Source organism: Syzygium oleosum, unplaced genomic scaffold (assembly GCF_021117445.2).
Source record: "Syzygium oleosum isolate NSW1041296 unplaced genomic scaffold, Sole_v2.1 Sole_v2.07, whole genome shotgun sequence".
NCBI lineage: Eukaryota > Viridiplantae > Streptophyta > Magnoliopsida > Myrtales > Myrtaceae > Syzygium > Syzygium oleosum.
In genome coordinates, this window is record NW_026607491.1 from 1,936,891 (window position 1) to 2,055,976 (window position 119,086).

The window sequence follows — 119,086 nt, forward strand, 5'->3', positions numbered from 1 at the left end:
CAGCCATAGCAAGGCTCGCCTTCGCCGTCGCTGGCAAGAGCGAGCCTCGCCAGTAGCCGGCGAGGGTGAGCCTCGCCAGTGGCCGGCGAGGGTGAGCCTCGTCGGCGCCTGCCTCTGGCCAATCGCCGGTCCGGCGACCGGCTAGAGGAAGGAGGGAGGGGAGGGGAAAAAAAAGAAAAGAAAAAAATAAATAAAATTTTAAAAAATATTATTAAAGTTGTCAACGTCAGTGCTGGTGACTGGCTGGCCAACGTCCACATAAGCAAAATCCGGCCAAAATTGGTCGGAAGAACTGAATTGGCACAAAGACAAAAAGTTTAGGACTAAATTGGCATCAATGCAAAAGGTTTATGACTGAATTGACACAAAAAAAAAGTTTAGGACTAAATTGGCATCAATGCAAAAGGTTTAGGACTGAATTGGCACTAAAAAAAGGTTTAGGACTGAATTGACATCAATGCAAAAGGTTTATGACTATTTTGGCACTTTTCCCCAAAATTGGATGTGCTACAAGCCACATTTGAATTTCCCAAAAGAGAAAAAAAAAATTTTACTTTGTAAAAAAGTTGTAAAAACACGGTGTGCTTTGGAATGCTAATTATATTTCAAATAATCATACGTTTAACATTGCATAACGGTTTTGACAAATTATTATTTTTTAAACGTAAAGAGAAGAAAAGGAAAGATTTACAACAAGATTCAAAGTAAATGCCACACAATCAAATGCGTTCACCGTAAAACAAGACGTCGCCAATAGGCATAAGGTCCTATTGGTAAAGGGTTTGGAGGATTAGTATCACAGATACGGGGTTCAACACCCGTGCGGACTCCTGCGCTCTGCAAGAGGCAAAGTGAAAGTCTAAGGATAAGGAGAGTTTGAAATAGGACATACCGAAAAAAGAAAAACAACACGTGATGCTCCAGAATTATCGAATAACTATATCTGTATGTATATGTGTTGTCGTGGAGTCTCCATCATGGACATGCAAATAATTAAAAGTCACATTATAATTATGTAAGAAAAGCACTAGAAATTATTTTGCAAAAATAAGGGGAAACAGCTCACGAACGAAGGGAAAGTAAGAAATAAAGTTTCGCAAAAATAATAACAAGTGTCACACACAAACATAAACCAAGTCAATTTTTTTGTACGTGGCGATGTGCCACGTAGGACGACTGATAACTAGACTGCCACGTCAGCAATTTTCGGCGAAAATCGATCGAAAGGATTACATTGGAATTTCGCGTAAAGATTTAAAACTAAATTGACAATATTAGAAAATTTATGATTGAATTGATATCTGTACAATAGGTTTATAATTGATTAGGTATTTTTACCGCCTTAGCACCCAATAGATAAGGACGACCAATTGTTGCTGACTACTATCCGGACGTCATATTTCTTTTGATATCGAGAGAACAAATCATTAGCATGATGATTAGAAATATGACTGAACAAGTGCCAAGTAAACCTATAAAATTGGTTGTAGACCCATTTCTTAACCCATATATAATAAGGTGGGTTGTTATATAGGTTAGTTATATTTAGTAAATGGATTAAACATAACATGAGTGTTAAATGGGTCATAAGTGGGTTATAAATGGATTTACAACTTATGACTCTCTCTTCATTCTCTCTCGCTCTCATTTGATCTCGCACTCACTTACTCCGTACTCTCATTTCGATTTGGATATGATTTTTCCTAGAATGGGTTAAATATAGAAGTGTTTTATCAATAGAAGTCGAGTTGGGTATGAGTCGAATCAAGTATGGCTTGAGAAATTTGCATTATGAATAAATAGATCATAGATGGGTTAATGGGTCATTTCGAGTCGAACCATTTATGACCCGACCCGACCCGACCGTTTAATAGATTTAGTGCCAAGACTAACCTTTAGAGATTGCGAAGCACATTGCTTTTGAAGTTCCCCTAATTCACTATAGGACGTTGCACAATGTTACCACAGAAGATGCAGCCTACACAAAATCGTATTGCATTTGCTCCTGATCTTAAGATATTGACGGGGCAAGATTCAAACAACAACTAATCAAATAAGCTTTCGTGTTGGCAATTAAAAAGTTTGCTCCAATGGGGCCGATTGTCTTATATGTCGATCGCACTTCCGACGTGGTACGACCAACCAATCAAGATGCCCGCATCATATACATCTCGTCCTATGCCGTGGTTAGATTTCGAAATCACTCACTTTAAATTGATCGTCACCATCACGCATGCAACTATGCATGAAATATCTTCTCCGGCTGGAACACCATCCCTGCCAATTTTTTTTTTTTTGCAAAATGAAAATAATTAGCGCTGACATTGGCTTATTAGATGGAAAAGCACGTCATGGTCTAGAGGCGCCTAACTCCAATGCTTGTCCCATTGCTAGGGTTTTGGAATATACAAATCCAAGGTCAGATTCAATTCCCCCTTTGGGAAGTGGTTGTGATGGTGGGGCATCATGCAATATTCTATTCTATTCCAAGAGGTTGTAGTCCAATCCAATCTTCTAGGAAAATCAAATGTGATGGCTCTTTGTAGGAGTCATATGCAAATTTGCTACTTCATTCCCAAAGGAAGAATAAAAAGTTGGTTGAACCTTAAAGCAGAAGAATACAGTAAAATTAGGTTTTCCCATTCCACCAACTCTTTTCTGTTTCTCAATACTTTAAAAAAAAGAGAAATTTGTGATGATATCGTCACACGTTGGGTCGGTTGATTTTGTTATGGATGACAACCACATTATGTGGTGATGTTTATGTCCGGAGAGATTTTAGGTGCTTTTACAGTTTGATATATGCATTCACCAACCTAATTATTCATGAAAGCTTTGATTTTCTTTCTTGAAAGAAAAGTTAGTAATATTTTATATAGATTTCATTAATGCAAAAAGTACCAAAAAAGTCCCGAACCTATTGCATTTGTACCAATTCAATTCTAAACTTTTCAATTGGATCAATTTAATCCTAAACTTTTTCACATTGGTATCGATTTAGTCCATCTAGCCAATTTAGGTTAGAATTTGCTGATGTGAATGCCGGCCGTCCTACGTGGCACGACCGGCGCTGACGTGGACATTTTAAAATATTTTTTTAATAAATTTTTGAATTTTTAATGTTTTTTTTCCTTCCTTCTCCTTTCTTGGGCCTGTGGTCGGTAACCATGGCCGGTGACCGGCCACTGGGGAGAGTCACCCTCGCCAAAGAGGGCAAGGACCGGACCCTCATGGCCTGGGCATGGGCGGCCCTCGTCGGATCTAGCGAGAGCTAGACCTTCACAGCATGGGCCTCGCCGGATCTAGTGAGAGTTGAACCCTCGCGATAGCCGCGAGGGCACCCTTGCGGCCCTCGCCTGTGGCCGATGGCCATGGCCCTGTGGTCGGTGGCCAGCCATGACCACTAGCCACAGGCCCAAGGAAGGAGAAGAAAGGAAAAAAAACATTAAAAATTCAAAAAAATTATTAAAAAATTTCACATCAGTGCCGACCATGTCACGTAGCACGGCCGGCTTCCATCAACAAGAGATGGAAGAAAATATGACTTTGAAAAGGGTTGTAACGGGAGGACGTCCCAAATTGTTATTTGTGATAGTACTAATCGTGCCCAAGCATGCTTAGTTTCGAACTTTTTTCACAAGCTAAACAGGCATTAATGCCGGTATGATCGCGCACCCTTGAAAGGACCGAAAATTCTTCATTCACCACGATGTACCTTGACCACGAGCTCTCTGTCTTCCAAATTATATATATATATATATATATATATATATATATATATATATATAAATAAATTTTTTCCTTACATGGTTATTGATTCCTCTTGTAGTTAGGCAGGGAAACCAGAAGGAAAGTGAGGATACAACCTCCATCAGATCAGAAGATTTCCAGACCAACCCGAGCAGGTGATATCCGAGGAGAGGGCACTAATTGCTGACTTTTTCTATATATCATTTTCTTAATGATTAGTTTGATAACAATGCCCACTTATATTTGCTGCCGAGCAATAATCGAGGAAAGGGCATGCGCAATAAGGAGCTGATACGTTATTCAACGAGTACTAAATATCTCGATCTCGGTTGGCATCTGGCATTTCTGTGTGCTGTGACCTCTCAAATATCCAAGGCTCTCTTTTAAGTTTTCTTTATATATTGTACTCTTCTCAGTCTTCTGTAATCTTTCAAATTTTTTTTTTAAAGAAGCCCTTACGTGGAATGAAAAGCAACAAAAGAAATATCAAAACTCACCTAACCATCAAATGTGCGAATCATGGATACTTGCAAGAGAGGAGGAAATTATCGAATCGGTCCTAAATCTATCGTACGAAAACCAATTCAGTCCTAAACTTTCCAATTTTATCAATTTAGTCATAAATTTTTACGTGAAATTCTAATGTAGTCATTTCGGTCAATTTTCATCGGATATCGCTGACGTGGCTGTGTGCACGTAGGACGGCTGGTGATGACTGAACCGCCACGTCTGCAATATCCGAGCGGAAGTTGATCGGAAGGATTATATTGAAATTTCGCTTAAGGTTTATGACTAAATTAGCAACATTGAAAAGTTTATAACTGAATTTGGATTCGCACAATATAGGTTTGGGATTGATTGAGTAATTTTTACCTTATGAGAGTTGGTACTTGGGTTATTCTTCCTCTCCGGGAGTCGATACTATGTCACCCTACCCTTGTTCGTGTACTCTAAATCAAGCCGAATGTCCGTGCTTACTATGATCTTGAGACAATTTATCATCCAACGCTCCCATCAGAACATGTCGAATCCAATGCTAACGCTTACTTTATGATTTCTTTTAAACCTTATGAAGTGGATTTGGTGGTTAAGGTACATATTTGTATGTAGATTAGGTTCATCACACAATGTAATTTGTTGTTGACACCTCAAATTTTCCTAAGATTTCGAAAAAATTAATTAGTTTGACCTAGGTGACCAAAAATTGTGAGATTTGACCAACGAGATGCAAGGCACAAAACCTATTTTCAGTCTCAAAAAAGGGTTATACGCATCAATACAAATCTTTTGATGCCCATATTGTCACCCAAATTCGACAATCAATTTTGGGCTCGCCGGGACCAATTGGCCTTTTCGCAGTGTCGGGAAGTTTGTTATTTTCTAATTTTGAACGCATGTCATTTTCGATTTTTACATTATATCGCTTGTCATTTGCACATGTCTTATCTAAATTGCCATGTCATTTTGTATGTCATCCGCTCATGCTTTATTCGATTTCTATGTCATTCACTCATGCAGTATCTGGTTTCTCACGTCATATTGCTCATTACATATTTGATTTTTACGTCGTATCTCATGTCATTCGCACATGTCATATCTAAATTACCATGTCATTTTGCACTTTATTTGCTCGTGCCGTGTTTGATTTTTTCGTCATTCCGCACGTCATCCGCTCACGTCGTATTCGATTTCTACTTCATACTGCATATCATTCGCACATCCATTATTTGAAACACCGTGTCATTTTGCATGCCAACTTGCTCATGCCGTATTCGATTTCTACGTCATTACACATGCCAGTCTCTCGCGTGATTGTGCATACCGCTCGACATTCGAACATATTTAAATCGATCGTCTTACATGTCATTCGTGCGCGTCATATCCGATTACCACGTCACTCGCGCACGTCATCTCAGAAATCCACATCGCACTGAATACGTTACGCTCGACCATCACCCAGTCGATTACCATGTCGCATCGCATCCGACTTCTAAGTCACGTTCGTATTGCTCATTGGGGGCTTCGATTTCTACCCTATCGTACCGGAATCTTTTTTTATTATTTGGCCAACCGCATAGACATTCGTGTGGATGCCATGATATTTTCTTGGATATGACACACGGTAAATTTGACCATATGCTTACCCTAATCAGAAACCACAACTCTCGTGCATCTAGAAGATCCAATCTGAAACAAGGATAACCCAATAAAAGCACAAATGCTTATCATTTCAATGATTCCCCCATCCCAATAGAATCCAATTTCCTTTTTTTCATTTTTTTTTCCCCAAATTGCCCCCCCTTGCTCATTACTTATTTCATTATCTGGTCCAAGAAGGACAGCGCAATTCAACGCCTAATCCGAGGAGGGAAGAGCCAGCAAAAAGGGGAAAACGAGGGGGGAATTGGTTGGGTCGTCCGATCGACTGTCCTTTTGCGCATCACGCCACACTCCCAAAAAGCCGAGGAAGACCACCAGCCACCCCCCCGGCAATGCGCTTTTTCCCACACACACGCCCACTGCTCCTCATCGAGAGAGTTGAATTCGCGAACTCTTCCTCCCCCCACCCCCCCCCCCCACCCTACTGTTGAATCTCTCTCGCTAGTGCGCCTCCGCGAGCGAGCGAGCGAGGGAGGTGATTGGTCGGGCCTCCTCCGATGGGTACACGATCTTAGGGGGGCATGAAAAGCAACCATCATGGCCCCTCCCCACAGCTCCCGGCATTCCCAATTTCCCCCAATTTGACGACGACCCTCTTTCTCTCTCTCTCTCGCCCTCCCTCCCTCTGTTTTCCACATCTTTTTCCCCCTTCTGCCCCACCCTTGCGGTCGTCCTTGGCGTGCGGCGTTCTTGCTCCGATTGACGGCGGTTCGGAAATGCGGATCGGCTGTTGATGTGGGTTCTCGGCTTCTCTTTCCAGGTACCCCTCGAATATCCGGTTTCGATTCGCTGATTTCGCTGTGCTTTTGGGGTGTGCAGTCCGTTTTGGGTGATGGGTCTGTGGGGGATTTTTTGTGGGTTCGACGAATCTGGTGCTTTAGGAGAAGTTGAGGGGGAGGGGGCATTCTAGGGTTTTGTGGAATCGGGAAAAAATTGGTTGGAATCGGTAAGAATAAGAAGGGACGTATGATTTCAACGCGCGTATTATTGTTTTCGTTAGCTTTGAGAATTTGGGATATGTGGATCTGAGCGAGATTAGCGCGAAAAAATCTGGCCTTGGATATTGATTCTTTCCTGGGTATCTGGACGATTTTCTTGGTGCACGTGAGACTAGAAATTTTCTTCTGCGATTCAAAAGTCAATAGTACAGTGGGAAGAAGGTTCTTGGGTAGCTAAAAGTATCCCTCGTTCATGTACCTCAAACCTCAATCTTCATTAGTCTATAACGAGAATGGGATCAGGAGTCGGATGCAAAATGAAATTCTTTCTCTTGAACTTTCATTTTGTCCTGAATCAAGCTGAAGTTCATGCGCGTAAACTTTTTTATTTTTCTAGTTGTGAGAAAGGAAGTTGCGATGCATCTGTAAGACTTGGTTTCTGTTTCCAGGGCTGTGGGTGATCTCAGGATGGTTACGTCTGCCGCGGGATATTCGCTGTATCTGATGGATAACCTCTTTCGATATCTCGTGGTTGGATTCTTGTGGGTTCCATTCAGGACGGTACTTGTGAGGGGCCTCTGTGGTTTTGTGGACTGACGGATAGCTTGAATAATTCTGTATTTGCTTTGATTTGTTTCGTGAAGATGTTAGGAAGATCTTTTCTCTAACTGTTGATTTAGAAGCACAAGCTGGAATTAAGACGACAAAAAGCGAAATTTGTGGGGGAAGCTCTTTTGAAAGCACTGTCAATGGAGAGCCATCATCCATCGACATTGTTGTCAATGGACTCTGGCTTTTTGTCTCACGATGAATTGGAGAGAGAGATAGATGGCTCGATCGTCCATGATGGACCACCTGATATCAATCTCCCCTTGTCATCAAGGCCTAGTCCACCTCCTCTGGCTTGGAACGACCCCTGTGATATTTTAGATGTTGGTTTGGGACCCCAACTTTACGAAACAGAGATGATCGTTCATATCCCAAAAGTGGGGCGTAAGAGCAACAAGCGCCTTGATAGTGTGTGGGGCGCCTGGTTTTTCTTTAGTTTCTACTTCGGGCCTGTTTTGTATGAAAAGTCAAAGTCCAAAGTAGTTAAGGACCGTAATGGTGTGTCCGGCTTTGAGAAATCAGACTTGCAGCTCGATTTTTTCATGGTTCAGCACGACATGGAAAACATTTACATGTGGGTTTTCAAGGAGAGGCCTGAAAATGCTCTTGGCAAGATGCAGCTGAGAAGTTACATGAATGGGCATAGTCGGCAAGGGGAGCGTCCATTTCCCTTTAGCGCGGATAGGGGTTTTGTACGTTCTCACAAGATGCAGAGGAAGCACTATCGTGGCCTCTCCAATCCCCAGTGCATTCATGGGATTGAAATTGTACGGACACCCAATCTTGCGGGTCTTGACGAGCAAGAGCTGAAGAGGTGGATGGAATTGACTGGCAAAGATATAAACTTTTCCATTCCTATGGAAGCTAGTGACTTCAGTTCCTGGAGAAATCTTTCGAACACTGAGTTTGAGCTGGAGCGGCCACTGCCTCTATCAAAGAGCAACACAAATTACCAATCTAGGAAGTTGCTCAATGGCTGTGGTTTAAATCTGTCTACCCAGCCATCTGACCATAGTAATGGTGATGTAGTGGATCTGTCACCCGTTCGCAGCAAAAGGAAGAAGGACTATTCTCCAAATGGAAATAGTGACGAGTTAAATTTATCAAATGGTTCTCATTCTGACAGAGGCTTGGATCTGAAAATTTACTCAGTTGAGCCATCATGGTTTAATGAATTTACTGGGGTCATGAAGAATGTCTGCGGCCCCGCTACAGCAGCGAAAACGATGTATGAAGACGATGAAGGGTTTCTGATCATTGTCAGCTTGCCTTTTGTAGATCTTCATAGGGTAAAAGTTACATGGAAGAACAACAATTCACATGGGATCGTGAAGATATCCTGTGTTAGTACAGCTTGCATACCTTTTATTTCAAGACACAACAGGACCTTTAAGCTAACAGATCCAACACCGGAGCACTGCCCTCCAGGGGAGTTCATTAGAGAGATTCCCCTACCATCCCGCATTCCAGAAGATGCTAAGTTGGAAGCATATTGCGATGAGACGGGGACATTGCTTGAGATCATTGTACCCAAGCATCATTCAGGACCTGAAGAACATGAGGTTCGTGTATGCTTCCAGCCCCTCCACTTGGAGTGATTGAGCAGTGGTCAGCCAACAGGAGGGATTAGCACATGTGAGGTTTGGCATTATTGTGGTTGCTGCTTCGTTGTTAACTTAGTTAATTTCATATAAGACATATAGATTGAAGTCTGTACTCTCTCTGGATAATATGCATGTCTTTTTACTTCTTTAATTATTGATTGTCAACTCCCATTGCCTTTTCATTCTTTTATGTGAATATATTGTTGAGACGTCGATGGGGTAAATTCGTTTACCACCTTGTGAGAAGGTGGTTCCGGGCGCTTCTTAACACTCTTGTTTATCCTCATCGTTACTTCAACTTTGATATATTTACTTCAATGATGTTTCTTTCAGTGCTTTTGGTTTGGTGGGATTTGAAAATCTTACCTTGATGAAATAAAAGCCATATGTTGTGGTTTGGTGAGGTTCTTCTTTGATGTTGTCCATCCTTGTTCTTGTGGTAGAGCAGAGGTCTTTCTCTCTTCATTCAAAACTCTTGCATAACAATGATCTTAGGTTTAGATGTTTCCCCTGTCTGAGAACGGACTTTTGTGTTACAAGAAACTACATAGAGTCCCACTTGGTGATGTGACAAGGTGCACGTCTGGTTGCGTTCCTTAGGTGCAGGCGAAATCGCATTTGCACAGCTCACTTCTTGTCCAGATATTGTGAAAGACACAACGGTTCTCAACTAAGTCTGAGAAAACAAGGGGAAGTCGTTGCTCGCTTTCCTGCAAGACAAGGAGAGGAAGTGAGACGAAATCGTGAGAGTGCTTGGTTATTCCTACTTATTTCCATAAGGCTAAATCCACCCAATTTCACCAAAATGATAAAATTACTCTCAATCATTGAATTGTAATTTGAAGTGGTGGCCCAAACTTATGTACTTTCCTTCTTTTTAATTTTTTTTTTTATTTCTACGTGCGATCTGGTTATCATAATTAAGATTTTGAGCGTTTGCTTTTGTTTATTGCGAGTTTCCTGGCACTATGTTATCAATTTATTGTTTAGATTTTACTTATGTAGAAATTAGTTTTGTCGAGAAGAGAAATTTTTAATAAACCCGATTCTTTTGTCTAACAAATTTGTGGATTTATTCAAAAGTAGAATCTAGAAAAAATTTAACACATCAACTTTTTTAACGCAATCGGTTATTTATAAACTTTCGCCTTTGTCGTGCATATCACCATCAAATCATTTTTTATCAGTTGTCTTTTATTTACATGTACATATAATGAGATGATGGATGAAAAAGAAAAAGAAAAAAACCTCTATAAAGAATTTCCAATAAAAATTCATAGTTACTTTCTTCGACATGAAACTTTAAAAGATGAAATGTAATTAAATCACAACATTCGTAAAATGAGAAATGTCTTTTCAAAAATGCCAGTGAAGTCTCATCATTTGGATTGACAAAAACTAATATCATCCGTGAAGTGTTTTCAAATAGATATCAAGTTAAGAAAAAGGTTTGGTGGTGATATGCACAACAAAAGTAAAAGTTTATAAAGATGATATTGTTTTGAAAAATTGTCTATGTTAATCTCTAGATTCTACTTGACAATTAATCCATAAATTTACTCGACAACGTTAAAAAGAATTAGGTTTCTTGGAAATTTTTCTTTTCGACAAAACTTATCATGCGGAAGTAAAATCTATAAATAAAAAGGAAACATAATACCTTTAATATACACGAGCCACATTAAATGAAGACAAAAATGTTAAATGTTAAATTATGGCAATTAAATTCTAAATAAAAATAGAAAAAGAATAAAAAAGAAGGAAAGTGAATAAATTTGGGACTACCACTTTAAATTGCAATTGAATAATTGAGAACGATTTTGCCTTTTTAGTGACAAATGGGATGGATTTAGTTATATAATGGGTGGAAATAGCGCGGCCCATGTAAAATTCAGAATCATACCTTTCTCTTCTTTTTGAGAAACCTATGTAGAAATTGGAAAATTGAACATAAGAACACTTAAAAAAAAAAAAGCATAAAGTTTGTCCAAATTCAAACGTCGCCCTAAAATTCTCCCAGGACTTAGCATGAGATGGTCGTGCAATGATAATCTAAGTAGCACCGACACGCGACACAACACGACACGACACGCCGACACGTCTCAGAAAATAAAGAAATCCGATATGTTGGGACACGTTGTATATTTGATGTATATTTTTATATATACACTATAAATGATCATTTCTATGATTATTTCAATCAAATTAATTTAATTCAAATTCATAAATAAATAATTAAATAATAAAAAAAGAATGTCGAATCAGTATCGATGTCCGACACGTTCGACACGTGTTCAACACGATATGGAAGCCCTCGGAGGGTGTCCGTGCTTCCAAGGTGATAATCCCCGGATGACAAACAATGATGTGAATATGCAAAAGCACCTTTTGAGTCATGATTCCTAAGTCAATATGAGGTGTTAGGCACCAGAAAATATTCAATATCGGCGGCTGACTTGGTGCGCATCTGCCTAGTTAGATCTACTCATGAACTGACACGTGGCAAACATTTTACATTTAAATAAAATCATCCGAAAAGTTGACTGCGAGTTGACTGCTAGCCCAGAAATGCAAATAGCAACTTTTTTTCAAAAACAATTGGAATGCCCGCCCATTTTTTCTCCTCTTCAACCCTCTTTTGCTTTTCCTGTATGAGAGAGTTTGTCCTTCAAGATTAATAACTCCGTTAGAGAAACATAAGCTCGACCGCTCTGTTTTCGCTTAGAATCGAAGACCTCCATTTTTGCTCGATCGACCGCCTAGAAGACTTCCATTTTCGCAAGGACTGCCGCTTCGACAACCTCCACTTTCGCTAAGACCGCCGCTCGACCGTCGCTTCGAAGACTGTTGCTTTCTATTAGAAGACCATTGATTGCCGCTTCGAAGAATTCGATTTTCACGAGGACCGCCGCTCAACCGTTGCTTTCGCGAAGACAGCCACTCAACCACCGCTTTCGCTTAGAAGACCATTGCTTCGAAGACCCTCATTTTCGTGAGGACCGCCCGTGACATTCGGAAATTTCCGTATCCGATAATAATACTTAGGTTATAAGGTATTATTTAGCTTGGAGTTCGGGTTGGCACGTAGAAAATCTTAATTGCATTGTTAATTTTGCAGAGGATGATTTTTTTGCAAACGTAACTGTCCCGAGTCCGACGTGTTAGAATTAAATTAATGGATGTTGACGTATACATTAATGGTGTAAAAGTAACGTTAATTAATTTACCGCCATCTCAGTTGTCGATGGAGATGGATATTCTTCGAATTATATGTTTAATAATTATCGAGTTTTAAATTTACTAAATCGAAAATTTCAAAGCTTGAGCGACCATGGCTCGGAGCTCGGAGATTTGGCAGCCATGGTCGCGAGCGAGAAGCTAGAATGCCCATGGCCAACAACTCGGAGCTCTAGCCGCCGCGATCGAGCTCAGAGCTCAAGGGTGCGCATGGAATGCATTCCGGAATAAAAATTCTGTTCCGGAATGCATTCCGGAACAGAATGGCGTTTGTTAAAAAATTTCCGGAATGCATTCTGGAGCGATTTTTACATGCTGGAATAAAAATGCGTTTGTTAAAAATACTTGATTCCAGAATGCATTCTTGATTCTAGAATGCATTTTTGGCAACAAAAAGAGAAGCTACTTTTTGTAGCTTCTTGATTCCGGAATGCATTCTCTCTATTTTCTCACAAATTTTTTTTTCAGAAAATGCATAAAAATTGAAAAATTCTAGAAAAATTCATAAAAATTTCCAGAAAATAAAAAAAAGTCAGATTTCGAGAAAATATGAAATTTGGTGAATTTTTTTTATAAAAAATAAAAAAAAATCAAAAATTTCAAAACTTCACAGAATAGCTTAAAACACATGTGGCCACCCACTTTGAGTGAAATTTAAATTTTTTGAGGTGCCCAAAAAAATTAAAAATTTCAAAACTTCACAAAATGGCTTAAAATACCTGTGGCCACCTACTTTGAGTGAAATTTAAATTTTTTGAGGTGCCCAAAAAAAAGAAAAATAATAAAAAATAAAAATTTTCAAAACTTCACAAAATGGCTTAAAATACTTGTGGCCACCCACTTTGAATGAAATTTAAATTTTTTGAGGTGCCCAAAAAAAATAAAAAAAATAAAAAATTTCAAAACTTCACAGAATGGCTTAGAATACCTGTAGCCACCCACTTTGAGTAAAATTTAAATTTTTTGAGGTGCCCAAAAAGATAAAAAAAATTCAAAACTTCACAAAATGGTTTAGAATACCTGTGGCCACCCACTTTGAGTGAAATTTAAATTTTTTTAGGTGCACAAAAAAAATTAAAAAAATCAAAAAATTCAAAACTTTACTGAATGGCTTATAATACCTGTGGCCACCCACTTTGAGTAAAATTTAAATTTTTTGAGATGCAAAAAAAATCAACAAACCAAAACAGATTTCTGTTCCAGAAATCAATTTCTGGAGCAGAATTAATCATGTTTTACCAAACAGATTTCTCCTCCAGAAATCAATTTCTGGCAAGAATTTGATTTCTGGAGCAAATGGTTACCATTCGCACCCTTAAGTGGCCAGCGAGGTGGTGAGGGCAAGCCTTGCTGGCCCTGGCCTCTAGCCGCGTCACATTAGACAGCCGGCGTTGAGAAAAGAAAAGAATATAAAATTCAAAAAAAAAAAAGAAAGAAAAGAAAAAAAAGCAAAAAGAAAAAAAAAGTAAAAATTCGAAAAATTATTAAAATATCATTTAAGAATATCCACGTCAGCACCGGCCACGCCTCGCCTCATAGGACGGCCGGCGTCCATGTCAACGATTTCCAGCTAAAATTGATCAGATGGACTGAATTGGTACAAGTGCAAAAGATTTAGGACTTAATTGATAAAAATAAAAATTTAGGATTGAATTGGCACAACGTGTATCTTCTGCATTTGGTCAATGTGAATCTTAACACACCGCAAATGCGAATGCTCCGCAGATCTTACATTTTCGCGTCATTTGCACTTGACGGACAAATTCGAAAACTTTATGGGTTCGTTTACCAGTGATTTTGAAACCCTAACCTTATGGCTTGCCTTGTGCACCACATTTCAAATATTCACATGTTTTTCTAGGAGTAGAAGAATTAGATCTGGCTCCAAGGATTGTTGCGTTAGTGGAATTCATTTGATGCGTCTTATCCTTTCTTTTAGCTCCATGTTTTTCTGTCTGAATTCAATGATGCAATACTACTTTCGTATTTATGAGATAACTCAGCATGCGAACAAGCTGTGTTGGTTAATATCCAGATATTTTTAGTCCGAGCCAAACAGTCCTAACAACATATGAACTGCTTGGTAATACAATTAGAGGGATCGAAACCTTCCACTGATCCGATGAAACTTGCGTAAGCCAACTCGTGGAGAGACGAAGTGCTGAACCTGTTCACCAGCTGTGTGCGTCTACTAATCCACTCGATTCGGTACAAGCGATCATCACCTTTGAGCGCCGAAATAAGATGAACATATCATCCTATATGATAGTCCCGGCTCCTATAAGATTAAGGGACAAAAAAAAAACAAGACCGATTGGATCAATAAGAAACATTCCACCCGGTACCGTGGGGCATTCCTCCAATCAGCGGCTACATGTAGAAGAAACAGCCCGGTTAAGATAGCTTTTTTTTTTTTGGTTATCGAAGCTCGAAAGTTAATAGAGTTCAGCTGCCAAGACGGACGACACCCCAATCGAGGAATAGACAAGCTAATTCGAGTAGCCGAGTCGATATGCATGGTGCAAGCACGTAAATCAAGCACAAGCTCAAATTAAGGACTATCTGCAACTGGGTCGGTAGAATGAAGATCAGATCATATATATATATATATATTTATTTTATTTAAGGATCCGAGATGGAGCTCAAGTTTAATATCAAGGTTTAGCATTTCGCAATTGAGCCAAGTCGAGTTAAATCCCGAGCGCACATATATATATATATAAAGCCATCGAATCTTAGGTCAAACTTGGCAGCGTAGTAGTACATCAACATCAACTTTATAGCTCCATTTTTCGGGGAAATGACCGTGGCCCGTGCGCTTGGGACGCCACTTTGCTTCGAAGGCGTTCCGACCTCTTTTCCAATTTTCAGCGCAAAATTACGTGCCCCGCTCACCTCGTATTCCCCAGCGCAAGAATTCGCCACGTGGGTGCCGACATGCCCCACCTGGCTGGGCCCCACAACCGCCCCCCCCCTCCCCTCCCCACACGCAACTTTGCAGAACCTCGCGGGCCATATTTTCCTCGCTCCTTCCGCTGTTCTTCTCTCTTTTCTATTTTTCTTTTCGAAAAGTCTCCGCGGCCAAATCGGCCGTCCATCCACCGCTCCCGATCCAACGGCCGCGGATCGCCCCGTCGAACATTCTGGAACCTGCAAACCCTAACGCCACCCCCTCCCGGCCCGCGCCCCTCCTCCATAAATAGGCACCGTTGCTCCACCGTCTTCATTCTTCACTTCCCTCGCTCTCGCGCCTCCGAAATCCTATTTTTCTCTCGCTCCCCCTCTCTCTTCTTTTCGATCCGTGGATCTATCTACCCGGGAGCAGAAGATCCGCCGCCATCCATGGCCGGAAAGGGAGAGGGGCCGGCGATCGGCATCGATCTCGGGACGACGTACTCGTGCGTCGGCGTGTGGCAGCACGACCGCGTCGAGATCATCGCCAACGACCAGGGCAACCGGACGACCCCGTCCTACGTCGCCTTCACCGACACCGAGCGCCTCATCGGCGATGCCGCCAAGAACCAGGTCGCCATGAACCCCATCAACACCGTCTTCGGTAAGCAATCTGCTCCTAGGCGCGTTTCCTGTTGCTCCTGGTTTGGATATCCGGCCAGATCTGGTTGGTGTTAGGTTGATTCGAGTGGCTTCTGGCCTTTAAAGTTTCCCGATCTGGAATGTTCGCGAGCGGTGAGCCGGTGTCCGCGACATGAGCTAGGTTTAGATCCGGAGGAATAGATCTTTAGGTTCGGACGTAGGTTGTTGTGTGACCGACGGGTGTTTAGCTATGATGAAAGACTCCGATCTGCCGTTAGTATATAGGCTGTGTTTTTTTGAGAATGACCTTGCCTACTGGATTGAGGTAGTTAGAGATCTGATTTGTCTGGTTAGTTGGAAAATGGTTGGTTATTCTGAACTTTTCCATTGCATGATGGTTTGAGCTGCTTAATATATTTAGCGTGACGGACTTTTGCAAAATCGTCGTGGTAGATTCCGTTGTGGAATGCCCCTGAAGGAGATCTTGCAAATAGGAGTTGTACGTGACCGCCATGTGGCCTTGTCTGTGGATTTCTTGTGGGCTTTCGCTTTCGTATAGATTTACGTTTGTAGCGTACATGTCACTCGGTCTTTTGGCCAATGAAGCAGCTTGGCATCCTGCAAGTCTAGTTTTTTAGTTGTATTTTGACTGAATTTCAGTAGCCGGTGCTTAATGTATCTGTTCGGTTTGTTGATTTAACTGCTTCAATATCATAAATACCCAACTGTGCTTGCATTTTTTGTTTGCAACCTCGACCATTTCCATATCCGTGGTGCCTAACTTGTATTTGATTGCATGACAGATGCTAAGCGGTTGATTGGAAGGAGATTCAGTGACGCCTCAGTTCAGAGCGATATTAAGCACTGGCCCTTCAAGGTCATTCCCGGCCCTGGTGATAAGCCCATGATTGTTGTCAACTATAAAGGTGAAGAGAAGCAGTTTGCTGCTGAGGAAATTTCGTCCATGGTGCTCACAAAGATGCGCGAGATTGCTGAGGCCTACCTGGGCTCGACTGTTAAGAATGCAGTTGTCACCGTCCCTGCTTACTTCAATGACTCTCAGAGGCAGGCCACCAAGGATGCTGGTGTCATTGCGGGGCTCAATGTCATGCGTATCATTAATGAGCCAACTGCTGCGGCCATTGCCTATGGTCTCGATAAGAAGGCCACCAGTGTCGGTGAGAAGAATGTGTTGATCTTCGATCTTGGTGGCGGTACTTTTGATGTGTCCCTCCTAACCATCGAGGAGGGTATCTTTGAGGTGAAGGCAACAGCTGGAGACACTCATCTTGGTGGTGAGGATTTTGATAACAGAATGGTGAACCACTTTGTGCAAGAGTTCAAGAGGAAGCACAAGAAGGACATCAGTGGAAATCCGAGGGCTCTGAGGAGATTGAGGACAGCTTGTGAAAGGGCGAAGAGGACTCTCTCCTCCACTGCCCAGACGACAATCGAAATTGACTCTTTGTACGAGGGTGTGGATTTCTACTCTACAATCACTCGTGCCAGATTTGAGGAGCTCAACATGGACCTCTTTAGAAAGTGTATGGAGCCAGTTGAGAAGTGTCTCAGGGATGCTAAGATGGACAAGAGCACTATCCATGATGTTGTTCTTGTGGGTGGTTCCACTAGGATCCCCAAGGTGCAGCAGCTATTGCAGGATTTCTTCAATGGGAAGGAGCTCTGCAAGAGCATCAACCCTGATGAAGCTGTGGCTTATGGTGCGGCTGTTCAAGCTGCAATTTTGAGTGGCGAGGGCAATGAGAAGGTCCAAGACTTATTGCTGCTGGATGTCACCCCTCTCTCTCTTGGTCTGGAAACCGCTGGAGGTGTCATGACTGTGTTGATCCCAAGAAACACCACCATCCCCACCAAGAAGGAGCAGGTGTTCTCCACCTACTCGGATAACCAACCGGGAGTCCTTATCCAGGTTTATGAGGGTGAGAGAGCCAGAACAAGGGACAACAATTTGTTGGGCAAGTTCGAGCTCTCCGGTATTCCTCCGGCACCTAGAGGCGTTCCCCAAATCACCGTCTGCTTTGATATCGATGCCAACGGTATCTTGAACGTCTCTGCGGAAGACAAGACCACCGGTCAGAAGAACAAGATCACCATCACCAATGACAAGGGAAGGCTGTCCAAGGAAGAGATCGAGAAGATGGTCCAGGAAGCCGAGAAATACAAGTCCGAGGATGAGGAGCACAAAAAGAAGGTGGATGCCAAGAATGCTCTGGAGAATTATGCCTACAACATGAGGAACACGATCAAGGATGAGAAGATCAGTGCCAAGCTCTCCGATGGGGACAAGAAGAAGATTGAGGATGCCATCGACCAAGCCATCCAGTGGTTGGACTCAAACCAGCTGGCCGAGGCCGACGAGTTTGAAGACAAGATGAAGGAGCTCGAGAGCATCTGCAACCCCATTATTGCCAAGATGTACCAGGGTGCTGGTGCGGACATGGGTGCTGGTGGTATGGATGAAGATGGTCCTGCTGCTGCTGGTGGCGGTGCTGGGCCCAAGATTGAGGAGGTCGACTAAGCGGGTGGAGGAGTCAGGAGACCTTACGCCAGGTCTTTCAGCATTTCGATTTTTTATCGAACTGTTGTAACCTGCTTCATGTTGTGGGAGCAAGGGCATATGTAGCTCCTGTTATTTTGCATTGTCGTTGAGGCCTTCTCTGCTATTTCAAGAAGACAGGGATTTTGAGCCTCCATCATCATCTTATCTTCTGCCTGGTATACCGTTTCGTTCTTGTTCTTTAGTGACATTGATGAGTACTGCTTTGGTCCTTTAACTAAGTATTTTGGTACCTACTGTCCTATTCCTTCCTTTTGTTGGCCTTCAGGGGATTGAGTTTAGTTCGTTGCATGAAAATAGGTGAAGGCCAAGGTGCTTTCATATCTGAGGTGGCAAAAGTTGACAGTTAGATCCCCTAAGCTTTACAAAAGCCAAACTTCAACTACAACTAGCCATACGACCAAAAAAAGACTACAACTAGCCTGAAAAGTAAAAGAAAAAAGTATTATCTCCCCGAGCTGCCTTAGGTATAAGCTGCCTTAGGTCAGTAGGATTTTCTGTCAACTAGGTTGCCATATTGACAAGTTGGAAATCGCAAGTATAAACTGCCTTTGGTCAGTAGGATTATTTGTGTCAAAATGGATCCAAAATTCGTTTTTTAAGGTAATAGGTTAGCTAAAATTAGACCCGACAAATGGATGGGTGGAGTCGGATAAAAAATGGTCCGACTCAAAGAGACCTATTTAACACTCATTTTTGCATGTAATGTGAATATAATGATCAATACTCGACTCGATCCATACTTAATCCATAACCGATCCGAATCATATTTACTAAAACACTACCATATTCAACTCAATTTAAGAAAATTTATGAGTGCGGAGTTAGTAAACGCGAGATTGAGTAAGGATAAGAGAGATTAGTTGAATTTAAAATAGGTGTAAATCTATTTATGACTTATTTATTATCCATTTAATACCCACATTATGTTTTATCCATTCATGATCCATTTGACCCATTCATGATCCATTTAATAATAAATAGGTTTATGACTCATTTGACAGGTCTAGCTAAAATGTTAGAAATAAGTTTAAATGGATCCAATGGATCTAAATGGGTCGGGAACAAATCCATTTCAAACCCATTTTCATTACAACATAATTACCTATTAAAATTGGCCTCCTCATCGCGGATGGCTATCGCAGCACTATTGAAAGACTATTCAATTTTCACAAGGTCGTCCTTTTCTCAAGAGAAATTGCAATCTCCACACTCTAGGTGATTGGATTTGGTAAGACGATTGATCGATCGGCCAGAGGTGGAGGCCAGCGAGGTCGGCCTTGCCGTCCGCTGGCGAGGCTGGACCTTGCCTTTGTTGGGCGAGGCCGACCTCGCCCAGTGATGGCGAGGTCCAGCCTCGCCAGGGGCGGGCGTGCCTACCTCGCCACTTGTCGACGAGGATGAGCCCTCGCCTAATCTGGCGAGGTTTGAACTTGCCGGCAACTTGAATAAGCATTTGTGTAAGCAAATTCAAGTTTGAACTCGCCGGTAACTCAATGTAGACTTCTTGCAAAGGCATTTGGGTTGAACAAGCATAATCAAGTTCGAACTCGCCAGCGACGACGAGGTCGAGCCTCGCTAGGGGCAGGCGAGGCCCACTTTGCCAATTGTCCTTGTCGGCAGCTGGCGAGGATGGCCTCGTCCAACGACGGCAAGGTCGAGCCTTGCCAGCGGCCAACGAGGTTGACCTCGCAAGCGTCCGCCTCTAGCTGGTTGTCGATCTGGCGACCGGCTAGAGGTTGAAGATGAAGATGAAGGAAACAAAAAAGAAAGGGAAAAAGAAAAGGAAAGGAAAAAAAAATAAAAAATAAAAAAAAATCAGAAAAATAAAAATAATATTAAAAAATGGCCGGCGTCTACGTCTGCATTGGCTGACCAAAATTGGCCAGATGAATTGAATTGACACAAATGCAAAAGGTTTATGATTGAATTAGCGTAAAAAAAAAAGGTTTATGACTAAATTGGTATAATTGTAATAGGTTTAGAACTATTTTGACAATTTTTCCGATTTTGAAAGACGGTGGTGGAAGTTGAGAGACAGAGAAGGGGAAGAGCCGATGGGGATGATGATAAACCAAACGATTCCGCATTGACAGCTAGGGGGATATATCAGGAAGCCAATGAAGAATAAGAGAGAGAGGTGTTACGTGGAAGGAGCTGGACATCGTTGAATTGGAGAAAGACAAAACCCCACTTAGGCCAGAGATAAGGTCAAATGAGCTATCAATTGGTTTTGAATTTGGGAATAGAGGAGAGGTAGGAAACGCAGACACGGTGCTCACATTATATTCGGTTCAAGGGGTTGTTTTTGGATTTATTCAATCATTTTTAAAATTAAATTTCTTTATCATCAAAGCGTTCTCCACAATTAACTTGTAAAAACTCCGATTTGATCCGCAAGTAGATTACAGATTATCTTACCTTTTTTTAAATATGCATGTCTGAATCATTAAGTTGACCAATCTAATACTTCGTTTATTTCGTAGAAAATTTAACATTTTTGGAAAATATTTTTCAAGAAGTAATTGTTAAAGAAAATTATAATATTTTTCGGTATTTGGTTGAAATCTAAAGATGAATTGTAAATTATTTTCTGTCGTTTGAAAAAGAAAACATGCTTTCACTTTCCTAATTTTTTTTTTTGGCACATCACTTTGCTAAATTGACATGCACTAGTAAAGTGCTAATGACTTTGGTATAGGCAGCCAGGGAATTGAGCCGGGTCTACAAAAGCCAAGCTCGAGAACCCTTGATGGACCCGAGCTTGAGCGTTAGGGATTTGAACACAGGCATCAATGTACTAGGCCTAGCCTTGATCGACCTAGGGCCAGATGCTGTGGTCCCAAGCCCTGCCTTGATTGACCTGGGTCTGAGCGCTAGAGACCTAAGCCCGAGCGTCAGGAAACCGAGCACGGGCACTAGGGTCCCAAGCCTAGCCTCCATCGACCTAGGCTTGGCCTCGATGAACCTAACCCGAGCATTGGGGAGCTGAGGCACGAGCACCGGAGTCTCGGGCCTGGCCTCTGTAGACCGAGGCCGGCCTCGATGGACCCATTTTTCAAAGCCAACAATTTGAGAAGAAAATTTGCTAAAAATTGAATCTTGAGTTGGGTCGGGTATGAGTCGCCAAAATCCTTTTGTATAAATATGGGTCAAAACAGGTTAAATAGGTCAATTTGAGTTGAACCATTTACAACCCAACTTACCTGTTTGACAAGCCTACTATCAACAGTGAAAATTAGAATGAAGCTCAAAATAATCAACTCGTGAAGCAAGCGCAATGCCCGTGTGCCTCTAAAATGGCTTATATATGCTAGTTTTGCCGGTTGAATTATAGTGTATTTCAGCTTGAAAGCTGAAATCCTACCTTTGATTTCAACCCAACTTAATAAGAGAATATGCATGAAACCTCTTTTTAAAGGTTGTGACACCGCCAATCCCTCCGCAATAGAGATCGACAATCCTAAACGACAATCTGACATCTAGACCCTGTTCTTGTTATTGTCACTAAACCAGTACAAAAAACCTCGAGCATGTATGGCCTAGTACATCCCTTCTGGTTCTGGAGCAACCAAGTAATGGTAACTTAACGGGGCCTGGGATTCAATAAAGTACATAGATTCACTTTGTACTTGCCGACTTGGGGCTGGTTTCGATTGAGTAGCCATAGATCAAATCGATCACTAACTAATCGACTTATAACAGTTCAATCTATTTTAGCTTCTTCATTTTTTTTTTTGGGGGTATAGTTGTGGCCCATAGAATCTAATGAACTTCATGGTCTGGATTCACCTCACTCTCTCTGCCTCACTTTCCAAAGATTCTCATGACTTCACGGAAAGAGCCAATGGCTTATCTAGTCATCACTCAATCTTGGCCTGGGACTCCCACTAAAAGAATCAGCGTTGAAGATTAATTAGCAATTAAGCACTTAAACTAAACTAAACCAACCTTTCGTAGAAAAATTGAGCCACAAAAATGTTTGTTTATTTCACGGAAAATAAATAATTTGAAAAATATTTTTCTAGAAATGATAGTTTGAAATAATTAGCTAATGCCGACAATAATGTCTAAATATTTTCCGTTCAATTATTTTTGGGAGTGATACAAGCGGTTATTTTTAGGAAAAGATTTTCCAAATTATTCATTTTTTGCGAAACAAACATAAGCCAAAAACTATAGGCCAAAAATTGTAGGAAAGCTACATTTAAGCCGTTGAAAAATGTAACTACTCATGAATTTTGAAATATATTATTTATTGATCGCTTGAAATAGTCAATCAATGAAAAATATTTTCATTATTGACAATAATTTATATCTAAATATTGTCGTGGACGACGAAAATATTTTATGTTCATTCATTTTTGTAAGTGACACAAGCGATTATTATTAGGAAAATATTTTTCAAATCATTTATTTTCCGTAAAATAAACAAAGCCAAAGACTATAGGCCAAAAATTATAGGAAGGGTACATTTAAGCTGTTGAAAAATTTAACTACTCATTAATTGTAAAATATATTATTTATTTTTACAAAAGAGAAATATTCTATGGATTCCAAGGTATATTACTAGTAAATAAATAAACTTCGAAATTTCATCTCCTTCTCCAGCAATATAATGCCAAGGTGGATTTGAGTAAAGGTGTGTCCGGAAAAAAATTATGATGTGACTAAGAATCATTGATCACCAAGATACTAGCTTTTTGGAGAAACTGAGTACTTAAATCTTAATGAATTATGGGAATCATTTCTAGTACTTTTATAAGCCTTTAGTGATAATTAAGAGTGTAATTGACCATAGGAGAAGTAATTGCCACATAAAAATGACCTCAATAATTAAGAAGGTATAGAGGAATATAAAACACCCGTATCAACAAAGAGTATAACTTGTTAGCTAATTCGAAAACTAGATTAATCGCGATATTAAAGTGTGATATATCGTATCTTATACCGATGCGTCGCCCATTTAAAGTTTTTACACTCCTACGGACCATTGTGTTCGAATAACTTCATTTGACTTTGAATTTTCTCTGAAAGATTTACTCCTCATAAAAATAAAAATGGAACTTATAAAAAAGTAAATTGTGCTTCAATAATGCACCCCGTGAACCTTTTTCCCCTTTTCAGTAAATATTGCTCTTCGATGGAGTAATTCTCTATGGAAAAGCTCACTTGCCTAGTTCGAGTGTCCTTATAATAGGTTTGAGAAATCTGAATCTTGTGTTTATGCATGCATAACCCCGGAATCTAGAGCCGCTTGGCATTCCAAACCAGGGTAAACTGCCCCACTCCTAATCAATGTCCCTTGCTCAAAGGAAGTCTAGGGGTGATCGGTTCTCGAACCTGTCCGATCTCACCCAAGGATTGGGAACCGGACTGATCGATCCGGTCCGATTCCCGAGCGATTTAATGGAACCGATCGCATTTTTGGAACCCCTGAGGTGTTTGTGAAAAGTTTTCAAAGCCAATGCATGTGAACCTTTTCATCTAAATAGCTAGATCCGTTCGCAAAACCATCAACAGATCAACCGACTACGATTCAACCAAGGATTTGAGAAAACAAGACAGAAAAGATGGACGATAGATACAATTACAGTTAGCGCATCTCAAGTTCACGAGCTCCTCATCAGCAAAAACAACAAAGAATACCACAAATGGTGAAGACCACGACGAGATCCAACTCACAAAATGATCCAATCTCACATCAAATGACCAGATCGATGAATCAAGACTCATGAAAAACAAACATATATCGCTCGTGACAAGCAAGACCAAAAAGGAGCTTAGAGAAACAAAAGCTTCACCTAAACTGTGAACGACGAAGCTTAAGAAGGAGAAGGACAGAGAGACAGAGTGACTGGGAGCAATTGAAGAGGGACTGCTCTTATGAGATGAGTGCGAGTGATTAGGGTGAGAGTCGAGAGGGAAAGAGTGAGCGTGAGAGGGGAAAGAGCGATTAGGGTTTAAATTAAGAAATAAAAAAAATAATTGATCCAGTCCAGGCAGTCCTAATGGGTGGTTCCACCCCTGGAGCTAGACCAAAAATCACTGATTTTTAATTTTATGAAATTGAGAACCGGACTGATGTACCCAGAAATCACCCAGAACTCAGTTGGTTTCGTCCGGCCCGGATTATTCTGATTGCTCATCCCTAAAAGGGACCTCCCAAAAAGGTTTTCCTAAAACGAGCAAGGGGCCAGGAGATTGATAATTGAACTTGGCCGAAATCAGCGTTGTGTTATCTTCGGGTCGGGTCGGGCGAGAGTTCATGACAATGACTCACCGCAGCACTAATTACTTGGGTGTAGTAAAATCACCCTTACTAAGCATCTCTCTAATTGAAGCTCCTGACTAAAATATTGTACACCTCCACTTGATTCCGACGCCCAATATCTGATCACTTTTCATATAATAAATTATTAAGAAAGATTGTTGATTAAACAACAATAAAGAAGGGCTAAGATACAACCTGCATCAGAAGGTTCCAAACCCAAAACAAGTAAACCACACACAGGTCATATCTAGTCCTTTTTCAGATATTATAATCCATCATTGCCACAATTCGACCATCGAAACTCGCAGTACGGTCCATCCACTATGATTATTGAATTGTCTTAGCTATGCCAATGATACGGAAACACCCGAAATGTCCACCTTTTTTTGCTTCTTAAACAAATGAGTTTGCCAGCTTCTGCTTCCTCTTCATTACATGATAATCTTCCTGACTTATATATATATAGTTTCCTGTTAAGTAGCCCATTTTTTGGGTGTTCAAGTTGCCAATTGAAAAGATGTATATGATTTCAAATGTATAGACTTTTCTCATATTATATAATGACTAGTACTTCAGACATCAAACAACCTCGTGTCAAGTTCTTTACAAGTGAATTTGAGAAATAACTCAGTAATGAATAATCACACCAATAATCGAAGAGAGGGCGCATCATATGGAGGGAACACTACTTCCTTGGTTTGTCCCGTTGCTAGGGTTTTGGAATAAAGAAATCCAGACCCGGGTTAGATCCAATTCCCCCGTTTGAACGTGGTTGCGGTAGTGGGCCATCACGGAAATTTTTTATTATAAGCCATCTACTGGGAACATTGAATGTGATGGCTTTGTAAGGAGTCAGGATGCAATTTTGCTACTTCATTCTCAAAGGAAGGAAAACAAGTGGTTGAATCCAAAGACATAACCCAGGAAAATAATTATTCATTCAGATATGCAAGACTTAGTAATAATTTGATTTCCTATTTAAGATTTTATTTTGTTAGTTTATCTCGATCCTAATTCAGACTCAGATTTTCATAGGGTTTTCTGATATAGATATGTGTTTTTGTTCTCTTGTAAGAAAGCTTACCTTTGAATGTAGTGACAAAATATTCAGATTATTCTTTATTGCACTTCGAGTGTGACCATGGCTATGTGCGTGTTGTAAGCATTGTATCGTGTTGTGAATTGCAATTAGCGCATTATCTTTGCTTCAACCGCGTCAACATCGAACTAAAAGTCATTCATGAGAATTATGTACAATGATCAATAAGGCAAAATTAGCTACAAAACTATCTCTTTCCATGTAACTGGGGAAAATAATGCCCAGTTCCGTCCATCACAGGTTGGCGCATTACATAGTTAGCGTGTTGGATGTAGATGGTATCCGTAATTTGTAATCCACAAAATTACAAGTATGGTTGCAGGAAGTTTCCTTCTATCAGAGATGGAGAAAAATATAATCCTAAAAAAAGGGTCGCAAGAAGAGGACTTCCCAAATTGTTACCTATGGAAATATTAATCACGTCCTAACATGCTTAGTTTTGAATTTGTTTTACAAGATCACATGTATAAGTGCCGATATGATTGCTTACTTAAAGCTCTTATACTCACTATGATGTAGCCTTGATATGTGCTCACTCACTTCCAAATAATATACATTTTCTTGACATGGTTATCTGATCAGATATCAATAACTTCTTGATATGTGATTCCCACTATAGTTATTATACACATAAAGGGGGAAATCAAATCATAGTCACTATATAAAAGAAAAGGTGTCGAAAGAATCTACTTTAACTTTGGAAAAAAAATACGAAACTATTATTGACAAATTAAGATGACAAAGTATCATACACAATTCAAAATCAAAAGATAACAAGTAGGGAACCATCTAAGGAGGGCATATATACGCAATCAAATTAACCGAGCCATATGTGTACACAGCCTAATTTGTGGTTAAAAGGACTGTGAAGTTCTTGCACGAAGCATGCATTATAAAATCGAACTGTTAATGCACACATTTATATTTTGGTGTAGTTACTGAGTGGGATGTATGATGTCCATGGTTTGTAATCCACGGTCAAAGGCATGGTTGCGGGAAGTTTCCTTCAATCAGAGATTGAGAAAAATATAGCCCTGTGAGGACTTTTCAAGTTTTAACCCATGATATTATAATTGAGTCCATTCATACTTAATTTTCAATTTTTGTGAGAAGATTGCATGCATTAGTGCCGGTACGATCGCACACAGAAAGCTCCCAAAATTCTTCACTCGCTGTGATGTAACTTCGAGGTGTGCTTCCTCACTTCCAAATAATATACATATCCTCAACATGGTTATCTGATCAGATATCAATCATTTCTTGATCTGTGATTCCCACCATAGTTATGCAGGGAAACTAGAGAGAAAGTGCAGATGCAACCTCCATCAGATCAGCAGATTCCTACACCTCAATAGGAGCAGGTGATATCTGAGGCACACATAAATCCATGATGATTGCTAATTTTTTAACTCGAAAAGCACATTATTTATGGCAATAATAATCCTAGTGGTGATGCCAATTAGCCTTTAAGCTAACACCCATTTTAATACGGTCTCTTTGACCCATCAACCCACTTCTGCTTCTCCCTGATTAATATAAACAAAATGTCCTTGCCCCAATTTTGGGTGTGATTATCCCAATAAGATTGCATTAATTGCTGGCCTTTCTTATAATATTTTCTCAATGTAAATTGATAACGATACCCACTTATATGTTGCTGAACCCTAATCGAGGAAAAGGGCATGTGCAATAAGGAGCTGATACGTAATTCAATGAGTGTAATCTCCAACTCGGTTTGCATTTGGCATCTTGTTAGTTGTGAACTCTCTAAGTCCCAAGAAGACCCCATGAGTTTTTTGGAATATATATATATATACACACATAAAAACAAAGTTCCAAGAAGAGCCCTGGAATTTTAGAATACTACTCTAACACTCGCTTAGAATATGTATAATTCATTAAAATACGCATGTGTGATTTTAATGTTTGCTTAATGACTTCTTTTTTACCCTATGAAGTTGACTTAGTGATTAACAAACTCAGCTTTGTGTTGATTAGGTGTGCAATGCTAAGAGTTGTAATATTCTAGTGTTATGAGATACAAATGCATCCCTCACATAAGCAAATTCGCGGACCTCAGCCTTTGGTTAACGTGCATATACCATCTTATTGATGTCACCTAGATACTTTATTTCCCTATAACTGCTTAGATATTCTAGGTTTCCAATCGAAGAGTTGTGATATTCTAGAGATACAAATGCATCCCTCACATAATTAAAATTGCAGACCTCAGCCACTGGTTAACGTGCATAGACTATCTTGTAGATGTCACCTAGATACTATATTTCCTTATAACTACTTAGATATATTCTAGGTTTCCACTCGACCCCAGTTAAAATTTTTTAGCCTTAATATGGTAGTTAAAACTTTCATACAATCTAGTGGACTAGTTGTTGATCTGTATGCCTGTAAATTTTTTGACCATCATATACGTGTGTATGATATTTTTTCCATGTGACTAATAATAGGATTGACGGTGCTTACAACAATTTGGAAAACTACATATGACAAATAATAGGATTGATCGTGCTTATAATAATTTGGAAAACTACGATTATTCTGCATTTACAAATCCAATTTGAAACAAGATAACGCAATTTGAACAGAAGTGCATTCATACATGGTTCATTTAGGATAATGACAAAAATGGTTCCTGAACTTTTGCCCAGTATGCAATGTAGTTTCTGAACTTTTAATTTGTTCAATGTGGTCCTTGAACTTATGTTACACGTTCAAATTAGTCCCTGGACCATATGAAAATATCCAATGTTGTCCATCCATTAATTTAAGTTTAGGGATAGCACTGAATATTTTCGTATAGTCCATGGACTAATTTGAACATGTAACGAAAGTTGAGGGATCACATTACACGTTGAGTCGAAGTTCTCAGGAATCATTTGCGACATTATCTCGTTGATTTGGTTCCAAACAGCAATTCAACTCCAAGCTGAGAGAGAAGCCAAATAACTGAAGAGAAATGAGGGAAATTGGGTTGGGTTGTCTGATTGGATGTCCTTTTGTGCATCACCCCTCACTCCCAAAAGGCAAAGGCAAATGCGCTTTTTCACCGCTCGCCTTCGAGGGTTGAATTGAATTTGTTGGCCTCTTTTTCTCTCTCTGAATCTTCGATGTGGGTCTCCGATCGAGGTGATTGGTCGGTCCTCCTCAGATTCTACCAATTCTAGGGCATAAAAATCGATCATGGTCCCTTCCACTGCTCCAACTTCTCCCCTGTTTATCCCCAATTCAGACTGCCCCTTCCCACCTCCCTCTCTGTTCTCCACATTCCCTTTTCCCCCCTTCTTCTTCCTAGCGCGCGCCCTCAGCGTCCGGCGTCCTCCCTCCGATTGGCGGCGATTGGAAATGCGGGTCGACTGTTGATGTGGATTCTCGGCTTCTCTTTCCGGGTACCCTTCGAAGTACCCGCTTTCGATTCGTTGATTTCGGCTCTGCTTTCGTGTCGTGCAATTCGTTTTGGGTGATGGGTCTGTGGGGGATTTGTTTGGTTCCCGCGAATCTGTGCTTTTGTCGGAGGAGATGGGGAGGTGGGCATTCTAGGGTTTTGCGGGATCGGGTGTTTTTCGCTTGGCTGCCGAGGAAATAGAAGTAAACGGATAGAAGAAGGAAGTGCATGAACGATGATTTCGATACACGTATTATAGCTATTGCTAGTTTTGAGAATCTGAGATGGGATAGATCTTAGCGAGATTAGCACAAAAATCTGATCTTGGATATTGATTTTCTTCCTAGGTATTTGGAGGATTTTTCTGGGTGTATGTGAGATTAGAAGCTTTTCGTTTGCGATTTTAAACTCAATAGTACAGTTCAAAAGTTTCTTGGATAGTTAAAAAAGTATCCCTTGAGCGAATCGTGTTCCTTAAACCGCAATCTTCTTTAGTTTACCTGTCATGGGATCGGATGCAGAATGAAATTCTTTTTTCTTGAACTTTTGTTTTTGTCCTGAATCGAACTGAAGGTCGTGCAAATGAACTTTTTTCGTTTGTTAATCGATGTGAGAAAAGAAGTTGCGATGTATCTGTAAGACTTGATTTCTGTTTCCAGGGTTGTGGTGATCTCAGGATGGTTACGTCTGCTGCTGGATATTCACTGAATCTGATGGACAACATCTTTCGATATCTTGTGGTTGGATTCTTGTGGGTTCCATTCACAACAGTACTTGTAAGGGGTCTCTGTGGTTTTGTGGACTGAAGGATCGCTGCTTGAATAATTCCGTAGTTGCTTTGATTTGTTTCGTGAGCATGTTAGGGAGATCTTTGCTCTAACTATTGATTTAGAATCACAAGCTGGAAGGAAAACAGAAAGCGAAAATTGTCGGAGAAGCTCTTTTAACAGTATTGTCGATGGAGAGTCATCATCCATCGACATTGTTGTCAATGGACTCGGGCTTTTTGTCTCACGATGAATTGGAGAGAGAGATAGATGGCTCGATCATCCATGGAGGACCTCCTGATATCAATCTCCCTTTGTCATCAAGGCCTAGTCCACTTCCTCTGGCTTGGAACGACCCCTGTGATATTTTAGAGGTTGGTTTGGGACCCCAACTTTACGAAACAACAGAGATGACTGTTAATATCCCAAAAGTGGGGCGTAAGACCAATAAGCGCCTTGATAGTGTGTGGGGCGCCTGGTTTTTCTTTAGTTTCTACTTCAAGCCTGTTTTGAATGAAAAATCAAAGTCCAAAATAATTCAGGACCGTAATGGTGTGTCTGGCTTTGAGAAATCAGACTTGCAGCTCGATGCTTTCTTGGTTCAGCATGACATGGAAAACATTTACATGTGGGTTTTCAAGGAAAGGCCTCAAAATGCTCTCGGCAAGATGCAGCTTAGAAGTTACATGAATGGGCATAGTCGGCAAGGGGAGCGTCCGTTTCCCTTTAGTGCGGATAGGGGTTTTGTGCGTTCTCACAGGATGCAGAGGAAGCACTACCGTGGCCTCTCCAATCCCCAGTGCGTTCATGGGATTGAAATTGTACGAACACCCAATCTTGCAGTTCTTGATGAGCAAGAGCGGAAGAGGTGGACGGAATTGACTGGCCGAGATATAAACTTTTGCATCCCTATGGAAGCCAGTGACTTCAGTTCCTGGAGAAATTCTAGCGCTGAGTTTGAGCTGGAGCGGCCGCTGCCTCTATCAAAGAGCAACACAAATAACCAACCTAGGAAGTTGCTCAATGGCTGTGGTTTAAATTTGTCTACCCCGCCATCGGACCATAGCATTGGTGATGTAGTAGATCTGTCCCCCGTTCGCAACAAAAGGAAGAAAGACTTTTTTCCAAATGGAACTAGTGAGGAGTTAAATTTATCAAATGGTTCTCATTCTGACAGAGGTTTGGATCTGAAAATTCACTCAGTTGAGCCATCATGGTTTAATGAGTTTACTGGGGTCATGACGAATGTTTGTGGCCCTGCTACAGCGGCAAAAACAATATATGAAGACGATGAAGGATTTCTGATCATTGTCAGCTTGCCTTTTGTAGATCTTCAGAGGGTAAAAGTTACGTGGAAGAACAATAACTCACATGGGATCGTGAAGATATCCTGTGTCAGCACAGCTTGTGTACCGTTTATTTCAAGAAACAACAGGACCTTTAAGCTAACGGATCAAACACCAGAACACTGCCCTCCAGGGGATTTCATTAGGGAGATTTCCCTACCAGCCCTCATTCCAGAAGATGCTAAGTTGGAAGCATATTGTGATGAGACGGGAACGGTGCTTGAGATCATTGTGCCCAAGCATCATGGAGGACCTGAAGAGCATGAGGTTCGGGTATGCTTCAACCCCTCTTCTTGGAGTGATTGAGCATTGGTCCCGCCGAGAGGAGGGATTACTATGTGTGGGGTTTGGTATTGTTGTGGTTAGTGCTTCGTTGTTAACCTAGTTAACTCCATAGAAGACGTATGGATTGGAATGTGTACTCTCTGGATAATATATGCATGTCTTTGAACTTCTTTAATTATCATAGATTCTCAATTCCCTTCGCACTTTTGCATTCTTTTATGTGAATAAGGTGATGGGGGCAAATATATTTCCCACCTTGTGAGAAGGAGAGGTTCCGGGCTCTCCTTAACGCTCCCGTTTCTCTTCCATCGTTAAGTTGAACTTTGGTCTTTGACCTGTCTGTCAACGATCTTTTTGTTCTACGGGAGACTACGTAGAGACCGACTTTGGTGAAGTGACAAGCCGCAGGCGTCTTTTCTTCCGACGTCGATGCCTTCGCATTCCTTAGGTGGAGGCGAGATCGCATTTTGTCATCTTTTCCAGATTTTGTGAAAGGCGCAAACGCTTATCAACGGGTCTGAGAAAACAAGGGGAAATTGTTCCTTGCATAATCCTGTCGATTGAATGCAAAAGTAAAATGAAATATAAAATTCAACGTTTTGGATAAATTGAAAAACTGAATATAGGACCCCGTAAAAATCGTGGACTTTGACTAAATTCAAATGTTGCCCTAAAACTCTCCCAGGAATATAATATGACCGACCAACTTGGGCTGACCTTAGGCGGGCGCTTTGTGTGCAGATTATTGTATAATGTAGTGATACGAGCATAGAGAGTGTCACAACTTTCATACGATGCTCACTTGAGTTTTGTAACTTTTTTTTTCGTTCACTTAAATACCACAAATTTGAAAAAGCGATAACTTAAGTGACACTGGCAATTTGCCTTGTCGAAAAATCTGACGTGGATGCCGGTTGTCCTATGTGGCACCGCCGACGCCGACGTGGACAATTTCTATAATCTTTTTCGCTCACTTAAGTGCCTCGAATTTGAAAAATCGATTACTTAAGTGCCACAAATTTGAAAAATGAATAACTTAAGTGCCATCGATTCTAACCCAAAAAAAAAAGAAATGTCATCGATAATTTGCCTTGCCAAAAATCCACCGCCTGCCTTGCCCAGATCCGGCCAGGGCATGAGGACCCCAGGCGAGGCCATCAGGGCCTCGCTTGCCACAGGCAAGGGGGCGAAGGCCCTCGTCAAATCTAGGGGAGGACCTTCACGGCCCCCCAAGGCCACAGTGGCCTCGCCGGTCGCGGGCAAGGTGGCCTTGCTGCGAAGGCCCTCACCCGCAGCCGGAGATGGCCTGCCTATGGACTTCACGACCCCACTAGCCGAGGGCGAGGCCTTTACAGCCGGCGGACAAAAAAAAACATAGAAAGAAAGGAAAATATAAAATAATTAAAAAATCTATATTTTTAAAATCCACATAGGATGATTTGCCAAAAGTGGCACTCAAATGATCAATTTTACTTCGATGTGGTACTCAAGTGAGCGAAAAAAAAAAAATTATGGCACTCAAGTGAGCGTTGTACGAAAGTTGTGACACTCCTACTGTTCTTATCCCTTATAATATATAATGGGACAAGTGCATTAGAAGTCCTAAAATTTGTCACAAAGTGTAATCGAATCCTAAAATTTTCAAAAAATACAATTGAGTTTTAAAACTTATTAAATTGGTCCAAACAAATCATTTTGTTGATTGCACTTTAATAACAAGTTTTAGGATTTGATTGCACTTTTTGATAGTTTTAGAATTCAATTGCACTTTTGTGATAAGTTTTAGGACTTATAGTGCATTTATCCCATTATGCACATCCAAATGTAAAGAAATTTTTTTCACATTAACGTATTTATGCAATAAAATAACATGATATTTTGACCTATTTCATTTCGTTCGTTATTTACTATATTTTAGTAATTGTACTTAGATACTAAAATAAGGGATAAGTGCATTGAAAGTCTTAAAAATCATCACGAAAATACAATTGAGTCATAAAACTTAAAAAAAATGTAATCAAGTCCTAAAACTTATTAAGTTGGTGAAATTGAGTCCTTTCGTTGTCTCCGTCCAACTTGGCTAAAAGAAAATGCTGATGTGATTTTTTTTAATATTCTCTCTCTTACGTGGCGATGACATGGCTAAATCATGAAACATAAGGCTAAAACGATATCGTTTTCGTCCAAATCTGATTTTTAATATAGATTTAAAACTTATCACAAAAGTGCAATTGAGTCCTAAATTTTTCAAAAATTTCAATCAAGTCATAAAACTTATCATCAAAGTGCAATTGAGTCCTAAAACATTCACAAATTACAATCAAGTCCTAAAACTTGTTAGTATTTTCCGTTTGTCAAGTTGGAAAAATTTAATTGAATGACAAGATTGCACCAACTTAACAAGTTTTAAAATTTAATTGCACTTTTTGAAAGTTTTATGACTTAATTGTACTTTCGTGACAAGTTTTAGGATTTCCAATACACTTATCTCTTTTATTTAAATTAAATTTAAAAAATAAGCTAAATTAGAAAGAAAGAAAAAAGGGTTTAGGGGGAAGGAGAGAGAAACCGTGCGAGGAGGGCTGGAATCCTTGTCGCTGCTGCCCCACCATCGCCGGGAAGGGCCGACGAGGGTGGGGGGAATGACCGGCGAGGATCACCGGGCCAGAGACCCTCGCTGATCGCAGGCGAGGATTACCAGCCCTTGCCTAGACCTGGCTGCCACTTGACCTGGGTAAGGGCCATGGTCATCGCCTACGGTCAGCAACCCCTGTCGGCCATCGCCCACCCTCATCGGCCCTTCCTAGTGATGGTGGGGAACGGTGAGGGCTTCCTCTTTCTCCCTTTATTATTTTTAATTTAGCTTATTTCTAAAATTTAATTTAAATAAAATTTGTATTAAAAATCATATTTAGATCAAAATGACATCGTTTTAGTTATGTCATAGCCATGTAGGTTAGATAAAATAATTTTAAAAAAGCCACATCAGCATTTTTTGCTAGCTAAATTGGACTAAGTTAATGGAAGAACTCAATTGAACCGATTTGATAAGTTTAAAACTTAATTAAACTTTTTGTAAGTTTTAAGATTTTAAGTGCACTTATCCCCTAAAATAATATATTATGTTAAATTTAAGGTAGGAAATTTCTTTAATGGAAAGAGTTACAACTAGAATAAAGAAATAATGTAGAGCGAGGGGAAGGAGGGGGACAAGGGCAATAAATAGGCAGAAAGTGAGCGGAAAGTGCAAGAAAAGTACTCCACGCAAGAAGATTGACCAAATATGCATGTAATTTAGAGTTTTATGTGTTAACCTTAGCGGCAACTCTTAAAGAAGACATTTTTTTATAAATATAAAGATATGCTCAAGCATTCTTCTACTTTTGAGTCCTGATTTTTGAATCCCAATATTTGGAATTTGGCACAGCAAAGATAAGCCTTTGTGATTTTTCTTGCACCTTATGTAACTCCTCTCTATTGTATGAATATTTAGTGCTCGTGAACATGTATCTTCTAGATGGATTGAGATCCTAAAAAAGTAGGGGTTACTTTACCTGGTAAAGAACCTCTAATAAAAAAGCCCTTGTTTTGAGAAGGAGTTTCCTCAAAACCACATTTAACTTAGGCTGTGCAACTAGTCCGGTTCTACTAAAAAATCGGACCGAACCGCCCATAAAAACAGGTCTAGTTCCCAATTCCAATAGAAACAAGTCCGGTTCCCGATTCCAAATTTTTGGAACTTAGAATCGGTATTGTGTGGATAGATTCTAGATAGACCGGTCAAATGGGTGGGTCGGATCGAAAATGATCAAACCCAAATTGACCCATTTAACCAGTTTTGACCCATATCCATTTAATACAAATTTAGTAACCTATACTCAACCCAACTATTCCCAACCCGATATATATTATTAAAGTACTTCCATTTCTAACCTAATCTAAAAAAACCCATACCCAAACTAAGGTGAGAGCACAAGATCGAGTAACGGTGAGAGAGACTGAAGAGAGAATATAGAAGTGGGTTGGATCTAAATAAGTTGTTGACCTATTTAACACTCATATTATTTTGGGTTTTATCATTCTAAACCAATTTACTAAATATAACTAACGCATATAATAATTCAGCTCATCAAATATGCTTTAAGAATAGACCTATTTTGACTAATCTAGTTTTAGATTATGGGTGATAAACCTACCCACTCACTCGAGAATCGGTTAGAACCTATTTTATGAAGTTGGAAGAAAACGATTGATTTTTCTTAAATTAGCTTAACTTCCGTATTGCTTTATATTTTTGTTTGTTTTGTAACAATATTTTACTTTTAGCCGTTTTGTTGCGCATACTACTTTCACTTACAAACGGAGTCACTTTACTATACACGACAAAATCGCTTGTTAATCATTAGTGAAGTCGAATCAGCGTTTTGACGACATTTCAAACTTTTCAAATCAAAAACACATTATCGCTAGGAAATTAATTGAGGACCGTTCGAGGTCTTAACCAACATAAGATCTGCAGTACTGAAGAGGCATCGTGGAATGCAGATCTATAATCCCCGAATCTAAAAATCCCATAATTTCTTTTGACCAGTTACTGCACACGTGGACCTAGTTAGAATTCACCTGGGTTCTTTATGTATTAGATCGACCTAAATTTAGAGTTTACCTAAATTGATCGATAGCTGCAAACTCTAATTAGGTGTTTAAGTTTATGATCGGCTGAAGCTAGGATCTGAAAAGACCCTAGGAGCCGAAGACACCACTGGCCGCACCCGTCCCATTGCCCAAAATTCACCTTCACCGGTCTGAGTAGGGGTATGATGGTCGTCGCAGTTCGAAGGAAAGGCAGTGGAGTAGCAGATACTGCCTAGAGTTGTTTTGGGTGCTTCTACATTCACGTACTTATCCACCATTCAATTTCTTTAACAGAGAATCAGGGCCCAACTTCTAAGTAACCAAACTCACGACGTCCCATTGTCCAGATCGAAAACGAAACAGAAAAGTTGTAAGCTCCAACATTGAAATAGGAAACACAACATGACCTTCAACCATAAAGTTCCTTCCACAACCGCAAGAACCCAAAATTATCATCTACAAGGAAACGGAAAGGGTAAAAATCTCAAAAACACAACCACCTAGCATCTTCAAACATCGGCCATCTACCATCTTAATCAACCTCCTCGATCTTGGGGCCAGCGCCGCTACCGCCTGCCGGAGGAACATCGTCATCCATGCCACCGCCCATGTGAGGACCAGCACCTTGGTACGTCTTCGCAATTATGGGGTTGTGGATGCCTTCAAGCTCCTTCATCTTGTCCTTGAACTTGTCTGCGTCGGCGAGCTGGTTGCCATCCAACCAGTGAATGGCTTCCTCGATGACATCCTCAATCTTCTTCTTGTCCACCGCAGGGAGCTTGGCGCTGATTTTCTTGTCCTTGATGGTGTTCCTCATGTTGTAGGCGCAATTCTCCAGTGCGTTCTTTGCGTCCACCTTCTTCTTGTGCTCCTCATCCTCGGCCTTGTATTTCTCCGCTTCCTGTACCATCTTCTCAATCTCTTCCTTGGACAGCCTTCCCTTGTCGTTTGTGAACGGGATCTTGTTCTTCTGGTCGGTGGTCTTGTCTTCAGCTGAGACATTCAATATACCGTTAGAATCAATTTCCAAGCGGATGTTAATCTGAGGAACACCCCTAGGAGCTGGAGGAATGCCCCAGATCTTAAACTTGCCCAACAAGTTATTATGCCTGTTTCTCGCTCTCTCACCCTCATAAACCTGGATGAGTACATCGGGTTGGTTGTCCGAGTAGGTCGAGAAGACTTGCTCCTTCTTGGTGGGAACTGTGGTGTTTCTTGGGATCAAGACAGTCGTAACACCTCCAGCAGTTTCCAAACCAAGAGAGAGCGGAGTAACATCCAAGAGCAACAGATCTTGCAACTTCTCATTGCCCTCACCACTCAAAATTGCCGCTTGCACTGCTGCACCATAAGCCACAGCCTCGTCAGGGTTGATGCTCTTGCACAGCTCCTTCCCATTGAAAAAGTCCTGTAATAATTGCTGCACCTTGGGGATCCTAGTAGAACCACCCACAAGAACAACATCATGCACACTGCTCTTGTCCATCTTAGCGTCTCTCAAGCACTTCTCGACAGGCTCCATACACTTCCTGAAGAGGTCCATGTTCAGCTCCTCGAATCTGGCACGAGTAATGGCGGTATAAAAATCAACACCCTCATAAAGAGAGTCAATTTCGACAGTTGTTTGAGGAGTCGAGGAGAGAGTCTTCTTCGCCCTTTCACAGGCAGTCCACAATCTCCTAAGAGCTCTGGGATTTCCACTGATGTCCTTCTTGTGCTTCCTCTTAAACTCCTGTACAAAGTGGTTGACCATTCGGTTATCAAAGTCCTCACCGCCAAGATGAGTGTCTCCAGCTGTAGCCTTCACTGCAAAGATACCCTCTTCAATAGTAAGCAGAGAAACATCAAAAGTACCACCCCCAAGGTCAAAAATCAACACATTCTTTTCTCCAGTGCTGGTCGCCTTCTTGTCAAGACCATAAGCAATGGCTGCCGCGGATGGTTCATTGATAATACGCATGACATTGAGGCCAGCAATGACACCGGCATCCTTTGTGGCCTGCCTCTGAGAGTCATTGAAGTGAGCAGGGACCGTGACAACAGCATTCTTGATAGACGTCCCAAGGTATGCCTCAGCGATCTCGCGCATCTTCGTGAGGACCATGGATGAGATTTCCTCCGCAGTGAACCGCTTCTGTTTTCCCTTGTAGCGGACGACAATCATGGGCTTGTCGCCAGGACCAGCAATGACCCTGAACGGCCAGAGTTTCATATCTTTCTGAACTGAAGGGTCGCTGAATCTCCTTCCGATCAACCGCTTCCCATCTGTCAATACATCAAAATTGTCATATCAGCTTCAGTCGTCAGCTATAACACCTTGATGAACTAGGAGTTCAAGCAAATAAGGTAAAGAAACGGTAAAATCTCATGAGACCAGCCAGTTAAAAAACTAGCCAACAAGTAGAGGTCCCTCTCTAACTTTGAAGATAAATTCACAATCTTAATGGCCATCCCCACAACTAAGCCATCCTTCATACCTTGTCTACTTAGATGTGCCATTAACATAGCTTAAACATACAGAACAACTATAAAATACGGTCGCCCATGCCCAACACTTTTGGTGATAATTAACGTGAGCAGCAAAGCTTGCCCCAAACTAAAAATAACATGGCATCAACGATCTGACTAGCATCAACATGCAGTAAACATCAACTATGTGTACCCACTATTTCACCAAAAAAAAAAAACAAGTAAATTCATCCAAAGAAAGCTAAAAAAAATTAAAAGTGCGTTTGTTTCGCGGAAAACTCAATAATAAAGGAAAATGATTTTCCGAAAGGCATTTTTCAGGAATACGATTAGTTTTCTTTTGTTTGGTGATATGATTGAAATCATCTTCTGATGTTTGGATTTCATTGGAAAATGATTTCAATCTCATGATTTTATCTCAAGCAAAAAAAAATTTCGAATTTTTTTAATTATTTTTATTTTTTAAAATATTCGAATTTTTAATTATTTTTATTTCTCTTTTTAAAAAAATCGAATTTTTAATTTTCTTTTGTCTTTTCTTGTTCTTTTTTCTTTTCTTTCATTTTCATTTTCCTCCTTCCTCCGCCGCAACCGGCTGGCGATAGCCACAGGCGAGCTCGAGGCTTGCTTAGCGACGACCACAGGGGAGCCCAAGCTCGCCGACCTGCGTCTTGGCTAGTCGTCGGGCTACCAGCCATCGCCAAGGCACAAGGCCGACGAGGAAGAAGGAGGAAGGAAAAGAAAGAAAAGTGAAAAGAAAAAATAAAAAAATAAAAAAATCGATTTAAAGAAAAAACATATTTATAAGAATAACTCCATTAACCAAGGATTCGAGCCCGAGCGCCAAGGACCCGCGCATGGTCTTTATGGACTTGGGCCTAAGGATTAGGACTAGAGCTCGAGCGTCGGGGATCGAGACAGCCTTATGGACCCGAGTCTAGGTGCCGGAGCATTGGGTACGGCCATCAGGGGTTTAGGCCTGACCTTGATGGTCCTGGGCATGGGCGTTGGGGGCCTAGGCCTGAGCATCGTGGTCCTGGGCTTGGCCTCAGTGGACCCGGGTCCAGCCGCCGAAGACCTGGTCCTGAACGTCAAGACACGAGAACTACCGTTGGGGTTTCGTGCCCAAGCGTAAAGTTCTGGGTCCAAGCACTAATATTTAGTTATATTTTGGAAAACGTTTAGCTTTAATAGGAAATTTTTTTTCGTTGACTCATTTTCCTGAGCAAACCAAATGCTGAAAAATGAGGAAAATGTTTTTCCGGAAAATGTGTTTCACAAAACAAACGAATCCTAAGAACATTGAAGAACAACGTGACAGCCATCGAACAGAGACCAAGCTGAGCCACCAAAGAAACAGAGTAAGAAACGAGGTTACTTACCGAAGACGGAGTTGGCGGGGTTCATGAAGACCTTATTCTTGGCAGCGTCGCCCATAAGCCTCTCGGTGCGGGTAAAGGCGACGCAGGAGGGCGTCGTCCTGTTGCCCTGGTCATTGGCAATGATCACGACCCGGTCTTGTTGCCAGACGCCGACGCACGAGTACGCCGTTCCCAAGTCGATGCCGATCGCGAGCCCCTCTCCTTTTCCGGCCATGATTCCTCTTTGTTTTTTATTCTCTCTGAAAAAATTAGTTAGTGGTAGGGTGTTAGAACCGAGCCGAAAAATCGAACCAAGATACGAACCGAGCCGAACTGGAAATTTTGTGCATTTCGGTTCTGTTCGGTTTTCTGTTCGGATACTCAAAACAAACCAATCTTTTTTTTTTAGTTCGGTTTATTTCGGTTTGATTCGGATCAAACCAAAACTAAACTGAAAATAACCTACTGTTTTTATCCTAAAGCTAAAAGGGCTAAAACCACAAAGGGCTAAATCCTCTCTCTCGCTCTCTCGGCGCTGCTCAGTTCAGCCCCTCTCTCCGCCGTGCCAGCACCCAGACGGCTGTGGCCGTGTGGCATTCTGCAATGGCGGTCTCGCGGCGAAGAGCCGGCGAAGATTTAGCAGAAGTGGCGCTCGAACAAGCGAGATTGTGCGGAGTTCCCGTGATCAACAAGGAGAACTCAGACGAAATGGCTCGGATTTGAGGCGGATGCGATGTGGGTTCAAGAGTGCAGGTGGGAAAAGTTGCTGTTCTAGTCGATCCGTGCTCGTATCTTACCTCATTCGCATCAGAGTATGCGTGCATCGGTTTCAGTTTCGAGCGACGACCCCCACAGCGAATCTTGGACACACATATGAAGAAACAGAGCACCCCAAAAAATAGAAATATCCAATAAGATTGATCCCAGAACCAGCACGAGAAAGAAAGGGAAGGCAAAGGGCGGTGGAGGGATCAAGTGACGGAGAGACCCATCTTGAGAAGGATCAAGATTTGCCAAGCGCGAGAGCGTGCGAGCATGGGGAGACAGATAATGAAGAGGAGGAAACAGAGGGAAGTGGCGGTGGTGCCTCTTCGGCTTCCTTTTTCTTGCTTTGCTTTATCCCTTGCGTCACTGGGTACCAAAGAAAGAAGAATAAAGAAAAAAGGGGAGGGGGCTGTGGGAGAGAGAAGTGGGCAAGAGAGAAAGAGAGAGATCGTGTGTGCACTATGACTTCATCGTGCTTGTTGGGTCTGAATGCCCTCCACCGCCTCTCCACACTTTCAGAAAAAATAGGAAAAAATCGAAAATCGAGCCGAACCAAACCGAACCAAACTGGTTTTTTTGTTTGGTACATATTCGGTTCGAGCGAAATTCGGTTCGGTTCAAGATTCTACCCTTAACGGTTCGGTTCGATTTTTCAAAAAAAAACCGTTAACACCCATAGTTAGACGAGACTCTGTGAAGAACCTTTGTTCTGAGAGAGAGGGGGAGGGGTTCATAAGGGTTTTTTTTTTTTTGGGTCAAAATTTATAAGGGTTTTGGCTGACGTGGGAAGCGGTATTTTTGGGATTCGAGAATGTGCGGGTGGTGGAGCGGCGGTGGCCGTTGGATCTAAGAACCCGGACAGGAGGGAGCGGCTTTGACAGTTTCGACGGTTGGTGGGAGCGTCCCCTGCCTTAGGGAGGTTGACGTGTACCTTGCACTTGTAGTCAGCTAGACTTTGACGCGGAAACCTCACGTTCGTGCAGTGTTTACGTTGAGAAATCTCTTTGGTGAAAGTCTAATCGTGATCTTTATCTTCAATGATTTATGGTCACATGCTTTAGCTAACAGTCTACTGTGACAAGAAGTATGGAGTCGGCGAAACTTCATTACAAAGTATTTGTGAGCTCACCGATCAAAAGTAGACTTCTCCCTTAAGTAATTTGCAGCTAATTGCGCTAAAGAAGTTTCGTAGTTTCTTTATGATGTGGAGATCGATTAAAATAGGTCTATTTTGGACTTGCTTGTAAAACTTCTCTTTTAACACCAAAAAATTGACCCAAGGGTTGAGCCATGATCGGGCCAGTAGTGAGTTTGATTGACGAGAACTAGAGTTGGCCTCATTAGACGTGAACGAGAAGGTCGACAAAATATAAATTTGTTGCGAGTTGAGATCGACAACTCAATTGTCGCGACCTTCCTCGAGGTGAACCACGAAGAAAAGGCTAGTGCATTCCTAAGCGAGCACAATCGTTTCTCTTATGAGGTAATGCTCGCGCTTAGCACGAGCCCACGAGCCTTACTGATCATAACTTAGGTTCTCAATCAAACAAATCAAATCCGCTAACTAATTGTGGGTCAGCTAGAAATTCAAGTAAAACATCGAAATCTGCCTTACTTTTGCGAATGAAAAAATCTAAATACAATGACTTGATTACATTATATTAATCTTAACGTTCTTTCGTGGCATTTTCTCTTTTTATGAAACCATTTGCGTGCAATCTCTTTGTCAATTTTATCCTAAGCCACATACACTGCGCAAGCAATAAAGATAACACCCAATAGTCAAGCCTTGGGACGGGTCCTATGCACTTTATTAAGATTTCCACCAAAGGGCACGGCAAAGAGAGGACGCTGGAGGGATGGAGACCGAGAAATTCACCAGTGAAAGGGAAGCCGGGGGGGCGGTACTAGAGCCGAGAGAAAGAACGCCGGACAAGGGGGGGACCTTCACGGATTGGTTCAAGGGCCGCCGGCGTCGACGGAATCACCAGATGAAGATCCACGGATGGAGGAGGGCATGCTGCTCCCGACTTGATGGAGTAAACGCCGGTAAGACACACGCCAAGGTCACAAGCGGAGAGAGGGACCGTCAGGCTTGGAGACCACCTTGGAGGAGCACCGGCCGTGGGAGCTTGAACCGATAAAATAACAGGAATATCTACTACTCCATAGAATTCGAATGAGATTCTATTTTGACTATTATGGAGATCATTAGCGGGAAAAGTGCAAAAAAAGTCCTAAACCTTTTGCATTAGTGCCAATTTAGTCCTAAACCTTTTTTTGGTGCCAATTCAGTCCTAAACCTTTTGCATTGGTGCCAATTTAGTCCTAAACCTTTTTTTGGTGCCAATTAAGTCCTAAACTTTTTAAATTGGTGCCAATTCAGTCCTAAACCTTTTATTTTTGTGCCAATTTAGTCCTTCCGATCAATTTTGATCGGAATTTTGACGTGGACGGTTGCCGGCGACCGTCATCGTCACCGCGCCGACGTGGCGCCGACGTGGAAAGATTAAATAATATTTTAATATTTTTTTGAATTTTTATTTTTTTTGTTTTTTTTCTTTTTTTTTCCACTTTTTTTTTGGCTTTCTCCTTCCTCTGGCCGGTCGCCAGTCCGGCGACCGGCCAGAGGCTAGTGGCCGGTCGCCAGTCCGGCGACCGGCCAGAGGCTAGTGGCCGGCGAGCTCGACCTCGCCGGCCCCGGAGGGCGCCCTCGCCGGCGAGGCCGAGCCTCGCCTTGGTCGGGCGAGGCTCGACCTCGCCGGATCCGGCGAGGTCGGGCCTCCCCGACCATGGCGAGGCTCGAGCACTCGCCGGAGGCCGCGGCGAGGCGAGCCTCGCCATGGTCGGGCGAGGCCCGACCTCGCCGGATCGCGGCCGGGCCTCGCCGCGGCGGCCGGGCGAGGTCGGGCGAAGTGGCGAGGCTCGAGCCCTCGCCGGCCACCGGGAGGGCGGCTCTCCGGCGAGGGCGAGCCTCGCCATGGTTGGGCGAGGCCCGACCTCGCCGAATCCGCGAGGTCGGGCCTCGCCCGCCCGCCGGCGAGGCCCGACCTCGCCCAGATCCGGCGAGGTCGGGCCTCGCCCGACCATGGCGAGGCTCGCCCTCGCCGGGCGAGGCCGCCCTCCACAGTGGCCGGCGAGGTCGAACTCGCCGGCCTCTGGCCTCTAGCCGGTCGCCGGACCGGCGACCGGCCAGAGGAAGGAGAAAGCCAAAAAAAAAAAGTGGAAAAAAAAAGAAAAAAAAGGAAAAAAATAAAAATTCAAAAAAATATTAAAATATTATTAAAGTTGTCCTCGTCGGCGCCGGTGACCGGCCACCGCCCGGCAGCCGTCCACGTCAGCAAATTCCGGTCAAAATTGACCGGAAGGACTAAATTGGCACAAAAACAAAAGGTTTAGGACTGAATTGGCATCAATTTAAAAGGTTTAAGACTTAATTGGCACCAAAAAAAGGTTTAGGACTAAATTGGCACCAATGCAAAAGGTTTAGGACTGAATTGGCACCAAAAAAAGGTTTAGGACTAAATTGGCACTAATGCAAAAGGTTTAGGACTTTTTTGGCACTTTTCCCGATCATTAGCTAAAGTATTCCTAAACGGCACATTGGTAAAAAGGTAAGGGATAGAAATTAAAAGTTAAAATCAAAATGGAAAGACTTCTATCTAATCGAAAACTTGTCACTATTGCGAAAGACTCGTTGCGAATATTTTATTTGCAGAGGAGCCTAATTAGACTATTAAGAGGGACTTGATTTGCCATATAGGCTCCGTTTGGTTGCGATTGCTTCTCAAAAGCCCTTTAAAGTCTCTGTATTGGGCTTTCAGCATTTGCGGAAGCTAACTAATTTTTTTTCTTTTCTTTTTTCCCTCATTAAATTAACTAAATCCGAATTCTACCCTTCCCTCGCACACCAATCTCTCTCCTCCCCCTCTCTTCTCTGCCGCGCCACTGCAACCTCGCCATCTCGGCGAGCCAAATCTAATCCCCGGCAAGCCTCGCTTGAGGTTGTGCGACACCAGGTGACGGTTGCTTGTGTGGCCCGACGGTTACTTGGGTCGCGTGACCTTAGGCTACCCTAGCTTGAGGTCGCCTCAAGTCGTGCGACCAGGTGACGGTCGCCGATGCCAGATCTGGCTCGCCGACGACTTAAGCCATTTGTCGGTGTCGGATTGGAGTTCAGTTTTCTTATTGAAAAAAAAATAGCAAAAGTCCTTTACAAATGTGATTTTTTCTAAGCAGTATTTAAAACAAAGTTGCTTCCTAATCACTTTTAAATTACACTTTACCAAACACTATTACACTTCAAAAAAACCCCTTAACCTACTATCATTTGCCTTTTCCCAAAGGTTTTCCCCAAAAACCCAACCAAACGCACCCATAATGCTGCATGTGATTATCATCAAGAGATATCGTTTCATTATTACGTCTTGCGTCCGATTTGCCACGTCATGGTGCATGCTATCATCTCATTGTCATGTTTTGCATTCGATTTGCTACGTCATGCTACATATGATTATTATTATCATGTCATGTCAGCACGTCGTCATGTCATCACGTCATGTCTTGCCTCTCATTTGACATGTCATATTTCATGTCTCACGTCGTCATGTCATCACGTCATGTCTTGCCTCTCATTTGACATGTCATATTTCATGTGATTATTGTCATGTCATGTAATTTCTTCATGTTTTGCATTCATTTGTCATGTCCTGTTACGTATAGTTATTACTATATTATATCACTCACGCATGTCATAATTGAAATTTGCATTTGGATTGACATTCGAATACACTTCCCCACACAGACGGAGTCACTTTATGCTCGCTAATCATTAGTGAAGTCGAATCAGTTTTTTGAGGACATTAATTGAGGAATGTTCTGGGGCTTAGCCAACTTTAGGGCTGCAGTACCGTAAAGACATTAGAGCTGCGGAACGGTAAAGGCATCATGGAAAGCAGACCTATAATCCCCGACCCTAAAAATCTCATTTTTTTTCTTTTGACCAGTTACTGTACACGAGGACACAGTTAGAATTCATCCAGGTTCTCTGTGCATTAAATCGACCTAAATTTAGAATTTACCTAGGTAACTCTAATTTGGTGTTTGAGTTTTTGATCGGCCGAAGAAAGGATTTGAAAAGACCCTAAGAGACGAAGACACGTCTAGCCGCACCCGTCCCATTGCCAAAAGATCACCTTCACAGGTCTGAGCCAGGGGCATGAAGGTCGTCGCAATTCGAAGGAACGGCAGTGGAGTAGCAGATATTGCCTAGAATAATTTGTTTTGGGTGCTTCTACATTCACATACTTGATCCACCATTCAATTTCTTTAACAGAGATTCTAGGCCCAACTTCCACAAGTAACCCATCCCACAACATCCCGTTGTCCAGAGCGAAAACGAAACAGAAAAGTTGCGCACTCATATAAGTTCCAGCATTGAAAGAGGAAAACACAACATGACCTTCAACCAGAAGGTTCCTTCCACAACCGAAAGAAACCCAAAATTACCATCCACAAGGAATGGGAAAAGTAAAAAACTCATAGACACAACCACCTAGCATCCTCAAGCATAGGTCCCCTACCATCTTTAATCAACCTCCTCGATCTTGGGGCCAGCGCCGCTACCACCTGCCGGAGGAGTATCTTCATCCATGCCACCACCCATGTCAGGACCAGCACCCTGGTACATCTTTGCAATTATGGGGTTACAGATGCCTTCGAGCTCCTTCATCTTGTCCTCAAACTCGTCCGCCTCGGCGAGCTGGTTGCCATCCAACCAGTGGATAGCTTCCTCAATGGCATCCTCAATCTTTTTCTTGTCTGCCGCAGGGAGCTTGGCGCTGATCTTCTCGTCCTTGATGGTGTTCCTCATGTTGTAGGCGTAATTCTCCAGTGCGTTCTTTGCGTCCACCTTCTTCTTGTGCTCCTCATCCTCGGACTTGTATTTCTCCGCTTCCTGCACCATCTTCTCAATCTCTTCCTTCGACAGCCTTCCCTTGTCGTTTGTGATCGTGATCTTGTTCTTCTGGCCAGTGGTCTTGTCTTCAGCCGAGACATTCAATATACCGTTAGCGTCAATGTCGAAGCAGACGTTAATCTGAGGAACGCCCCTAGGAGCTGGAGGAATGCCCGAGAGCTCAAACTTGCCCAACAAGTTATTATCCCTGGTTCTCGCTCTCTCCCCCTCATAAACCTGGATGAGTACACCAGGTTGGTTGTCCGAGTAGGTGGAGAAGACTTGCTCCTTCTTGGTGGGAACTGTGGTGTTTCTTGGGATCAAGACAGTCATGACACCTCCAGCAGTTTCCAAACCAAGAGAGAGCGGAGTAACATCCAAGAGCAATAGATCTTGCACCTTCTCATTGCCCTCACCACTCAAAATTGCCGCTTGGACTGCTGCACCATAAGCCACAGCCTCGTCAGGGTTGATGCTCTTGCACAGCTCCTTCCCATTGAAGAAGTCCTGCAATAGCTGCTGCACCTTGGGGATCCTAGTAGAACCACCCACAAGAACAACATCATGCACAGTGCTCTTGTCCATCTTAGCATCTCTCAAGCACTTCTCGACAGGCTCCATACACTTCCTGAAGAGGTCCATGTTCAGCTCCTCGAATCTGGCACGGGTGATGGTGGTATAAAAATCAACACCCTCATAAAGAGAGTCGATTTCAATAGTTGTTTGAGCAGTTGAGGAGAGAGTCCTCTTCGCCCTTTCACAAGCAGTCCTCAACCTCCTCAGAGCTCTGGGATTTCCACTGATGTCCTTCTTATGCTTCCTCTTAAACTCCTGTACAAAGTGGTTGACCATTCGGTTATCAAAGTCCTCACCGCCAAGATGAGTGTCTCCAGCTGTAGCCTTCACTTCGAAGATACCCTCTTCAATAGTAAGCAGAGAAACATCAAAAGTACCACCCCCAAGGTCAAAAATCAACACATTCTTTTCTCCAAGGCTGGTCGCCTTCTTGTCAAGACCATAAGCAATGGCTGCTGCAGTCGGTTCATTGATAATTCGCATGACATTGAGGCCAGCAATGACACCAGCATCCTTCGTGGCCTGCCTCTGAGAGTCATTGAAGTAGGCAGGGACCGTGACAACGGCATTCTTGATAGACGTCCCGAGGTATGCCTCAGCGATCTCGCGCATCTTCGTGAGGACCATGGATGAGATTTCCTCCGCAGAAAACTGCTTCTCTTCGCCCTTGTATTGGACGACAATCATGGGCTTGTCGCCGGGACCAGCAATGACCTTGAACGGCCAGTGCCTCATATCACTCTGGACCGAAGGGTCGCTGAATCTCCTCCCGATCAACCGCTTCGCATCTGTCAATACATCAAAATTACCATATCAGCATCAGTCGTCGGAATAACACCATGATGAACTAGGACTTCCAAATCAGAAGAAACGGTAGAACTAAAATCTGACGAGACCGGACAATTAACAAAACAGCGATCAAGTAGAAGTCCCTCTCTTAACTTGGAAGACAAATTTCCATAATCCTAGGTGCATTTATTTTGTGGAAAATGGATAATTTTTAGAAAATACTTTCCAAAAAATCATTTTTCAGGAAAATGAGTTTATTTTTCGATATTTGATTAAAACCTAAAAAAGACTTGAAAAGTATTTTTAGTAGTTTTACGAAGAAAATGTAAAATTCGACCAAAAAAAAGAAGAAAATGTAAAAATGATCAAAAAAAATTTGTATTTTTTAAATTATTTCAAATTATTTGTTATTTTTAAATTATTTTTATTATATATTAACATAATCAAGATAAACAATTCATTTTCTCGTATTAGGAAATTTACTTTTTTAAAATTAAAAATGATATTTGTGTTGATCGAAAAGGAAATCATTTTCAAAAAATCATATAGATGAAAGTCCGAAAAATACTTCACGGTAACAATCACACCTTGATGCTAATAGAACTCACACGACTAAGCCATCATCCATACATCATCTACTCACATGTCATCAGCGCGCATTAGCATAGCTTAAACATACAGATAAAACAGGGCATCAGCGATTTCCCTAGCATCCTCTGACATGCAGCAAACATCAACTACGTATACGCACTATTTCACAAAAGGTAACTCGCTTCGTCCACACGACCAAAGAACAAGCAACTTCATCCGAAGGAAACCAGAAAACATCACGAACATCGAAGAGCCACGTCCACCGAAACGATCGACGAGACATCGACGAACACCTGATCGGAGTAGAGAAAAAACCGAGCCGCCAAAGAAACAGAGCAGGAAACGAGGTTACTCACCGAAGACGGTGTTGATGGGGTTCATGGCGACCTGGTTCTTGGCGGCGTCGCCGATCAGCCTCTCGGTATCGGTGAAGGCGACGTAGGAGGGCGTCGTCCTGTTGCCCTGGTCGTTGGCGATGATCTCGACCCGGTCGTGCTGCCAGACGCCGACGCACGAGTACGTCGTCCCGAGATCGATGCCGATCGCCGGCCCCTCCCCTTTTCCGGCCATCGATTCCCTTCTCTCTCTCTCTCTCTGGAAAATCGGGTTTGCGAAAACGGACGGTGATCGATCGCTGGCGATGATGGCGTCGGCGAAGAACAGGCTCTGTTTTCCACAGTGACGAACGTTTGTGATGATATAGAGGAAGAAGGAGAGGGGAGAGGTATTATAAAACTCTTTAGCGAGGGAAGCGTTGTTTCGGGGGCATTCGAGAACGTTCCGAAGGTGCGGCGGTGGCCGTTGGATCTGGGATACGCGGACGGTGGAGGATGGCGGCCGTGTGGGACGGTGCCAGCTGGACTTTCTTTTCGTTTTTTCTCTTTTTTTTGTTGGGTGATTTCTGGTTGATTCGAGATTTTTCCTGTTGACGTTGGACTCTTGTGAGACGTGCGCGCTCCTTTCTCTCATTTTTTAATCCATTAATTAATGGTAATTAATATGATCTTATGTATGTCTATGATCTCGCGCATTGTTCTTCCGTCAGCATTATAAATTATTGATTATTTGGTAAAGCCCTCGAGCACGTATAACTTTTCTAACCGAATTCTTCCGGCTAGAGATCTAATTGATGGTATCGATGCCCGAATTAGAGCCTGTCGAGGCTCTGTGAAATCTCATTAATAAAAGTTTAGTCGGGGGTCCTCGTCTTTTCACGAGCCGAGATCATGTGCTTTTTAGCTGATAGTTCGCCGAGCCATCTTATGTGCGCACCTGTCTACGAAGCATTTTAGGCCCGTGCAATGTGCGAATGTCATCTAAGTAAGGAAGAACGAGGGAAGAGGAATTTCTGGTGGCACATGCCACCGGCTTTCTTTGAAAATTTCTTGGTTTATGAAGGCTCGAGTATCCTACTTGTGTTTAGCTCAAGAAAAAGCACTTCGAAGAACTCTCGTCTTTGCCTATTGCAAGACTTTTTTTAGTACCTTCTCTTTTCTCGTATTTAGGGTGCGTTTGTTTAAAGAAAAGTGTTTTATGGGAATTTATTTTCCGGACTTTCACCCATTTGGTTCGCCGAAAATAGTAAGTCAATTGGAAACATTTTCCGGTCAAGGAAAATATTCATGTATAAAATTAGAAAAGTGAATTCCCAAATCTAAAAAGGTGAAAACACTTCCACGAATTACCCATCTTGAATTTGTTAATATTTTTCTTTTCTCTTCTTTCTTTTTCTATTTTTCTTTTCTTTTCTTTCTAAGAAGGAAAACATTCATGTATTTTCTTTTCTTAATAAAAATAATTTAAAAAATACAAAATTTTTTGATAATTTTCACCATCAGATTTTCTTCACCAAACAACTAAAAATGCTTTCCAAGTCTTTTTAAGTTTTAGCCAAATACCGAAAAATGAACTCATTTTCCTGGAAAATGACTTCCTGAAAAGTATTTTTCAGAAATGGTACATTTTTCGCGAAACAAACGCACCATTTTTCTTTGTTTTGCTTGTAAGCTCATTCGTGCGGAGTGTTTCAACAACTTAGGTATTGCTCATCGATTTTTCTATTTTTCTTTGCCTGCACGTGATTGTCAGCAATCCTACTCATTGTCAAATCGAGTATTTCACCATGTTCTTCTACATTAAACATTTTTACGGTTCTTTGGTATGAGCAGGTTCTTTAAAAGCTTTTATCTCGATGCTCATTCAGACCTCAAGACCATCGAGATATAAAATTTTCAGAAGGTATTATCTCTCCCTACTTCTCGAAGAAGATAAAGATATAGGAAAAATTAGGGGTGCGAGGCGTGCAAGTATCAATAAGATATCCACATCTGTAGAGTCCACCCCACAAGATGGGGATAAGTCACAGAGACTCTTGTAGGAGCGAAAGCTTATTCATTCGGTGAGATTACCTCTTAGCTAAATATCAAGAATCCAAAGGAAACATTCTTTTGTATGGTCACTCAAACCATAATAATATCTTAGGAAATGGAAAGTTACCTTTGGGAGTTTGAAAAGGACGTGCATAAGAGGATAGCCCTAAGACGTGGCTAAAGCTAGAAAGTTGCAAAGATAAAGTTGAAGCATTTTACTGCTGATTTTGAACAGATAATTCTTATACCGGCCGAAAGTAGTGAACACAATACAGCAGCACAAACAGAATTTGATATTGACTTGCGATTAGAATTATAAAGTCGGCCAAAGTGATTAAAGTAATATTAAAAGGTGCAGTAGAACGATTAGATCAAAGGCAATTAAAAGATTGCCAACATAATTAAACATTCGTTAAGGGATAATGGTAAGGAGATCGGGCTACTTAGGCTGAGAATGACAATCATTCTGTTTCAGAAATCAATTTCTGGCTAGAAATTGATTTTTCTACTTCTGTTCCTAGAGGAGTTTCTGAGCAAAAAAACACGTTTGATAACGACACAAAATTTCTATTCCAGAAACAGAAATTTGTTTGATAACGGCATAAAATTTCTCCCTCTTAGGTGTCCGGAGAGTGGATGGCGGGCAGCGGTCCACGGCGACCGGCGGTGGGAGGTGGGCAGCGGTCAAAGGTGGGCGGCGACGAGAGGAGGGAGGTCGGTGGCGGGAGACGGTGGCCGACGGTGGGAGACGGTGCCCGGCGGCGGGAAGCGGACGGCGGCGAGAGGAGGGCAGCGGGAACGGTGGCTGGTGAATGGTAGGCGGCGACCGGTGGTGGGAAATAGGCGGCGGCAGAAGACGATGGCGAGCGGCGGCAGGAGACGGTGACCGGTGAACGGTGGCTGGCGGTGGGAGGCGGGCGGCGGTGGCTGGTAGCCGCTGGTGGCCACGGCCGGCAGGTAGGCGGAGATGGGCGGCGGGTGGGCGACCGATTAGTAGCGAAGACGAGCGATGAGAAGAATTTGAACTTATCATTTCTGTTCCAGAAATAGAAAAGCAAAAAATTTCAATTTCTGATTTCTGTTTCAAACCTATTTCAGGAACAAAAATTTGTTCAAAAAATATAAATTGGAATTGCGTTATCAAACGGATTTATGTTCCAAACCTATTTCTAAAATAGAAATAGAGAAACAGAATGGTTATCATTCGCAACCTTAAGGTGCGTTTGGAACAAATTCCCAAAGCCCTCTAGGCCTATGAAGATCCTTGGGCAAACGCTAAATTGTTTGGTAAATAATTTTGGGAGCCCATAAGGAAATGGGATTGCATTTCCGTAGTACTCCAAAGGCTTTTAGCTCAAGGCCAATATTCACAGCATCGAGCATTCGGCATCTTTGGAATGTTGGAGCCCACAATTAATGATACTTTCAATTCCAATTTTGCCCTCACTAGTTTTTCGTTTTCCTATTGTTTCCCTGAAATTCGCACTGTTCATCTCTTTTCTTTGCTCATCGTCTCTCTTTGAATAAGGGCACTCTGCGAAGCGAGGGACAATTGATGGTCACGGTCGGTGAGCTAGATTTGGAGGATCAACGTGAGATTTGGAAAATCGAGGCTCGCCGATGGCGCCGAGGCTTGTGCAACACTTGTGCTCAATTTCGAGCCCTAATCACCGGAGTTGAGGGTCTCCTAGTCGAGCCCAGCCGAGTTCAAGACTCAAGGCTTGTCGTCTTTGTTAGATGTGGCTTGCCTGAGATCATGCGACCACGGTGTTGCCTTGCTTGGGGTTGCTTGATCTCAGTAACCCGCATTGGGTTTGCACGATGTTCGCAAGCTCAGATTTGAACCACCTAAGGCCATGTGTCGACGTTAGTGTTGCTTGATCTAGAGTGGCATGATCTCGATGGCTAGTCTTTTGGGGTCGCGTGACCTCGGGGATCACCGTGGCGGGACCTGCCAAACGACACGAAGTTGGGTATGTTGGAATTTTTATTTTTTCTTTTGTCATTTACCAAAGTCCTTTATGCAAATAGTGGTTACCAAATACTATTCGCATTCCGTGAACACCTTTTAGCCTAAAAACCCTTTTAATCCAAGATCCTTTGCATAGGCATTTCTCAAAAACTCTCCCAAACACACCCTCAGCAATTTTGAAAAAAACGAAGAATAAGAACTATTCTATTTAGATCGATATAACTATGAGTATCCATAGATAAATTAATATCATTTCTGGCAATCATTATGAAAATACTAAGGCTTGGAATAACAGGAATATCTACTCAGTAGTCGGTATAATTCAAAGGAGGTTCTATTTTAACTATTATAGAGATCATTAGCTAAAATATGATTTAATACAAAGTAAGCCTACATGATTAAAGGTAAGGAACTAAAATGAAAAGTGAAAGTAAACGAAAATTAAAAGATTTCTATAAATTCGAAAACTTGCAATTCCTCCTTTTTATGTTTGTTATTTCCTACTTTTTGAGCCGAAAAAATAATATTTTGCTCATCGAGTCAAAAGAGATTGAGCAAATGGGACTCCTCCTAGTGTAGTGCAGGAGAAGGTATTTTATATGACGGATCCACCGTGAGATAAACGATGATATTGTGTAACCGACCAATTTCTATTGCATGGGAAAAATATCCAACTAGTCTTAAACCTATTGCACGGATGCCAATTCGATTATAAACTTTTTAATTTGTCAATTTAGTCCTAACCTTTGTGTGAAATTCCACTGTAGTCCTTCCGGTCAATTTTCAACGGGAATTGCTGACATGATAGTCCAGTCATCGCGGGCCGTCCTACGCGGTACACTGTTTGGTCAATGATTTCCAACTAAAATCGGCAGGAATGACTACATTAGAATTTCACGTAAAGGTTCGGGGTCTAAATTGAGAAAATTGAAAAGGTTTGAATTTGTATCCGTCACAATAAAATTGTGACTGATCAGATAATTGCCCTCCGTCGCGCGTGCTATGGATCTCATCCCGCGCTCCCCTTTTTCTTTATCGGTTGATTACACTAAATGTGACCGCCGTGGGATATGCGCGTGCCACTGAATATTTTCTCCGCCGCCGCGCAGTTGCCTTGCAACGAGATACAAAGAATATATATGCGCTGATGCATCTAATCTAGCTCAACAGACCGTGCACAAAAGGAATAAAGCTGACCGTAGATGTCGCTTTTGACTTACGAAAAAGAAGAAGTCCATCTTTCCCACTTAAAAAAAGAATCTTTCATCTCCAATCACAAACAAACAATGCCATAATCCCCAAATTCGTTGATATTTTATCGCGAAAAATAAATAATTTTGAAATTTTTTTTAAAAAGCAATCGCTTGTATCGCTTATAATATTTTCATAATCTATAAAGATAATTAGATATAAATTATTGTCTATAATAAAAACCTCTTTTCATTTACGAAAATATTTATACATAAATTATTGTCAATAATACAAATATTTAATATTTAATTAATATTTTAAATGAGGTAAATGATTATTTTTAAGGAAATACGTTTTAAATTATTTGTTGTTTGCGAAAAATACGGGGGTTTAATTGGTTTGATTAAAAGCATGTTACGTGTTTTCAGTGGCATTGTGAGGGATCCGGTGTTGCCAACACGTGGAGAGGAATGTGGGCCCCCCAGGGGGCAAAAAAGATACTTATGGAAGACTAATAATTCATTGTGTAAAAGGTCTTTCGAGGCTACATCTCTATTATGAATAGAGGAAATCTAGGGTCACAACTTCAACATTAAATTATTGCAAAAGATTATTATAATCCATGCCTTCATCTAATAATAACCCGTCCCGATAAAAAAAAAAATCTAATAATAACCCGTTACCGTCCATAATCATTGTAGTGGACGATCATCGAGATAATTAAGTCCGTACATCTCCCAATTTCTAAGTTCGATTTCGAAATAGTTACCGATTATTATCTAAATACCCTCGCCTTATCTATCTTGCCGGACTCCAATTTAAAATCATATTCCCAATCTTGAAGGATCAAGAGGTTTTACGGGCAGTATGCTTGCTCATTTATCTGGTAGATAGAGTTAACACTTTTTTGAGATTGTCTTTCGGAAACGAAAATGGCAATTTTGCGTTTTTGCAAAGAAAAATTCGACGTGCTGTAACGAGCTAATCCTAATTCCAAAGTGGTAACACAATTAACTTTGTTTCGATTTTTGAAAGATTTCCTCTTCAATTGGGTTTGCTTCTCAATACTAGTAGAATTACAATATAAGTAACCCGTAAAGTATTAATATATTAATAACACGGATTGTAATATATCTTAACGATAGTTATGACTACGGGCTTATCCGTATATCTATTTTGTTATGCGAAGGGAAGCAAGTTCTTATCTTTAAGAATACGCGTCTCCGTGTTGAATTCTACCTATACATATATAATTCTCGAAACATTCCACTTCCACCGGAAAAAAAAAATAAAAGAAGAAGAAAAGAAATCCCACGCCATATTGTATTTTCTCGCAAATGATCGAATAATAAAACCTTTAAGTTTCCTATAAAATCGCGCATCAATGAGAAACGGAAAGAATAAGATGAAAGCTAAATCCATCCTAATATCTTTTTATTTATTTAAAAAGCATTAGCGAATATTCATCTTCCCTATGTAACAACTAGCAAGTGACAACGGAAGGAAACTCGATTTGATCTGACGATCTGATGATTCCCACCAACCCAAAGATCGTTTGCCTTTTTGACCCCCATAATCCTCCTCCACTCAAATTACCAAAAGAACCAAAATATTTTTTTTTTATTATTTTCCCAATTATTTTGCCTATCTGTTGTTTTTTACTTCTTTCTTTTTTCCACTTTTTTATATATTTTTCTCCGTGAAGCTTCCTCTCGAAATGCTTCTTCGGCCTCGCCTACAAAACTTGACCCTTTCTCTCTCTTCTCTCTGTCTCCTTCTCGCAGCGCGAAGACTCCCCTGCCTGTGTCATCCGTGCTGCTTCTTCCCCTCCCGGAATAATCGGCGGGTGAATGGCTTCGAATCAAGCCAGCCTTCTCCTCCAGAAGCAGCTCCGAGGTCCGATTCTGACCCTGATTTCGCCTTCCCTTTTTTTTTTTAGGGTTTCTTCGCTGTTCTTATTCTTCTCGCGGTCGATGATGGCGTGCGGTGTTTGGTGATCGGGTGCAGATCTTTGCAGGAACCCGGTGGATGGGTTCTCCGCGGGGTTGGTGGACGAGACCAACGTGTTCGAGTGGAGCGTCTCCATAATTGGCCCTCCCGACACTCTATAGTGAGTCGGAATCGGTTGTTTTTTTTGCGGGATTCGTCGAGCTCGAAGTTTTGTTCTTCTTTTGTTGCTCTCGATGGACTTTTTTCCTTTTCCTTTCGTGGGTCGATTCTATTTTTTTTTTATGTGGCGGCGTGAATGGTTGGTTTTGGGTTCTGGAAAAGGTGCTTGCTTTTTGGTTACGCGTTTCGGAATGGTTTTAGAAAAAAGTGGGATCGTTTGCTATGTTGACCGTAGAAATTAGAGGTGTTTCAATTGGGTATCCGTTTATTTGGAGCTGGATTTCGTCTTGATTGTCATGATGCTTCGGCTCCAACTATTCTTCTGTACGTGCGTTCTTGAATCAAAATTTGGCACCTGACTGAGGAGATGTATGTTTTCTACTTGATTGAAAGACAAACCTCGGTGGTGGGCGTTGCGTTAAACTATGGAAAAGAAGGGCGTGACTTGGTTACCACATGCTCGGCTAATGGTTTAATTGATGGGTATCACTTGATATAGTACTTTTGACTGCACGAGGTGATGGGTTTAGATGAATTTCCTTGCATACTTTTCCCAACTTTGATGGGTCATTACCTTGACTGGACATATGATTTGTACCGCAAAATAGATGGAGATCCATGTGTGGCTTTCAGAAGGAGGCTACGGATTTTTTCTTGTATTTATCAATTTTGTTACCCTGTATTTATGTGAGATGGAGAATTCTTTTTATGTCCTTTAATCTGTTTTACTCCTTAGTGAGCTTGTTATTTTGTGGCTTCTTGCGTCCTCTGCTGACTTAGGGCACTGGCACACTTATCTAGTAGCATCATTTGTTATCCGGCGTGTATCATGTACTGAAGAAAAGTTTTGACATTTTTCTGCTATTTACATTCTTATGGCAGTGAAGGAGGTTTCTTCAGTGCAATAATGAGCTTTCCACCCAACTATCCTGTCAGTCCTCCAACAGTGAGGTTTAGCTCAGAGGTGTGGCATCCAAATGGTGAGAGCCTTCTCCTACCATCATGAATGTGGCAGTGCTTTTACTGTTATAAGCTGTCTGATTGTCTGAACATTGCCATCTGTAACTGTAGTGTATCCAGATGGAAAAGTTTGCATTTCAATACTCCATCCACCTGGTGACGATCCAAATGGATATGAGCTGGCAAGCGAACGTTGGTCTCCTGTTCACACAGTATGTCTTTAGATTTAACATGTTCTCTTTGTGCTTCACAACCTTCATTCTCAGTAAATTCACCTATTCTTACTCATATCCTGTTAACCACCTTCTATGGTATTGCCCGATGGAGAGCCACTGACTCTGAATGCATGACTCAGTCGTGAATCTCAACGAGTGAGCTTTTTTATCAGTCTTTCTTCTGGTGTATACAAGGGTCCTCTTTACTTAGGGATATCCGCCATCAAATGCTGCAATTCTTAAAGAGCACACTCTTGGTGTTGCTGCTTACTCTTTTGTGGGAAAGGAAAACAGCTGGTTGCTGGAGACAAATGCAAGTGCTCTCTATCTGTGCTCGATACCAATCTCTAGTTGAGTAGGCCAATGAATGGCATAACAAGCTGAAAATGACATATGGCATTGCAGCGCAACCCGAATCTTTTGATGGGAATGCATTGTTAAATTCATGCCTTTTCACCGATATCGAGATGGCTTAATTGCCTCAAAATTCTTGTACTTCAATGCTTTTTCTCAAATTTACCTCAAACTTTCTTACCGTGAACTATGATCACTTTTGCAATTTTTACTCTATCTAAGATGGAAACATGTTTTACTAGCCTTTTGTCTGAGTTGGTTTAGTCTGATCTGGGGCCTATGAATAGATTTGCATAAAGTTTGGTAGTTACTTACTAAGACTGGTGGTAGAAACTATTAAGCTGGAGTTGGTATATCAGTTTCACTATTCTCGCTTTGTCTCCTTTTGTCTTCCTAACAATGGGGGTGTCCGGGGCTCTTCGATTCCCGCATTAGCTCTCCATTTCTTCGTAATGTAACATCTTATTTGTTTATATGTGCATCATATGGTTGAAGTTCTATTTTTTTGAAGTTTAGGTCAAGTAAGTGACATTATGGTGCCTTGTTGCCATCAGATTAGCCATGAATGGTTGCATAAAGAATTGCTCAGGGTGGTGGGATTACAAAGTCAGGAGTAGAATTGAAAGATTCGAAAATTTGGATGAAAATTGAAGAGAACCTTAGAGTCCATGGTTTTTTTTTTTACTATGCCGCATTGCGTGAGTTTGCCTTAGTAGATTTTGCAATGGTTCAACTTTCAGGATACAAATGTACCTAAAAGATGATTCTTTTTCCTTTTTATTTAATTGCCTTTTGTGACTACTGAGAGTTTTAAAACTAAAGGTAAACTTATGTTACAAGTAGAAGACAGTATCGTAGTTGATACACCCATGCTGAAGTACATCATTTGTCTCATGATGAATGTGATCTACCGAGAAACATTTGCTATAGTGGATTTAGGACTGATGTTTCGGTCCTTGACATGCATCAGATGTATGGGGTGTCAGAAACTCTCCATGTGACACTTTTTAATCTGTTCCATTAAAAGAGCATCGATTATCGGACTTGAGATGCTTTCCTGGCTGTATGTCAGATTCGTCAGAATTCAGAATACCTATCTGGGAAAGGCCATAGAGTTGTCTGAGGTGGGGCACTTTTTGGAAACAAGCCGTGTGTGGGTAGCTCAACTCTATCATCCTTAGATTTGGAAGGAATGCGAGCGTGTAGTGGCTCATATGGATAAAAGGTAGTGAGCCTACGGTTTGAAGGGGGGGGGGATCCCCCTAAACACGCATTTGGTGGAAGCAGGGGCTTTGTTATCCATGGCAAAGTGTATTCGACAAAGATGGATGCCACAGCAAGCTGTTTTGTGGGTGCTTTGCAAATATGCTCAAGAAAAGTGCTGAGGAACACGGAACACTGTATCGTCGCTATTTTGATTCATGCAAAGCATCATACTATTGCCATATTGTGGATGACAGAAACAGGAAACGTGAAAGTCAAGTCATTTTTTTTTTTGGTCGAAAAAGTCAAGTGATTTAGGTGGTACAATTTTTGCACCAGTTGCATGCCATTAGTGTAGGAACTTGGCAGAAAAACACATCTCGCGGAAATGGTGGAATATATGGGAGTGTGGTTTCAGGAACTTTGGGGCATCTATGTTCCTGTCGAGGAGAAAAAATTAAGTTTTACCCATATTTGGATGACCTAGTTTATTGGATTGGAGAAAGCGTTCGACATTTTACACTCAATTATTGAATGTTCGTGTTGCATTTGCAAGAACAAATGATACTGAATTGAAAGATTTTGACAAATTTCCTATAATGTTCTTCACGGTTCAGGCCTAGGAATACTTTCAAAAGTTTGTGTAGCCTTGTTTTCTTGTTTCCCTGATTGGCTTTGACACACCAAAGTTAGGGTTTTGACTGCTTTTATTACTGCCTTGTCTTCATTCTCCTTGCTGTGGATCAGAAAACACTCAATTGCTGTAGATGGTTCATGTTTTCATAATGCAACGTAGTGACTGATGTTTCTCCATTTGGCAGGTTGAGAGCATAGTTTTAAGTATTATATCGATGCTTTCCAGTCCCAATGACGAATCTCCAGCAAATGTCGAAGCTGCGGTAGTTTTTTGACATCCTCTTTTTTGTGTTCAATCTGTTCAGACAACTATGTCCGGTTTGGTAGATATTGACCTGCATGTCGGAACAAGGATTTTTCTGTTCTGAGGATATCTAGTGAGAAATGTGGTCATAGTATTGGTAGGAGGAACATTTTGGGAGCGATATCATCTGATTGTTGTAGTAGCAGAAATTTCCTGTTTCTCTGCCTTCGTATGAATAGCTGGATATATCCTCCTTGAAGTCAAAGTGAGTCATATGCAGTACACCTAATTGGAGGCATTGATTTGTCTTTGTTTGATAGAAGCCTTTTTGTCCCTTGACCAGGAAGGAATGTATACCTGTGCATGTCTGGCTGGTAAAACTTCTTGTGTGGTGGGGCCTAAATCTTTGTGATTTATGGATGGACTAGGTTGCTATACGATTTGGTTGAAGCTTTTCTGCATCATATTTAAAAGGCTTTCTGCTAGATTTTCTATTTTTGAGGCTAATATGGTAGATTTTTTTCTGGTCGATTAATGTGGTAGATTGAGAAATGCATTTTTAAATATTTTGAGTGATGTTTGCGGGCTTGTGGTAGCTTTACTTGCCAATTATTTGGAACTTATTTTTGCATCGTTCTAAACTTGTACTGCAGAAAGAATGGAGGGACAACCGGAATGAGTTCAGGAAGAAAGTTGCTCGCTGTGTGAGACGGTCTCAAGAAATGTTATGACCTCTTACTTTGCTTCTTCTTCTTGGTGCTGTTTTAGTTTTGTCTCCTGTAACGTAAGACTTCTTCCTGGGAGGGAGGACTTTCTGGTTGCAGCCAATTCATAAGCCTGTGTAGAATTTTTCATTCAATGTATGTGCATTCATGCAGGTTATTTACATGTTGAGCAATCGTCACATGCAGTGATGCTTGCGCATGGTACTTCTACTGGTCTGTTGCTCAAATTGTGCAATTGTGCATGATTTCCCTCTATATGGTTTTGGTTTCCTATATAATCTGGATTGAGTTTGGGAATCTGCTAGGTTCATGTTGTCCCAGGTGTTTTGCCACTGGCCAAAGAAGACCTGTTGAGGTGACGGCTAACAAGCGTAACGATTGCCTCTCTTATATTCTAATTGGGATTCATTAGGTGTCGAGGGCTCCGTGATTTTTGTCTTTGGGTATATAATTTTGTTCTCATTTTTTAGTACATTTGTTCATCTGAGTTCCTAATTTGAATGTCTCAGTATTCGCAGCCTACTCCTGCAACTTGGACATACGATTTTTCGTCGCCATATTGGCTTTTTGAAGTAAAAAGCCAGTGCATGGGATTTTTAAGTAACCGCATTGCATGGCCCTTTACTAATGTGTGCTCGTATTCTGGTCCGCGACACTTTCGTCTGCCTAGAGGCATGAGCTCAATCTCATGATCCACTTACCGACAAGGCAAGGGTTCCTTGAAAAGTTTATTTGGCATGACATTCTTTATTCGGTCCATGCTTGAGCTGAGTGCTGACAGCATCATGGGGTCGCTACTCTTGTTCGGGCCACGTACATCTCTTGGCCTACACACTTAGGTTGGCGCAGTGCATGGTCGATCCCCATGGACGGCAGAGAGTCCGCGAATGACATTGGTACAGCAAGCGCTTGTCTCAGGAACTCAATCCCGAGGAGGATCAAGAAGTCGTCCGATGGCATGGCCATGAAAGTGGGCATTCCTCTCCGCACTCTATTCTTCAGACTCTCCTTAGGCCACACCATGGACCGACGGTGCCTTAAGGTTTACGACCTTGATCTTTGCCTGCATCATCCTCCAATGCGAGTCCAAGTTGCTTGGCATCAGTCACATCCATAAAAAAATCACATCCATAAAACTCATGGGTTGCGCCTAAATCAATATTGAAAATATTTGCTATTGACTTATTATTTCAAGCAATACAAGCTATCATTTTTAGGGAAATGTTTTGCAAATCAATCACTTTCTGCAAATCAAATGGAGCCAACATATTCACATAAAGAACTTAAAATTGGGTAAGGTTGGTACAAGTTTTCATAGGTTAGGATAGATATTGATGTGTTCTTTTAATATTGATTGGGTTGGGTATAAGTCGCTAGAATTGTATTGCATATAAATTGGTCAATTTAGATTGAATAGTTTTTTTATGCGACATGACTCGATCCACCTATTTGACGGGTTTACTATGGCCCCTCTTTGGCTTAAGAAAGAGTCCCACTTAAAAGTGCTTGCTTAAAAGTGCTTGATGGACAAAATCAAAGCCCGAAAAACTTGTCCACTCGAAGGTAGTTTACTGTAGTCCGTCGAGTTGATTGTGGCTGCCGCTTGCAACTCAATCCTAGTCCATGGCTTCAGGCCTTCCAAAATGTAAAAACAGCCTATCTAGCTTGGACATAATCGCGAATGTCCATCTTTAGTGCCAAGAATTCATGCTTTCGGATGTCGTCATTGTGAACCACCCTGCTGTAACTCGTCGTACTTTTGTCCACCACCAAAGCAGCTTCGCATCAACCGAATAATAAATGGAAGCTATCGCTACCTTGGTCTACTCCCAGCCCAGGAAGTGCGGCCCCAAACTATTGCTCTACGTCGAATAGAAAGTTCTTGAGCTGCTTAGCATCCCGAGCACCGGAATAAGCCCTCGGTTCTTGCACCTTCATGCGACATCTCGAAGTTGCTCTCGCGAGCACAACAATTTATACGATCGCCTCGCGCAGTATATGTGCAGTCTCTCGGACATCTTCTTTGAAGATACCATTTTGATCACTCATAACATGATGTGATGCTTCAATAAAATCGATTCGCGTGTTGAGTTCCGCGAATGTTATACCTAAGCCGTCTAGGGCATTCACCTTAATTTCCAAATCCTCAATCTGCTTTGTTCGAGTGTGAAGTATGATTCCGTCCGAAGTGTTTTCCTAAAGCTTTGATACCAATTTGCACGATCTGAGCGGAGACCGTGCGATATATACTATCCTCCGTTCCACTACAAATATTTAGGGAAAATGTCAAATAAAGACCCAAAGTGAATCTCTTTTCTCAAATAAGGACCCCAAGTGGACAATGCTTCAATTAAGGACCCAAAGTGCCCAAACTAGTCTCAAATAAGGACCCAGCTCGCGCGACCGACCAAATGTTCGTCGGCCGACGACCGTGAGACATTTTCCGGCACCGGAATAAGGGCAATTTTGTCTTTTTCTTTTTTTTTCTTTTTCTTTTTTTCTTTTCTCTCTTCCCTCTTGTGGCCATCGCCGGCGACGTTCGCCGGCCTCAGGCGAGGGCGGCCTTCGCCGGCGTCGAGCGACGGCCACCCTCGCCTGGGCGAGCGAGGGCGGCCCAATGTTAAATGTTTGTCGCCCGACGCCGGTGAAGGCCGCCCTCGCCTGAGGCCGGCGAACGTCGCCGGCGATGGCCACAAGAGGGAAGAGAGAAAAGAAAAAAAAAGAAAAAGACAAAATTGCCCCTATTCCGGTGCCGGAAAATGTCTCACGGTCGCCGGCCGACGAACATTTGGCTGGCCGGCGAGCTGGGTCCTTATTTGAGACTAGTTTGGGCACTTTGGGTCCTTAATTGAAGCATTGTCCACTTGGGGTCCTTATTTGAGAAAATAGACCTACTTTGGGTCCTTATTTGACATTTTACCAAATATTTATCTTCTCAATCAAACCGCCAACTCTGACCAAAAAAAAAAAAAATCAAACCGCCAACTAACTAGTAACAAACGAACTTATCGACTAATGCATATCCAATGATAGATGCCCTCAGCTTGTTTGGTTTTTTACCCCCATAACCCTTCTTTCACTCAAATTATTAAAAAGAGCCAAAGTTATCAAAAACCCTAAATTTTATTTATCGTGACACATTATCCCAATTTTTTTTTAGTGACACAAAAATCCCAAACTTGTACCTTTGTGACACATCTACCCTCCGTTAAATTTCTGTTAATGATAACTGTTAAAAATTTACCTACATTGATGCTAGAAAGCAAACGGTATTGAATTGGCAGCTTAAAAGAAACAAAAACGATATTGTTTTGGTCGAAAAATCATTTAACGGAATATAATCTAGCACATAAATACAAGTTTGGAGATTTTTATGTCACGAGAAAAAGTTTAGGGTAAATGTATCACAGTAAGTACAATTTGAGGTTTTTGATGTCACAAAATAAAGTTCAACGGTATTGTTTGAAGTTTTTCCTATTAAAAATTAATTAGACCCAAAATAAAAATATTAAAAAAGTTATTTTTCTAATTTTGTTTTTTTCTTTTTCTTTTTGCACTTTTTATATTTTTCTCCATATGAAGCTTCCCAATAAGCTTTTTAGGTCTCTCGTCTCCAAAATCGGGACTCCGTCTCCCTCACTCGACGAAGACTCCCCCACCTCCCTTAATAATCGGCGGTTTGATGGCTTCGAATCAAGCCAGCCTCCTCCTCCAGAAGCAGCTCCGAGGTCCGATTCTGACCCTGATTTCGCCTTCCTTTTCTTTAGGGTTTCTTCGCTGTTCTTATTCTTCTCGCGGTCGATGATCGCGTGGGGTGTTTGGTGATCGGGTGCAGATCTTTGCAGGAACCCGGTGGATGGGTTCTCCGCGGGGTTGGTGGACGAGACCAACGTGTTCGAGTGGAGCGTCTCCATAATTGGCCCTCCCGACACCCTGTAGTGAGTCGGAATCGCTTTTGTTGGATTCGTCGAGCTCGAAGTTTTGTTCTTTTTCGTGCTCTCGATGTACCCTTTTCTTGTTTCTTTCGTGGGTCGATTCTCTTTTTTTGATGTGGCGGCGTGAATGGTTGGTTTTTTGTTCTGAAAAAAAAAGGTGATTATTTTCGTGGTGTTGTGTTTCGAATTGGTCTCAAAAAATTGGATCATCTGTTTCATTGACCATAAAAAGACGGTGTTTCTATTGGGAATCTGGAATTAGTCTCGATTTTCATGATGCTTCGGGTCCGACTTCTAGTTGTGCGTTCTTGAATCAGAATTTGGCTGCTGACTGAGGAGATGTGTGTTTACTAGTTGTTTGAAAGACGAAACTTGGTGGTGGGCGTTCCATTATTCCATGGAAAAGAAGTGTATGACTTGGATACCACATGCTTAGCTAATGGTTTATTTGATGGGTATTTCTTGATATATATTACTTCGACTGCACGTGGTGATAGGGTGAGATGAATTTCCTTGCATACTTTTCTCAACTTTGACTGGCCATTACTTTGACTAGATATATGAGTGTTTCAACAATCTCATATATTTGGTAAGTGAATTTTTTCGTGGGTAATTACCTTGATAGTTGCAACAATTTGGGATTCATATCTTGGGAGAGCTTGAGATTATAACTATAATTGATATTGGTGTTATTACTATTATTGTTTCATTTCGGTTTTTTCACTTATACCGTATTCTACACTTACTAAGTTAGACTATGAGCTTGCTGGAGCGACAATTCACAGATGCCTCATAGGTGATGTCTTATATTATGTCCTGTTAGTATATATCTTTTAGTCCTACTTATGTTCTTCTTTGAGGACCTCTGCTTGTTGGTTTGACTTTGGTATGAGCATGAGATTTTCATGAGGATTAAGTCCATATGAGCAGGGGCCAGTTCTTGAAACATTTTTCTTTTAATAAAATACCTCTAATTGTCTATTCTGCTTTGGTGTTAGTTTATTCAGCTCTCATTATCATTTCAAATGTCCAAAAAACCAACATATGGCTTGAGATTGATGTGTGGCTTTTAGCAACAAGACAACTGATTTTGTTCATGTTGTCGTCAATTTTGTTGCTCTATATAAATGTGAGACAGGAGTACTCCTTTTATATCTTTTACTCTTTGTACTGTTTAGTGAGCCTGTTATCTTCCGTCTTCTCACATCCTAAGCTGACTTAGGGTATTGACACATTTATCCAGCATCTTCAGTGTCTGGACTGTATTATGTACTGAAATTAAAACTTGACATTTTTCTACTATTCATGTACAATATTGTTATGGCAGTGAAGGAGGTTTCTTTAGTGCCATAATGAGCTTTCCACCCAACTATCCTGTCAGTCCCCCAACAGTGAGGTTTACCTCAGAGGTGTGGCATCCAAACGGTGAGAGCCATCTCTTACCATCAACACAGTGGCATTACTGCTTTTAATTATGCTTTTTTTGGCTATGCTAACTGCCTAAACATTGCCATCTGTAACTTTAGTATATCCTGATGGAAAAGTTTGCATTTCAATTCTCCATCCACCTGGTGACGATCCAAACGGATACGAGCTGGCAAGCGAACGCTGGTCTCCTGTACACACAGTATGTTTTTTGGTGTTAACACGCTCTCCCCATGCTTCATAGCCTTCAGTTTCAGAACTTTTGCCTATTCTTGCTTTTATATATCCTTAACTACCATCCACATTATTGCTTAATTGAGAGTCATTATGTGTGAATGCATGACTTGGTCGTGAATCTCGATGAACTGAGCTTGTAACATTTCGTGCGGCGCACTCTAGGATCCTCTTCACTTAGGGTTATCTACCCTCAAAAGCTGTATTCTGCGCTGCTTATTTTCTTTTGGAAAGCAAAATAGCAAGTTGCTGGAGACAAATAGAAGTGCTTCTTTTCTGTGCTTATGGAGACCTCCCAATGATTCAACAACTAATGTTGTTCTCATGCAAAAGACTAGTAACCTCTTAAGGACTTATCTTTAGGCCATCACAAACTTAAACTGTCATAGGTCCCTGCTTCAGAACTCAAGCTTTTGATGGGAACGTTTTTTTAATTTTTTTTTAACTCCCATAGTAAGAAGGATTAATTGCCTCAAAAGCATTGTACTTTTAACAGGTTTCTCAATTTTACCTTGAACATCAAACTTGCAATTTTTCCATGAATTATGGTGTTTATTGCAATTTCGCTCCATTTCCTGATAACACTCAAACATTTTTTACTAGATGCCATATTGCCTGAATTGGTTTAGTCGGATTTGGGACCTACGAGTAGATAGTCATAGATTTTGGTAGTTCGTGATTAAACAGGCGATGAAAACTATCAAGCTGCAGTTGGCATCACTTGCATTATTCTTGCTTTTGCAAACCTTGTACTTTTTAACAGTTTTTCCTGTCTACCCTAGGCGCCTGCCCTTCGGGATTAACATCTGGTTATTTAGTTAGTCAGGTTGGTCTTCTGCCCATATGCAACGAATACTTTGAATAGGATACTTATTAATACCTCAAACTCCAAAACTTCCAATTTTACCATGAATTATGATGTCTGTGTCAATTTTATTCCATTTCTAGTGCACATGCAGCTATGTTTACTATATGCTATATGCCTGAAACGTTTCAGTTGAACCTGGGACACTTGAATAGATCTTCATTGATTTTGGTAGTTAGTGAAGACAGGCGGTGAAAACTATTCAGATGGAGTTGGTGTCACTTGCATTGTTCTTGCTTTCGCTGTCTTCCAAGTAATGGGGGTGTTTGGGGTTCTTCAATTCCTGCTTTAGCTCTTTGTTTCAAGTTACTGTTACATTTGCTTTTTGATATGATCATTATATGGTTGAAGTTCTGTTGTTCCAAAGTCAGTGTCACATTAGAGTTAGGATGGTGCCTTATTGGCCATCACATTAGCAATTAAGGGTTGCATTAACCAATTACTCAGGTTGCGTTTGGAAACCACTTTCTAGGGGTCTAAAAGCCCTTGGGCAAATGTCAGGGTGTTTGGCAATTTTTTTGGGGTGAGCTTTTGCGGATATGCATTGCATTTCCAAATTCCTCTAAAGTCCCTTAGCCCAATGCAAGTTCTACTCAGCTTTGGGCTTTAGCATTTACGGAATGCTAATGCATTTTTTCTTTCCAAATTTGCCCTCGCTAAACTTTCGAAATTTCAGTTTTACCTTCACCATTTTCACCTCATGCAACATTGCTGGCGAGCTCAAATCTGACCGCTTGAGGTCGCGACCTCAACTTGGGGTCCTAGTGCCAACTCTGGCTCGCCAGTGTCGAGCTGTTGCCAGCGTTGGCAAGTAGATTTTCTTTTTTATTTATTTAAAATATGTACCTAAATCCTTTACAAGTCTAGTTTCTTCCAAAACAGTATTTAAACCAAAGTTGATTCCCTGTGCATTTTTCAATTTCACTTTACCAAATACTATTTTCATTTCGAAAACCCCTTTAACCTAAAGTCTTTACATTTCCCCGAAAGCTGAATCAAACGCAGCCTCATTGTGGTTTAGGATCAAAAGGCCGGGGAGGACGAAAATTGAAGAAGCCCTTAAAGTGTAGGGTTATTTAGTTAACTAAGCCTATAGCGCATTGTTTGAGATATCTCAGCACATTTTGCAATGGACCCAAAAGATGATTTTTTTTCCTTTTTTCTTTAAGCAGCTGCCTTTCACTGCTGACCTTTCAAGTTTGAATTAGAAGTAGACGATGGAGATGTCGCTGACACACCAATGCTGAAGTACATTGATCATCTCATAATGAATGCCATCTACTGAGAATCTTGTGCTGTAGTGGATGTTGGACTGGCGCTTCCAGTCCTTGACATGCTTCCAATAAATGAGGCATCAGAAGCATTTCTTGTGTGACACCTCTCCATCTGTTCTGCTAAAAAAAGCATGAGTATTTGGACACAAGATGCTTCCATGTTTGTACATTAGATTAAACAGAATATCTATCTGGGAAAGGATTTTGACTTGTTTAAGTGGGAGCACTTAAACAAGGATTGGGAGGGTGCATTGACTCTCACATGAAGAAGGTAGTGAGGCTGTAGAGTGGAGGGAGACCCCTTACAGACATGCGGATGTGGGCAGCAGTGGCTTTCTTATCCATGGAGAAGTGTATTCTACATACCTCAGCATTGTAGCTAACTCTTTTCAAGGGTACCTGGGGAATATGCTGTGCTCTCCCAAGTACTAATGAACACGGGACGCTGTTAGTATCATCATGTTGGTTCGTTAAAAAGCACCATACTGTTGCTGCATTGTGAATCACGAAAAACAGGAATGAGAAAGATGAAATTGCGTTATGCAGTACAATTTTGCATTGCTTTGAACAAAGAAATTTTGCGGAAAGGGCATCTAGAGCAAATGGGGGAATATGTCAGAAGTGTAGTTTTCAGGGACTTTGGGGCATTTATTTTCCGTTGGAGGAAAAAACACATAATTTTTACATAGAAGGATTTGACCTGTTATCTGGTGAGCTAGTTTTTTTTATTGGAGAAGACATCCGTAATTTTACATTTTAAGTGTTGAACGTCCATCTCGCAATTGCAAGAGTAAATTATGTTTCAGAAAATATTACACAATAGTTCGTCACGGTTCTGACCTACGAGGCTAGGACTATCCTCAAAAGTTGTGTAACAATGTTTTCCTCTGTTGGCTGATTAACTTGGACGCACCTAAGTTAGGGTTTTGACTGTTCATTTATGCTTTATCCACGTTCTCCTTCTTGCTTAGAATCTCAAAACACTCAATTGATCACTATACATGGATTTTCATGTTTTCATACTGTCATGTAGTGACTGATGTCCCCTCCATTTGGCAGGTTGAGAGCATAGTTTTGAGTATCATATCGATGCTTTCCAGTCCCAATGACGAATCTCCAGCAAATGTTGAAGCTGCGGTAGGTTTTTGATTTCTTCTTTTGCTTATCCAATCTGTTAAGACTACTACATACAGTTAGGTATACATTGATCTGCACGTAGGGATGAGGGATTTTCAAATCCAAAGATATAAAATTGGAAATCTGGTCATAAGTGGTAGGAGGAAGATGTTGGCAGCTACATTTTCTGATTGTCGTAGTACCGGTAAAATCCTGTATCTTGTCTGAATAGCTGGAGTTATCCTCTTTGCTTTAAGTAAGAATTGAATAATGTTTATCGTATAGAAACCTTTTCTCCCCCTAAATGGAAGGTGCATGTGTCCTGGTTAGCAAAGCCTCGGGTTTTGTGGCCCAAGTCTGTGATATACGGATGGACTAGGTTGCTCTATGTTCTGGTTGAGGCTTTGGTGAACATATTTTAAAGGCTTTTTGCTAGATTTAAATTTCTGTTTTTGAGGCTAATATGGTAGATCTGGAAATGCATTTTTTATGTTTGCGGGCATGTGGTAGGCTCTACTTTGCAATTATTGGAAGTCTTATTTTAGCAACCTTCTAAACTTGTACTGCAGAAAGAATGGAGAGATAATAGGAATGAATTCAGGAAGAAAGTTGCTCGCTGTGTGAGACGGTCTCAAGAAATGTTGTGACCAATTATTGCTCTGCTACTTCTTGTTGCTGCTTAAGTTTTGTCTTCGTGTAACGTAAGACTTCCTTCTGGGAGGGAGGGATTTTATGGTTGCCGCCAATTTATAAGCCTGTAGAATTTTTTATTAAATGTATGTGCATTGAGGTCTCCGATGCCTGTTCTTTCCATGACAAGCAATCATCACTTAAGTGATGCTTACCTATGGTACTTCCGCTGGTCTGTTGCTCAAACTAGTGGAATTGCTGTGATTTCTCTTTATATGCTTTTCCTTTTTGGCGCGAATCTGGATGACCTTGAGAAAATGCTAGGTTAATTGTGACAGATGTCTTTTGTCATTAGCCGCTGGCTCTGTGCTTTCACTCTCTCTCCTTCATCGTGATCATTGCAACTTTTTGAGTTTTGAAGCAATTGCAAAATATTTAGCCACTGTATTTTGGGTGCGTTTAGTTCAATTTTCATTGATAGTCCTTGGGAAAATTTTGCGCTGTATTTTGGGTGCGTTTAGTTCAATTTTCATGGAAAGTCCTTGGGAAAATTGAAAGGCCTTTACGTTAAAAGGGTTTTTCGAGATGCAATTATTGTTTGGTAAATTGTAATTTTAAAGGCATTAGGAAATAATTTTGGTTTAAATTGCATTTAGAAAAATCACACTTTGTAAAGCACCTTTTCTTAAAAAAAAAAACTCAAAACTGAAGAAGGACCCGGCGGTCGGCTAGCCTCTGGCAAGAATCTGGTGAGGCTAAATCTAGCTGTAGGCAGATTTGCTTGAGGTCAGGCGACCTCAACTGACCTTCATCTGGGGTCGCACTACCTCAGGCGACTCGGTGTCGACCCTGTTGCCTTGGTACACGCAACCCCAAGCGGACATTGCGTCGCCTGAGGTCGGGCGACCTTAGGCGCGGCTGCCGATATCATATCTAGTTCGTCGGCAGCCACATTTGCTCTCGCTGAGAGGCCAGCCTAAATCGTATGAGGTAGGGACAATTATGAAATTATTGAAGTTTATTGAGGTTAAAGTTGGAAGTAAAAAAACGTACTTGCATTTTGGAAATGCTTAAAGTATCTTCAGATTTGCCGTAGGCTAAATTTAGAGCCTAAGGCCCTTGGAGATGCAATTTCATTTCCTTCAACATTTCAAAAGAATTTGTCAAATGGTATTTGGGTTCGTCTAAGCACCTTAAGAGGGGGAGGTCCGTTGGCGTAGGCCAAGGGCAAAATTCTAAATGGGGATGGAATTCTCTCTCAAATAAAGCTGTAGGTACGGATTATGGACAGAATAGATAAGAGGAGGATTACGGAAAGCTCAAGGAAAGCTCTCCATTCGGGCCCCCTGAAGATAATTCACCCTGGGGCATCAGCTTTTTCTTTGCTCAGCTTTTTGCCCCTTGCCCTTTTCTTCCTCCCCTCATCCCAGAGGAATTCGTATTCTCTTATCCTTTTTTGATAAATTGAGGAAATTGGTGCTTCGCTTGATTGGGTCTAAACACCAAAAAGTCGATGTTAGGACCCGACAAGCTCATCTTCCTCGTTTTCTTTTCACCACACAAATATGCCACAAGTATGTACACTCGCTCAGGCGGTTTTGGAGTGTTAAATGGGTTGGTTTTGTTCGGGTTTTCAGAAAATCCGAACCGGTCCGAACCATTTAGGAGATTCCTCACGGAGACCTGATCCTTGATCCGAATTGTTTCGACCCGAACAAACTCAAACATAATAGTACGGCTTGGGTTTAAAATACCGATGTTTGGGAACGTTCTTTCAGGAAAAAAAAACTCAAGAAGCTGAGAAAACGAATTGCATAATTTAAGCTGAAGCCAAAGAAACAATCTGTAATCATACTAGCTATGGCTCAATGAAGAGAGGGGAGAGAGAGTTGCCTCATCACAGGTCCTTCCCGGCAAGCCTTGCCCTCCTCCATCTACCTCGCCGGAGGCGGCACTCTATCTCCGATTAGTCAAGCAGTTCTCAACTCGTGTACTGGCCATGGTTGACAACACAGTGCCATAATGGCAGTGGAGCTTGGCTGAGCCCAGACAACATGCATCGCCACCGACCACTTGCTTAAGATCCATAATCTTTTGACCTTGTACTTCCGGCTGGTGAGATCATCCCATGAAGATGCAAACCAGCTTCGGATTGATTTGGGGGTTCGACGATGCTCAAGGTCGGCGTCGATTTCTGATTTGTTGCGACTCGGTGATTCATCGAACTCTCGAGTCAAGTCAAGACTCATGATATTCCAATTTTTCTAGAGGAAAAATCGGCTTTATCTTCGGTAAAACTTTCTATTTCAAACTTGCTTTTCTTTCCATACAAGTCAAAATGGGCCGATTTAGGTTTAACACCAAAACCAAATCTGATCCGCTGAAATTGCTTGCTTAGGCGAACTGAAACGTGAAGTCCTCCGACTCGAACCGAGAAGTACGTTTGGGGTCGGGTTTTCGGGCCTTCCCGGTTTTCTTGACACGCCTACTGTAATGTTGTGTTTTTGAATGTATGCTGTTCCTGCTTACCAGGTCTTTTCCTTTCTTATCCACTCACTTAATTTGGACAATTGAAGACACTGTAATTTACAATGTTCAGAGTTCATTTTTGAATGTTAGATGGGAGTCTCACGGCTGCAATTTTCTGGTGGATTGATATTTTGTCAATTTAAATCATATTAGTCCACGTGGTGTCTCGTCATTTGTCGAATCCTATTAGCATTTATCAATAATTGTATGAGCTAATAAGTCAATTATATCTGCAATGACAGAAATGACAAGATTGAGCATTTGTTGGCTCATCATCGCACCATTAGTCAAATGTCATTCTCCGACAAATAATAGAAAACAGCATAGAAACTCCGAATTTCAAGGTTATATAATGACAATGCTCATCTGTTTTACTTGCTCCCACTGACAAGTAACCTCGTAAGAACGAACACTGAAAAGTCAAAAAGACGACTTACAAAAGATGGTTCTGTTGGTTGAAAATTTGGGTAAGTGTGGTTAGTGAATTAATTTTGATATTTAGGTCCGTTTCTTCGAAGGAAAACTATTTTTAGGAAATTGTATTCCGACTTTCCGGTATTTGGATAACCAAAAACTAATCGATTTATGGCAAACGTTTTCCATAGACTGAAACAACAAGTTTAGATTGGGAGAAAACGACTTTCTCTTATGATAAAAAGGAACCACTTTTCCCAAATTACCAAATAAGTGAAAACTTCGATAAAAAATATTTTTCTTTATCATAATGTTTTTAGCAAAACAAGCGCACCCTTAATATTATTTTCAACTTGAGAATTGGAAGGGAAAGTAATGTTCATTCCTTTTCAATTCCTTCGACACTAAAATTTTAGTATATCCCTGCCCTTTTTGGAGCTTTTCATACTTCTTTTGAGAGATATATTTAACGTTCAAAATTAATACTTTTAGATTTTCATTGTGTTTACTTGTCACAACTAAACATTGGAATTGAAATACTCATTGCATTCTGCTTTCCATCTCGTTCCTTTGGCCATTCCAATTCTCAAATCAAGTTGACCTTAAGTTATATAATGCTTGATCGAAGTAGCTCACGTTATTGAGTAGCTAAATCATGTTCATATTAAATGTATGTTTCTTGGAAAGCAAAAACATGATATTTCTTTGACTTTTATTTTAAAGCTCAAGGTGGTGAGCCTTGTTTGAGCATAAGGAGCACAGTTTGCAAGTTTGACGAAATTAGTGTAGAATCTTCAATTCTCAGTTGAGTGTGGACGAGTTTGAGTATTGAATTATGCCAAAAGGACGACATGTCTATGCTCTTAGACTTTTCATGGCGTAATTCCCTAAAAAAACCTCCAACTTTATGGCCAATTTCAATTTTGCCCTGAACTTTTTTGTTTAAAACAACTACTAACTTTTACTCTAGTCTCAAATCTGGCTTGCGTCCACATATGATCACTGGTTTCTTCAAAATTATCGGAGGTTGCTGTTGTTCCATATAAAGAAGAGGGTGCTTGTGGAGACATGAGTTCAAATAATAAACGTCTAACTGGCTTTGATATTGATAATTTTGAAGAAACTAGTGAAAATATTTGGAGCAGAGACAGATTTGAGACTATAGCGAAAGTTTATTTTCTTTTTAGACAAAAAAAATTCAAAATAAAATTAAGATTGGACTTAAAGTTGGTAGTTTTTAAGAGAATGAAGCCAACTCTTCATTGTCCCTGCTGAATGTCCTAAATATTATTTAACAGTACTTTCTCACTGAGGCTTTGGTTCTTTCTCACCGAATTTCCTACAACCAATTGTTGTTTTCAAAAGGGTAAACATAGTTCATGTACCATTGGTCAATATTCAATATAATCCTTGAATTTGACTTTTATTTAATTTGTTCATTATACTCTTTAAATTGAACCAACTTAGTCCTTCAAGTTGATTTGTTTACATTGGCATCAAATACAACACACAGATTCCTACATATGATCCACATTTGTGGATGTGGTAGTGCTTATTAGAATATTTTATAAGTATAATAATACACTCGTTATTTATTCATTATTTTTGTTATTTATATTTTGGTCATTTATACTATTTGTGTTTTGAAGAGATTTGAGTTCTTTTTCTTTCATCCGATTTGCTCATTTCAATCAATTGGCTACCGAATAAGTTTCAACCGGTACGTCTTCTCTTGAAAGCGTAGACTAAGAAAAGAACATTTAAGTCTGGGAATTGTATCTGGGGGACATGATTTCTGCTGTAACCAACAAGGTTGGATTACGTATTCGTTCTGGGAAATCATTGTCCTTAAGATAATATTAGAGATACGCCTCGCTCCAATCAACTCAGCCTTGTCAGTTGTAGAACGCGTTTCAAAGCTATGCAATCGCAGGTGAACCGAGACCGAACCGAACAATATCATGCCAACGCCTAGGTGGGGCTACCTACGGTCGCATCATAGCTAGGGCGGAGATGTTGGATTTCAGATGTCTCCAATCCCACATCACTTAAACACGAGCCCCGGGACCGGTAGATAAGTCTCGCGCAATTTTAAACCGAAGCCGCCCGTCATAAAAGTTCCATACGCCAACAGGTGATCCCTTTCGTGTTTCCCCAAAATTCGGTACTCATTAGCGAGATTTACTTCTTGGAAGGTCTAGCCATGAGCTGACTGACGTCCGAATGACGAAATGACAACGTTATGATTAAGTGTGAATCTGTAGTCTGACCTTAGGACATGAGACTGAAACTTATAGGCTGTGGGATTGAATGATTTTCAAACATGAAAAGGCCCCTTCTTCTTTTTAAAAAGCTAAAGAAGGAAGGAAAATCCACACGGAAAAGGAGAGTGGTTAGGGCAAATCATGAGAGCATAGAGGGACCCCATTGCAAGCAAAATTAAACTTTTACACATTGACCAGGCCTTTTCTGGTCTTCACATTCACAGTCAATCGGATTTAAGTAAGTCCTTAAAATATTTCATCTCAGTCATCATTCGGATCTCAAGATTACCAAAATGTAAAACTTCAAGAGAGTATTCTCATTCTAAGGAAGACAGAGATATTTAGAAAATTACGGGTGCAAGACATGCAGACATCAGTATGTAAAAATAAAGAAACGAATTCGTGAAACACAGAGGACCCCCATTGCAAGCTATTAGACTTTTACAAATTGACCAGGCTTTTTTCTGGTCTTCACATCCACAGTCATTCTTTCCCCTTAGCTAACCCTAAACTCTTGGGTCAATCTTGGTGGTCAACGACGACCTTTCCCACGACTTCCAACCTCCGACATGGTGTCACCATCCAATTTAATTTTCTCTAATCTAGTGATTATTGCCAACTAATGGTGCTATTAGGAGTGGCTAACCACATTTGAAGGTGAAATATATACAGGAAAATGTAAAGATAATTGTAAATGATTCTTATTATGGTGTGAATAGGGAGAACTTGCTAATTACACATCTTCTGGAATGAAATGAGAGTAGGGGTGGAAGTCGGGGCAGATACAATTGAATGCCTCATCTGCCAAACTCTAATGGGACATAAACAGACGGCGGATTTTGAGAAGTGAGACGGGTTTTGGGTTAATAGCTAAAAACCCAATGAAGTCTTAGATGTTATAATTGAGGAATCTGAAAATCGAAACCCTGTATATATAACTATTAAAATCGCGTTTGATGTCTTCATAATCTATCGAATTTTAGTATGATATGACATTTTCCGACGACAGCCGCCGTTTCATACCTCACTTGTAATTATAAGTTGATTTGAGACTTTTACGATCATCGATCCCGAATTCTTTTTCAATCTTCTGTGTCGAAACTCTGTAGTTTTTTTTTTTGGTAATCTACTTGAGTTTTGAATAAATGCCCGTGTTTGAAAATTATGGTTATTTAGTATATATTAGGTGAAAGATAATTATTTATAGAGGATTGCAAGTACCCAATTGATACTCAATAATTGCGATATGAGATTTAATAGTATGCCAAAAATACATAAACGGATTCGGGACGAATTTGGGGCATAAAAGAAAGTTTTGCGACAGATTTAAGACGGCATTAACTTTTCCAAACTGGTCTCACTTCTATCCTTAAATAGTTAAATATTAGGCCAAGAAAGTTTTTGTCAATGGTCTTTTTTTTTATTTATTCTTTTTCGTGTCTTGTCGAAATAGCTTTTCCATCCATGACTTTTTTGGCTCATCAAGATTTTTTTATGGACTCAAATGCCAAGCTCAAGCAAACCCAAAAGACACTCAAGAGAAAAGGGAGTGATTGCAAACATTACTTTCAAGGACATGCAAACTGTGCATATTTCTAGTGACGATCGATGATTGGTTTCATCTGAATTTGCAAAGTTTCAGCCACATATATGGTTTCGATGTACCAACAATCGATAACGATAAGTAAGGATTAGATTAAGAGGCGACTGTTTTCTCGCATTATTATCAGGTCCGGCTCTAATTTTCAATCGAGTCCTCTCACATATCGACGGTGACAGTGTAAACTGCTCTTTGCACTTTGCACCGATAGTGAACCGGATAAAAATTCACGTTATCCTTAACTTTGTGCGTGGGATTCGTTCATCTCAACTTATCGAAAGTTCCCATTTCCCGTTAAGTTACATGTTTTTATAAAAAAAATATGAAAATGTCAAAAAAAATAACTTTACATGCCAATATTAAATCGTGAAAAAATTACATAATTTTACGTTTCGATATTTATATATCAAAGAATTTAGGATATACAAAGTTAAAAAAATAAAAATAAAAGCAGAACCTGCATTTAAACACTCTCTCTCAGTCTCTCTCTCTCTCTCAATGTACAGACGTCTCTGGCTAACGTCTCTCTCTCTCCCATGCTCTGACCTCTCTCACTTCCTCACCTTTTCCCCATTCTCTCCTCCCCCCTCCCCTTTCTTCTCCATTCATAGAACCTCCTCTCTCTCTCTCTCTCTCTCTCTCTCTCATGGAAGTCTCGCCATGTCTCGTGACTGCAACTCCCTTTTCCATCTCATCCCCATAACACCACACATCACCCACACCCACTCCCCCCTTTTCTCCTCCTTCTTCCCTCTCATTCCTCACAACCCACCTCACATGTCTGCATAATCCGTTTCATTAGCCCCCCCTCCTCCAAGAACATCCTCTCCCTCTCTCTCTCTCTCTCTCTCTCTCTCTCTCATGACTCAACGCAGAACACTGCTCTCCTTCCGCCGCCCAACATCCTCCTCCTCCTCCTCCTCCTCGTCGACGGCAGCAGCAGCAACATGCGATCCCCGCCCCCCCTGCCCCACCACTCTCCCCGCAACGGCGACGCCGCCACCCCGCCCCACCACCACCACCCCCACCGCCACGACCGGCAGTACCAGTCGACGGTGTCCGTCCAGAAGCTCCGGCGGTTCAACTGGCTGATCCTGGTGCTGCGCCTCGCCGCCTTCTGCTTCGCCCTCGCCTCCTCCATCTTCTCCGTCACCAACTCCCGCGGCCCTTCCTCCCCCCACTGGTACGACTTCGAGGCTCTCAGGTACTCTCCTCCTTCCCTTCCCCCTCCCTCCTCCCCCTCCCCTTTTCTTTTTCCTTTCCACACCCACTTTTCTCGCCCCCCTCCCTTTTCCTCTTTCAAAACGGAAAAAAAAAGCAGCTTTCTGTCCGTGTAATTTTCCAAGGCCCAAAAAAAGAAAAAAAAGGGGGGGTTTGGGTTTGGCAAAAACGCCCGCCATTTTCGCACCCTCTCGAGCTCGATCGATCAATTGGGCACAGCGATAATGGAATCGACCGTCCCGTCGTCGCCATCGAATCTTTTGCTGGAACTAATCATGGGGAATTGGGGGTTATTGCAGATACTTGTTCGTGGCGAATGCGATGGTGGCGTTGTACTCGCTGTTCGAGACGGGAGCTTCGGTGTGGGAGATACTGAAGAACGCCACATTGTTCCCGGAGACGTTTCAGCTCTGGTTCGATTTCAGCCACGACCAGGTAAAGAGAAGCTCCTCGGAAACCTGAGATTCTGTCTTCTTCCTCCTCAGTTTCTTCGAAGTGAACGGTGCTGTCTGTCTCTTTGCGATATTTATGAAAATAAATGACATGAAAACTATTTTCTTGAAGATGATCTCTTCTCATTTAATTTAAAATAATTAGTTTATGGCAATATATATATTTAAATAACGAAAATATTTGTTCTTCGTTCATTTCTTAAGATGATTTAAGATGATTTCTTAAGGGTACGTCAAAGATTATTTTTAAGAAAATATTTTTTAAATTATTTATTTTTCGCGAAACACAACGTGCCTATGACTTATAATGACTTTTTCTTCACCAAATTCTCACAACAGAAGAATTAGTAGAAATGCTGATTCTTTCTCGCATAACTTAAGATTTTGGTCTAGGATATTTACTAAATAGATTAATCTTAGGAATATTATCAGGCCCACCGAGCGATACGAGTGTCTGGAGATTTGTTTTTTCGGTAATCGAATTCTTTCACTTGTCAATACCCAATGTCGAATGAATAGGCTATAACGGACCCCATAAAAATATTTGTTTGTCCAATTGGCGGATGTTTGGACCAATTGTTAGATTAATGAGCTGTGTTCGGATTGAGATTCCCTATGTCATGTGTAAACATAAAGAATAAGGTTTTCATTGTGACTTACTGAGAAATTGTGTTTGATTTTTGGGAGAAGTATATTACATTTTTTTTTCAAAATGCAATAAGCTGGAAATAAAGAGAATTCGAAATCATTGTTCTTTTTTTCTTTACCTCGCGTCGCAGGTGTTCGCGTACGTACTGATATCGGCGGAATCGGCTGGAATGGCGCTGGCGAGGACGCTAAAGGGATCAGACACGTGTACGGCGTCGAGCGCCTTCTGCATCCAATCGGACATCGCCATCGCCCTTGGATTCGCGGGCTTCCTCTTCCTCGCCTTCTCCTCGCTCCTCTCCGGCTTCCGCCTCGTCTGTTTCCTCATCAACGGCTCTCGTTTTCCTCACTAGAGATCGCGAAAGGCGGTGTGCCGGGGGCAGCGCGTGATTTTTTATTTGATTTTAATTATTTTCTTTCGATTGAGCTGCTTCACTCCTCCTCCATTACTGTAAACTATAATTATATATTACATTATAAATCGAGCAGATGAATTTCAAGAAATTTGTGAATTAATACAATTATTCTGAAATTCTGATAGGAAAATGAAATAAACAATCCTCGAAACTTTGACCCAATGTGCAATTTGGTCTTTGAACTTTTACTTTGTTTAATATAGTTCCTGAACTTTAACCCAAAATGTAATGTGATCTTTCCTTTAATTCATGTCCAGGGACTATATTGAACATTTCATATAGTTTAGGGACTAAATTGAACAAGTATCAAGAGTTAAAGGACCAAATTGAACAAATTAAAAGTTCAGGGATCACATCGAATGCTATAATAAAGTTCAAGGACTACATTGAATAAATTAAAAATTCAGAAATCAAATCGTACATTATGTCAAAATTTATAAACTGTTTGTGTCATTATCCCAATTCATGGACTGTTTGTGTCATTATCTCAATTCCAATATGCCTTTTTTAGAAGATTAACATTAGCGTCCTTTTCAAACTACGCATATTTTAATTAGCTCAGGCCTTCATGGCTACCAAACTCAGTGTCTCTCTCTTTTATGCTTCTGACGTCCTAAAATTCTTTGCCAAGAAAGAACTACATCCCAGACTAAAATTATCAGTAATCAAAAAATTGATTTGAGGTAAATTTGTTACAGATGTACTAGTGTAGAGTTTTTCGTAGTATTTATCTTAATTTTTAATCAAATTTACTAGGATTGACTTCGGACATTTCTTTCCCAATTGAGGAACTCGAGAAACTAATGAAGTTATTGCCGAATCGTTCAAATAATTTGTGATTTTCAAAACAAATAAACCCATAAATTGTGCCTGAACTTGGTAATCAATCAGTCATTTTTGGGGAAATTCTATGTGTTGTAGCATGAATGAGCATCCGACCCAATCCTCAACAATCACATTTTTGATTCCTAAAAGCTGTCCCCATCTTAGGCGTACTTCGCCAGACACCAACTTTATAGCGAAATAGAACCGACATGGTGCATAAAACACAGATTGGGTTCCCCAGAACCCGATTCTCCAAAAGAAGAGAGACATCTATCTGCTGAATAAGACAGGAAAGCTGGGTGATCATTAAGTTGCCCATCCTATGTTCATCCAATCGTCTGTAGAGATTGCCTCGCAAGATTTTCAAGCACGGTTCACGTTGCATCAACACATAAAATAAAGCGATTTACGGCGAAACATCTTAAACTGGGAGCATCCTGAGAAGTATGTGATTCGAAAGCCGTTTCACCCTTCACGCACACGACATTCACCTCATCGGACAATGACTCACTGGAATCTTAATGGTGTCGAAGTTTCGGCGAGTCATACTGGAATATCATACGAGACCATTCACTCGCTGGAATCTCGACGGTGTCAAAAGTTTTAGCAAGTCATACTCGAAACATCACACAGGACGAGCAAGTGGCAGGCACGAAGCACAGAGAGCTTTCAATGGACGGATCTAGTGGCATTTCCAGAATTGCTTCCGCTAGCCCCTATCTAGATTGCTTCCGTTAGTACTTTACAAGGGGGAAAGATGTTAGATCACATCACACCCTCATGTCATGTTCTCTCCAGCACCCTCAAGTGTCACCTTTCTTATGCTTTGATGCCACCAGGATGCCTTTGGCATCTGAACGGTTCACAATTCAGACCAAAACCTCCCCAAAGGGCCAACCCTTCCGAGACACGCACTCATATCATGACATATTTTTACTCACTAGGCCAAGAATGCAGAAAAGCTTTTCAAAAATTGTATCAACCGTCAAAGACGATAGAACAAGCAACCAATCATTATAAGAAACGTTCTTCACTCTATGCTAGAATTGTGACAACACACCTGTCCAATCATATCCTATTAAGCAACTGAAAAAGAGTACTCCAGATAAACTGCGAAAGTCTACAAAATGTTTCAGTTGCCTTCATATTTTGGGTCAGCCATCACAAAATGGTACGCTATTACCAGGAGAAAGATGAAAATACCAAGAAAGTTGGCGAAAAAGCCGAGGTCCTGATCATCAATCATCTGAATAGTCATAAAATAACACATTAGTTCCACATATAAAAAATATTACCACAGGCCAAAACAAGGGGCATCTTAAGGAGAATTAAGAGAAAAATATTTGTCCAGAACACACTATTCCATCTTGGTCCATTGCTCAACTACAATGAAACGTAATAGGGAGGAGAAAAAGGGAGAACACATTAGTCCTCTATCACGCCAAGAATACAATTTACAAGGAACCGATTGAATCGCTTCAGTGTTTGTTTGGGGTGACTCTTACTTTTGTCATCATCTTATAAGTGCGCTCTGTCAATTTTTTTTAATATATAATATTTGACACCTTTGAAAATGGTCATACATTAACATTTAGATTTACATATACTCACAATTTCTTAAATTTAATAAATAGTTTAAATATTTGACAGGAAATAAAAAAGTGTTGAGTCCAGGCAACCAGACTACTGTGAAAAATATTATGAGCGCAAATCCATAGAAGCCAATAGCTGGTGGCACGTAATCTGCATTACAGGCTACAATTGCAAATAAAAACTACAACTTGGCATCCATTTAAACCTACTAGACTACTCAACATATAACACATCATAAAAACCTGGGCATATATTGACCATTTGGACTGAGAAAGATCATATAACTTGTGATTTCTGAAACTATATGATGCTAAGAGAAAAACCTTCCACCTCTCAACCTATAATCCTTCACCATAGCATCTAGTCATGTCTAGACTAATGCAGGCTAATTATCTTCTCCATCATAAGAAAAAAAAATCAAGTTCAGACACCTTTCTTTCCTGATAACCTAAGCACAACATAACACTTTTTTCTTAGTTCATCCAAGCACTCATCAACATAAACAGGACAGTCCATTACCAACTTTTCACATGGAAAAAATTGATATTAAAAAAAATCAATGTGAATATCTGCAAATATCACAGGTGCAAGACAATTTGGTGTCTTAAATGTAATTTAACTTTTGATTCACAATCCAAAAATTATTTCCCAGATGGAGAGATTTCAGCTGTTTTCTACATATGGGATAAATCGATCCTCAAGTTGTCGAGTCAATGTAGAAGATACAGAACTATGATGCTAAGGATAGTTTGTTTCCTAGTACCTAATGCTCATTAATTAAAGATTCCAGTATGTTGTGACTGAGCTTCGGTATCACTTAAAGTTTTCATAGACTTCAAAATCAATTCGGCCACGTTATGAAAATTCACAAGATAGAACAAGTAAAAATTAGTATGCAAAATTGTAGAGGATAGCACAAATAGTGACAACTAATATTTCCCAACAAGAGTGCGAATATACAAGCATAAAGCAAATTGCAGCTTAACTTACAGGAGGTTTATAATCAGAAGACTCATGGCACCATCATGACACACACAGAGATCTTCGTGTTTTGCATGCAGAAGTACTTGTGACAAATAGACCAAATTTAGTATTATATAAAGTTGGAATTTTTTTGAAAAGAGGGAACATTGAGATTGTCAAGTTTTTTTTCAGAGGTCAACATGTCATCATTTACATATCACCCAGCTGAGATTCAAGGAATGCCAATTTTCCTTTGTCAATTATTAACAGATTTGAATGAAAATAGGAGGTGGAGTCAAGACATCTGTTCTTTCCTTCTGACTTCTCCGAACAAGTTTGGAATGGAATTATCCAGTTGTGTGGCATTTATAGAACAGTTGGTAATTGCAGTTTTGAGTCTTCTTGGGCAATCCAGGAACTACACCCAAGGAATTTTCTTCAAGAAACTATTGGAATTAGCTTGAAGTTCTACTCTTTACTTCTTGTGGAAATATCGAAATCAAGTCCAAGAAGGGGTCTGTCCACGATTGGAAAGAGTTGTTCAGTGGGTGAAGTTTGCTGTCAAGAGACTCAAGACAAGATTTGAAGCAGGTAATAATTCTAGTAGTAGATTTCATTTTGCTGGTCATAGAGAATTGTGCACTCACAGTCAATGGAGTATTTCTATCCTTGTTGTTTCATGTTAGCTGGTATTAGTATGCTAGATTCAAGTGGTTAGTTGAGAGCCACTGATCCTTGTTGATGATTGATTGTGGTAGTTGTCAGCCATTTAGTAGGGCTGGTTGGGGGTGTGTAGCTCTCCCAGTTTCAAGGTTCTATTGATTGAAACTAGTATATAAAAATGTTCTCAATTAAAGAAAGTTAACCCCAAGAATTTTTCTTTTTTGCCTATATGTATGCATACTAACCACCGGCCAATGGACCTGTCAAACATGATGCATGGAATTATGGAGATACTCCACCCTCAGTAAAGCACCTAAAAGTTTTATTATCGACAGCTGTTGAAGCTGTACTAAATGATAGCAATTGAACAGCTATATAAAGGGAAATAAGCTCGAAACCATTACTAATGGAGTTGCATCCAACATTTATCTTATACTTGGTCCAGAGTTGGCATAAATTCTCCTTAAGGTTCTTAGATACAGACCCATAATGCATGGACAGGGATATGTGAAAAGCCTAAAGTTGTCCTAAAGAACTCCAATAATCAATCCTCTCCTTCAGGATGAAAATATAATTGGATTTTGACGTCGACACAATAGAAGCAGGGATAGCTACAATTGACAGGAACAATGGAGGCACTATTGCCGGGGGCATCTTATCAGTGATAAAAGATAGTGTCGACGTTGCAAAAGCCCTAGTAGTAAGAAAGACTAATCTGATGGATAAAGAAAAAGGCTGGGAGAATAACTGTAGTTGAAACTAACTCAACAGTAGTTTATATATTCATTTTCAGTCAAAGATAGCACAACAACTGCAAGAGTGAACTCTTTACACGAAGACGTTAAGAGCTTTCTCTTGTGCTAAATTTCCTGTAACCAGGAGGAATGCTAATGAAGTAGCCAATCGGGCCACTTCTCAAATCAAAGGAGAAATCCCCCGTCTTACGTCAAGTCTAACGCATTGAAATTGCTAATGCAAATCGAGGTTCGCATTTTCCATTCACACAACACAACAGCCGCTCTCAAAATGCATCGACACACAACGATCCTTACCCCCCAGTGACTGTCCTGACTCCTGAGACAGTTCACAATTCAACCCAAATACACGTCGAGCTGACTTCTAACTTAGATGAATTGACTCCACTAACCGGTCTTTCCGTCCTCGGGCATGCCAGCCCTCGCTCGAGCACGCATGCTCGGGCCGCATCGTTGCACTCGATCGACATCAAATGCAGGAAGAATCGTGAGACACCACAGATTCACACTCCAGAATTCAGATCCCCAATACTGCAAACCAACTAGAGAGCTACTATTTCCATCTTAACCTTTCCAGAGTACAATGCCCATGAATTTTTACTATGTTTTCCGACACAGTGTCGTATCCAGGCGACAATATCCTCCGGTGCATCGAGTAACAGGAAGTAGCATCACAGATTAAGACCTCAAACAAAGAATTGACCATGTAGCGATCTCTTTCTAGAGAGAGAGAGAGAGAGGTACCTTGGGAGTCTTGATCGGATGAGGAAATCGCCGGCGGAAGAGGAGGGATCAGATCTCCGTCGGAGGTAAACGAAGACGAGCTTCTCGTCGTTGCGATCGCGAGAGGGGTCGGATCCGCATCTGTCCGAACGACCTTATATATATATGGAGGCAAGGCCGTGATGGGCCGGCCCAAGGCCGGGTCATCGCAGTCTTAACATCTTGAAAAAGCCCACTTACAAAGATATCAAAAGTAAACTGAATAACGGGAAAATTGTCCAAAAAAGTTATAAACTTATTACATTTTTTTTTCAATTCAATCTTAAACCTTTCAATTTGCCAATTGAATTATAAATATTTTTATATTTTTTCAATTAAATCTATCTGGCCAATTTTAACCAGAATTATCGGATGTGGAGGGCGGTCGTCTTAAGTGGACAACTAGTATTGACGATGACAATTTTTACTTTTTAAAATTTATTAATTTTTTATTTTCCTTTTTTTCTCTTCTTATTAATTTATTTTTATTGTGGTAGACGAGGGTTGCTAAGCCCTTGCTAGTCATTAGGTGAGGGTCTTTGGGTCCTCGCTGGCTGCAGGCGAGAGCTGCAGATGGGCTGCCTTCACCTGCGGCCATGATGGCCTCGTAGGGAGTAGTATAATTATGTCCTACATTCATCATGTTGGATTTTGAACTTGTGCCACCCATAATGGCTTGACCCAAGGCCACCCCACAAACCTCGAAATTTCTCTTGGTGGGAACAAGACATAAAAAGGGATGGAAAAACGACATAAATGGTCAATGAATTTTGATTCAATAAAAATATCTTCCATAAACTTTTAATTAGTTTTAATGTGGTCCCTGAATTTTGATCAAATATGCAATGCCGCCCTTAAACTTTTAATTTGTTCAATGTGGTCCGTGAAATTTTAAACATTTTCATATAATTTAGGGACTACATTGAACATTACAATAATTCAGGGACCACATTCAACAAATTAAAGTTTAGAGACGACACTGCATATCGGGCCAAAGTTCAGGAACCATATTATATAAATTAAAAATTCAGGAACGACATTTGCGTATTGTATTAAAGCTTAAGGACCATATGGTAATTAAGCCTAGTACTTGATTACCCTCTCGACCCATCAAATACGCGAGCGTTATGTGGAGCTACTCAGCTATCTCAGTTCTTGGAACTTGAGGTATAATTCATTGGTCTTAGAGTCAGCACTGTCTTCCCTACTTTTCTAGAATTCGTTTAATGTTCTAATGAAATATTTTTAGTCTGCCCTCCAAACGTGACACCTTAAAGGATAAAAAAATGTCACGTTTGGAAAACGGGTTTTATTTATGTCCGATTTTCAAATATGTTTGTGGCCAATATGTCCTTGAATGATTTTGGAAAGTTCGAGTTATATTGGTCGAATGGGTTGTGAAAATATCACGCCCGGACTAGATGATGCTGGTGCTTGCAAAGTCCATATCTTTCTGTGCAATTATTCTCATGCAATGAATTTTACACCATCATAAATTACATGACACAATGTTTAGTAAAGTCTTATAATAAATATTTACATAACATTATTTTCATCATTTTACGTTTCATGTCTAACCTTTAGTTGTATTTTTTATTTTATCATTCCATTATACTTTTCACTCACAAACTAAATAGTTAAATCAAATATCAACTAATAAAAATAACTAAAAGAAACCCATTTAATAATAATATTTAAATATAAAAAGTGCGATGAATATACAGCACCTTACTCATCCTGTACATATTTAAGAACAAGATGAAATGGAAAAATATTATAGGGATCTTGTGACTTTTAGCGCAATACACGACCTAAATGAATCCATATACTTTTGTATGTTCATAAGTCTATCACTCACAAGACGAGATTTAAATCAACTTTTAGACAAATTTTTATCATGTGTAATTTTGAAAACTGTTTTTAAGGAATCTTGACCAATTTCGTCATGAAGACAAAGAAATACACGCTCTTAAATAGAAGAAATTCGTCGTCTTTTTTACGCCAAAATGTCGTTTCCTTAATCTAAAATGATAAATAGACAAAACTCACTTTTTTTTCCTAATATGAAATCATTCAAACAGTGCTTTCATATGGATTTCTTTTTTTTTTATACGAAAAAGTTAAAAAATTAAAGGAAGAAACAAGAAAAGTAAAAAGTAAAATTGTGGCTGCTGGGATTCGAGCCCAGGTCTCCACGGCCACAACGTGGAATTCTTACCACTAAACTACAGCCACATGATTTGTTCACATACTTGTATACAATATAAAAATATTTATATCAGCACATTTTCTCATTCTTCTCTTCAAACCAACTCTGTGGAGTAGGCATTAAAGCGCTTTCCATGCTTCTCTTCAAACCTGCTCCTTTATACATTGTGGAATATTACATGCGAGGTGTTACTTGATGATATAGCATTTGGAATTATCATTGAAACCATGAAGATAATCTCATGAGTTAGCTGAATCAGGGTTTCCTCATTCGTGCAATTTTAGTAATTTTTTCCTAAGTCAGTCTTACTTATGACACAAATACAAAAACACAAAAAATTTATATAGAAAAACTTCGAACTTGTCATTGTATTTCCGAGTGAGAACAAAAAAGGAGAGCGGACTCCTATTTATAGAAGAACCCCTTTGATCACAATCATTAATCTCCAACCTAATCTAATGGTTCATATTGCTGACAAATCTCTTGTGTACAAGCGTATTTCCCATTTTGCCCCCAAAGAATGCTCTAGAATGCTTTGCGTACATTTCCCATATTACCCTAAAAAATGTTCTAGTGTACTTAAGAAAGGTCCTTAAAAGTTTCAAGGTTCACCCGATTATCTCGGATAATTCCTCGTAATATTTTGCCTTGAAAACCCCTTGACTGTTACAATAACATGTGAAAATCAGCTCCATTCAGTCTAGCGTTTATGCAAGAATCTACGAAAAATAAATCTCTTCAAACGTGGTGTAACAAGTCAATGACTTCAAAATTTAAGTGCCATGTTAGATGATATCTATTTTACGTGGTTAGTGTGATTGATTGATTATCCCTCGTCGGCCGTAGGATCATCACGCAAAATAATTTCTCACATACTAAAGTTCTAATTGCCACATTGCACCGGAGAATTGCCGAGTCATCACTTCTTATTCCTAGTCACTTTTTCTTCTCTCCCCTCAAAGTATTGAAACGGTATTTTTAGCACTTTTGCTTTACCCATTTTGGAACCAATCCATCATAAGAAATTCAACACTTTGCACTACTTTTAATCGTTTTGGAAAATCCATTCTATTGCAACTTAGTACTATTAAAAATTAATTAAATAATGCTATATCTTAACGGTTAGATAAACTGTCAGTAAATAGCATTATTTTCATCAAGTGCAACTGCTCTTAATACAGTTAAATTAAAATTTTAAAACTAAGAGGAATATGTATTATTTATGCCATTTTAGTCGCACAATAATCTACTTGATATAGAAAATTGACTTATTTACAACAAAACTTATTATATTAAAAAGGTCTATCCCAAAACATCGAACTTAAATGGGTTGCGCGAGGAACCCTCTCCTGGTTTTGGGCGAGGGCCCGACGTTCTCACCCGTGGCTGGCAAGGGCTACAATGCCCTCACCCAGACTAGGCGAGGGTCGGCCGGCAACCTCATCGGCCTAGAGTTGCAAAACAAAAAATTAAACAAAAAAAAGAAGAGAAAAGAAAATTGAAAAAAAACTAAGTAATATAAAAATCATAAAATTTTAAAATATTAAATTATAAAAATTGTCCATGTCATCGCCGGCCATGTCACGTAGGATGGCCGGCACTGACTAGATCGCCACTCTAAAAAATATTTCGGCCAAAATTGATCAAAAGGACTAAATTAACAAATCCTAAAAAGGTTTATAATTAAATTAGCAAATCGTCAAAAGGTTTTGGACTAAATTGACACAATTGAAAGGTTTATAACTCAATTGACAAATCATCAAAAGGTTTAGGACTAAATTGGCACATTGAATTGGCTGCTGTACAGTAGATTTTTGACTTTTTAATTTCCAAATACTGGAATTATGTTTGTAACCCTGTTTAGTTTCCAAATTTGACGCGCCGAAACTATGTGCGAAAACCTCTAATTGATTTATTTTAAAGTAAAAAAACTGATTCAATGAAAGCAATAAAGAATGTCTATTTTTTGAGTCGTTATACTAATGAGATCCAAATTTTAGTTTGACACATCGATTCTCAACAAAACTGTCGTATGGTAAGAATGTCTTGAACACTCTATCATATCGTATTATCATTAACTACACAATTACTAAATGAGAACATACTCAAATCGTCAATCTCTTGCGTTCGACATACTCTCATGAACTTTCAGTTGTCCATTCTCAATTGATTTATTTTCCTTTTCTTTTCTTCTTTTTGGACCACCTAGTAGATTATGGAAAGATGATTGTCGCCAAGCGAGATGATTTGATTGATTGGAGGCCCATGGGCCTGGGCTTACTTGTTATCATAGAATGGGCCGGGGCTTGTCCGCCTGCGCCATGGATCGGGCCTCTGTAAGGCCCAGTGTCACCACGGAACATATAAAACAGCTCCGCTCTTGTCATTCCCCCCAGTTGAATTAGGGTTTCGGCTGCATCGACCTCGCCGTCGCCGCTTCCTTCCTCCGCCTGCTCGATCTCCCCCGAAAATGGATGCACAGGTGCCCCTCTCTCTCTCTCTCGCGCGCGCGCATGTTTGGTCGCTAGATTTAGTTCACTACATTGCACAGCTGCACTGCACTGACACGAGCTTGTTGTTCGGATCGTCCGGTGCTTGCGTCGGTGAATTGAAACCCCTTTCCAATTCGCTCTTTTGCAGACGGAGAAGGCGTTTCTGAAGCAGCCGAAGGTGTTCCTCTGGTGAGTAAGGCTCCGTCAGTAGTCCTAGACAATTAGTTGTCGATCTTTTTGCTTATGGAGACGAAAAGAGGCGCGTCGGTTGAAGCTCGGGGACAAGTCTTTCGATTGTTTGGACGGTTTCTCGGGTGTTTTTGGTACTAAATCATGAATTGGGAGGGGCTTGTCGTTTAGTTGGCACAAGTTGTCGTAAAGCGTTCGTTACAGATCAAATGTAGCATTGAACGGTTTATGGCAACCAACTGTCTGCGAGTACTGTTGTTTTAAGTTAGTGATTGTTGTCCGTTAACTTAATTTGTGGGAAATTTTGCAGCTCAAAGAAGTCGGGCAAGGGTAAGAGGCCCGGAAAGGGCGGGAACCGTTATTGGAAGAGCGTTGGGTTGGGATTCAAGACACCTAGAGAGGCAGTTGAAGGTATACTTATCTCTACGAATGGGATTCGTTGGAATGGTTGCTCTTTACTGTTTTTGTTCGTAGATGATATCAAAGACGACTGTGTCGTGAACCTGGGCACTTTGTTCATGATCTAGAAACATCAAGTGTGAATTTCCAGTGGCCAAGTATGCTTGTGTTTTTGGGTGGACATGTTTGTTGCGCCTGGTTTGCTGGTTACAGAACCACTGGGTTCAAAAGTATTCGGCTGAATCAGCTGTTACAGTTTTGGTTTTGTAGAAGATATCAATCCCAGATCACCGATTTTTCTTTTGATACTCTGAACTTGATCTCGAACAAGAATCATGTCATAGATACTCTGAGTATGGAAGAATCTACTTGGGTTTATTTTTTCGTTTTTGTGTTATATACTAGTCAATGACTTGGATTTGTTTTAAGTAGTCTATGGCGTGTCTCCTTTACTGCAACATTGTGGTGATCTCAGTAGTTAGGTTCCTTGACAAGAATCTTGCTAGATAAATTTTTTCCATCCTGGTCATGTATTCATAACAATTGTTTATGTTGTCCAAAATACTTTTTATTGGACTGCTTATTTTCTGCCCACCGTATCATTTTCATCAACACTTTGAAGGTGTGTGTAGGAGAGAGAAGGTTGTAGAAGAGAGAGATTGTACGAAGAGTGAGTTAATAAGTTGAGAGGCATGAAGAAATGAGTTTGACCAAAATTGTCAGTCCTTCTAGGTACATGGTTATTTAAGTCTTTCAGTTTGTGATACGGTACTTTTGTCATTGTTTAACATCTTTAAATTTACAAAATGGGTAATCAGTGGACAATAATGAAGGATGCAAATTCTAAGATGTTGAGTAATCTATTGGATGTTTGGTTCATGGAATGAAAATTGTAATTTCCCGTGGTACAGGATGTAAAATGGAACTTTACCTGAACTATTGTGAAGCTTTTTTAGTTTCTAAGATGTTGAGTAATGTATTGGATGTTTGCTCCACGGAATGAAAATTGTAATGTCCCTTGGTACAGGAACTTTAACTGAACTATTGTGAAGCTTTTTTAGTTTCTAATGCCCTTGCTGCATGTTGCATTGTTGACTGTTCTCTTGCTAATTTTTTTAATTCTAATACTGCTTGTTTGTGTCGTTTCTATGTTATTTTTGCATTTAGTTTTGGTTTGTAATACTGGTGAAAATCGAATATAACAAATTCTTTTAATGACTTTGTATGTGCTTCTCATGCTTCTCCATCATCGAATTCTTCTGTACCTTAGTTTCTTCCTGTATTTGAGTGGATTAAGCAGTCTGTTCACAGTTATTGGCTTTATTTGGTTGCAGGTACCTATATCGACAAGAAATGCCCATTCACTGGGAATGTTTCCATAAGGGGCCGTATACTTGCTGGTACTTGCCACAGTGCCAAGATGATGAGGACAATAATTGTCCGCAGAAATTACCTTCATTTTGTTAAGAAGTATCAGAGGTTAGAACCAACTGCTTTTAGTCATCCCAATATTTTATATCTTGTCTAGTTACCTAAGAAGAGGCTGTCTGTCATCCCAGTATTTTCATTCTTTGTGTTTGCATGCTTTTCTGGATAGTACAAAACAATGTAACTTGTTGATTGATGTGGTTTGTCCTGTTGTTGTGTAGATATGAGAAGAGGCACTCAAACATTCCAGCTCACATATCTCCATGTTTCCGTGTGAAGGAGGGCGATCACGTCACGATTGGCCAGTGCAGGTTTCTTTCTTTGTGCAATTATTATGTTCTGCTGACATTTAAGCAGAGGCCTTTTCTCTAACTGGATTTTTCTATGTCAGGCCCTTGTCAAAGACTGTGAGGTTTAATGTGCTAAAGGTTATTCCAGCTGGATCATCAGGCGGTGGCGGGAAGAAGGCCTTCACTGGAATGTAATTGAGTCAGTTTTTACATTTTGGTTTTACATGTTGAGAGAAGATACTAGATTTACTCTACTTGGATTTACTGTGGTTCAATCTTTAGTTGAGTATCAAATTTTTGTATGACCTTTCTACCTCTAACTTTTTTATTGTTGAATTTTCTTTTACTTTTGGCTGAAACCTACCAATTTCATGACGGCAGAGAATTCATGTTTGTCTGATTGTGAGTTTGCATGTTGTGTGGGGTTTGCTGCGATCTTTGTTGGAAACATGTGATGAACAATCAAGTTTTGCCTTTGTTGTTGTTAATCAGTTCCTGGGTTAAAATTTCCTCTTTCTGGATGGCCCCCAGTTAGAATAAACCCAAGCAAAATAATTGAACCTGTGGTCTATTTTGGAGTTCTTTAGGCAGGCTGAAGTGACGATACCGTGGATGTAAGTCAGAACAGTTGATGGTTTCTTCATCAAGTCGCTATCGGAATTTGTACCCTCTTTTTCTTGGCTAAAGCCAAATGAAAGTTGTTATGATATTATGTTATGGTGTATGAACCATGCCGAAATCCAATGGTTGCATATTTGGGATTCTTGTATTATGTGGTGGACCCTTTGGTTTACTTGGGCATGCGTGCTGATGTACATTAAGTAATCAATGAATTCACCTCAATTCTAACCTTGAAATGATATCTCTGAACATTATGCACCAATTAGAGTGATCCGCGTGATTAGTTTGCTGAACAAGCCTCTGATTATACGGCGATTGATGAGATGAGTTATTGAGTTATAAATTCTAGGTAGTTGAGTTGTCGATGCGTCTTCTCTGAAATGAAGAAAGTTCCGCAAAAAAGGATGGAGGCGTGCGCTTTCCATGAAAAGGTGAAAGGTTCATTATGAATTGCATTTGTTGATTACTTTCGAGACTTGTTCGTGGCTCTTTAATTTTTGTTTTTAGCGGTCTTTTATGGTGTATAAGTCTGTCTGGTGGATATTATTAAAAATCATGCAGAATTTGTATAAATTGGAGACATTTTGCGATTTGATCCCCAAGTCAGCTTGTGAGGCATGCATACTGATGTGAACGTTCTCCCTGTAAAGAAACGTAATTGATTGTCAATACCTGTAATTAAATACAAATGATGGCCATAGTAGTTATCCTGGCAATTCCTCAAGTCAATGCATAAAATCTTGAAGAGCAAGCAACTTGCTCAGGCGGTTTTTTTATTTTTTATGGGCAGCCGTTCATCGTCGGATCTTGCCAAGACAGTCCCTAATAGTTTTCGTTTCCGAGATATCTCTTCTTCGTTTTTTGTTTGCAGGTATTTTTTTTTGGGTAATTCGCTCCCATGCTGTGAGCAGTCAGTTAAATAAAATTCCGATGCCTTCAATTTTAATTCAAAAAATTAAGTAAAATGATAATAAAGATTTTTATGGGAATGTTTCGATTCATAAACTAGACGAGTTCTCGCTTCGCTTCGAATGAAGGTGAAGAAACTAATATTGAATTCGGCTCGTTCAAAGAAGGGTCCGTAATGGACCTTGTATAAAACCTAATTGAGTTCTCACATCAAATTTCTCTGTTTTTCTTTCTTTCTTTCTTTGTATCTAAAGGAATCTCAATTCTCACCGTGTGAGAGTCTTCAATTCTGCCAAAACCGACTGTATATGTCAAGTGGTTTTTCTGAAAACTAGGGGTGGAGAAGCCGCGTGGGCTTCCTCATTTCCCTTTTTTAGGATCGAGGAAAAACAAGGTGCGGAAGCAGTTTGGAGCTCATTATCCCAAGATGGTTATGTTTTCATTGGTACAAATAGCACGTGATGCAGTTAGCATTCATGATAAGACTTATGATACTTACTTTAGAAGATGTGGTTTAACACTTTAATATTCTGACATCCTTCTATTAATAGGAAGGGGAATATTCGTTGACGAGGGCATCGTTTTCATCGTCCTTGCAAAGGAACTTCCTCGCAATTTTCGACAATTAAAAAAAAAAAAATCTGACTTATTCCCTTTTGAGAATTTTCAAATTTTGAGGATGGATTCCGCTAACACGAGGGCACGGTTAGCTCCAATTTGTAATGGTGCTACTTCGACCACAAATTTCAGTTTGTAAGAGGTGGGCAACCGGAAGATCCTTATCTTATTATTCAAGCCATACAGAATTGGTAAGAAATTTGAGTGCGACTTTTATATGCATGATGGATATTTCTCAATCAAATAATAACAATAATTAGTATGATAAGATCTACTTTCCTTTTTTTATTTAAAGAAACATATTTAAGTGGTAACATTCAAATAATAAGAGACTTATGAATGATTCAATTGTAAAAATCAGTATTGGTAGATATTCCTCGAAATTAGAAAAAAAAAATTAAGAACTCAAAAAATGAAGTGCAACTTTTGGCCTTGGCTCATGCTACCTAAGATTGATCTTGTAATTTTTCTAGGTACTTGCACATCTTCATCCATGAGATTCGAATCAATGGAGCTAATTTCACTTAGACTTGTTCTTTACTAGGGAAATAGATCTTATCGTACTAGATGATATTATTCTTTGATTGACCAATATCCATTGCGTGTTTAAAAGTTGCACTTAAATTTCTTATGAATTTCGTATGGCTCGACATTTATGACTTCTGATTTGTTTCTTTACATAGAAACCCCTTTTCGAAAGTTGAAATTTCCCAAAACAAAAAAGGTCAGATTTCTTCACCAAAAAAAAAAAAAAAAAAGGTCAGATTCTCTTCAAATTGCCGAAGATAAACAACCATTGCGAGGATGACGATGACGATGCCAAAGTCAGACGATATTTCTTTCCTACTAACAAACAAAGTGGAGTGAAGTCGGTCTTATCCCATTGTTTTCCTGCTCATAAGTTCTGTATAAACCCAACCCCCATAACCTGCGAACCCTTCTTCACCCAGCCTACGAACAAACCTCTTAGTTTGTTTTTTTGAGTAGCGAGAACCACGTACAGAGTAGCGAGAGCTTCGGAGTACTTGGTCATCACCGGCGTGGGAATCCGCGACATAAAGATAGTGAAGAAGGGATGGGTCCTCCCCGGCCAGTCCTACGCCGTCTTAGACGTGTCGCCGGTGAACTACACCTTCGAGGTCCAAGCCATGAGTGCCGAGAAGCTCCCTTTCGTCCTCCCGGCGGTGTTCACCATTGGGCCCCGGGTCGACGACGACGCGAGCCTTTTCAAGTATGCGAAGCTCATCTCCCCCCACGACAAGCTGTCCCACCACGTCAAGGAGCTCGTCCAAGGGATCATCGAGGGAGAGACTCGTGTTCTCGCGGCCTCGATGACCATGGAAGAGATCTTCCGGGGCACCAAGGATTTCAAGCAAGAGGTGTTCGAGAAAGTCCAGCTCGAGCTCAACCAGTTTGGCCTATTGATCTATAACGCAAACGTTAAGCAACTGGTTGATGTCCCGGGGCACGAGTACTTCTCTTACTTGGGCCAAAAGACGCAGATGGAGGCGGCAAACCAAGCAAAGATTGACGTGTCGGAGGCCAGGATGAAGGGTGAGGTTGGGGCCAAGCTTCGGGATGGGCAAACTTTGCAAAACGCAGCTAAGATTGACGCAGAGACGAAGATTATCGCGACGCAGAGACAAGGGGATGGGAAGAAGGAGGAGATCAGGGTGAGGACACAAGTGAAGGTCTACGAGAACCAAAGAGAGGCCGAGGTCGCGGAGGCTAACGCGGAGTTGGCAAAGAAGAAGGCGGGTTGGACTAAGGAGGCGGAGGTGGCGCAGGTGGAGGCCGCTAAATCGGTGGCGCTTAGAGAGGCCGAGCTGCAGAGGGAGGTGGAGAGGATGAACGCCCTGACGCGGACGGAGAAGCTCAAGGCCGAGTTTCTGAGCCAGGCCAGCGTTGAGTACGAAACCAAGGTAAAACCCCGCATCTCTCTCTGCCCTTCAAGTCAAGGGAACAGCGTTCTTAAACTGTCGTATAATCCGCATAGTCTATTGATAATGTTAGGATTTCGTTTTCAATCTCCTAGTCATAGTCAAGAAAGATTACAGTAAGTAGAACCCAGAGAGAGCAAAAGAAACTGTCATGCTTGATTACATCAGAAGGGGCATTCCTCGGGAGGAAATATTGGGTAGGCCCGCCCCACCACGTTATCGAAGAGGAGAAAATATCTGAAGAGCGGAGCCCATCTGAGACACGGGATCAATTGTTGAGTGGCTCAAGACCACACTGATGTAATGGGGTGGGCCTAAATCAATATTTTCTCATTCGGTTGATATTTATAAAAGACATTGCAATGTACGTCGCCGTCAAGGACTGACACACTGGCTATGGCTATAGTTGTTCCACATGCATAGGCGATTGTCGAGCAAGGGTTCGGTAGGTTAATTTAAAGGTTATGTAAAAGCGATTTGAAAGGCTAGTGACCTTTTGGAGTCTGGTAATATGGGGTTATATTCTGGAATGTTGCTTCACATGTACGAGAATGATGACGATACATTTGGTCTCTAAAGAAGAGTCGAACCTAGTCTGTCAAGAATTAGTTGCTTGACCGACTTGAAACTTTTGTTATGATTGAACTCTCTCAAAAGACACTTGCCTTTTTTAACCTAAGGTACAAGAAGCAAACTGGGAGCTCTACAGGAAGCAGAAAGCCGCGGAAGCAGTCCTGTATGAGAAGGAGAAGGAGGCGGCGGCCCAGAAGGTGATCGCCGAGGCCGGCTTCTATGCGAGGCAGCAGCTTGCCGACGCCGAGTTCTACGCCAAGAAGAGAGAGGCCGAGGCACTCGTGGCATTAGCCCAAGCCCAGGGCACTTATCTGCGAACGCTGCTCGAGGCGCTGGGGGGCAACTACGCCGCCTTCAGGGATTACATGATGATCAACAACGGCCTGTTCCAAGAGATGGCGAAAGTGAACGCGGAGGCCATCCAAGGGCTGCAGCCAAAGATCAGCATTTGGACTAGCGGGGGCGAAGGAGGCGACAAAAGCGGGATCGGCAATGCGATGAAGGACGTCGCCGGGGTTTACCGAATGTTGCCGCCCTTGCTCAAGACGGTGGAGGAGCAAACGGGGATGCTCCCACCGGCGTGGATGGGCAAGTTGACCGACTCGTCCGGTCGGTCCAATCCAAATTAAGTGGGAGTTGATCGAAGGTCAAGTGATCGTGCTACTTCTGCGTCATTTAACACGAATAATTATTTGAATATGTAAGATGTGCTAATTAAGTCTTTTGATTCTGTGAAATAGTTCAACATATTGATGGAATATTAACGAATTTTAATTTTCGACCGACAACAATCATATTCTGTCGAAAATAAGAGATACCCTCGAAGCTTTCCTAGGAAAATTGTCTTACCTCTCATCATGATGAAAGTCGCATTCATGATGCGTCTGTTACGTTCCCCACAAAACTAGTGGGCCAAGCTTCAGTCGTGTTCCCCAGCCAATTGTCCGATGCCTCCGTCCGATACCAAAAGTCATGGCTTGAATAACTTGTTCCCATTCTCTTCTTCCACAGGATTCTCGAGAATTGCTTCCTTTTCATGGAGCAAAGATTGAAAAATCCTAGAGAAAATCCTTTAATTCGTCAGGACCAATAATCTTATTCTGGAAAAAAAAAAAAGGAAATAGTGGGGGACCTATTGAGACCCAAACAAAAATACAAATGGAGTATGAAAGATAAAATTTACTCTCGTGGCTGAGCGGAGCCTTTGAGGTCCTTGCCAAGGTCTGGACTGACCGGGCCTAAAAATTCCGGCCCAGCTCGCCCATTTTGTGGGCGGGCCTGGGAAGGCCCATGAGTCGCCGCCTGCCCGCCCGCCCACCTCGTTTTTTTTTTTGGTCGGATTGCCCGCTCATTGATCGTGCGTATTCTGACACCAAAGTCAGGATTTTGACTTCTCATTTATTAGTGTCGTATCCTCGTTTTCTTTCTGGCCTCGAATGACAAGGCAATGAACCGTAATTGATGGATTTTTACATAATTGTCATGTAATGACTTTTGTCCCTCCATTGTGCAGGTGGGACAGCATATTTATTTTAAGTACCATATGAATGATATGCGTTCTAGTCCCAACGACGATTCTCCAGCAAAACGTTGAAGTTGCAATGGCTTTTCGATGTCCTCTTTTGCTTATTCAATCTGTTAAGACTATAAACTTACAGTTTGGTAGATATTGATCTGGACGTAGAAAGTAGAGTTTTTTTTTTTTCCTGTTCTGAGGATATCCAATGAGAAAACTGCTCATAACAACGATATGAGGAACATGATGATTGTTGTGTTTTCTGATTGTTGTAGCAGGAGTAGAATCCTACTGCTCTGCCTTTGTCTGAATAATCCTCTCTTTAGTCGGCATGAGTTTGTTAGGATTAGACGTATAAACATAACAAAATAGAATGTAAGAGTGAGAAAAAGAAATCGAGACACAAGATTCATCCTGATTTACTTTTAAATTAGGGCTACATCCATCAGACGATTTTAGTATAATTAATAACTTTTACCTCTCTGTTACAACTTTCAATTATAAGAGAAAGAGATTATATATAAGCATAACAATAAAACCCTAAGGGACGAGAAATCCTTAGGCCACTCAGTAGCTATTTATGGGCCCAAACCCAAACTATCAATAAAATATGGGTCCAAACTATAAAAACCTACTGACGGGACTCATGTGCCTTCCTATTGATGGGGAGTATGACACACCCTATGGAGTTATCATTTTGAGCCTTTTCTCCCCCTAGCTGGAGGGAACGTATATCTACACCTCTTGTTTGTCAAGGTAGTCCTCCTTGTTACGAGAAAGAATTTCCTGTGACGAGAATACCACGTGGATAGTTGATCAGAAGACTCGACCGACCAATCACCAGTATTCGAGTGCTATACATCTCATCTTACTTGGCGGCATGCGTGTAATATATTTCGCTTTTGATTGATCGGTTACACTATGTGTGTCAGTGTCACATTGAGAATTCGTTAATATAAAATACCTTCTCCCCCTACTACACCATCACTCAAAAGAGTAGTGCAACTCTTCTTGCCAAATGCGTCCATCCTTATTTATTTGCCTAATCTTCTTGGGAGGATGCTGATGGTCTCTGTGATGTATGGATCAACTAGGTTGCTATGGGTTTTGTGCACATACTTATAAGGCTTTTTTGCTTTAAGTTTCTATTTTTAAGGTTGCATAAGGTATTTATGGAAATGCATCTTTATCACCAACAAAGTTGCTCATTGTGTGAGACGGTCTCTCGAAATGTTTGGTGACCTCTCCTCTCCTTATTAAGATTTAGATTTGGGAGTTTTTCTTCACTAAATCCATCCCGGCTTCTCCTACGCTTGGCCTTCCACCACCGGGAAAAGTGCCAAAAAAATCCTAAACCTTTTGCATTGGTGCCAATTCAGTCTTAAACCTTTTTATGGTGCCAATTCAGTCCTAAACTTTTATATTTGTGCCAATTCAGTCCTAAACCTTTTATTTTTGTGCCAATTCAGTCCTTCCGATCAATTTTGGTTGGCTTTTGCTAATGTGGATGTCAGCTGGCTAGTCACCGGCGCTGACGTAGATAATTTTAATAATATTTTAATATTTTATGAATTTTTTTGAATTTTTTTTCTTTTTTTCCCCTCCCCTCCCTCCTTCCTCCAGTCAGTCACCGGACTAGCGACTGGCCAGAGGCCAGAGGCCGGAGAGGCCTCGTTGGCCACTAGCGAGGGCGGCCTCGCGCCTAGTTGCTGGTGAGGCTCACTCTCGCTAGTGACGGCGAAGGCAAGCCTCGCTATGGCTGGGCGAGGCACGACCTCGCCGGACGATCCATGGCTGGGTGAGGCCTGACCTCGCCAGACCTGGCGAGGTCGTGCCTCGCCTAGCCGCCGGTGAGGCTCGAGCCCTTGCCGGCAGCCTTTGGTGAGGGCTCGAGCCTCACCATGGCTGGGCAAGGTTCGACCTCGCCAGTGGCCAATGAGGGCGACCCTCATCGACACCGGCCTCTGGCCGGTCGTCGGACCGGCGACCGACTGGAGGAAAGAGTGACGGAAGGGGAAAAAAAAGAAAGAAAAGAAAATTTTTTTAAAAAAATTCAAAAAAATACTAAAATATTATTAAAATTGTCCACGTCAACGCCGGTGGTCGGCCATCGGCTGACTGGCATCCACGTCAGCAAAATCCGGCCAAAATTGGTCGGAAGGACTTAATTGTCACAAAGACAAAAGGTTTAGGACTAAATTGGCACAAAAAAGTTTAGGACTAAATTGGCACAAATGCAAAAGGTTTATGACTGAATTGACACCAAAAAAAGGTTTAGGACTAAATTGGCACTAATGCAAAATGTTTAGGACTTTTTTGGCACTTTTCCATTCCACCACCTCCTCCTCATCCGATCCCGACCCATCTTTCTCTCCGACTTCATCGGTGAGGTTGCTAATTATAGGGGTTGATCGCCAATGATGACCGAGCCCACTAACCATGTCATCCACAAGCACTTTGCTGTGCTCACCACTAGATCGCCACGCTGCGATCCCACGAAGCCGACTTGTTCCATGGTCATGGTGAGGGACTCATGTGGGACGATTCATTCTTGTGGGACGAGCCGGTGCTTACCCTTGCAAGCTATGTTTTTCTATGATTTTGTTTTGCAGCCTCCTATGTATCTCTCATGTATCATTTGAGAAATGAATAAAATTTTGGACCAAACAAAAATCTTCAGAAAAGCTCAATTTTCCTTCATCAGCGACATCTAAAACATAAGTAACATTGCGAATGTGGGCCCCGAATTTTGAGAAATGAATAAAATTTTAAATGGGTAAATGACACAAATGTTTCTCGAATTTTGATATAATATGTAATGTGGTTTTTGAAATTTTAATTTGTTTAATGCAATTTTTGAACTTTTGGTACATACTCAATCTAGTCTCTACACTTTGTGAAAATGTTCAATCTTCTCCCTAAACTCGAATTAATGGAAGAACAATATTAAACATTTTCATACAGTTTGAGGACGAAATTGAATATGTACCAAACGTTCAAGGACCATATTGGACAAATCAAAATTTTAGGAATCATATTGCACTTTGGGCTAAAATTCAAAGATCACATCACATATTAGGTCAAAATTTAGAAACCAATTGTCACATTATCCATTTTCAAATTTTGATGATCAAAGTAAGACAATGTACGGAAGCTGTTGGGAACTCCATGGGTGAACCATACATGAATTGGAGTTCCATCATCTCAAGACAGTTATCTTTTTTTCAAGGGATATGTGCACTAGAAGTCATAAAACTTGTTATAAAAGTGCAATTGAGTCCTAAAACTTGCAAAAGGTGCAATTGACTCCTAAACCTTGTCCAATTGGTTCAATCGAATCCTAAAATTAACACTGTCTAATTTAGTTATGGAAAATACTGACGTGACGCTGATGTGTCTTATTTTATTAATTTTCTTGAGACATGTGGCGTCTAACAAGCGCCACGTCAGAAAAAGTTGAAAAAAATATAAATTAAATTAGAAAAAAGCTATAAAAAAAGAAGAAAAAAAAAGGAAAAAAAGACCCACAACCAATGGCGATGACGGTGGCTAAGCCCTTACCAGTGGCCGCCGCCACAGCCACTGAGAAAGGCTGGTGGAGGTCACATAAGCCTTCTTGAAGCCCGGTGACCCTCGCCGACCCCCTAGATCGGGGGCTGCAGGCCCTCGTCAGGGCCGACAAGGGTCACTAGGCTTCGAGAAGGCCAAGGTGACCTCCGCCGGCCCTTCCCGGTGGCTATGGTGGCGGCCACCACCATAGCTGCTGGTTGTGGCTCTCTGTTTTTTTGTTTCTATAACTTTTAGCTTTTTCTAATTTAATTTAAATTGTTTAACTTTTTCTGACATGGCGCTTGTTAGGCGCCACGTGTCTCAAGAAAATTAATAAAATAAGACACGTTAGCACAACGTCAGCATTTTCCGTTAGTAAATTAGACGGTGTTAACTTTAGGATTCGATTGAACCAATCTGACAAATTTTAGGACTCGATTGCACCTTTTGCAAGTTTTAGGACTCAATTGCACTTTTGTGACAAGTTTTATGACTTTTAGTGTATATATTCCTTTTTTCAACGGTACAAATAAGACACGGCCTCACTCGCAAACACAGAGTGTAGTTATACCAATTTGACGGAATCGAAATCAGTAATGAAATTCATTATAGGACTCATCATATTTTGTTTTAGGAGATGCCATTCCGCCGCTCAGACTTTGATTTTTTTTTTCACTTTCACTCAAAGTCACGAGAGAAGTCGTTACGTTTCAATATGATTTGGAACGTTCCCATAAAAATCTTTATTATTATTTTATTCAATTTTTGAATTAAATTTGAAGGTGTCGGAATTTTTTTTAACGGAGGCATTCAGATTTTTGAATTTGCGAGATGCCTTAAGATTTACACATGTGATATCGATTATGCATAATAACAAATGAAATAAACAAAAGAATAAAATATGAATAATGAATTAGTAGATGAAAAACTTATGCCATTGAATTGAATCTCATAAATGAAGGTGTGCAGGACCTAAAATAGTACAAGAGCAATCTTAGGATCGCACGAGATAAGGCCGAAAGTTCACTTAAAATTTTAAATTCCTAATTGTTTTTTTTTAATTAGGAGTAATATCCACCAAATATGATATTTGGACGGAGAACAATATCCACCGTTTTAAAAGTTGTAGTCGAGTCATTCATAAATCACTTATTATTCAGAATTTATCACTTTGATTTGTTTCTTTATATCAAGGGAAAAAACCACCAAAAACCCCAAATTTTGTCATATGTGACACATTTACCCCGAACTTTTTTTTGTGACACCAAAAACCCCGAACTTTGCTTTTTGTGACACATTTACCCCAATGTATTTAGTCCATGGGCATTTTCGTCTTTTTTGCTTTTTCTTTTTTTTTTTTCTTTTTTTTTCCTTTCCGGTGAGGGGGCCTCGCCGGCCGGCGAGGGCTGCCCATCGCCGGATCCGGCGAGGGGCCTCGCCGCGTCGAGCGAGGGCGGCCCTCGCCCGCATCCGGCGAGGGCGGCCCTCGCCGGCGTCGGCGAGGTTCGCCCTCGCTGGCGAGCGAGGCGGCCCTCGCCCGACTCGGCGAGGTCGACCCTCGCCGGCGTCGGGCGAGGGTCGACCTCGCCGAGCCGGGCGAGGGCCGCCCTCGCTCGCCCGGGGAGGCGACCTCGCCGGCGTCGGGCGAGGTCCGCCCTCGCCGGGCGAGCGAGGCGGCCCTCGCCGATCCGGCGAGGTCGACCCTCGCCGGCGTCGGGCGAGGGTTGCCACTCGCCCGGGCGAGCGAGGCGGCCCTCGCCCGACGCCGGCGAGGCGGCCCTCGCCAGATCGGGCGAGGGCGACCCTCGCCGGCGAGCGAGGGGTCCGATCCGGCGAGGGCCGCCCTCGCCGGCGTCGGGCGAGGGCCGCCCTCGCTCGCGCCGGCGAGGGTCGACCTCGCCAGATCGGGCGAGGGCCGCCCTCGCTCGCCCGGGCGAGGACGGACCTCGCCGACGCCGGCGAGGGTCGCCCTCGCTGGGCGAGCGAGGCGGCCCTCGCCGACGCCGGCGAGGGTCGACCTCGCCCGAGTCGGGCGAGGGCCGCCCTCGCTCGCCCAGCGAGGGCGAACCTCGCCGACGCCGGCGAGGCCGCCCTCGCCGGATCAGCGAGGCCGCCCTCGCTCGGTGCCGGCGAGGCGGCCCTCGCCGAGATCCGGCGATGGGCGCCCTCGCGGATCCGGCGATAGGCGGCCCTCACGGAAAGGAAAAAAAAAAAAAAAAAAACAGCAAAAAGACGAAAATGCCCATGGACTAAATACATTGGGGTAAATGTGTCACAAAAAGCAAAGTTCGGGGTTTTTGGTGTCACAAAAAAAAGTTCGGGATAAATGTGTCACAGATGGCAAAGTTTGGGGTTTTGGTGGTTTTTTCCCTTATATCAAATAAGAATATAGGCCTTATCTTATTATTCGATCGTGCAATATCCATTGTGCGTTTAAAAGTTGCATTTAAATTCCTAATGAATTTTGAATTACTCGACTATTATTACTTCTGATTTTGTTTACATAAACTAGAAAGATAAGGAATCGCTTCCGATTGCTTACCTCTTACAAACTGAAATTTGTGGTAAAAATAGCAACATTGGAAATTCTATCGAATTGTGTGGTTATGCTAGCGCAAATCCATCGTCGAAATTTACCTAAAAGGAGGACAGATTCTTTTAAAATTGCCGAAGATAACATGGAGAGTCCATCGCAAGGATGAGGATGACGATGCCTAGGTCAACCGATATTCCTTTCCTACTGATCATCAGTTCCATAAAAACCCTACCCTATAAACTGCAGGGTTAATTAAAAAAAAAAGTACCAATTTTAGGCCGATGGACAATTCTGATCCGAACTTTTTTTTGTCTCGTAAAAAAGCATCAACCTTAGATCGATTGACAATTTTGACCCGAACTTTTTCTTGTCTCGTAAAAAAGCACAAACTTTAGGTCAGGTGACAATTCTGGCTCAAATTTTTTTTTTCTCGTAAAAAAGCACCAACTTTCACTTAAATCCCAAATCTGGCCCCCATTGACTTAAAATAATTGATTATCTAACTTGACTATTCCACCTTACCAATAAATCCACGTGACTTGCTGATTGGATTTAAAGCAATATTTATTGTCTTATTCTCTGAGTCACAATTTGAAGAATAACGGTGAAATTGTTCGTCTCCTTCACTTCACCGGCAAGTCAAAAATATCTCCAGATTGAATTTCTCTGGTCAGACATAATCTGAAGCTGACCACCGCCTGTCGCCATGGACGAGATTCGCCAAGCTCACCATCATAACCTTTTTTCTCAAACAATGGTGACTTTAGATAGAAAGTCAACGGGGGGCTAGATTTGGGATCAGCGTGAAAGTTAGTGATTTTTTATGAGACAAAAAAAAATTGAGGCCATAATTGTCGCTTAACCTAAACTTGGTGCTTTTACGGGATAAAAAAAAGTTCGGGCTAGAATTGTTTCTCGACCTAAAGTTTGTGCTTTTTTATAGGATAAAAAAAAGTTCGGATTAGAATTGTCCCTCGAGCTAAAATTGGTGTTTTTTTTTGGAATTAGGCCATAAACTGCAACCACTTCTTCACACATCCTACGAATAAGCCTGTTAGTTTGTTTTCGAGTAGCCAGAACCATGTACTACAGGGTAGCGAGGGCTTCGGAGTACTTGGTCATCACCGGCGTCGGCATCCCCGACATAAAGATAGGGAAGAAGGGATGGGTCCTCCCCGGCCAGTCCTGCACCGTCTTCGACGTGTCGCCAGTGAACTACACCTTCGAGGTCCAAGCCATGAGCGCCGAGAAGCTCCCTTTCGTCCTCCCGGCGGTGTTCACTATTGGGCCCCAGGTCGACGACGACGCGAGCCTCCTGAAGTACGCGAAGCTCCTGTCCCCCCTCGACAAGCTGTCCAACCACGTCAAGGAGCTCGTCCAAGGGATCATCGAGGGGGAGACCCGCGTTCTCGCGGCCTCGATGACCATGTAAGGGATCTTCCGGGGCGCCAAGGAGTTCAAGCAAGAGGTGTTCGAGAAAGTCCAGCTCGAGCTCAGCCAGTTTGGCCTGTTGATCTATAACGCAAAAGTTAAGCAACTGATCGATGTCCCGGGGCACGAGTACTTCTCTTACTTGGGCCAAAAGACGCAGATGGAGGCGGCAAACCAAGCCAAGATTGACGTGTCCGAGGCCAGGATGAAGGGTGAGACTGGGGCCAAGCTTCGGGAAGGGCAAACTTTGCAAAACGCGGCTAAGATTGACGCGGAGACGAAAATTATCACGACGCAGAGACAAGGGGAGGGGAAGGAGGAGGAGATCAGGGTGAATAAACAAGTGAAGGTCTACGAGAATGAAAGAGAGGCCGAGATTGCGGAGGCTAACGCGGAGTTGGCAAAGAAGAAGGCAGGTTGGACTAAGGAGGCCAAGGTGGCGCAGGTGGAGGCCACTAAATCGGTGGCGCTGAGAGAGGCCGAGCTGCAGAAGGAGGTGGAGAGGATGAACGCCCTGACGCGGACGGAGAGGCTCAAAGCCGAGTTTCTGAGCAAGGCCAGTGTAGAGTAGGAAACCAAGGTAAACCCCGCATCTCTCTCGGCCCTGCAAGTCAGGGGAACAACGTTCCTAAACTGTCGTATAATCCGCAGAGTCTATTGATAATGTTAGGATTATGTCCAATAGGATTTCGCTTTCAATGCAAATGCATCCCCCAGTCATTGTCAAGAAAGAACCATAAGTACAACCAGAGAGAACAAAAGAAACTGTCAATGCTTTATTTAGTTTACATCGGAAGACATTGCAATGTATGATCAATGACCGATACATTATGTCTATATTCGAGTTGTTCCACTTGTATAGGCGATATTGAGCAATGGTCCGATAGGTTAATTTAAAGGTACGTAAAAAGCGAACATTGAGGTAGCCCGACATGGTGATTTGAAAGGCTAGTGACCTTTTATAGTCTCAAAATAAGGGTTATATGCTGGAATGTTGCTTCACATGTACGAGGATGTTAATGTTCCATTTGGTGTCTAAAGAAGAGTCAGCCTCAGTCCGTCAAAAAAATAGTTGATTGAGTGAATGTAACTTTTCGGTTATGATTGAACTCTCTCAAAAGACACTTGCCTTTTTGAACCTAAATCTAAGGTACAAGAAGCAAACTGGGAGCTCTACAGGAAGCAGAAAGCCGCGGAAGCAGTCCTGTACGAGAAGGAGAAGGAGGCGGAGGCCCAGAAGGCGATCGCTGAGGCAGGCTTCTACGCGAGGCAGCAGCTCGCCGACGCGGAGTTCTATGCCAAGAAGAGAGAGGCCGAGGCTCTCGTGGCATTGGCCCAAGCCCAGGGCACTTATCTGCAAACGCTGCTCGACGAACTGGGGGGCAACTACGCTGCCCTCAGGGATTACATGATGATCAACAAGGGCGTGTTCATAGAGATGGCGAAAGTGAACGCGGAGGCCATCCAGGGACTGCAGCCAAAGATTAGCATTTGGACCAGTGGCGGAGAAGAGGGCGACAGAAGCGGGAGTGGGACCGGCAATGCGATGAAGGATGTCGCCAGGGTTTACAGGATGTTGCCGCCGCTATTCAAGACAGTGGAGGAGCAAACGGGGATGCTCCCGCCAGCATGGATGGGCATGTTGACCGACCAGTCGGGCCGGTCCGATCCAAATTAAGTGAGAGTCGATCTGTCATCTGACGAGAATGATAATTTGAGTTTGTGAGATGTGTCTTAATTAGGTCTTCTGACTTTGTGAAGTAGTTGAACATATTGATGGAATATTTGCTTTTGTGAATTTGCCTTAATTTCCCTTGACTCTCACACGGGACTGCAAGCGAAGTCGGAGAAAAGATCTGCTTCAGCCGAAAATGAGTAGACGGCCTCCACAACCTTTGCATTAAATAAAGGGACCACAAACTGCTGCAAATAAATGAAGTAGATTTGATCTAACACGTGACTTTGTCGTTTGTCTCCATCCCAATAAATGCACAATAGACCATAAAAGAGTTGAAAGGTGCAGAGAAGGCGTCAGCCGTGAGAAGAGCTCTCCTTCATATATATTCGTAGAGCTCTCTCTGCTCGAGTGTATTAACGATGATAATTTTATAATCTTTTCGATTTATTAGTTAATTATTTATTGACTTTTTCCATGAACGTAGGTTCTTACACTCGAAATGAATTATATAAATTTCTTGTATCCTCTTATTATTTCTCGTTTTATTTCTAAGAAAAAATGAATGGAATATAAAAAAAAAATTCTCTCATGGCTGTGCTGGACCCTTACCAAGACCCGGCACCGCCCACTTACCGGGCGTAAAAATTCAGCCCAGCTCAACCCATTTGTGGGCGGGCCTGGGTAGGGCCATGAGCCGCCTGCCCGTTGATCAAGTGTATTTTGACGCACCAATGTTAGGCTTTTGATTGCTCGTTTATTAGTGTTGTGTCCTCATTTTCTTTCTGGCCAGGAATTGCAAGTCAATGAACTATTACTGATGGATTTTTACATGATGTCATGTAATGACTGTTGTCCCTCCATAGTGCAAGTGGAGAACAAATTGGTTTTAAGTACTATATGAATGCTATGCTTTCTAGTCCTAACGACAATTCTCCAGCAAAGCGTTGAAGCTGCAGTGGTTTTTTGATGTCCTCTTTTGCTCATTCAATCTGTTAAGACAATAAGCTTACAGTTTGGTAGCTATTGATCTGAACGTAGAAAGTAGAGTTTTTTCTGTTCTAAGGATATTCAATAAGAAAACTGGTCATAACAACGATAGGAGGAACACAATGGTTGTTTGTTATATTTTCTAATCCTCTCTTTTGTCAGGATGAGTTGTATATGCGACCTAATCGTGGGCATTAAATAACTTTTGAACCTTTTTCTCCCCCTGGCCGGAGTAAATGTATACCGACACCTCTTGTTTGTCAAGGTAGTCCTTGTTGTCATTAGAAAGTATTTCATGTGACAAGAATACCACGTGGATAGTTGATCACGAGACTTGACCGACCAATCATCATTGTCCGTGTGCTATAAATCTTTTCCTACTTGGCAGCATGTGTGTAATACATGTCGCTTTTGATTTTGGTTACGCTACTTGTGTTAGTGCCATGTGGTGTATTCATCAATATAAAGTTCCTTTGCCCCTACTAAACCATCACTCAAAAGAGTGGTGTAACTCTGCTTGCCAAATGCGCCTATTCTTAGTTATTTGCCCAATCTTTTGGGAGATGCTGATAGTCTCTGTGATGTATGAATGGACTAGGTTGTTGTGGGTTTTGGCTGATGCTTTTGTGCACATACTTATATTTAAGTTCCTATTTTTGAGTTTGAATGAGGTATATCTAGAATTGCATCTTTATCACCAAGAAAGTTGATTCGTTGCTCGAAATGTTTGGTCACCTCTCATCTCCTAATTAAGATCTAGATTTGAGAGTTTCTCTTCACAAAATCCATCTCACTTCTCCTACACCCAGCCCTTTGCCACCTCCTCCTCATCCAATCTTGACCCTTCTTCCTCCTCCGACTTCATCGGTGAGTCCAATAATTATAGGTGTTGATCACCAATGATGACCAAGCTCACTGGCCATGTCATCCACGAGCTCTTCGTCGCGCTCACCGCCAAATCGCCACATTGCGATCCCCATGAAGCCAATCGTTCGATGGGTTCATGGTGAGGGACTCATTTGGGACAATCCATTCTTGTGGGACAAGCCGATGCTTACCCTTGCTTACTCTCGTGTATCATTTGTGAAAGGAATATAATTTTGGACCAAAAACAAATCTTCAGAATAGTTCAATTTTCCTTCAACATTTGAAAGATAATTAACTTTGCTAATCAGAACACGAGCTCCCAAAACAGAACTGATATGGACATCGAACCCTATCGAGGAGGAGGTGCTAGGGACCCGTTGTCCTATCCGCTAGGCCCGATCACTCGAGCGAGAGCGAAGGAATTCAAACAAGCTGTCGGCATCATGGTTCAAGATATTTGGAACGGAGACAATCTGGATTCGAAACTTGAAGATTCTGAAGCTCCTTGGCGCAACATGATTACTCTTGGTCCAGCGAATTTCGAAGGAGCTTAGAATTGACAAACTCCGAATTGGCTCAAATTTGGATGGACGCTTGGAAACGGGAGATGATGTGAATCTGTGCGAAAGATGATCGTTCTACGAAGATCTGTGAGTTACGAATTGCTGACCTCGACCCCCAATCGAACCTGTGATTGGTAATCTCAGTATTAACGCGACCTGTTGACGAACCTGTGTCAACTAATCCACGCTATTACGTCACGAACAAGAGAATTCGCGATCTTGCTCGATAAGTTGAATTCGATCGCCACAAGGGAACCTTGATAAGATCTAGTCCTCAAGAGAACTCAAGAAGAAAACTTCTCTATATAAAATTCTGTCTCTCTTAGAAATCTATAAGCAAGGTGCTAACCCTAATCCTAATCCTACTAGGATTAAAATTACAAAAATAACCTTAATTACTAAAAATTCGTCCAAAAATGGAAAAAAGGCCTAAAAGTTCATCTAAACGACTCTAAATCGCTAAAAAACGTCATCAATCACTACTTAAGTAGTGAGTATTGATCAGCGGCCCGTTTCCAAGCGTCCATCCAAATTTGAGCCAATTCAGAGTTTGTCAATTCTAAGCTCCTTCGGAATTCATTTGGACCAAGAAAGTAATCATATTGCGCCAAGGAACTTGGAATCTTCAAGTTTCGAATCCAGATTGTCTCCATTCCAAATATCTTGAACCATGATGCCGACAGCTTGTTTGAATTCCTTCGCTCTCGCTCGAGTGATCGGGCCTGGCGAATAGGACAACTGGTCCCTAGCACCTCCTCCTCGATAGGGTTCGATGTCCACATCAAGAACCCATGCTTGCACATTCGAAAGAGAGAACATTTGGGGGCAACGACTAAGATCTCTTCGCAAAAACAATCTGCCTCTATAATCCCTGTCTAGTGCGGTTCAAAGACCACATAAAAAACCATCACGTGGATAGGCAAAAGTTAAGAAGAACCGCACAAGCAGGTTCAAATAAGAAGATGGGAAGAAATTTTGGGGGGTTTTTTTTTTTTTTAGGAATTGCAATTTGCTATTCAGATTTTTTTTGGACAAAAGTGCCCCTATTTCAGCTGCCCGAAAAATCACTTGCTCGCCAGCCAGCGAGTTCAAGCCTTTAGTTGAGACTGATTGAACATTTCAAGTCCTTATCTGAAACCTCTTTTGAGAAAATAACCCCACTTTCAGGTATTTATTTGGAAATTTTTCAAAAATTTAAAATGAAAAAGAAAAAAATTTTAAAAAAGAAAAAAGAGAAAAGGATAAATTTTTTAAAAAAATAAACAAGCTAAAACATTTTCTTTAAGAAAAAGGGCTAGATCTCGCCGGCCACTGGCTTTCTGGTGGCTCAGTCGCACGCGGCAAGGACAATTTAGAACACACCTCAGCCGTAAGCTGAGGCACAATACGAGATGGACATCTAGTATCGCATTCCCACTTGAATTCAATTCGAGGATCTGAGAAATTTGATATGCGAATGCAACTCCAGGATTTCTGTTCTTTTTATTTTCTTCTTTTGTTGGGCGCTATTTTGGGAGAACCAAGTGACGATATTGCAGATTTCTCATTGTTTGATGTCTTCCCTCTCGAGTTCCGTTCTCAAAAAAAAATTGGATTTTTATTCCCGTGTCTCTATGTATAAGTGCTGACACGTTTTATTTGAAATTTTTCTTTTCATTTGATGGAAATTTGCAGTTCTTCATCTGGTTGCTCATGATTTTTTTATGCAATTTTAAGCATTATTTGTGGAATTTCTCATTTGGTTGGCGAAAGTTCTTTAGAATTCTTTTTAAAATTATTCATTTTACCCGAAACATGGATTCTGTTCTTGCTTTTTTTCAGAATGATGGTGCACTCCCTAGTTCAACTGGATGTTGTTGTTCTTGCTCCTCCGTCATTGGCATACGAAAAGGTGGCTTTTTCTAAATTTATTTTTTATCCATTTAATTCTTAGCCATTTTTCTTTTATAAATTTTATAAATTTTTTTGCCTTTCTAAAATTTTCAAGTTCTTTTCTTTTTTTTTTTTTGGTCAGCTCAAGTTCTTTTCTGATATGGCGCTTGATTGCCGGGTGCCACATCGCCGCCACGCGTTTTGATAAAATAATAAACCAGGTCAGCATTTTCTGTTAGTCGAATTAAACGGAATTAACGGAGGGATTTGATTGCACTAATTTGATAAGTTTCAAGACTTGATTGCACTTCTTAAAAGTTTTAGGACTCAATTATAATTTCATCACAAATTTTAGCACTTCCGATACACTTATCCCTTCGGATTTTTCACTATTGCAGGAATTTTTCAAGCAATTGGCTCCCATGCTGCAAACAGTCAAATCTAAATGCCTCTCTTAAATAAAATTCTAACCCCTTCAATTTTAATTCAAAAATTAATAAAATGATAATAAAGATCATTATGGGAATGTTTCGATCCATATAAAAACTAAACGAGTTCTCTCGTTACTCTGAACGAAAGCCAAAAAACTTCTTACATTGAATTGACTCGTCCAAAGGAATGGCCCAAACTGAACCTTGTCCGAAACTAAACGAGTTCTCTCGTCACTTTGAATGAAAGTGAAATTTCTCCTAATCTCGCCTAAGCGAGGATTTTTTATTCTAATTTACCCCCCAAAAAATTGATTAAACAAGTTTAGCGGTTACCTTGAAATTAGGAGAAGAGAAACATACATGAATTGGAGTTCCATTATCCAAGAGTTTTTTTTTTTGAATTGGTACAAATAATACACAGCCTCACTTGCAAACTCACAGTGTAGTTTTACCAATTCTATGGAATTGAAATCAGGAATAAAATCCATTATAGGACTAATTATATTTGTTTTAGGAGATGCCATTCCGCTGCTCGGACTCGAAATAATAGTAATAAATTATTACTATTTAATCGTCGAGATTGAAGGAGTCAAATCTATGCAAACTTTTTTTTTCACTTTCGTTCTAAGTGACAAGAGGGCTCGTTTAGTTTCAATATGAATTTGAAATGTTCCCATAAAAATCTTTATTATCATTTCATTCGATTTTTGAATTAAAATCGAAGGTGTCGGCATTTTGAGGCATTCAAATTTTTGAATTTGGGAGATGCCTTAATATCGAGACCGGTGATATTGATGATGCATAATAGCAAATGAAAAAAAGAAAAGATAAAAATGTGAATGGTGAATTAGGGGACGAAAAGATCAGCCCGTTGATTCGAATCTCATGGATGAAGATTTGCAAGGGCCTAAAAGAAGTACAAGATCAATTGTATGGTACGCATGAGTCAAGGCCAAAAGTTTCACTTAAGTTTTCGAGTTCTTAAATTATTTTTTTCTCATTCCAAGGAATGTCCACCAAATCCGATTTTTGGATCGAGAACAATATTCACTATTTTAAAAATTGCAGTCAAATCCTTCGTAAATCACTTGTTATTCGAATCGATTTGTTTCTTTAAATAAAATAGGAAAAGAGATATCATCGTTTGATTGAGCAATATCCATTGGGCGTTTAAAAGTTGCACTTAAATTTCCAATGAATTTTTTTTTATTTGCTCGACTATTATATGACTGAAATTTGTGGTCAAAATAGCACCGATAGAAATTCTGGCTGATTGTGCGGTTATTATGGCAAATCCATCGTCGAAATTTGAAAATTACCTAAAAAGAAACGGTCGCATTCTTTTAAAATTGCCGACGATAACAAGGAAATTCCAGTGCAACTTTGCTAGGATGAGGAAGACGATACCAAGGCTCATCAGTTCTTTCTACATAAACCCTACCCCATAACCTGCAAACCACTTCTTCACACAGCCTAGGAATAAGCCTGTTAGTTTGTTTTCGAGTAGCCAGAACCATGTACTACAGGGTAGCGAGAGCTTCGGAGTACTTGGTCATCACCGGCGTCGGCATCCCCGACATAAAGATAGTGAAGAAGGGATGGGTCCTCCCCGGCCAGTCCTGCACCGTCTTCGACGTGTCGCCGGTGAACTACACCTTCGAGGTCCAAGCCATGAGCGCCGAGAAGCTCCCTTTCGTCCTCCCAGCGGTGTTCACCATTGGGCCCCGGGTCGACGACGACGATAGCCTCCTCAAGTACGCGAAGCTCATCTCCCCCCACGACAAGCTGTCCCACCACGTCAAGGAGCTCGTCCAAGGGATCATCGAGGGAGAGACTCGTGTTCTCGCGGCCTCAATGACCATGGAAGAGATCTTCCGGGGCACCAAGGAGTTCAAGCAAGAGGTGTTCGGGAAAGTCCAGCTCGAGCTCAACCAGTTTGGCCTGTGGATCTATAACGCAAACGTTAAGCAACTGGTGGATGTCCCGGGGCACGAGTACTTCTCTTACTTGGGCCAAAAGACGCAGATGGAGGCAGCAAACCAAGCGAAGGTTGACGTGTCGGAGGCTAGGATGAAGGGTGAGATTGGGGCCAAGCTTAGGGAAGGGCAAACTTTGCAAAACGCGGCAAAGATTGACGCGGAGACGAAAATTATCGCGACACAGAGACAAGGGGAGGGGAAGAAGGAGGAGATCAGGGTGAATACACAAGTGAAGGTCTACGAGAACGAAAGAGAGGCCGAGGTCGCAGAGGCTAACGCGGAGTTGGCAAAGAAGAAGGCAGGTTGGACTAAGGAGGCCGAGGTGGCGCAGGTGGAGGCCGCTAAATCTGTGGATCTGAGAGAGGCCGAGCTGCAGATGGAAGTCGAGAGGATGAATGCCCTGACGCGGACGGAGAAGCTCAAGGCTGAGTTTCTGAGCAAGGCCAGTGTAGAGTACGAAACCAAGGTAAACCCCGCATCTCTCTCGGCCCTGCAAGTCAAGGGAACAACGTTCCTAAACTGTCGTATAATCCGCATACTCTATTGGTAATGTTAGGATTCACTCCAATAGGATTTCGCTTTCAATGCAAATGCATCCCCAAGTCATTGTCAAGAAAGAACCATAAGTACAACCAGAGAGAACAAAAGAAACTGTCATGCTTTATTTGGTTTACATCAGATGACATGTTCGTCATGATCAAGGACAGATATATTTGTGTTTATATTCGTCTTGTTCTGTTGAATGAGTCAATTTCCTTTTTGTTTTGTTTTTTCACGTGTTAGTAGTCTGTTGAGCAGTACTCCTATTTTATGGGGTTGTTGCTGCACATGTTAAGCTAGTGGGTTGTGGGTAGTTACCTGTTGGTGTAAAGCCTATATAAAGGTTATGGTGTCAGTTTAATAAATACTTAAGTAGATAGCTCTTCTTCCTTCGTGTGTGTCTCTCATCCTTATATTTCAACAGTGGTATCAAGACAAGGTTAGGAGAAAAAGTGTGTGGCTCTCATCCTTATATTTCAACATGTTCCACATAGGCGATATTGAGCAATGGTACGATATGTTCGTAAAAGCTAACATTGAGGGCACGTAGCCCGACATGGCGATTTGAAAGGCTAATGACCTTTTAGAGTCTCGAAATAAGGGTTATATGCTGGAATGTTAACGTTACATTTGGTGTCAAAAGAAGAGTCAGCCATAGTCTGTCAAGAAGATAGTTGCTTGAGTGAATGGAGACTTCGGTTATGATTGAACTCTCTCAAAGGACTCTTACCTTTTTGAACCTAAATCTAAGGTACAAGAAGCAAACTGGGAGCTCTACAGGAAGCAGAAAGCCGCGGAAGCAGTCCTGTACCAGAAGGAAAAGGAGGCGGAGGCCCAGAAGGCGATTGCCGAGGCCAGCTTCTACACAAGGCAGCAGCAAGCCGACGCAGAGTTCTACACCAAGAAGAGAGAGGCAGAGGCGCTTGTGGCATTGGCCCAAGCCCAGGGCACTTATCTGCGAACGCTGCTCGAGGCACTGGGGGGCAACTACGCCGCCCTCAGGGATTACATGATGATCAACAACGGTGTGTTCCAAGAGATGGCGAAAGTGAACGCGGGGGCCATCCAGGGGCTGCAGCCAAAGATCAGCATTTGGACCAGCGGAGGAGAAGGGGGCGACGGAAGCGGGAGCGGAACGGGCAATGTGATGAAGGATGTCGCCGGGGTTTACCGGATGTTGCCGCCACTATTCAAGACGGTGGAGGAGCAAACGGGGATGCTCCCGCCGGCGTGGATGGGCATGTTGACCGACTCATCGGGTCGGTCCGATCCAAATTAAATGGGAGTCCATTGACGGCCAAGAGGTCAAGTTGCTTTGGCGCCATCTCCTTCATGGAAAAGAGATGCAAATAATTATTTGAATTTATGAGATGTGTTAATTCGGTTAGTCTGGTTTTGTCAAGTAGTTGAACACATTGATTGGAATATTTTTCATTTTCAAAGTTCTATTGCTTGAAAAGCTTTCACGAATCTATTTTCGTCCGGCATTAATCAATTAAGTTCTGTCGAAATTAACAGATACCCACGAAGCTTTCCTAGGAAATTTGCCTTACCTTTCATCATGTTGAAGTTCACGATGCTTGTGTTACATTCCCACAGAACTAGTGAACCAGCTTCAGCCGTGTTCGTGCTAAGTGTTCCCCAGCTAATTGTCCGATGCCTCCATTCAATACAAAAAGGTCATGCCTTGTCTAATTGTTCCCATTCTCTTCCACTGGCATGCGGAATTCCTCTTCCTCTTCATGGAGTGAAGATTGAGAAATCCTAGGGATAAAAGAGAATAGGGGACCTATTGAGACCCAAAAAAAATAAAAAATACAAATGGAGTATAAAAAAATATACTCTCGTGGCCGAGCCCGGCCTCAGGGCCCTTGCCGAGGCCCCGTCCCGCCCGCTGACCTGCCTAAAAAGTTCAGCCCGGCGGGGCCATGAATGAGCCGCCCCCCGCCCGTTGATCGGGCGTATTTTAACGCACCAAAGTTAGGCTTTTGACTGCTAATTTATCAGGGTCGTGTCCTCGTTTTCTTTCTGGCATAGAATCACGGGGCAATTAACTATTACTGACGGACTTTCATGTTTACCTAATGTCGTGTAACAATGCCTGCTGTCCCTCCATTGTGCAGGTGGAGAGCATATTGTTTTAACTATTATGTCAATGCTTTCTAGTCCCAATGACGAATATCCAGCAAAATGTTTAAGCTATGGTAGCTTTTGGATGTCCTCTTTTGCTTATTCAATCTGCTGAGACTACTACTACTTAAAGTTAGGTAAATATTTTGATCTGAATCTACAAAGGAGAGTTTTTTTTTCTGTTCTAAAGAATATCCAATGAGACAACTGGTCATAACAACGATTGGAGGAACATGATGGTTCTATTTTCTTATTGTTATAGTAGCAGTAGAATCCTGCTGCTCTGCCTTTGTCCAAATAAACCTCTATGAAGTCAGGATGAATTGTATATGAAACCTAATTACAGGCCATTAAATAACTTTTGAACATTTTCTCCCCCTAATCGAAGGAAACTTATGCGTGCACCTCTAGTTTGTCAAGGTAGTCCTTGTTGCTACAAGAAAGTATTTATGTGACGGGAACACCACATGGATAATGATCATGAGACTTGACCGACCGTCACCACTTTTCGCGTGTTATACATCTCATCCTACTTGGCACCAATTGTGTAATACATTTCGTTTCTGTTCGTGTGCTATACATATCATCCTACTTGGCACGAATTGTGTAATACATTTCGTTTCTGATTGATTGTTTACGCCATCTATGTCAATTCAATTTGGTGGATTCGTCACTATAAAATACCTTCTCCCCTACTGCACCATCACGCAAGAGCGGTGCAATGGTTCTTGCTAAATGCAAGGACTAGGTTGCTATGGGCTTTGATTGAAGCTTTTGTGCACATACTTATAAGGTTTTTTCCTAGATTTAAGTTCCTATTTTTGATAGTTGAATAAGGTAGATTTGGAAATGCATCTTTATCACCAAGAAAGTTGCTTGTTGCATGAGACGGTCTCTCGAAATGTTTTGGTGACCTCGAGTTTTGTCTCTCGCAAACTTCAGACTTCTTTCTTGGAAGGGCAAAATTTCGAGTTGCAGCCAATTCATAATTCTATGTACAACTGTTAATGTATTTGTTCTTAGGATGCAGTTTCTTTACGTGTCGAGTAATCATCGCATACGGTAATGCTTAAATAGATTACTTCCACCTGTCTGTTGCTCGAACCTGCACGATTTTGCATGATCATTTCTCTTCACGTGGTTTTCTGCATCTATTGACCTTTCCTTACGTGTGCCTCCTACGGCCTTAGAGGGAGAGGAGCTGTTCCTTCTTTTCCTTCTTTCTGGAATGGGAAGTCTTGAGACTGAAACCGGCTTGTAACTCCCGCAACGATGCATGGATTTTCCATAAAGCACCCACGAGCTGGTTCAAGTTAGGATATGTGCGTAAGCACAACAAAATAAAAAATAAAGACGAGAAAGAAAAATAGAGACATAAGGTTATCCTGATTCACCGATAAAATAGGGCTGTATCCAGTAGAAAATTTAACTATAATTAGCACATCTCGCCTCTCTATACGACTCTCAATTATAAAGGACAGAAATTATATATAGGAAGCACAAGAAAGCTCTAGGGCTAAAAAAGTCCTAAGCCACTCAGTAATTATTCATGGACTCAAACCTAAACTAACAATAAGATACAAGTCCAAACTATAAAAGTCTCTGGTGGCCCATAGGCGCTGCCCCTGCGACCCCCACCGGGCGGTCTCGGGATCCTCGTCCACTCATTGGGGAGTGGGACGCCCATGCTTTCCTATCGATGGAAAGTATAAATCACCCCCTAACAATTCCTAGGTAATAAGTTCTGTCATCTCATGCTTTGCATATTTCACCAGTGCAAAAACACAAAGTAAGCAATGCGGCTTTTGCGATCTAAAGTGAGTCCAAAAGCAAAGGGAGTTGTGGTTTGGTTTGGAGAAAAACAATGACGCTCGTCTCCATCAATCACTGGAGAAGCTTTCACTTACTCTTTGCATACACCCACATGAGATTTTATGTGTTCTTTGTATACCTAAACATGTGAGATTATCCGATTATTGATTTCATGCAAAGATCTAGAATCGTAGGTGTGGTGAGATTTTAGGCATGGATACAAAATTTTAGCCTGCAAA

General features: G+C 41.3%; 11 protein-coding genes, 1 non-coding gene and 1 pseudogene across 14 annotated transcripts; 9 read left to right on the forward strand and 4 right to left on the reverse strand.

Moving 5' to 3' along the window:
• The first annotated feature begins 6,315 nt into the window (after positions 1 to 6,315).
• On the forward strand, positions 6,316 to 31,787 carry LOC115682231 (uncharacterized). Of its 2 annotated transcripts, none has more exons than XM_030606389.2 (2): positions 6,316 to 6,670; positions 29,846 to 31,787. In XM_030606389.2, exon 2 carries the CDS (start codon positions 30,145 to 30,147, stop codon positions 31,603 to 31,605), a length of 1,461 nt encoding a protein of 486 aa, XP_030462249.1. In that variant the 5' UTR covers positions 6,316 to 6,670; positions 29,846 to 30,144; the 3' UTR covers positions 31,606 to 31,787. The 2 variants fall into 2 exon arrangements, with proteins under 2 accessions (XP_030462249.1, XP_030462248.1); XM_030606388.2 differs by lacking the exon at positions 6,316 to 6,670 and adding an exon at positions 28,742 to 29,190.
• Positions 6,802 to 9,226, forward strand: LOC115682232 (uncharacterized). Its single transcript, XM_030606390.2, has one exon. It carries the CDS (start codon positions 7,598 to 7,600, stop codon positions 9,053 to 9,055), a length of 1,458 nt encoding a protein of 485 aa, XP_030462250.1. The 5' UTR covers positions 6,802 to 7,597; the 3' UTR covers positions 9,056 to 9,226.
• LOC115682229 (heat shock cognate 70 kDa protein 2) lies at positions 15,542 to 18,627 on the forward strand. The gene is made up of 2 exons (XM_030606386.2): positions 15,542 to 15,854; positions 16,636 to 18,627. The coding sequence occupies exons 1-2, from the start codon at positions 15,641 to 15,643 to the stop codon at positions 18,369 to 18,371; spliced, it is 1,950 nt and encodes a 649-aa protein (XP_030462246.1). The 5' UTR covers positions 15,542 to 15,640; the 3' UTR covers positions 18,372 to 18,627.
• A 4,846-nt stretch (positions 31,788 to 36,633) lies between the features above and the next one.
• Positions 36,634 to 40,299, reverse strand: LOC115682228 (heat shock 70 kDa protein 4-like). The gene is made up of 2 exons (XM_030606385.2): positions 40,071 to 40,299; positions 36,634 to 38,484 (listed from the first exon to the last, which is right to left on the reverse strand). The coding sequence occupies exons 1-2, from the start codon at positions 40,282 to 40,284 to the stop codon at positions 36,752 to 36,754; spliced, it is 1,947 nt and encodes a 648-aa protein (XP_030462245.2). The 5' UTR covers positions 40,285 to 40,299; the 3' UTR covers positions 36,634 to 36,751.
• A 5,779-nt stretch (positions 40,300 to 46,078) lies between these two features.
• LOC115682230 (heat shock 70 kDa protein 4-like) lies at positions 46,079 to 49,436 on the reverse strand. The gene is made up of 2 exons (XM_030606387.2): positions 49,083 to 49,436; positions 46,079 to 48,134 (listed from the first exon to the last, which is right to left on the reverse strand). The coding sequence occupies exons 1-2, from the start codon at positions 49,294 to 49,296 to the stop codon at positions 46,402 to 46,404; spliced, it is 1,947 nt and encodes a 648-aa protein (XP_030462247.1). The 5' UTR covers positions 49,297 to 49,436; the 3' UTR covers positions 46,079 to 46,401.
• A 6,557-nt stretch (positions 49,437 to 55,993) lies between these two features.
• Positions 55,994 to 60,865, forward strand: LOC115682174 (ubiquitin-conjugating enzyme E2 14-like). Its single transcript, XM_056313414.1, has 6 exons — positions 55,994 to 56,154; positions 56,266 to 56,368; positions 57,250 to 57,347; positions 57,439 to 57,539; positions 59,921 to 59,998; positions 60,633 to 60,865. Exons 1-6 carry the CDS (start codon positions 56,109 to 56,111, stop codon positions 60,708 to 60,710), a joined length of 504 nt encoding a protein of 167 aa, XP_056169389.1. The 5' UTR covers positions 55,994 to 56,108; the 3' UTR covers positions 60,711 to 60,865.
• Positions 60,866 to 64,295: 3,430 nt separating this feature from the next.
• LOC115682176 (ubiquitin-conjugating enzyme E2 14) lies at positions 64,296 to 70,457 on the forward strand. 2 transcript variants are annotated; one of them, XM_030606327.2, is made up of 6 exons: positions 64,296 to 64,432; positions 64,540 to 64,642; positions 65,967 to 66,064; positions 66,166 to 66,266; positions 69,497 to 69,574; positions 70,123 to 70,457. In XM_030606327.2, exons 1-6 carry the CDS (start codon positions 64,387 to 64,389, stop codon positions 70,198 to 70,200), a joined length of 504 nt encoding a protein of 167 aa, XP_030462187.1. In that variant the 5' UTR covers positions 64,296 to 64,386; the 3' UTR covers positions 70,201 to 70,457. The 2 variants fall into 2 exon arrangements, with proteins under 2 accessions (XP_030462187.1, XP_056169390.1); XM_056313415.1 differs by having other exon boundaries at positions 64,342 to 64,432; positions 69,657 to 70,153.
• Positions 70,458 to 77,592: 7,135 nt separating this feature from the next.
• On the forward strand, positions 77,593 to 79,878 carry LOC115682173 (CASP-like protein 4C2). The gene is made up of 3 exons (XM_030606324.2): positions 77,593 to 78,194; positions 78,511 to 78,646; positions 79,443 to 79,878. Exons 1-3 carry the CDS (start codon positions 77,938 to 77,940, stop codon positions 79,662 to 79,664), a joined length of 615 nt encoding a protein of 204 aa, XP_030462184.1. The 5' UTR covers positions 77,593 to 77,937; the 3' UTR covers positions 79,665 to 79,878.
• A 1,688-nt stretch (positions 79,879 to 81,566) lies between these two features.
• LOC115682178 (dolichyl-diphosphooligosaccharide--protein glycosyltransferase subunit 4A) lies at positions 81,567 to 85,458 on the reverse strand. The gene is made up of 2 exons (XM_030606329.2): positions 85,271 to 85,458; positions 81,567 to 81,798 (listed from the first exon to the last, which is right to left on the reverse strand). Exon 2 carries the CDS (start codon positions 81,796 to 81,798, stop codon positions 81,685 to 81,687), a length of 114 nt encoding a protein of 37 aa, XP_030462189.1. The 5' UTR covers positions 85,271 to 85,458; the 3' UTR covers positions 81,567 to 81,684.
• Positions 85,459 to 87,451: 1,993 nt separating this feature from the next.
• On the reverse strand, positions 87,452 to 87,523 carry TRNAH-GUG (transfer RNA histidin (anticodon GUG)). Its single transcript has one exon. It is a non-coding gene; the product is annotated as a tRNA-His (tRNA).
• A 2,362-nt stretch (positions 87,524 to 89,885) lies between these two features.
• On the forward strand, positions 89,886 to 92,641 carry LOC115682177 (40S ribosomal protein S11). Its single transcript, XM_030606328.2, has 6 exons — positions 89,886 to 89,979; positions 90,138 to 90,178; positions 90,489 to 90,589; positions 91,912 to 92,056; positions 92,227 to 92,316; positions 92,397 to 92,641. Exons 1-6 carry the CDS (start codon positions 89,968 to 89,970, stop codon positions 92,488 to 92,490), a joined length of 483 nt encoding a protein of 160 aa, XP_030462188.1. The 5' UTR covers positions 89,886 to 89,967; the 3' UTR covers positions 92,491 to 92,641.
• A 679-nt stretch (positions 92,642 to 93,320) lies between these two features.
• LOC115682204 (uncharacterized) lies at positions 93,321 to 107,666 on the forward strand (annotated as a pseudogene).
• A 6,125-nt stretch (positions 107,667 to 113,791) lies between these two features.
• On the forward strand, positions 113,792 to 116,340 carry LOC115682167 (flotillin-like protein 4). Its single transcript, XM_030606318.2, has 2 exons — positions 113,792 to 114,831; positions 115,657 to 116,340. Exons 1-2 carry the CDS (start codon positions 113,902 to 113,904, stop codon positions 116,182 to 116,184), a joined length of 1,458 nt encoding a protein of 485 aa, XP_030462178.1. The 5' UTR covers positions 113,792 to 113,901; the 3' UTR covers positions 116,185 to 116,340.
• Positions 116,341 to 119,086: the final 2,746 nt, after the last annotated feature.

Coding starts and splice junctions, on each gene's coding strand:
- LOC115682231 (XM_030606389.2), top strand. CDS start 30,145: ATGGAGAGTCATCATCCATCGACATTGTTGTCAATGGACTCGGGCTTT.
- LOC115682167 (XM_030606318.2), top strand. CDS start 113,902: ATGTACTACAGGGTAGCGAGAGCTTCGGAGTACTTGGTCATCACCGGC. Junction 114,832..115,656: donor GTGTAGAGTACGAAACCAAG/GTAAACCCCGCA, acceptor CCTAAATCTAAG/GTACAAGAAGCAAACTGGGA.
- LOC115682232 (XM_030606390.2), top strand. CDS start 7,598: ATGGAGAGCCATCATCCATCGACATTGTTGTCAATGGACTCTGGCTTT.
- LOC115682230 (XM_030606387.2), bottom strand. CDS start 49,296: ATGGCCGGAAAAGGGGAGGGGCCGGCGATCGGCATCGATCTCGGGACG. Junction 48,135..49,082: donor CCCCATCAACACCGTCTTCG/GTGAGTAACCTC, acceptor ATGTATTGACAG/ATGCGAAGCGGTTGATCGGG.
- LOC115682178 (XM_030606329.2), bottom strand. CDS start 81,798: ATGATTGATGATCAGGACCTCGGCTTTTTCGCCAACTTTCTTGGTATT.
- LOC115682177 (XM_030606328.2), top strand. Junction 90,179..90,488: donor CAGCCGAAGGTGTTCCTCTG/GTGAGTAAGGCT, acceptor GAAATTTTGCAG/CTCAAAGAAGTCGGGCAAGG. Junction 92,057..92,226: donor TTTGTTAAGAAGTATCAGAG/GTTAGAACCAAC, acceptor GTTGTTGTGTAG/ATATGAGAAGAGGCACTCAA.
- LOC115682176 (XM_030606327.2), top strand. CDS start 64,387: ATGGCTTCGAATCAAGCCAGCCTCCTCCTCCAGAAGCAGCTCCGAG. Junction 66,065..66,165: donor AGAGGTGTGGCATCCAAACG/GTGAGAGCCATC, acceptor CTGTAACTTTAG/TATATCCTGATGGAAAAGTT. Junction 66,267..69,496: donor GCTGGTCTCCTGTACACACA/GTATGTTTTTTG, acceptor TCCATTTGGCAG/GTTGAGAGCATAGTTTTGAG.
- LOC115682229 (XM_030606386.2), top strand. CDS start 15,641: ATGGCCGGAAAGGGAGAGGGGCCGGCGATCGGCATCGATCTCGGGACG. Junction 15,855..16,635: donor CCCCATCAACACCGTCTTCG/GTAAGCAATCTG, acceptor ATTGCATGACAG/ATGCTAAGCGGTTGATTGGA.
- LOC115682228 (XM_030606385.2), bottom strand. CDS start 40,284: ATGGCCGGAAAAGGAGAGGGGCTCGCGATCGGCATCGACTTGGGAACG. Junction 38,485..40,070: donor CCCCGCCAACTCCGTCTTCG/GTAAGTAACCTC, acceptor ATGTATTGACAG/ATGGGAAGCGGTTGATCGGA.
- LOC115682174 (XM_056313414.1), top strand. CDS start 56,109: ATGGCTTCGAATCAAGCCAGCCTTCTCCTCCAGAAGCAGCTCCGAG. Junction 56,155..56,265: donor CCTCCAGAAGCAGCTCCGAG/GTCCGATTCTGA, acceptor GATCGGGTGCAG/ATCTTTGCAGGAACCCGGTG. Junction 57,540..59,920: donor GTTGGTCTCCTGTTCACACA/GTATGTCTTTAG, acceptor TCCATTTGGCAG/GTTGAGAGCATAGTTTTAAG.
- LOC115682173 (XM_030606324.2), top strand. CDS start 77,938: ATGCGATCCCCGCCCCCCCTGCCCCACCACTCTCCCCGCAACGGCGAC. Junction 78,195..78,510: donor TACGACTTCGAGGCTCTCAG/GTACTCTCCTCC, acceptor GGGTTATTGCAG/ATACTTGTTCGTGGCGAATG. Junction 78,647..79,442: donor TCGATTTCAGCCACGACCAG/GTAAAGAGAAGC, acceptor CTCGCGTCGCAG/GTGTTCGCGTACGTACTGAT.